The sequence below is a fragment of the Ostrinia furnacalis genome, unplaced genomic scaffold (assembly GCF_004193835.3).
Source record: "Ostrinia furnacalis isolate ACB-3 unplaced genomic scaffold, ASM419383v2 OfSCF0069, whole genome shotgun sequence".
Taxonomy (NCBI): domain Eukaryota; kingdom Metazoa; phylum Arthropoda; class Insecta; order Lepidoptera; family Crambidae; genus Ostrinia; species Ostrinia furnacalis.
This window is the reverse complement of record NW_021130308.1, coordinates 1-126,283: the sequence shown is the minus strand read 5'-3', so window position 1 is coordinate 126,283 and position 126,283 is coordinate 1. Positions and strand designations below refer to the sequence as shown.

Here is a 126,283-nt window from a genome sequence, read left to right as displayed (position 1 = left end):
TTTTTAAAAGTATTTAAGTAATACCACAGAATAATAATAAGTACTACTTACTAAGTAAGCACGTCAATAATTTATGAAACGATTCTACTGAGTTATAAGTTATTTAGGACAGCTTATCTGCTTACGTTTGCTTATCTGCATTACTAATAATTGTGCAAATTTATACATTCTTGGAATGATACTGAACCGACTGAACGCCAATCAGTTTCGACAGCGGGGATTCCCCTAAACATCATCGCTATCACTATTTGCATGGTTTTTTGCTTACACAATAAAACTAGGTCGCCAAGGTATAGTTATCCGGTGTCTATGTATTTTTACAGGCAAGCTTTGTATAACTGTAATTATGATAGGTAGGTAATTGTGACTTTTGTCGATTGAAGTCGTGTGTTAATAATGCTGAAATACCAGTTGATTAAGAAAAAGGCTTTCTCTCATCAACATTTAGTATTTCACTTTAGGCAACACTGCTACTGACCATCCATCAGTTTTTAACGCTGCCCAAATCTTATGCATTAAACATGCTTACGACCTTGTTGTTGGTGCACAGCAGATTTGCATGCTTAACGAATTACGTGTCATACAAACAAATTAATATACCATACAACCGTCTGGCCTTGTCCCCAGACCGCAAAAAAAAAACTTGCGTCGATTAACATTTGGGTAGTAAAAAGTAGCTTTCTTATAGGCAAGTAGGTACTATAGGATTATGGTAGCTTGAATAAAATTGGTCCTAATAGAATTTATGAAAGAAACTGCAGAAAGAGAAATTAGCATCTGCGTTATTATGTTTGATAATAAAGTGATGTAAACTACATAAAATATCCAATATTTATTGTCTGACGCAGTTATTTGCCATTTACATCGCTCTTATTTGTGTGAGACGGAGAATCTAGCTCGTTCCGAGAACCAATAATGTTATATGGCCGTCCGTGGGTTCTGAGTACGAACGAAGACAATCATTCATCGCTCTCTATCGCGTTCAATTGGATAAACGCGCGGTTGCGTGGCGTTACACGACGTAAGGACTCACGTTGTATGTTAATGGAGCGACCGAAGATGCGTCTGAGTGCACAACGTTTGGTCCTCCTTGAATGTTTCGTAATTTCTGAGCTACTTTTATTGCTACGCAAAGAATATTGCATTTGCACAAGGATAAAATTGATAGATTTTTCTTATGTAAGGTGGGTGTAAAAGCTTGCTTTTTTATGGATTCCGATCAAACTGTTATAAACGAGCTGAAAGGTATTTTCATGATTGAAACTATTTATAGAAATGTGAATTGAATAGCAAACTTCTGGTTAACCAATTAAAATTAATAGGATCAAATTAAAAAGAATATAGGAATGCATCTTGAACCCATGTAGAGTCAGTATTATATTCAGTAGACAATAACACAGAAACTTTTGGGAATTTTGTATCATATCAATTAATGCTCAAACGACTAATAAAGACCAATAAAACACAGACATACCTTTTATTGGCAGAGCTACGTGAGCTTCATCAATCGTTTCCAAATGAACGTTCACAAAAACTTTCACGTATAACACTGGCAGCGCTGCTGATTACTCGTTAGGTCATAGCCAATTTAATGAATACGTTTTTATGATTTTCATATCAGTATGCTGGCAATTGAAACGCACCAGTCCGCTGCTGACGCACGCGCGTCCGCAATCGATCCAACAATTTATTTTATAAACCAGCTTTGGCCAAGAAAGCGATTAAACAACGATTTTCCTCAACATACCTGTTTCGGTTATAAATTTACCCATTTTTGGCAGTCGACCTCTACAAGGATAATTTGATAAGACAATTCTAAGTTATTAATAAATGCATAATAATAACTTAAGTATTAAATTCATGGAGTAGGTATTAGTTGCCAAGCTAATTGTAGAGCTAGGTATTCATCTGTATAAAATTACTAATTACAGTTCTGTGACAGATGATTCATGCTAGTAATTCCGTAATACAATAGCTATGAGTAACTACCCGATGCCTCTTTTCGATGTATTTCATGAAGTGCACATTTATTTATTTTATTATTTAAATCAATATTACGCTCCATGAAACTCCTTTCCATTTATCTAAAACGAGTAAGCTGACTGTATGTATTTGCTCACACCTACACGAAATAATTAAGATAGGTATTTGAATAAAGCTATTTTATAAAGCAATTACAAATAATAAGCTTTTGTGGTGGGTGACTCAATTAAGAAGTTCCTTAAGACAATAGCCATTTGTGGCTAATTTCATTCAAGCAGTCATTATGTCTGTGATCACGCCTACTCATTGACTGTTAACATTTACTATATTACTGTGTTATTGGTTTCCATAATATAAGTATACATACAGGGAGTTATTTTATTTTTTTGCTTGAATGATTATGTTCTACTAAACCCAACTTAATACTTTTGCTTAGGTCTGTATTAGAAATAACGCTTTAATTAAGTTTCACTTAATTTAGGTCGTAGATTCTATCCTGTGATTAGTCTAAATATTCATCAACTTATCAAAAGCCTCATTCTACTTAAGTTTGCTTGCAACAGAATCGATTTTTAGGTTTCGTTCTGCAATAAGTACTTACTTACCCATTATGCACTGTTATATGCATCTCTACAATATGCAAGAGTCATAGCTAGATTGGTCATCAGAGAAGTCAAAACGGAGGTATGTGTGGTGGGAAACCCGAACACAGTCCACAAAAGGAAGACTCATCAGCCCAACGAGACGTTCCGAGAAACAATTTACATAACAAACGCGACAGCAGTAGCGAGAACTCAGCGAAGCCGGACCCTGCTGGCAAACACGAACCTTGTTTAAATAGAATTAGTTAGGCAAAAAATGCTAATTCATAATAGGCCTTTAACGCAAAACTTTTTACAAGGATAAACATTTTTATCATAATAGATAATTGCGTCACAGAGTAAGAGTTAACAACTAAAATCTGACACGTCTGAGAAGTTTTAGGCTTGAATTTTGTTTGATCCATTACACAGTACGGTTCAAAGTCAAAGTTAGTGAAATGAAAACTTTTAACGACCTTGTGCATCATCACACAAGGCTAATCAGTTAGCTAGACGCTCGCTTTAACATATCAAAGTGACTTTTACCGATAGCGAATTATAATAATCGAAGAATATTGTCCAATATTACGGTATTGTATCTAACTCATATTACTTTTTGTTATGCCAAATAATGGTATGTCAATAAAACACGAACTATACATATAAATAACATTGTAACGACAAACTAAATAGCCTGATATGCGAACATCCAAACAATATCTTTATGACATCAACGAGACTATCTTTTAGAATAGAATACCACGACAAAGAGTTTCACAATAAAATTATAAATGAAAAGTGATTATAATTGGAAGCCACGGCGTCACGCAGCACATTAAATGAAATCAACGACCGGGCACGATATCGTCAGTTGTCATATTATGAGCACCAGTTGAACACCGCTAAACAATGTATGTTTTGTTACTCATGATATTCTAGTTACTTGTAACACAAAAAGTTTCCTCATGCTGTTCGAAAGGGGCAATTTCGCGCGCCATTGAGCGCACACGTTGCCTCCAACTGTACACATCGCAACAAACTAATGATGATAATAAACATATCAATATACATAGTGACACGACACTGTTATTCAGTTATCGGTGAGTAAGTGCAATGTCAAGTTTGAGCGAATGAATGGCACATTGTGTAGGTGTGCGGAGTGCCTGATATGTACAGTCCAAAGCACACATACATTGCAAAATCGCACCTATTACCATTGAGATATAATGTAATATTACAAATACTTAAGATAATACAGTACAGCTTAATTATATCCCGTAATTTCAGTTCGCATTAATTATTATTATTCTACCCTCTGTGGGTCTATTTTTAGCATAGGTAAAGCATGCATGATTTATACGTATGATTGTTTTGTTACAAATGATGTAAAATCAAACAATTTGTCAGTACATTAGGTATGTTTTCATTTGCTACCTCTATATGTTTTTAAAAAGCTTTATATTAAGCTTTTATTTTCCTTACAAACTATTACCATAATACTGCTATTGGGAGTTTATTAACGTAAATGTAAGGTAACATCACCTTAGTTACTTAAGAATTTATTAATATTCGGATTATTAAAGATCGATTGGGCGCAAATGCGCGGTGCCGGCGGGGCGCGCCGCCCGCCCACGGCGCGCGCCCACGCACGCCGCCCGCCTAACCTTTCCCTTCACGAAAAATAACATTTCACAAACCCACCCGTCACACCTACGACGTAAAGTCCTTTGTTGAAAATATTGTTACACAAAAGCAAATATCAAATCACAGTTAGAGGTCGTCTTAAAAAGAGATGTAAAAACGCAGGTTTTTGATGCAAATATACGTATTTTATTGCAAGATTTCTATTTCGGCACATAAGGTGTTATTGGATTTCAAATTCACATTTGGTTAAGGTTATTTTTATTCAGATATAATTCTTCTCAATTTCTTGGTATTCACCTGTGGTAGGTAAAGACGAAATGTAAATCAGTCATGACCTTGTATATTATTAGAATATGCAAATCACAATAACAATAAAATTTTAATAGGCCATTGACCGAAGGCCCTTGAAGAAGGACGACCTTATACAAACGTGAGATAATAAGTTAAATCGCATCATTCGATCGTAATGACCATAACCACAAATCTCTTCGATAATGTTTCACAAAATCAATAACACTAGGTACCTACCTGTTTATTGAAAATGGAAAAATATAAAAATCTAATTAACATAGCTATCTAAACTCGATTATAAATAAGGATAATGCCACAGTGGAAAACTTCAAGTCTTTCACATGATCATGTTATTGAAAAACATGCCAATAAAAGGATAACGGTTTAAAAACACCTTTAGATTGTACCTACAGTACTTGTATCAGATTAATTGTCTACCTACGAGATTTGTTTACGTAAGGAGGCTCTAGATTATAATTGGAAATTATTCTCTTCGCTAAATAGAGCATTCTATTTTCAGAAAATTTATCAGCTTAGTTGGGTTCAGAGTGACTGAGTGCTGTCTCTGACATGACGCACAGTTGTAAATGATCATAATTAACGCTAAATTCAATTATCAAAATGTAAATAACATGTGGACGCAGAAATTAATAAGCTATACATAAATGTTTTAGCATACACCATAAAAAAGACATCGGAAATTGTATTTGCTAATTTTGTAGGAATTTTACATTACGTACTCTACCCCCGTATTTTCGTTGTAGCCATTTTATTATTGCGACTGGAAAATTCACTGAAATGTATAATACCCAATGGTCCGGGGGAACCAATGGGTTATGTGGGGCTCTCCCTGCCATAAGGGTAAGGCCTACACACTAAAAACTAGTCGGGTCCCTCTATGGTACCATCGAAAACTTACATAATTATTGTTCCAAAACATCACAACTACAACAATGTGTCTGAAATGCTACGGACTACGGGGTTTAGACGAAATCTATAGCTACAAACTCAAGTACAAATTAAAGCATGCGATTGAATTCTTATTGGAATTATTGTCATCACTTATGTATTTATTTATTCTTGACCAGTTATACCCGATTGTCATTTAATTTTTATGTATGAGCTCAAGTTTACTATGTTACCTATGTCTGAACAAGCACACACAACCGTTGTTAACCTAAATCCATGAACACGAATAATTCAGACAAATTGTTTTTATATTAGATACTCGTCTTCGCCACAATAATATCGCGACATCATTTGACGCAACGCAAGTAAAACCTAGATTAGAATTGTTTGGGAAGGGCTGTCATCACCTCATAAAAACAACACATTGTCATCATAAACAGACATAATGATTCATAGCTCTAATAAAATAATGATTCATTAGAATTTGTTATCATATAAGAGATATTTCGATGTGGATCGAGTTGATTTCTAAAAGTTCGTTGAACAGTTTACGAAATGTGATAGAGAAGAAAAAAACAATGTGTTCCAAATGGCAATGTTCAAAGCTGCGCCTGGTTCAGCATTCAATAAAATTTTTAAGTACTAAGCCATAGTATTCACTGAAAATGCCAATACTCAACCGTAAACGAATAATGATTACAATGCATAAAGATCTGACGCCTCTGATGCGAAGAAACGCCAGTACTTAGTTGCTGACGTTCTCAATATTTTTCTTTTTTTTTCTGTATTACAGTGAGTGATAACCCTGATTTTTGCGCGGGTGAATAGCCTCTGTGTCGACGAAATTATCACTTAACGTTTTATTAGTGCCGCTTTTGTATCTGGTCGAATTTGCATTCGGGCGAGTGGGCCCATCGCTCGCCGTCTCGTTATTGGTGGCCTGATTTCTGTTGGCGGCTCTTTGGAAGTGCCTTTATTGCATGTGCTCGTACACACCGCCTAGCGTTGACAAAATTAACACTTGTGTAGACTCTACGCCTTACGGTTTTAAATTAAAAACTAGCTTTTGTGCGCGACTTCTTCTGTGCGGCTTTCGTACCTATATACCTATATCAATTAGGAATAATGTAGCTTTCTAATGGTAAAAGAATCTTCAAAATACGTTCAGCAGTTCCATAAATTATTGCCTTCAAGCTCACTAAGTTTTCCTCTATGAATTAGTGAAAAGTGACAACGAAGTTCTTTGATAAGACAATTATAATACCGCAATAATTCTCACATTCAAAGTATCCTCAGGCGTAAACGTAAATGACCCTTTCAGTAACCACGTCCTAAAACTTTAACATTCAACGGACTCTATCTACCTACCCCTATAAGTAAAAGCTTTACAATACAAACGTATCAAATAGGATTGTCCCGATGAATGTAAGCAACTCACGTATTAATTTCAATGCCCGGCAAGAAATCCATTCGATTAGATTTGAGTCATTCAGGGATTTTCATTAGAATAACAAAATAGGTTTGTAATCTCGTTGATATGAATTTAAATGTCCAATTTACTCCATTAGATACTGGCGGTATAATAACTTATTCGAGTGGTAACCAAAATGTTGTTTGAAATGTCATTAAACCGTTTTTTCACATAGATGTTATGAATTTAATACAACAAATTAAACAAATTAAATACATGATTGCTAATTGCTAACTTTGGCCCGGTTTCTTAGTCGAGATTTTTATCTTGAGAGTGCTCATCTTCTACTTAATTATGAACTTTCATAAAAATGTTATATATATATTCATAGTTAGCAGAAGATGAGCACGCTCAAGCTAAAAATATCAATTCAGAAAAGGGGCTTTTATTTCTTAAAATTTTTGGCAAGATTATGCTGACATTATCACAATGCTGGCTGTTTTAATTAGATATTCGATATGTTCAAACAGATGGATATCAAGATGAGCCAGCGCATATCACGTATCTTTATTAGCAGCTGAGGCTAAACTGCCATGTGGCAGTCAGCCCAAGGGGACCAAACTTCCGTGTAGAGCCTACGTCAACAATTCCTTTAACGTGTAAGGAAACTGTTTGAGGTATTGTCTAAGTCTAGACAATAATATGGAGACTAAAATATACCGGGGAACAGGACATAATTAATTTCAATAATTTTCTACAGAAAATATGTAAAGGACATTGTCAGAAATCGCCTAAAAAACCGCCCAAAAACATGAACCCATCATAATTATTTTCTAATTTTTTTAATACATTAAGCACCCTTTCATTCTAATGGACACTTAAGCATTGAAAAATTAAATAAATAAGTCTTTTAACGTTTATTCTATAATACTATTACAACTTCCGGACGTTTTGGTGCTTGGCATGGTCTAAAACCTATCAAGTTCCATAATTTTTGCCGATAAAATCTGTACGAGGCTTTACCGTACTTTATTGCTGGGAGTCCATGTATAGTGATGTTCCTGCGGCCATCATAGACAATAAAATATCGATTTTGAAAAAAAAAAATCGATTAAATTGCTTTGAAGACTAGATTTGCGTTAAAAGCTAAAAAGATATTGACACTATTACAAGAAGTTATCTAAAGTGTCCAACTGGTCGAAGGTCGTAAATAAAATAAAAATAATTATGACCATAAACTGATATTCATGGTATCATAACTGTAAAAGTGTCAGAATCCGATGTTGAATCCAATGCCATGAAATTGAAAAATCCAATCATACCTACATTTTTGAAATTCTAATAATTCCGTAACCGAAATTATCCGAGACTTTCGGATAATCTGAAATGATTTCATATCCGTGACCGTAACCGAAACCGGTATAATATTATTCTAATATCCGTAACCGTATCCATAACCGAAACTTCATATCCTTATTATCCCTGTTACCAAGTACAAGTGCAGGCAGAGCAGGTAGTAAAGGCGCGCGCACACGGGTGACTTTTATCACAGTATGTCAACTACTAATTACTGTCATGGTGACAAAAGTTTCTGTGACTGACTGTACGGTAGTCAGTCACAGAAACTTGAATTTTGGGCACATTAGAATAATAATTTTTAACCAAGGTAGATAAAGTTAAAAACGGGACTATTTCCAAAAAACCAAAAATTGTCGACAATTACAGCAAAAATTTACCAAGTGTTATTTATTTATTTATTTATTTACACTTTTGCACATACATATGTACAGTGGCGGACTTAATGCCAGGTGGCATTATCTGCCAGTCAACCACAGGTCGAGTAGAGAGATTAAGGCGGTGTAATAAATATGACGTTTAATTTAAATAATAAATAAATAAATAAATATCCTTAGACATTTTACACTGCGCTTCTAGTCCCAAACTAAGCAAAGCTTGTACTATGGGTACTAGACAACGGATATAAACATACTTAAATACTTTTTTTTTTTGTAAATACATACTTATTATACATAGAAAACACCCAGTCCAATACAAACAAATATGTTCATGCACACCAATGTTTGTACTGTGCGGGAATCGAACCCGCTACCTCCGGAATAGTAGTCCGTTTAGAACCACTACACCAAACGGGCGAATTAATATACCTACTTACATAGCATTAGATAAAATAAATAACATACGAATACATATTAATATAATAGACATACACATAGNTTCGCTTTCGGGTAGTAATATGTCAAAATTGTTGGTTCTTAGGCGAACAATGTATGGAGAACGAACATTGTCCTTTCAGTAATTTTGTCAATGCATTCGTCCAAGAACATACAAGAACTCTGTTACATACAAATAATTAACAGCTCTACACGATCGAAAACCGTTTAAATACTACACAAACGAACCAATCGGATTGTTTACAAAGCGTGATTAGAAATCGTAGTTATTCTGTTGTTAGTTGGTCCGATAGCGACACCAAGTATCGCGAGGGGTCGTTCGTCGACCTCCAAATCGCTCCGCGGCCGCAGCGGCAACGCTGCTCGGGCGCAGAAGAGCGCCCCACTCACACAGACTGGCGGCACGAAAGATTAATATGCAATAGACAACACCAATCGGTAACTACCTGCTTGAATTTGAGATGCCAGACAAAACAAAGGATTGCTGCCGAATTATCGCTCAACACATCCAGAGCTTAAAGGCTATTTTTCAATTAAATCCAAGATCTTTACACTGAAAGCTTTGCACGTCAAATTACTTGTGTACCTTGGTAAAATTCTCAAAAGCTTCATAAGAAAATCTAAATTGAAATCTCCCCATTATTGTAAGTGTAACAAGCTTCAAAAATATCAAGGATTGAACCATGATGAACGAATTTAACACCTAAGAAGGCAGTAATTTCATGATCGTGGTCCAATTTCACGTACCTATTATCGGTTGTAAACGTTCAGTAAATTACATAATGTTTTATATCATGGTAGAGTTTTCTTTGTGTTGTTAGAGCTAGAAATAAATAGAACATACCTCTCAACACCTAAACTGTCAGTTGCCATGATAAGTATATCAATTGTAGACAATGCTAAAAGATAATAAGAATTATGCGGGTCCTATCTGTTAATTTCGTTCAACGTTTTAAGTACACTGTAAGCAACATTTTGGTCTATTTTCCACCCTGCTGTTCATTTTATTTTTACATCCTCCACTCACTGCACATTTTGTGTCTGCTTAATTAGTTCTTGCAACAATGTTGATTTAATGGCTTGTTAGCGAGTTTTTACTGTACGTTATTATAAAAGTCAATTTTGATGTAACCGGTAATATTGTTAGCGGTCTATAATGACGGTCGTGCTAACTTCGTTATTCTTGGTTGGCAGTCTTGAGCACAGGTTATTCACTTGAGGAGTGTCTGCAGTCTAACTCGGCCAGCGACGCGAGGTGTACAGAATAACAATCGAGCATATACATGTATATACTCACATTACATACGCATTACTGTCACTCATAACGGTCGTTGCGGAGGCCATTCGACAATTTATTTAAGTTTCAACAAAAAACTAAGATATGAATATGCAATGGAACGTATCACAGGGCGTTTATGGCGCTGTGGCGGGTTGCGGTTAATTTTCATTGTACAGCGTTTTGCAACGTTTGATGGGCTGACGACACTGTCTGCAATAGTTGCTTCTATATTAATTACTTCTTACATCATACGACAAGTTATTTTAAAATCAGTTTTAGAAATTAAGTTTGTTACAAACTCTACCTCTCATTTATCAAATCTGTTCTTCGTTACCTTATCCATAACATATTGCAAGTCGATACATGACATTACTATATTCGTCAGCACATCAAGCGACGCATTTTTGAAGTAAACTAGGTAACACCTATTACAACCACACACAAAGATGGCAAGTGTTTAACTTAATATGCTGTTGTCTCTACCTAATGTTATTACTAATAATCAACTGCTTCCGTGTTCAGGCCATGAAGCTTTCGAATTTCCTTCCTGAAAAGGTCAGGAAAGCTTGCACATTTTAATTTACAATATTAGTTCGTAATAATTTCCTTAAAATTAATTCGTCTTCCTGAATTTCACTTTCAACACAAGTAAACACTTATACGAGTATCATATTTATTTAAGTATTTATTGTACAGTTTGTTCATTTATGTGCAGTTGTATTTTTCTTTCTGCTTTTGAAAGCGCCACATAATTATTTTCTTCTGCTTAGCCCGAAGGTTAACTGGTAGATAATATCTTAACAATATATTATCTCATTAAAGAATAATTCAATAAACAAAACTCTTTTCGGATCCATGTAATTAACGTGGGAGTCAGAGTCCATTCCATAAGTCTAGTACACATGAGTGCTTTCGGATTTTAATTGGTGTAGCCACTTAATTTTATATCCCATTATATCACCTTAATTGTTTTTACACATGTTTGCATGCAGTAAATGTGAGTTTTGTTATGAAATTAGTACATTTTACATCACCATGGGAAACATAAAAATGTTAAATGACTTTCCAGCTATTGCACGAAATCATTTTAGGATATGGGTTATTTGAGATTTATTATTATTACATCCAAAGCCAAAAAGGAAATTTTTCGCTGATTTTTTATTGGTTAACATCTGTAAGTTGTCTAGGTATAGGTACCTACTATACATACAATTATCATAAATCAACCGAGTGTAATGTTTTTAGAAGTAATTATGCTCAAATACATGCTCAATGACTTACGTAACTAACTGCAAAACCGTCTTACCTACTTTATCTCAAACTTAATTAACTACGTCTTAATAAAACGTGTTAATTAATGTCATTTTATTTTCTGTGAAATAACATTTCTTCATTATAATAATAATTTGTTATCAAAATTATTCTACGAACGAATGCTACGAACATTTTGAATCATTAATTCGGCGACAAAATTATGAAAACAAGCAACAGATATTAAATGTCTCCGGAAGATCTTTAATATTTTAAGACTGAATTTTCACAAGTGATAATTCTTTAATGCTTAAGGTAAAAAGTAGGATCATGAAAAGCGGATGTACTAAATAAGTACCTATTCATGAATTTTCGATGATTTTCGTAGTAGGTACACGCGTAGCACTTTCAGATACGTAATTATGAACATTAAAGTACCTACAATAATTTATTAATTGACGGTTGAGGAAACCATGTAAAATTAAACAATTACCTACCTATGTACGTAACTTACCACTAATTAGTTTCCTATTAACGTCATTTATTCAACATACAAGTATAAACCTACATACGTCAAGTTTGAAGTTTGAGACTTCGTAAGAAGTAAGTAAGTATGCCTCTTTCGAGATAGCTTCGTTATGTTACAAGTATGTTAATAAATACAATCTTCTTTACAGGCACAGCAACTTCATTTAGCTTTATACTCGCAGAACCGAAATTAATAACAAATCAAAATATGCAATTGTACGAGTAGCAGCCACTGGTTCGCTCTAGCCGGACTGTTGATTATGAGGAAAAATGGTGGTAGTGGTACGTACAGGCAGGACTAACTAACATTTTGATTTATCTACTGTGAGCTTCATTATATTTTTACTATTGTGATAAAGTAAATAGAGCACAAACTATGCCGCATACATTATTATACATTTGCGCCGCGGCTCTGCGCACACGCAAGCGTCGCGCAGTTAGTATGAAAAAATGTCATTAGCATCAGCGTACCCGGCTCATGTGTTACATGCATACGCCATAGTATTCGAAATCGATTTCCATCGCGATACACACGCGCATAAATCAATTATATAACCAGCTTTACCTCACTCTGTAAGTATACGGATAAATAAACTAAGATTAATATGGAATGCATAAATGATGCTAATCTATTACGTATTATGTGCATTACAACATAGTATCATTAGACATTGTAAAGAACCTAAATGCTGCAGAAAAGGTAAAATTGATGGAAATGTAGAGACAAGATTCAGTCTGCAGGTTAGTGAAATTATTAAAGCGGAAAATTCTTTTTTATATCCATAAGCGGTGTGAAACAATCGTCGAGCGATGATCGAATCTGCGCAGATGAAGCTGTGCTTATCTGCCAGGATACGAGCGGTTCCGGCGCGCGCGCCGATAGCGCCACCTACGCCGAGGCCCGCCATCGCGACACCACCACAATGGCCATTCATAATGTCACGTCGATGCCGAGACAATACACCCGACAGCACTAGTTTGTTATTGGTACTGATCGCATGACTGCTTTGAACCTCTAAGCTTTGCAGTCAAAGCTCTATAATCTATAACTTAATTTAGCCGTAATCTGAAAATATGCCGTTTCATGGCTAGTTTTACACAATCATCTATCTTTACTAATATTTTCAAGCTGAAAAGTTTGTTTGCCTGAACGCGCTAATATCAGGCAGTTTCAACTTCTTTTTGTGTTGGGTAGATCATTTATCGAGGTAGGATATTATACCATCACGTTACGTCTATGGGAGCATTGGGAGCAGAGCATATGAAAATATTGTACACGAAGTTGCGAACTCAGCAAGTACCGAATAAAATGATAAAACTCAGCTCTATTTTAAATGCGATGAAAAATATAATTGCCACAATTGAAAAATCGTAACTTGTGCTAATGCTATCAAAGTTCGCGACAATAATACCGACTTAGTAATACGATATTCTGACACGAGTGTCTTCACTCTGATCCTCAACGGCGGTAATTGGCTTTCGAACCCGAGGGCCTCTCGATAAGGCATTGTGATGCACAATTGGCACTCCAAAACATTTCCAGTCGTACCACCGAAGAATTGTGCTCGAATTATCTTCTACTGCGAACTAGCGACGGATTAGGATGATCGATCATCACGTGTCTGCTCGATGAACAAATTATGAAACTTGATCGATCGATGACGGATCGTTCTTTTACCAACTTTTGACATCTTCAACCAGATGTGAATTTTATTAATTTACGCACTTTTCTTTTAACAACACTTCTTTACTAACAGCTTAAAAATGAATCGCACGCATAACTCGAGGACGGCCAATTCGGCAATATTTTTTAAACATTCGTTTCAGTGAGAGGAAAGTTCTTATGACCGGGAAAATTGGAAAAGTTTCCTGGAAACATTTCAATTCGAGAAAAACTGAACGTGTTTTTTCCACGGTTCAATATGGATTTCTATTAGATGTTTGGAAGGACGTTATTAGTCTGGTCAGCCATTTTGTAATAAAACAATAAACAGCAGTTTAAAACATTTGTTTAAAGTTTTATTGTGTTGTCCGACACAAATCAAAGTAGAGTCGAGCGAGAATTTCACAGGAAGTTTCCACGTAGGTAGGTACCTACCAAGAGGACAAAGGATTGCAACGATCAGTCAAGTAATGGTCGAATACAACAAAATGCATTAAATCACACCATTCATTCTACCTACCTTTGGAATTGCAATATTTTTGTTATAATACGAAGACGTGTGTGGAAAACGCAATTAACAAAGAGTATTTTTAATCCTAACGTTCAATGACTCTGGTTCAAAGATATGTACGAGTAAAAAAGTGAATGTGGGTATTAAAAACACGCATTCCACGGCAGTAACAGGCGCGTATGTTGCATTAGCGTCGTGTCCACCTCATTGTGCCGGTGTCGGTCAATTAGAAGCCCTTAATGGCGCCCATTCACGCGAGTGCCATGAATGAAGGCAGCTCACACGGAATTATTAATACTCGGTGTACAGCTAGTAATCCATTCACGGAGCAACATCGACAAAGGTGTGGGCGGAGGAAAAGTCGCAGCCCCACAGGCGGGGGCTAGACAGAAACCAACCCTCGCCGGTTTAAAATAGAACGAGACCATGGAGGAATATCGATTTACGAAAATTGCTTTGCAATACTAACTCTACATTTCAACATTCGGGTGGAAAACTTAGATATCTTAATTTTTCCTTCAATGAGTATTTTGAAATCCTGAAAATCTTCAATGTCATTGAAGAAAAACATTCAGAAAAACAATCTATTGGTGTCTTTGATTAAATTACCCGAAGTTGAAGTTATTAAACTAATAATATAAGACATTACCTACAAAAATATTTAAGTTTCGTTCAATACGTACTTTACTGCCGGTCTAAAAGAATCTCCGAATATAATCCACTAAATAACAGGTACACTTTAGGATCGCTGCAGTCAAAAAACGGGTGAGTAATCGTATCATGCTGGTCGAATCGATTGTAGTTAATTTAGGCGTTTCCGGAGCGGTGAAGTGGACTCAAAGCGATGCGCACGCGCTGCGGTCCGCCGCGACCGCAGCCCACATCACTCCGGGACTCGGCAATAGAGATTACACCCGTCCCTTGGTGAAAATTTGCTTTTGATTGTGTAAAACGACTTGCTAACACTTTGATGTCGACTCATTATCGCTTTCTCAAACTACTCCAGACAATAATAAAACCATTCACGCTTGACTATTAAGTAGCACTGCGTACCTAAGCGCGGCTTATTAAATCAGATATACGAGTGGCGGCGGAGAGAATACGCAATAAGCAAAAACGCAAAACATGTTAATTTATCGTAATTGTAGCTACGTCGTCTAAATAAAGACGAGCGCAGGTGCAGCTCCCACGCGAAAGCAGCCGCGGATTACACGTCTCTTCACCTCAGCCCCTCCCCGCGCCTGCCCTCCCCTCAGCACCCCTCTAACTGCGCCTGAGTGGCCTGAGTCTCTTCAGCGAAACATTGACGAAGCAATAGAGCTGTCCACAAGTAACAAAGATTTAGGTAAACGCCTCGAAGCAAACAGATTTTCCAAATGCAATTCGATGAAACGAGATTACATTGGAGTGAGTAATGAAATGCACTTCATTAAGAACAATGTTTTCCACGCATACACATGCGCTCTACACTCGCGGAGAAAGCAAGTCGTTATCGGTGATAAAAAAAAGTCCCGCACGCAAGAAATCTAGCCAGTGCACGTTTTGAAAATCGGCGCTGTCTTCAAGCTTTTCCCCCAAGTGGGCGCTATTGTGGCAATCGTGGCGGTAATTACGGGCGGCGTTGTGAGGGTCCCGGCCGGGCTCCGGCGGCACTCGGCGGCAATGACCTTCGACATGCTCTAGCTGCTTTCCTGTTACACAGTTACAAGCACAGACACACGCCTCATTTGTAGCCAGCTCGCTACTAGACCATCTTCGCACTCAGACTGCATAAAATTCTAAAATTATGGCGTATGGTATGGGTTTTATAATGCGGCTCTATTTATAACCTGGGCGTATGAATACGCGTAGTCTGAAGCAGTAACTATGAGACCCACTGCCGTTTTATGTGTTGAATCTTTTTAAACCAAAGACATTGGAATGCGCTAAGGGCCTTGTGATATAGCTTTTTTAATCGTGTTGTCTGCTCAACAAAGCAAAATTCTTACAGCGTATGGAATGTTGATGTTGAACAGATTCTGAAGGCTAGAGTCGCAAGTATTCTTCTAATGTATGCTAGAGCTGCTAGCGAAGGAGCTCATTTGAATTTCGCACATTGGACTCGCTTTTTGTTTTATTCATCCGGTCAAAGATCATGATGTCACCGTGGAGACATTTAGCCAACGTAAAAAGCCAAGAAGCATGTACCTAGGTACCTGCCGCCTGCCAGCCGGAGCCGTGCGACCGTCTTTATGACAAGCCCGCCATTATGCGTCCATTACGATCAAGCCTTTTACATAAGTCGTAAACAGTTTATTGGGACGCTGTTCTGAATCAACGAAAATTAAGATTCATTTGGTCCACGCGGTCGGCCACTCAGAATATCAATAAACCAGTTGGCGACGGATCGCAGGAGTGGTCGCTCGGTTTGATTTAGAACGCTAAAACGACAATTAATTAGCTCCGTCGAGACCAAACAACATTTAGATAAACCGCAGTGGGTGTCGGGAAACAATCATTTACACCGTTTAGTACCTGTTCATTATAATTCTAATTAACAAGGTATTGGCTTCATTACAGAACGATATAAAAGACAAACTTAGAAGGTTAATAAAAAGTAAAAGAAATATTAACATTTAAGTTAAAGATCAAAGGATGTTTGGAAATTCCTACCGGCTAAACCTTTAAAATAATTATTATTTACTAAAGAACTTTTAAACATAAGTCGTGTGAGAAAGAGCAGCTTATTTTTAGCTCATTATCATACCGCGCTCATTATGCATGCGAAACAAAAGTGAATTAGTATACACGGCAAAGCTTTATCTGTGACGCATTATTTTTTCCTGTTTAACAAAAATTCCAAATTGAGTAATTGCAAAGTTACTTCAAAAGTTATGGAAATGAATAATTCTGCATGACATTTAGCAATTTTGGGGATCTACAAAGTAACGTTTGGCAGAAACTTTGAAACAAAAGATTTACAAATAAAGTAAGTATAGGTACGAGTAAGATGTAACTTCTTTTGATAGAATATTTGTACATTCTACGAGTATATCATTTAAATATGACGCAAATGCACGATTGAGAAATCTTAATCGAATTATGTTGGCCTATATTCTAAGATAAAACAAAACTTGGGTTCTGATGATGACATGTAAATAAATCAATCGGATGGTATATTAGCCGGGTGTCGCAAGTGCATTATGCTGCGCGGGCGCGTGTTGCGCGATCACGCGCATTTGACACACTGTGTGAAATTCCCTCATTGTTCTCAATACACCAGTACATGTCGATCAGCTAGCTGATAAAATTCACGCTGTGGAGGCAATAATTGTATGCATCATTTCACTTCGCACTCGTATTGCTTATTGTTTGCTTTCGAATGTAGCGAACAGCCTTCGCTCTATGAACATAAATTATTAAAAATAAATAATAGTTGCTAAGAGTTTACGTCATATAACCCATAGAAACAATCAAAACCAAATAAGAATAATGTTAAGTAGATAATGGTAAGGTTAAATACCTATTATCTTAGTAGACTATGCTGAAAACTTATGTAAACTCCAATTCCGCCTTTCTATTCAGTTGCCAATACTTGTAATACCAAATCTTCTCTACATCCTTGACATTATCAGATAATCACGATTTGACTGGATTTGACGGCCTGAGAAAATATTTGACTTTTAAATGTTTATGACTATCTCACGCTCCAGTACCTACCTTTTTATTTCGCTTCTATTCATATTGAAAATCTCTTATTCAATATTCATTAGATTATTTTCTAAAAGTTTCAGGACTTTTTATATTATTTGCGTATGTCTATGTTTATTAATTCTCTTCGTATCGTAAGTGTAATCTTATTGAACACTTTGATACTCAACTATCACTTAACTATCAAAATAACAGAATCACAAGATGGTTCTTCACAACAAGAAGTTTTATCAAGATTGAGAAGTTTAAAACGGTTGACTGGGAGAGGACGTAGGTAATTGCCTGAGCACGTTAATGTATAATTTTAATCAGTTACACAAGCCCGGAGAACTAACAAACAAATGAGAGTAGTTGCGACACCATTATCTTGTTGCCAGATAAGCCCCACTCGCCTATTCATTACCTCATACTACGTATTTATGACAATATTCTTACTCATTGAGTCAATAAATAAATTGTCTACACTACAATGTATGTCACATTACTGAGCATCCTTACTCTACATGATATCTCTAGATTGTTCATGTATAGTTAAACAACTTATTACATTGAACATAGTTACCAATGTTTGTAAAATACATGTTTACACTCTGGTTATCCATGTAGCTACGAGTATCTGGCACTGCTGTCTAGTTGTGTATTCCAATCCATGGATTACATAATAATTCGAGTTACCGTTCCATGGGTAGGTAATTGAACCTATTTGCAAGCTTTGATTTGCATGAATTTGTAGCTGAACAGCGACGTAAGGCTACGAACACACGTAACAAGCAGAATTGCAAACGATAAAATTATTTTAAGCCACATTGCAACATCGGGTTAGAATCGCAGAGTCCGCGGTATTCCGCCGATTTTCTCTTCCTACACAGCGGCGAGTAGAATTCGAGTATGTTTTGGTATTGGAAGCGTGTAAAATGTCTCGTGTTTTGTAAACTCGGAACGAGGTTTGGATCGACGCGATGGTGTGGAGCCGGCCTTGCAGCCACTGTGTTTGCTCATACATTAGCGGGATTACAGCCGGCAAGTTCATGGCTTTACGTCTCACGTAGCCCCGACAGCTGACAAAAGATATAGAAAATAACACTATTATGTAGAGACAATGTCCCAATGTGTCGCTGGACAAACGTCTTTAATCCATCTGCGCACACAACTTGACTTGAGGTTGAATAGTTATCTCATCAAACAGAAAATTATTATATATGATTCGTGATTACACTTTACTTAGTAAGTATTTACGTAAGATCCGGTTGTAGAGCATTTTCTTTAAGAACTAAGATTTTAATAAAACAGTTATCTTTGTCAATTGCTAATCCATTAGCAAAAAGTTTAAATGTTAGAGCGTTACATTTCAGTTCACTCGTGATAGAAAATGCATTTTATATGCCACACTGCGTAATAAATTTCGTGATTATGGTGTAAACAAGCCACTATTGCATTGATTCATGATTGCAGCAAATGTTAACGCAGCTGGAGCTAGATGACAAAAAATTAACAGATATCATTACTCAATTGCAATCTGCGACCTTATGGATCCATCTCCGACGTACAATAGTAATGTCGAGAGTCAAGTGTCACAGCATTCCAGCGGAGTGAATCGCTTGATGGAAATGATGTGGCATTATTGCCTGTCGGTATTAGCATAATATGTCGTTGGCATACATGCGTAGGAGTGGATATCATCACCTGGCACGCTATTATAGGGCTTGAACCCGGAAACGCGGCGTCCCTCGGCCAGAGAACGATCAACGCGATACACTCTACCATTCTTAAAAGCCCTTCACTCAATACAATCGCCTTACGCAAATTCGCAAAGGCGATCAGCAAGCACCTCGTTAATGGACTTAAGTAGAATGGGAACTGAAGTAATTATAATCGCACACAGCTCTCGACAATTACTTGTCCCCTAGTCAATATTAGTCACATTAAATCGCTTAATTGCCGAGACCATGCAATATTAAAAGTCACGGACGTTCGTAATTATTTGCTATTTGAAATGAGGAAACAGAGTAATCAAGAATAAGCTTGCAGATAAGCAATTGCAAAACAGTTATTGGTTAATCTCGGCGATATGTTACGCTTGGACGTAATGGTCGTTGAAACCGATCGGGTATTGGAGAGTTGGGATTGGTAGCGCGGAAAACAAAAATATGTGTATGGGAGCGGAGTGCGGACAACCAGATCGGCCACGATCCGGAGCGGGCTCCGGCTGCATTGTTACATCACTCGCACTTTCTAACGACGACGTGCCATAGGATTTATATCGCCATCGGCTCTAATTAAAGTGTCCGCCGGATCGTCGGCCGGGCAGCACATACGAGAGGCTGTGGATGGATTACGTGCCGGGGCTCATACACGCGGGATAGGTAGTATGTGTACAAAGAGGACAATAGCGTTGTGCAACATTTACTTTCGATTTCGTTTTAATAATGGTGGGTATTCTTTCATCAAACGATTTATCAACTGACAAAATCAGAATGCAAATTGAACTATACAGTTTAGCGGTGTCGTAACGCAATGTGAGGAACAAAAGATTTCTGAATGTAATAGGTAAGTACCTACTTGCCTATTTAACTTGGAGCCCTAAATACCTAACGAATCAAAGCACAATCGAGGATGACGCGGCTCTATCGGAATGCCGATGTAGAATGCATGCGCAACGCGCACACTGCGCTGGATAACTGGACCGCGTGACAAACAGTGAGAGGGGTCGCATCCGTATCGGCTATTGCAAGTGGAAAAATCCCATTGAAATTCTATAAGTTCATAGAAAGATGAGAATTGCGGAAAAGCGTGAAGGTAAAACGAATCACAGAAGCTACGCGAGTGTGTAAGATATAGAAAGCACTTTAGAAAGGAATCGAAGGTGCGCGTGACCCGCAGACGGCGAGGTGAGCGGCCCGCGCTGCGCCCGCGCCGCATTGCGACACCACGCGGAACTTGCGGCCTTCGCTGTCAACCTTTTAATTACTCGCTTTTTCACATACTCCACTCTCAGCTGGTAGGTTCACTATTTCGGACTGCCTAGGTTTCTGATGACCATGGTCTCGATTTATGAACCCCAATCCAAATAGTTAATGAGCCTCAAATTTTGCCCTACTCGTACTACTCGTAAATAGTCGAAATGTTTTGACCTAAAACATTCCAAACGACTTTTAGGTACGCATCACCCAGTGTGTGACGTTCCAGATGCGATTTCCGATACAATAGGTGTGGCCCCTCAATGTCGTGAGCGCGTCTGGTCGGCAGACTCAATAGGGCTCGTCGTACGTCGCCCGATTTGGCGATGAACTCAGCCAAGAGACGGCGACGCGTGCGCCGCGAGGCCACAGCTGATGCTCAGCTGTTTCTGCCATCAGCGCTGCTGGGCCGTGTTTTGACAGTCACACGAGACGACGCGGCCGGCTGGCATCGCAATTACGTTGCCTCACGCCGTCAGTTTCTAATGGATTCAGATATAATTAAAGTGGAACGGTTGTTAGTCTGCTAAAGCCATTTACTACCGTTCGAAGAGAATGAAACGGTTATTTTTGACTGTTGAGTTAATGCCATAATTCAATCAGTACCGCGATGAATGTAGATTAAGTTTTAGTTTATTCAACAAATTGGTTTTAACCATTTCATGAAAAAAATACAGAACCCTAAAAACTGTCGGTAAAACCGGCCATTTAAATAACTTAGGAAGCGGGGCAACGTTTCCTTAACACAATGAGCAAAAGCAATAATGTCGATCATTCACTCCCAAGACAATCGAGAGAATTGATGAGGGCGACAATCGAGCTTGGCGCCGTCCTGTCACCGGCTGCGTTATTATATTTCAGTATCTAGTAATAATCGGTCTGCTTCCATTGCTTAAGTATACAACAGACTGTTTTTATACAAGTATTAAAGCTTTGTCGATGCGATACATTAAACAAATTATAACAAAGCAAGTACGAGTATATCTGGCCGTGGAGATCTTATAATTGGTACCAAATTAAATTAATTGCGTACATCATATAGCAGTGACGTAGAATTAAGAAATTCACATCACGTTGCTTACCCTGCCCAAGATTTATTAATACCCACCAAACCATACAAAAGTTATTAAACTTTCTTGCCCACGCAATAAAACTTCCGACGGAGTTTCAGGCTGAAGTCTAACCAAGTAAGGCTGGAATCTAATAACTTGATTTTCTATCACCGCAATTACATTACAATGTATTATTCAACACGTGTCGAATACATGTCCGTATGTCCGTTGAATATTCCGCCCTGTGAACATGATACCACGGTGCGCTCTCGGTCCCTGGAGCGCGAGCGCGCATCACTCCTATTGAAGGATGATTCATCCCTACATTGTTATCATATTCAAAGTGGCTTCCCGGATTTGCGCAACAAATTACATTATGCTCTCATATAAAACCGTGGAACGAAAACCAAACTCGTTGGCCTTTGTTTTGATAAGGGCATATTGTTATTTCAAATTATCATTTTAATGTACCTACCTACCTGGTTACTGCTGAAAAGTTTTACCTGCTTACGTAAAGGTTTGCTCTACTACTTAATATTTATGCGCCCCAGGTTCTCAAGGATGTATGTAAATGTAAGTATTTATAGCAAGAGCACTTTTCTATAGAAATTCTTCAAATTAAATTAAATCAAACGCTTGGACGTAGACGTATTAAGTGGCGATAACAACGATAGACATAACATGAATGATTATTATGATAATTATGAGAACATTACACAAATAAGTAAGGTACAAAAAATACAATTTTGAGGCATGTTGAAATGTCCATGATTGTACAAGGTACGTACACTTCAACAAGGTAGAGTCGGTAATTGAATTCAAATCAATGGTTTATCAGCAAGAGCACGGAGCACCTCGCGAGAAACTCTACATAGGTTTTAATGATGCACATTTAGGTGTGTTTAATTGTGCACAGTGTAAAGTACACAAAGCTGATTTTATCGGGCGCATACACGAACACACGTAATGTCCGACAGTTGTTTGTAGCATTGTGCGCGGCAGGAAAACATGAGCTGCGCATGATGCGGCCCGCCGCCGAACAATGACAAGTTTTTTAAAACACCCGAGACATTTCAATTGTACCTACGTAGCTACATTACCATGCAACAAGATGGCCCCAGAGTGGCCAGTTTTCATCTGCATACGTACCTGCGAAATAAAACAATCAGTTAGTCGTTACATTTTACAGTCGATGGGTTCGCCGAGTTTATCACCGGCTGTAGTTAGCTAATGGCCCCTCAAATAGATTTAAACCGCACGTAATAACATTATCAAGCTAATTTTGCTAACCTACATCAATACGAGTATCGTTGCGTGTGTGCAGCGTCGTTTATATGCTCTACGTTTATTTTGATTGAAAGAGTTATGTTTTCCAATAACACTAATTGGTTTTTCCATTATTTATCCTATTATTTTTATCACCGCNTCCATAGTGCACCGGTTCGTTTCATAAAACTAATTACAGATTACATTGTGCATCTACATAAATTTGCAATGTGTGTATAGTTTAATGTTACTCGTTCCATCTCCGATGCAGCGCTCATAACAACAATTCTGAGAATAAGTCGAGAGATATGATTTCTTCGAAATGTTTATTTTATTTTATTGATATTCCTACAAATACTTTATGTAATCAAAGGTACCTACTGTATTATGACTTTGTAAGATAAAAACAACTTTACGAACTCTAGACTCAGATAAATCTAGATTTCCAGGTAGGAAACACAGTCTGAAAAATCACTTCGTGAAATCCGTTTCAGAGCGCAGGTTAAGGCGTGGGCCCGATTGAGCTATTTCAAATGCCTCAGCTGGCTCATAAAGTCCGAAATAAGGATTGGGACCTAAAATTTTCCAACCCGCCCGATAGAAAATGGATGAAAACACAAGTCCTACGCAAAAACCTTTCTAAAGTAACATTCGAAACGTGACTGGAAGTTTATTTTTTTACTTCACAAGAAGTTACACAAGTACTTAGGTACACGGAAAAACGTGAATTCATATTTCGGTTTCTACTTTAAATATTTTCTTTAAAGTCATTAAAATACTGCTTGAATTAGAACTCTATCAGTGTACATTCGACAATAACTAAGAAAACTTATTAACAGGCATTTTGCTACAAATCTTATGTCTAATCCCAGTTAACGACATAGATTTCGAACATTATAGTGACGGGTGTTAACAAGTTTAATGAAACCATTACAAATGAGGCCACCGTCATTAATTACTTTCATGCACTCAGTACCTCTAGTAGGAAAAACTTTCGAGTTCGTTTCGTTGCGTATTCAAAGTGTCATCGAAAAATTTTGTATGAAAAATTAAACAGCGCCCCCTAGGGCGGCTATAATATAGGGGGCGCTGTTTAATTTTTCATACAAAATTTTTCGATGACACTTTGAATACGCAACGAAACGAACTCGAAAGTTTTTGAACGAAAAACTTTGAATACGCAACGAAACGAACTCGAAAGTTTTTCCTACTAGAGGTACTGCAGCCAAAATGTCTTCTACGTAGCGCTACGAAAAGTGGGTGTCTTGTAGCAGTAAATATTTATAGAGTAAAGTGCAAATAAAAAGTGCTACGTTTAAATGATACCTAATGGTGAGCTACGATGTTCATTTTCGTAGCACATCGTAATCGCGTCGTCTACGTGACTGAAAGCTCGTGAAGCACCATCTTGTCTGTAAAATCAGACGTCAGAGATTCCACCGATCGATCCCGTCTGTGTTAATATGGATGGGTACTTAGTGGCTACTGTAAACAGCTTTTCTTGATTATATTTAGTATTTATTACATTACATCGTGTCTTGATACAGTTTATGCAGTCAGTAATATGAGATGGATATTATTATTCTTTACTCTTAGCAAAAGTAGCCTTTTTTTTAAATTCCAATTCAAAACAGTTCCGAAGTACCTACTTTTTCCTTTTTTTCAGAATTTCAGAAGATATTAAGATATCTTATAGTTCCATGCCTGTTTTTCTCTAAGGTTCAATAAAATTAAATCAGTACCTCTAGTAGGAAAAACTTTCGAGTTCGTTTCGTTGCGTATTCAAAGTGTCATCGAAAAATTTTGTATGAAAAATTAAACAGCGCCCCCTATATTATAGCCGCCCTAGGGGGCGCTGTTTAATTTTTCATACAAAATTTTTTGATGACACTTTGAATACGCAACGAAACGAACTCGAAAGTTTTTCCTACTAGAGGTACAGGTAGAGCTACTCTCGAATTTTTAACTATAACTTTGGATTGGATACTAATGTAATATGTAGAGCAGTTATCTTTCACAACATAAGTAATGTGCTACAAAGGTAAAAGTTTAAAAAACAGCGTTGTAAACAGGGAATGCGAGGAAAGTGAAAAGAGCGTTTTTCTTGATGCTCAGCAGTTTTTCACGTGAGTTTTTTGAGGTTATAGTACTCATACTATACTCCGCAGGCGTGAGCGGGGCTGGCCGGGCTCAGCTGACGCGGGGGGCGCCCCCCTCCGAGGGGTATCGATTGGCCCCGGTCGCATCCTAGATGCACCACTTGTTACATCTCGCGTTATCACGGGGCGATTGAACTTATAAAGGTTTTTCACCACGTAGCCATGGGTTTACGGTTCATCTGATTACGTTTTAATCTTATTACATTGATTTATGTTACTCGAGTGCTCGACAAATGATTACAGGTTTTAAAAGACAGATAGAGACTGCTAACTAGTAGGTAGTAGTAGATAGTATATCTAAGAAAATGAAAGATTAGCTTATGTTTAATGTTTTCTTATTAAAACGATAAAGCGTGGCATTGCTGTGTTGATAACAACTTAATAAGCAACTAACTAAGCTTTTGCTCACACAGGATTAAATGTAGAGCTCTTTATTTAAAGCTTTAATTCGTTAAGTTGTATTTATTACTATGGTTTTAGGTTTGTTATCAACTGCGACTGCATTTTCGACTACTATTATAATAAAAGTCGTCAATGAAACTATCAAAAAGTATAAATGACTATGTTGTCTAAAAATAGGTTTTTAACCACGTTTTCTAGGCTACGTGTGAATAAGACGTAACGTCATGACTCAGGTTTATTTTAAAAACGATTGGGTGTACATGATAGTTTTAACAAAACACTGAATGACGTGGCAGCGTGCCAGCGATGGGACAGTTGGTTTTAGTTAGCGGGCGGGTGATAAAAGAAAGTGCCCGCGATCTGGGACGGCTTATCAGCGATGCGATAACAAGCTTGCCCTCCGGCACGCCTCGCGGGTCGTCAATTGCATAATGTTGATTGTTTTTTAAAGGCAGAAGAGACATTTTCCTTCAAATTATGCAATTTTGTGCTAATTCGTATCCTAATCGGATTTGTACATTCAAAATATGTTCCCTTTACGCATGAAGTATTACGATTTGGCACAGGTGGCTATTTGACATATCACTTCCGTCCGACCTCTAACATCAGAAAGTGTTACCCAACAGCCTACAATCAAATAATGCGATGTGGTCACGGTTTTCGTCATATAGGGAAACGCAACCAATTAAATGCCTTGAGTAAACATTACAAAATTCTGTATTTGACGATAATCTTATTTAATCACCGTGAACCACGTAACGCATCAATCGCTTGCGCAACTCAGAGAATGCCGCACAAAAATAAACCGAATAGAACTATTGATTGCAATTTACCTTAGTTATTTATATTTTAAATTGATCCGAATACAGCCATTAGTCAAGGATAACTAAGTTTTACGTTATTTCTAAACAGTTACTACTGAAACTATGGATTTATTTAAGGTACATCTACTTTTTATTGTAACACTAGCTTTCCGCCCGCGGCTTCGCGCGCGTGGACTACATTTTCTACATATTTTGCGGAACCCTGTTTTTTTCCTAAATAAAATTTAGCCTATGTTACTCGTGGATAATGTAGCTTTCGAATGGTGCAAGAATTTTTAAAAACGGTCCAGTAGTTTTTGAGCCTATTCATTACAACCAAACAAACAAACAAAGTTTTCCTCTTTATAATATTAGTGTAGATAAAACAGAAAAAAGAAATCGGTTCTTTCAAATATAATAAGAAGCCAAATTAACTCATAGGTTATGATTGTCTTTTGAGCAAACAACTAAGTAATTAAGCAGTTTCTTCCAGACAACCTTCACGTAGAGTTGAGGGCAGCTGTCTATCAAAGCTTCGTTACAATATTGATGTTTATTTTAAATCCGTTAACAACTGTTACTGTTTACATAATGTTATTCTATTTAACAAACAATGTAAGTAGTTAGACGTTAGAATTATTAATGTATTTCAATCCCATCAAGTAGGTACGTCTGATTCTTTAGGCAAAGCGGATGTTGTCATCCTGTTGCTTGACGGTTTGACCTTACAAGATCGTAGCTGCAGCCGTGTACAAGCTATTTAACTAACAAAAAACCAGTCAAGGGCGAGTCTGATTCGCATACAAAGGGTTCCGTATAACTGCAAAGTACTTTAACATTATATTTTTTAAATCTTTGAATTAATATAACTTAACACAAGTTTCTTTGTTGGGTCAAATCTTTACTACTTTTTTCAGTGTAAAAAATTCTAGTGTTTCTTTGCTATACGTTCATAAGATCTACTTGACATCGAACCTTTGGGATTTGGTACCCTTTGAGTACGACGGAATCCTAAAAACGCATGTTTTGATGTCGCTGACATATAGACATCGTGTATAAACCTTGCACATTGAAAAACATTACTAAGTTGCAAAGAAGAGATCGTTGTTGTTTAATTAAAATAATTTATAAATATACATATAGAGATAGATTGAAATTAAAAAAATATATCAATGTGTAGAGTGGTCATATGAATGATTGAAGATTCAATGTATTATTAGAAGTATAGTAGATACTAGGTTACTTCTGAATATAGGTACCCTATGTATCAATCCAAAGAGCCCTGGACAAAAGGAATACTTATCCCGGCAATGTGTTACGAGTATGCCTTAGTATCTCCTATTGTTGTGCTAAGTTGTTTATTATTATAGTCTATATTGGAAAGCGTAATTAAGCTGTAAAAAATATTTATAACCTCTTCATGTACTGGTAAGTAATTATTACATTACTAAAACGATTTTCGCTATTGCATTACCTACTGCAGTAATAATATAAAAAATCACACACGTGTAATAAATATACTGCACTTGAATCTAAAATGGTGCAATAAGAGCAATTTGTTTTAAAAATAAATAATTTAACTCTACCACTAAAACATATACTAGGTAGGTAGGTACTATGTGAATACGAATTATACTCGATAGGTAATGTTAAGGAAAAATCAAGTTGCATTTTATTTTTACACTTTTGTTGGCTGGTAACATATTCAAGATAGAGTCAAGACGGAAAAATGTTAATTACTTTGTTGTTGTCTTGTTATAAATACCGCCAATAACCAGATGTGTAGTTTACAGTCAAGATACTTCTTGTTATTAGCTCGGCTGCCTATCGTGGACTCGCCAATCGCGTCGAGAACTCGAGAGCCTGTCACGTACCGCCTTAAAACAAGGAAAATCCTCCGAAATCCTGTTTGTATGCACGCATGAACGTACACTTCTGTGAAGGAAGGTACAAGATTAAAACAAGAACCTGCCGACGATAAATCGCTGAAGAAGATGTCATAAATGTTCTCAGTTGTAAGATTAGTAAACAGAAAACGCGTGGAAAGGCTTTATTCTTTGCACGTAGGTACTGAATTTTAATACAGCTAGAGACTTTTCAGTAGGTAGGTATTATTTGTACTTTTCAGGACTTTATGAATGAGTTTTCAATACATTCCTATATAAAGTGTTTGTGAATGAAAGACAACGGCTAAAGTTGATTCGATTATCGCTACTTTTAACTTTATCCTATCCTTCTAATATTATAAATGTGAAAGTTTGTGAGGATGAATGAATGTTTATTATTATTTCATGAAAAACCTACTGAAAGAATTTTTACAAAACTTTACAGTGTTATTGTTACATCAGGGTAACATAATATTAGCTATAATTTATAACGATATTGAGTTTAATGTTTATATTAACCAAATCAACTTTCAAGTCGGTTTTTCTGTGCCAAACTGAATTTCAGGCAGGTAAAGCTAGTAAATATATTCTAATGAGCTGCTTAGCAACACTTAGCTATGTTCCCATCTAAACACAAGGTACGTAGCATAATATCTGCGCGCACCATCTTCGACAGGGCGCGGGCGCAGTGTCGCAGGAGCGCGGTCAACGCTCGGGCCGCCCGGCGGGCCCCACGGCCGCCTTTGTGAAAATAATGCAAAACCATACCAGACATCACGTGCCTGTTTTGGCAACGTTTTATAGACTATTATGTACACACAATGGAAATTCGAAAAAGGCTTTTGTTTCACACCGCTTTATTTGCCTTCGCGTCGGTTAGTTCGCCGAAAAGTTTGATATTTTGCGACTTGTCTTGGATATAACATATTTATGTTCTCAATCTAATGGAGGTGAACCTGAATTTTACTATGAACCAGTGCAACCTAGCGGTCGTGAATCCCGTAAGGGGTAAATGTATATTTGATGACGGCATTTGTGTCAAGAATTCTAGACTGTCTTCACGCTACAGAACTAGGTGGGCTACTAAGGCTCTACCTTGTTGCTGAGTATTTGTAATGACGGTAATGTCTTAGAAATTTAATTGTTCTATCATTTTAAATATACAGAATTAGGTACCTACGTGATTTCAGTGAAACTAAAATCAAATAAATGTAGAGTCAAGCAAGACCTTAGCAATACAACGTTACCTAGATTAGTATTTCTGTGCTAGAGCTAGCTACGATATTCGGACTTTAGTTTACTTTGTGTACTTACATCTTATGAGCATGTCCACCAAACTACTGTTTTGCTAAAGTCCTATGTCGTGAATTAATTACAAGTACTATTAAGTATAATAAGTAATTTATACATTGTGTATACCTGCTACGAGTAGTTTTTGTCCGTTAACATTTTCACGCTGAAGGAATATCTACCACCTAAGTAGGTATCTCGTTATTTTACCGGGATACATTCGAAAAACTTATTTTAAACTTAAAGCTTGAACTTATCACGAGTAGGTATTTATTTATTTTCTTGTCACGAATTATGACAGTAAATAAAACACCGAGCTACCAGCAATAGCACACTTTTTCTAGCTCTACAAAGTGACTAATTGATAACAAGATATTGTATTATTCATCAGGCTACGTTTTGTCACGTTATTGCAAGCTTATTATGGTAGTAGTGGTCTACTAGTTATTTACTTATGTGCAATACACTTGTCTAACAGAACTTTTTGATACGCAACTACAAGGATTTCGTTTTTCCAAAATGAAACGACTATAAATATACATCAAACGCGATGTTTGTGTTTAGACAACGTAGACACGTTTCAGGATATGCGAGTGTGACGAGCTCACGTAAAACGCGCGTGGCTCACGCAATAGGCTAGTTGCCTAAAAAAATTTTTTAGTCCGTAATGTTTAATATCAAAAAATATTGGACACATATAATTTTATTTGTCAATCTAACAAATAATTACATAGTTATGGTGCGTTGAAGTTGCGCACGACGTCACAACGTGCGGCATTTTTAAGCAAGCGTTGACGTCACGGGCCTCTTCTTATGAACTTTGGGGCGCTATATCTCTTTAAATTTTCATTTGTTTGAAAAAGTGAAAAATACGTGTAAAGTATTTTTTGATAAGTTAACTGACGGACTAATTAAAACTCTTGCTTTTTGACCCAGGCAACATCCCCATTAGCCAGTGTTTTGTTTACGCGCTCTATGTAGAGGTTAAGCCACAGACCTCGGGGGAAGATCCGCCTGCGCGCGTGAATCATCTTCTGAATTTCATTTTTTCCATAGACTAGTCTAACTCTAAATTTAATTTTCGAGTAATCGGGTCGCAAACGAGTTGTGGTGGCGGGTGGTGCCGCGCGGGGGACGGCGCGTTCAACGAACGTCCGCGGCCCGGCACGGGCCCAAGGTCGCCGCGTTCACTCGCCCGCCGCACCACCAGCCGACTGCTGCCGAGGGTTTTATCCTAGATTTCGTTCGTTTCAGCCAAATGACGTCCACTGCTGGACAAAGGCCTCCCCCAAGGTTTTCCACAATGAACGGTCCTGCGCTGCCCGCATCCAGGCTCTTCCCGCGACCTTTACCAGATCGTCGGTCCACCTAGTAGGAGGCCTGCCCACGCTACGTTTTCCAGCCCGTGGTCGCCACTCGAGAACTTTCCTGCCCCAACGGCCATCGTCTCTACGAGCTATGTGCCCCGCCCACATCCTAGATTTACCATTTTTTATCTCATGCTCTCCACAAGCTCCTTTCGCTGCCCGACCTTCCCGAACCCGCTCGGCAACATACCTACCTACCTACTCGTGCAACACTGTCAGTCTTTTGTCATTAAATAACTTTTTGTTCCCAGTAATGAGTAACCGACTCGCATCCAAACCAGTATGGTACGAAAAGTATTGCAATAAAACGTCCGCAAACGACGTCGGGACTAGCACTTACACACACTGAACCGATTTGTGGAATGTGTGATTAATTTTGTTTCCTTTATAACCAATTCCCTGAAACCGGTTTTGATATTGAGCGCAGTTACAGCTCGTACGACATTGTAAATGTATGGCTAATGCATAAGTAGGTTCCACGTGTAAATAAAATGAAAATCAAGCGATTTTGTAGCGATTGAATAGTTCGAACTGCCGACTGTCATCCTAGACCTCCGCTGGTCTATCGAGCCGGATGTTTGTGCAATGTGCAACTCATGCATACTTTCGAAACTCTAAAAGTGAGCGCTGAGTGATGCAATCTTTTATTAGTAAGTTACGACGACGAAGCTTCGATGCAAAGGTAATAGAATCACTATTAAAGTAAACGACAAGGCTGTGAGACTGACAAGAATATTGTATTCATAAAATTGCATCGCAGTAAAGTTTTTGAAGCACCTACTTAGGTCTTATATGTTAATTAGATCCTGCAAAGGGCAGTAGCATAGCTAAACTTCAATTGCAATAGCTTAAATATCAAGTCAGCGATTTATTTATCTCAGTTCATCAACGGGCTATAAGAACGTATCGATCTTTATGAAACCCTTGGAGTATAGTTTATGATACAACTATGTCAGCTCAAATTTATTCGCAATTCGAGCACCATTGGCAGACCGCGCCCTGGCCCGGTATGCCGGCGATTGCGAGATCGCTAGCACACGTGTCTGCAACAAATCGCCGCTTGCGAACACCTCAAACGTTCACTAACACAGCGTAATTTATTTCGCTAATAATAAATCGAAGCGGCCGTAACTCGACTACCTGAGAAAAACGAGTTCGCGGCGCATAAAATCAGTGTCGCTCCCTAAGACGCCGCGCGGTTCACCTGTCGTTAATTTTCTTCTTCGCCTGCAAGCAAAGTGGCGGCGTTGGAGAAATTCCTCTAGTATTCGGTTCAACGGCCGCGCTACGCCGTGAGCGTTCTGCGCCTGTGTGTTTGGGTGAGCGGCGCGGACGCACACACGGCCACGCCCGTGCCTCTGCAAACACGGCGGAACCGTTACCCGCGGAGCTCCTACACATCACCTACCAGAGCCTCGCAACCACCACCAGCGCCGATCCTTTTCGTCCGGAGCACTGTTCTATACTAAAGACATCAACGACAACAAAGTGACGCTGACACGGACTAATGAGATTTTCTTAACCCTTAATTAGTCGCATGGGGTCAAAGCATTTTCGGATTCAAAAATGAAGCACTTGGCGCGGCCCGATTTCCTCCGCGCCCCCAGTAGCTTCATAAAACACGTCTTAGTTTGTATTTTGATAGCGACTAATTCACGGGAGTGGAAGGATGCGTCGCTGCGCTCTTGAGTGGTGACCCCATGCGAGTAATTACGTAACTTTTTTGGAAGAGGTAAGTTTTTTGTTTTATGTATTTATTTTGTGTATTATGAATAATATTTGTGTTATTGTATATTCAGTTAATAAATATTTGTTAGAAATGTGTTTTTACAGCTCTAAACAATAAAAATATTGATAAATTCAGTTTTACTACTACTTTGTCTTTTTTTTTTCAGAGTTAGTAGAGATAGGAAAAAATAGCAAATTGTGCAATGGTTGGAAGATGTTTCTGATGAAGAAGAAGTTGGAGGGTCGAGTTCTGAGCCAGAGTTAGATGAAATAACAAAAAGTGATCATGATAGCGCTAATGAGATCGAGCAATCCTCCGCACAATCAAGTGAATCGAAAATGCAAGAAATGTACAAGATTTGTGTGCAATGATCACTCTGAAATATACTGTCAACAGTGTAACAAGAATGATTCCGAGAGTTCCTAAAAAATACTAATATTACCTATGATCTCAGTATACCTAAGTACAAATTGTTAATTATTGACAATTATTTTAATTTAGCTTGTTTTTGTATAATTAGTGAGAAATTCATGTTATTACCTATAGACATTAAATAATAAATAAAGCATTTTTATAATAATATAGTTCATTTACTTATAAATTTTCAGTATGTATTAAAAACTACTCATACAATTTGGGGTCATCTGTGACCCCATGCGAGCAGTTATGTAAGATTCTTTATGCGCGTAATTAAGGGTTAATAGCTTTCCAGTACCTATTATCGTTTCGCGACATCACCGGGTAAAACGTTTGAGAATAGACTATAGAAACTTCTGAATGATATTGATATAGCGTCGACGATCTGCAACGGAGAGGTATTTAAGTGCAACCCACTTAAGAGCCATGCAGAGACGTCGGCACTCGGCACTCGACATGCAACAGAGGCCGGAGAGAGGGGAGGCTCACCGCGGAATGCGATTATATCCCTCGAAGATTTCATCATTGTAGCAGATGAGCAACTCTTCATTCACTTTACGAAATTTAACGCAAGGTCTATTTAATGGTACTGAAGCAAACGCTAACCGTACCTACAAGTTTACAGTCATTGTTTTGTCTTTGTTATTACATTAATAAAATACATCAGATATGATGATGGAAGTCGCAAGTAGGTACACGTCGAGTCACTAGTGCGCAGCTGACATCCTAACCGATTTACTTGGTAATTGAATGTGATTCAATTTGGGATGAGTATTCATTGGAGCTGATGGAACCTCATCTTGTGAAATGAAAGGCGTCTGCTGGACTCGCAAGCTATAGCTACATACATATATTTTTTAACTTTATTATAATTTTAGCAAAATTGAAGGCGTTAATCTAATTAGAAACATATTCATGCATCAACTTCTAAAACCAGTCCGCGTAAAACAAAATTAAATGCTACTTGCATCTGACATTTTGCATCAGAAAATAAAAAGTAGAATGTCGTAGCCACAATAATATGTCAAGGATGCTGTATCATGGCGGGTGGATGCGAGTTCTGGCATACCTACAAAGCGCGTTAAATCGCAGTGCAACTTCTTTTTGTCTTAATTTTAATTTTTCAAATAAGTTACCAACGTTTACTTTTAACTGGAATCTGTAATGTTTTTGTTTATTAATGCGAAACTAACATTAGCCAGATACTGCGCACGCGAACATTTTTACTACAACAATTGAAACTGTGCAGCTTTCTGTCAGTAAAATAATTTTAAAATTTGAAAATGCAGTATGATAAAAATCGACTCTATCAGAGAGCTTAAAATTACTTTGCAATCTGTGATGAGATTATTCAAATCACTAGATACTCGGTGTCAATGTTATTGGACTATATTTATTAGAAAAAATCGTAGTTTCTATTGACGCGAACGAGAGAACCTTTTACATAAAATATATTGTTTGTAAATCAAAAACACAATGTAAAAATACCCTCAAACCGTCAGATAAGGCGGGGTAGCGAGACCGTACACGAATTCCCGAGTGATGCAACGGTCAAGATATGTGGAACAACAAAATTAGAATGATCTTGTGTGGGGCATCATCACAATGATTAAACCAATGACTTTATCGTAACTACTGTAAATAAAACAAATATGGTTAGATAATGACACCATTTCTTAGAAGCAACACAAAGGAGCGCGCTTTAGCTATCTGAAAAGAGATTAAAGGTCGTAGAGATTGTGTAAATTTGACCTGGGACCCGGACTCAGCCTGATAAATGAATTTGGTCACCGAATGACAACAGGGACACGCGCAGCTCTTTCATTGGGCCAAGCATATCTCCGACATTGTTGTTAACTCTATCAACAACTAATGATTAAACTTCAGAATGAGCTTAAAGAAAATCAATCAAGAATCCATCAAATACCTAGCGATTTGTTACAAAGTATTACTGTGGTATTACATACAAAGTAACTAACATAACGTAAAAGTACGGAACGAAAATAACTTATTGCCAATCTGAAATTAGAATATAAAATTACTTAATTGATGAGTAATTGTAACTTGAATGCATTACAAGGCATTCTACAAAGTTCGTTGACGTTCTGATTAGCAGAAATGGGTGTCAAGAAATAAAAACATCCATATTAATGAATACTACCAAGGTAATTAGAGTAACACGGCAGTAATGAATGAACCAACGTTAACGGATTGTACGAATGCAATTTACATATTAGACGATATTAAAACAACATTATTAGTTTGTTTAGGGGGTAGAACTAAAATAAAAAAGTTGTTAAGTATGCCAGTGATGTTAATACCACAAAATATAACAGAAGACAAACTCCATACTAAACGCGCTCGAGCCACGCACACATATACACCGCTCTAGCAAGACTGTCTTGGACGAATGCGAGCGCGACGTGGCGCGACAGACGTTCGCAACACGTTCGCTGTGGTTCGCTTGAGTCACGCGCCGGTCAACCGCCTGTGATATTATTTTGTTTTGCGAAATTGACGAAAATGAGTGAACAGAAAAAGTCGTATTATAATTGTTCGGTATTTGGTTGCTTAAACTCATCATTAAATACCGAATTTTCATTTTTTAAATTACCAGTTGATTCGGGGAGGTAAGTAAGTTATTTATTTGAATTTCAATTGAAATTGAAAGCCAACTCAATTATTAGGAATATCGAATTGTTTTAGAGAGGTTTTAGGAATTATTGGATAACTAGCTTTTGCCCGCGGCTTCACCCGCGTGAAATTTAGTTTGTCACAGATCGTCATAAATTATAGCCTATATGTTATTCAGGGTTATAAACAATAATACTGTAAAGTTACATCAAAATCCGTTCAGTAGTTTTTGCGTGAAAGAGCAACAAACATCCAGACATCCAAACTTTCGCATTTAGGTATAATATTAGTTGGATAATAGTGTGTCAACCACTCAACTAAATACTACTTCCTTCTCGTGTATGTCTTTGCAAACTATTACTATAATAACGTACTAAATATAAGTAGGTATACGTGGATATCTGTTATTGTCTTTCTTGCATAGTATTAAGAGTAAAATTTTTCTATCATAACGAAATAAACGCAACACATGACAAGACAACCCTAGCGCGACGGCCGAGCGTGCGAGCGAGAGAGGTATGCAAAGCGAGGTACATACATGAGTTTACCTTCTGTTATATTTTGTGTTAATACGAACAGTTTTCGTTAAGGCAATAAAAAAATCTGTAAGTTTAGTTACACCTAAAAGTTAGACGTAAATTGTGGGTCACAGAGCGGAAACGGCGACGGACGCGTGTCGAAATATAGCACGCACTATCGAGCTCATTATACGCCACTCCAGATCACTATAATGTCACCGAGATAGGGACCGTACAGATTACGGGCCCTAAACGAGCGATGAATTGTGGAAACGTACATAGTTTTGTATGAACCTACAAGTACTTATTTACTTTGACGACAAAAGTTATGTTTGAGGTAAAATTTTGTGTGTAAACAACCGCGCCAAGTCAAAAGCTTGCGAGAAAGTTTCCGTACACGTGTAAGTTTTAGTTTAAATCAACCTTAAACTCGTATCACTTTCCGTGATATTTTTTGTTAAGTACAGAAATTGCTATTGATTTATTACTTGAAGCAGAGATAAAAAATTCTGAAGGCAGCAAAGATTTCCAAGAAAGGAAGGTATCTGGGTTTTACCTAATATTCAAACTAAACGGAAAAAAGCAATAGCGAGAAAAACTTTATAAAAGTACCCTAACATTACCAGGAAAATCCAATTGACGTTTACCGATTGGATTTGAAACTGCACCCGTATTTGACGGTAGTTTTGTTTTATATTAAGATTTTGAATGACAAACACCGTTATCTTTTGTTGTCCAACAACTTGCGTCACACTAATCTCTAGATTATTTTTTGCTATCATATAGCTTCCAAATGAATGATTTGATAACACAGATACTTTTCTCTCAGTAAAAATAAAAAACAATTGCTGGGGGGAAGATATGGAGAAAGCTATAGAATTCATCGATTATACTATGAAAATCAGCTAGCGTGATTCAGCCTTTAATTGACGATGTCTAAATATATCAAAGTGTGGGTGTTAAAGGCTCCAGACTTGCGCTGTCAAGCCCATCAAGGCTCCAATTAGGTAACCGTTCGTTCTACGAGTTTACAGTGAAGAACGTCAATTGCAATTAGAATCGTTGCAAATGTGCAATGGCCAGCGTCCTAGCTGAGATGGTACAAACCCGAGTCACACTGACATTGCGTATAATCCGGCATTCCATATGGAATGCGGTCGGTCGACCGGCCGCGCACCGCCCCGCGCCGACGCCCGCTCTCCTCTGTTTTCTTATCCACTCGTTTCCGTCCACCATATGATGTAGTGGGATAGGACCGAATCTAATAAGATTCTTACTAGAATATAGGATGCACGTACAATACCTCCTAGGACATACTTGGCATTCCTAGAAAAAACTGTTTGGATTGGATGACGTCATCTCAAAGTTATCAACACAAAAGAAAAATAAATTTCACCGAACTTGGCGGCCGTTTTACAGATACCCTCCAAATAAGAATAGTACAAATTGAGGCTCAAATAAAATCAAATTTTTGATTTTTGCAAGCGATCGTGACACACACACCGCTCACGACATTCCGGAGCGTATCGACGAGACGGCCGCCACGTCGCGGCGAATCGAACGTCCCATCCGCGGATCAACATTCGCCGAATCGTACGTTTCACTCACCTTCGCGAAAAAGGCGTCGCTCGTTAAAAATATCCACTCGACTCCGATCGCACAGATAATACGGTTATCGTCCGTACAAACACAAATATTCACCACACCAAAACGACAACATAAATAAACGCGGGGGGAGCCACCGCCGCCGGAACGGAAAGTTTGCGGACGACGCACTCCTGGCACTGATAGAAATGCAACTCGAGAAAATGCACCAGGGCGGGGTTGTCGAATGTCATAAACGGTCGGTTACAGAGGTCGGACACTTGACGTTACGGAGAGGGCACGTGCGACAGGCCGGCGCATCAGTCGACGCCGCGGAGCGGACTGGAGCGAGCGGGGCAGCGGCGCGCGCCCGCCCTGGCCCCCGCCCCCCGCCGCCTAGCAACCAGACGCCGCCGGCGCCCGACGCCAGCCTCCAGCCTCCTCCGCCGCCCCAGAGGACCTCGGTGACACGTCGCTGTACCCATAATTTACTCAAACGCCACATCTGTCTCTGATCGCCCATTTACATTTTTAACAGGATCATTAATTAAACCGAGATGTTGTTTTCGAGCAGACGACACCCTGTATGATTTATGCTATCATTTGGTAGTGACTAAATATCACATTACATTATGCAGAATGATAATTTAAACGTTTCATTAACAGAAATAAATTAATAAAACAATGAATTAAAAAAGGAAAATAACAAGACTCGTATAGATTTTCACATGTCAACTGAGAGGACTGTTCTGTTTTGTTGCGAAGGGTTGAAAAGGGGGTGCGATTTGAATAAGTAAATTGTAGTACAAGGTCGTTGGATAAACCAGACATTTTTATATTAGAGGGTATTTCAATATAGACATGCTGCCATTTTAATAACAGCTAAATCATATTCGTGCTCGAAACAAGTAAGGTGCGTTCGATCTCGTTGTCACCCTGTATACCAGCGTCCATGTATGTAATTTACAGTCAAGGAACTAGTTCTTATAGGAGGTTGGTTTATAGTCAAGATATAATTTAATAACATTCGTGCCAGGTATGCTCATGTGAGGCTCGCAACTCACAGGTATCATTACTCCGAGCGGACGATCATAATAAAAATAAATATAATAGCGCCGGTGCATTACAATAAAACGAATGAATGAAACCATGGCATTAAAGCGTCGAACCCGCATTGTTACAGAGCCCGGCTGAATACGCAAACAGTTCCTGCACTATCCTACAATTATTGCACTTTCTTTCCCATTGTTAGCGTGATGAAATCAGTTTTACTATCTCTAGCGATCGAGTGAGATTGGCGCGGCGGGGGGCGGGGCGCGGGACTTTCACCTGCGCGACGCGAGCGCCGCTGTCACTCATGCGCAAGCAAACACTTCATGTACCACTAGACATGCTATCCTAAACTGAGATATTGTACACCAAAGTTGCGATTGCTCACTTCCTCATTTAGAATATTGCGAGCAAGCAAGAGGAGCTAATGAGCCGCAAGGTCCGCGAAGGTTGTAGTCAACAAACTATTAAACGTCTACAAGACCTATAAAGCCTTATTGTTATTTTTGGAAGCTTTTTGTTAACGGATTTCAAGTTATCTTAATTGATCAGCGCATGCTCACAATGTGACACAAATTTTATTCTGCATAGCATGTCTATTTATTTAGAAGTCTTTCGCGTTGTACATGCACCTACCCGCTAGGAATGCGTCACCGCGCGCGATTAACGACCACGATTACGAAATTCATGCCAAAATGAAACAACACGGATCATTATTAAATTTTAATCTTCAGTACAATCACATTATCCGATGCCCTTTACACTTTCAGTACATTTTAGTGGGCGTGGACGTAGTCTAGGCCTAATTTATACGAGAATCATTTCGGTACAGATCGATATCATGAGACGCGGGACACCATTCACTATTTTAGCTTTCGCATGTTTTTTTTTATCACAAATACTTACCTAGTACACATATCATTATCTCAGTCCACTAAACATCAAAATGGTGGCGCGCGTCATCATGATATTATAATACCTATTATTGTGTTCCTTAATTACTCTTATTATTAAACATAAATGTCACGTAAAATTATATGTTACACATCCGCATCACTCAGTAATATGTCATGAAAAGAGTCCTTTATCGACGTCGCTAATAATAAAATAAAATAATACTAACGTGGACACTTTCAGGTGGAGGAACTTATGTTTAGAGCCAGGGGTGCCACGCAGGGTCCATTCGGCAGAGGTTGTCGTGGCTGTTGGCGGCAGTGACCAGGGTTGCCACCTTGCTGTCGGGGCCGTCGAACGTGGCAAGAGAATTCAGTCTGTTCATAATCTGAGTCACGGCTTTGTTCACCATGTTAATGAGCGTATCGTTATCCATCTCCATGGGCTTGTTTTCTGAGGACGTGCCAGCAGTGGGCATCCCTGTTTTGTCTTCCAACCGCTTTCTGTATCCGGTCATCATCTCGTCTCGTAATATTGTCCGGAGTATCGATTGGATCTGCAAAGAAAAACTTTTTAGTCTCACGTCAGCAAAACGTAAAAAAATACCGGTACAAATAAGGTGGGAACTATATTCCCACTGTTCAAAAGGTTAATTGAATTTAAACACAAAATATATGGCGAAACATCGAATTTCGTCCATACAGTCACTATCAGGTAATATAATCTCTAGCTGGACTTAGAGGTTTAAAAATATAAATGAATCATAAAAGCAATATTGACAATATTACATCTGTGTCTGTTTAGCTTTGGTGAATTTAGAGCAGTGGTTCTTAACCTTTGAATCATGAGGGACCATTTTACCAAATTTCTGTCTTGTCAGGGACCACCTCATAATCGGTCAAAACCAGTTTGACTGCAAAAATCAGTTAAAACAGGTTTTGACCAAGGTGTGCAAGTGCTATTCGTGGACCACTTGGAATGCCTCCAGGGACCACCAGTGGTCCGCGGACCACCGGTTAAGAACCACTGATTTAGAGCCTTCATTATGTTAACAAAATCATCGATTTAGTTCAGTGAACTTTAGTAGATGATAATTACCTTGAAGTTGGGTGTGACTAGACATCTGGCCACTGAGATGGCCGAAGCCGTGAGTGGACCAGTGATGCCGATGGAGGTCAGCAGCTCAGATATGTTCGGCGTCAGACGGAACGGCACCGGCCGGTTCCCGTCGAGTTCTCCTGTAAATAAACATTGGTCAATTTCTGCCCCACGATAAAGAACATACAAGGAATCTTCACGATGAGAGGGAATAGGCATTTGCTGGGCAATTATGTACATCCTAGACTGCATCTCACTTAACATCAGGTGGGGTTGTTATCAAATACCAGCCTTGTTCTGCATAAAAAAGCACTAAAAATTCTTTGGCAGAAAATCTCAGTACGGTTTAATTGAATAAAACGCAACTGATCGGTCAGTAAATGATTTCAATTAAGCGTTTCAGAATCAATACACTTGCATAATTAGAATTTAGATATTTATGTATTACATATTTTTCAGTAACAAATGTGCTCCCAATATTTTACTGATTTTAAACGTCTGTCGTTTGTACTGTGAACAATTTTTATTTTCTTAATAAAGATAATTAAAACACACGTTGTTATTGAATTGACAATGTAAAACTAAATTCATTAATAAAAATGTTAAAGTTTATGATACCCAGAGACTTATCAAGTCGCGATAAACTAGTAACTAACGAGCAAACAATAAGTTTAACGGTAGAAATCATTATGATATCAGACACAAGCGAGGTCATGCCATTAAAATATAAAAATAAACCGATTCTAATATGATTTGCGAGCTCTGGACTGGAAATTATAGATATGGGCTCACGAATTTGCTGACATTTTATTCTGTTTAAAATTCTTTCATTTGCATTTTAATGTCTGTACAGTATTGGTAAAAAGTGGAGAATGTCTTAGCTAAAGATTTTTGCTAGAAACTACAATAGTTAAGATTTTACTCAACAAGACATCATCTTTCACATGAATTGCCGACAACACAGACAAAACCAAAAGAGCTAAAGACTGTGCATTTTTGCTAATGTAATGTACATTTTTGTGTAACATTAAATAAGACTGATGTGCCGTAGACTATACCTACAGTCCACAGCATATAAATTGAAAACCAATTTACCTGTAGTATCGTCGACGTCAAACTTGAAGTAAGACACGTTGAGGAGCCCCGAGTCTTGATGGACATACATCATGTCAGGGTTGAGCCGCGTCAGATGCAGCACGTACTCGGCGAAGCTGGCCAGGGACAGTTGCAGCGTCAGCATCTTGCGGAACGTCCAGTAGTCGGTGGGCGCGGCAAAAGTCGCCGCCGCCCACTCACGCACCATGCCTTTAGGGACCATTGTCGCTTGCACCTGTTTTAGGATTAAAAAAGATTTTTATATTCTAAATCAGGGTTGCTTAGCTTAGAGCAAAGCTTCGATGGCTGTAGGAATTTAGGAAGGCTCGTCAAACTGCCGGGTCCCAGGCAAGTCACTTGACATCTTAGTCAAGTCCAAGACTAAAATTGGTAATTCAAAATCGGTGTGCATCTCTCACGGTTAGATCAGACCACATTAATCACTCAAAAGTGTAACGTTGTGAGCACTAGCTCTTTCAGTAATGGTCATCAAAACATATTTTCGCCGTTTCAAAACATTATGCACAGTCTCTTTAGGTAAGTTTAAAAAATGTATTTTAGAATATGCTCAGTTTTATCGTAATGTAAAGACACGCCACCAAGTAATACTTACAACATGAGTGTATACAATTATTGTCAGCTCTGGCACAGACGAGAAACGTGTAATACTCTCAGATACTGATTACAAATCATTGTGATTGGTTGATTAGCATTCTTTATTCAATATGTACGTTTCAATATAATTGTCGTTTAACAAAGTTACATAATTTATAAATATCTATTTATTACTTGACTCTAATAGGAAAGAAAGTTTTCATTATTATTAATGGACATTATACACGACAATACGTGACACTTCATAGCAATAAATAAAAGTCTCATCAAACTGAATTAGTTCGATGCATGCATGCATTTCAGATAATTTCAATTTGTACATGGCTTTCAGTAAATCGGACGTAATTTTGGGGCGATAAATAATATAATTGAAAATGCCGAAAGGCATTAAGTCCGCCTTAGGTACACCGTTCTATGTGCATATAAGTTTTAAATAAATAAATAAATATAAAATTAAAAACTGTTAAAAAATAAACAACCACTTCATTATATTAACATCAATCACAATCTTGCAATTCGCTGGGTGCGAAGTACTATAGTCTTTTTCACGTAAGATGATCCGTATGACACTTCAAAGTTATCCATATTACGCATACTACATATGCAGAATATTTTTGAAAAAATATTTGTATTTTATTAGCAATATCATAAAAAAAAATAACTACCTTGTCTTGAAATATATAGTNCTTCAAAACAATACTAATTTCGATCTGAAAACGATATTTAATTTATTACTAGCGATACAGGAACATTTAAATATATTTACTGTTATATAATAAAACCGTTAAAGTAGCTTTTTCTTTTCGTTTTACTGTAAAACTACAACTATAAATGAAGTAAACAAACCCTGACACAATCAAAATTAAACACACTTTTTGGACTTACCTCATTTGATTTGAATGACCAAAATGATTTCAAAACCTTTTTTCCACCCAAATCGTGGTATCACAACAATTAATTAGTCGAAAATATTTGTTATTTTTTCATTTCGATATTTTTTCACAAATATACGACCTAAATGTCAATGTGACAGAGCCCACAAAGTTGTGGACGCTAGTTGGCGTTGTAATCGTGCACAGAGCCAATAGCCAAAGACTTTTTTATAGATAGGAAGATGCAGATATAGGGTTAAATACTTTATGAGCACACTAACAATGTATTTAGTTGCACAAACATGTACTTTATTTGTAAATGTTTATGAGTGTAAGAGTGTATTATTTGATCAAACCATAAACAAGCATGAGATCACAAAAAGTGCTACAGCATGCTATAAACATGATGACTAGACATTTGCCAATCCTGATATCTTCATGAGTATTTATTATGGTGTGAATACTACCAAAACGAAACGGAAAAGTTTTGCGTCGAGGCAAGTTAAATCTGCTGGCAAAGAAATCGTAGTATATCCCTATGAGCTGTCAGTAGAAATCAGTAGTATCGCCATCGCTATCGCGCACGCGGGCTGCCCGCGTTTATTTTGTCGAACCTTTATTAGACTATGATGTATGCTTTGCACTCCTTTAGACCCAACGTTTTTTCTACATACACGCTATAACTCTTCAATATACCGACTTATAAGGCGTACTTGCTAAAAGAACGCTAATTTAGGACATCCAAAAGATCTTGTCACTATGGGGTTGGGTAAGGAACGTCCTAAAGCTTAAATGATGATGATTGTAATATGCTCGTTGTCTTACCTCCCGTAGGATGTCTCGTAGCACTTGATGTGAGGCCTGCGTGCCGCGAGCCTGCACCGCGGCCAAACGCTCGTAGTAGCGCGCGACTGGCGCGTCATACTCCACGCCCCTGTAGAAGATTATCAGGTTATAAATGGTTCTAGAAAATGTATTCATCTCTCTGTAGATGACAGCCTAAGAGAGAGTGAGACTAACTATCGTATTGGCTTTACAGTATTTAACTGAGCGTTGCTTTCTACTTCTAAATCTAGTAGGTACCTATCTAAGAAACGGAAATAATGTGTGAGCTTATTGGTGACTTCTTATTGCAGAAGGCTAAGTAATGAGTGATCGCTAGTGAGTGAAGAATAGCGGCATGAATAACAAAATATTGAAAAATACCTTATCAAAATCATAAAACTTTAGATCCTCATTCTTGAAATTGAATCTCGATCTGTGACGTCAACATACCTGTTCACACATTCCGTGCGATAAATATCTAGTAGGGATATCGAGCTGGGGTTGTCTTCTACGAGGCGCATCTGCGGTGACACGGACACGACACGCGGTACGGTGAAGTGCAGGAATCTTCTGGAAGTCTCCTTTTGCTTGCCCAGGTAGTGGTTGAGCATCCTGAGCAACTGTAGGACGCGCTCTTCCCTCCTAGCGTCGCCGAGCCCCGAGTCGTTGACCACGAGGTACGGGTATATCTTTCCATTGTGCCCGCGAATGTACAGCCGCCGAGCGGACGTATTGTGCTTCTGAACGATCTCCACTCGCGGCATGAATCGCGCGATCCTCACGTGATAGTGCGTATGCTTGGGGAGTAGGAACTCTCCCGGCAGTTCGACTTCGGCCGTTTTTAAGCTGAAGTTCGACAGGAATCGGCACTTTTCTTCTATGAGGAATGACCTGTAAATTCCCCATCAAGTTAGAAATGGCTTAAAATAAATTATGGTTTTCGGGTTAGTGAAATGAGTGAAAGTTATCTACTCCCAAACTGTCTATGTTAGTGAAGAACAGCACAAACGATGATAGGTAGAAAGCTTCATCATTTACCTTATTCGCAAGATACGCTAGTAGCGAATCTTGGGATTACTTACTTGGGGAGAACTTTTGTTTTTGCCTCAAGTATCTTGACCCATTTCCTTAGTTTTTGTATGAGATTTTGTAATTTCATGGCATTGGGTTGTGAAAAGTCGAAGTCAGCGGTGAACTGGGTCTTCATCTTCTGGAAGACGGGGTCCTGCACAGTGGCCTGAGCGCGGCGAGCCAGGCTCTCCGATGCAGCTGAAGAGAATGCACCACTTACAGAACTTGAAACACTTTCTGTAGACATACAAAATGGAGTGTCTATATGTAATAGCGCTCGCACACGGCAGACTATTTTGTTAGTAAGTTACAAGTTAGATTGTAACCTGCAAAAAACACACGTATTAATAATCGCACAGCTTCTAAATCTATGTTAGTACTTATATCTACCAAAGTTTACTTTCCAAAACCATAACTAAAACCAAAACCCTTCAAAAAAGTTATACTTACACTTTACATACATGACACACTTCTTACTCTTTTAAAACAGTATTTATCGAAGTTTCTTTTTACACAATATGGATGCATAATCTCGACAAGGGTGACTTTGATATTTTAAGAATTTTACTCCGTTTTCTGTCTTTTCCATGTGAGATGGTCGAAGTCTCTTTGGAAACCGATGATTTTATTCTGGATGTCGAATCCCAAAATCTAACCATAGTACCGCTAATTTTTATTATACATATTTCAATAGAATAATATCAAAGCAGCTATGACAGCTGCTGTAGATGATTTTGCGGGGGTTTTCATGATTATTTTTCATCGGATTACATGTCGAGACTTTGCATCAACTCAATATCAAGGTCAAGTTTCAATATTTTTAAATTAAAGTCAAAATGAAATGGGGTGACTTGAGAAATGTATGAATAACAATAAGCTTTACTTTTTAGGGTAGTGTTGTAGAAAATGTGTTGAGAAAGTAGTAAGATCAGATCATAAAATTCTCAAAAAAAGACACATGAAAACAACAATTTAAAATGTTATCCATCTTTCAAGTTAAATGATAAGCTGCAATCTTTACATCTAGCAATAATTAGGCTTGGAATACATGCATTCGGGATCTTTAAAATTATACGGCACATTTAATTAAAGATTGTAATCTTCGAAATATTTAACATATTTAATCCTTTAACTCGAATCCACATTCATCTGAAATCTAGGGTAGGTACTTTTGATCAGAATAAAGAAAGCTTTGTAATCAGATTGTGTAAATATTATTTAGATGACAGATGTTAAACATATTTAGTAACAAATTGATTCATCTGTAATTCATTATTGATCATCACAATATAGCTTGCTCATTTGCCAAATTATCAGGGACTAGCACTGCATATTGTTCCCTTTTCAATCAGCGCAATACAAGTTATGAAAAAATATTAATTTTTCTTTCAATGTGATTTTTAAGCTAAGCGTCCACTTGTCGCTATCGTACGCAACGGACTTGAACGGACGCATCGTACAAAACACATCGTATCGGATGTGCGATGCGTACGATGCGGACAGGTGGACGCACTTATATGAGTTTCTATATAAATAATACTACGATCCGTTGCGTGCGATACGTCCGATGCATACGATACCGACATGTGGACGCTTAGCTTTGTTCTAAATTATGCATGTAGTCCAAGCCTTACACCAATAAAAAACAATATTCGCATCAATTCCAAATTGAAACTCACTAATTCCGATGCCGATGCCGAACGTGGACACGACCTTCTTGATGAAGTTGAGCGTGTGCGGCGTTACGGTGGCGTCGGCGACGGCGGCGCGGTGGTGGAACGCCACCACGTGACACTTGGCCAGGCCCGCGCGCAACTGTCGGAGCACCTCCTCGTACCAGTTCTCGCGGAACCATACCATCTGGGGGAAGGGTGGTGGTTGAAGTATACATTCACAATAGTATAGTCTGATCCGTGAGCACGTAGAATTTTGTCCAATGACCCCAAGCTACTCATCCTTATCGCTCGCGCGTAATTATATTGCTGTCGCGACTGTGCGACGGGCGCCCGCAGTGAGTGCGAACGCGACATCAACATATTTACGCGCGAGCGATAAGGATGGGTAGCTTGGGGTCATTGGACAAAATTCTACGTGCTCACGGACCAGACTATACACGTAGAGCATGTCACAATCCGTAGAAGCTGCCTGCTTCATGACGTCACGGCGTGTTATTTTTATGACACTTATTGTGTCGAGGGTGAGAGCGGTAGGTAGCGGGCGGGGAGGGCATTATTTGGAGATGCTAAGTTGACTTGAAGTGTTATAAGCACACATGCTTACGTCACGTGACATGACAAAGAGGTTTATGGACAGATCATCATGATCATCATTTCAGCCATAGGACGTCCACTGCTGAACATAGGCCTCCCCTAATGATTTGACACAGAAATAGGACGTCCAGTACTGAACATAGGCCTCCCCCAATCATTAGACAGATCACTACAAAGATAAAAAAAAAGAAATAGTTCAAACACAAGACACAGGTTACGCCAGCGCTTTGTTACCTTTTGTGGGACCATATAATGTGGGTCGCTAATTTTGTTCGATAAACCTAGTGGGCCTACTCCTAAAAAGTATTTTCCGCATTACATATCTGTGTCTCTAGCCACAGAGACCGCGATAAATGCGGAAGTCAAAATGCTTTGCCTAGTTCTTGTTTTACATAGATACAAAAGCAAACTTCATTCCTAACTGGCTATCTGGCACTTAACACTCACCTGATCTACAATGCCCTCTAGCGACGAGAGCACAGTGGGGTGTATCTCCCTCTGCAACTGCATTATCTTCGAGCAGCGCCACATGGGCAGCGTGGCCTTGATGGAGCCCGTCTCGCTGCCCGTGGAGCCGCCGCTCGACGAAGATGCTGCCTCACTCACCTTGCTGGTACCCTGGTGAAGACAAGTTTGGTCACACATACAGTAAGCGTCAAATACTTCGTGACATCCAAAGTGACCAAAAGGTTGATAAAAGAACCTTATTCCAATTGTATCAAGGGCGTGTTGCGAACTTATTGGCTACTTTGGGTGTTACTAACTATTTGACGCTGACTTTACCAGTAAATAACGACTTGCTGGTACCATGGTATATCACAAGCACAGATTTAGAACGAGACAGAACATTTTCAACACATGTAAAGACCCTTTTGGAACTCACAGGTATCGAACAAATAAACTACAAAACTTTAAGAACAAGATAGAGCCTGTTTACCACTTGTAAAAACATGTTGAGAACTATCTCTTAGGTTAACTACAATTTTGGTTTTTGCAAGTATCAGATAAGAGATATTTATGAAATTACGCAGCTGGTAAAGCAACCTTTTGTTTATTACATAGGGTTATATTTCGGATAAGCATATAGCGGACAAACGACGACTTGTTTGATGCAAGTCATCAATAATTTAGGTATTTCGTAAGGCGAATTCTGTAATCAAGTAAATAATTTGATATTTGAACTACTTCGACCAATTAGTATTTATTGTGCACAAAATAAAGCAACTTTCACCGAAATGAAAATTCATAAAATCAGTTCCTGATTATTAACAATAATGATCGTAAAACACGGACAAGCTAATTAAGTTGCTCTTGTATTTTAGCTGCTTTTTATAGCTTTTAATTTATAGAGAAGTTTTAAAAAATGGTTGCGGTTTACTTTGCGGTGACCGCTTTTATAGAACTAATTGAAGCCATAAACAAGGCTTTATGAAGCCGTAACAAAGTATTCAGCAATAAATGTGAGCTTCAGGATCTAAAACACGTTAATTAATTTAAAATATAGCATAATTTATGCACAGCTGAATCGAATCACAGTCGACGGCACCTCAGACTAAACATTTTTATTTCAAAATAGCACTTATGTAATATTACTTACGGTTGAGGTGGTGGTTTGATGTGGTAAGTGCGCCGCTATGTTTTCTGCGGTTTTGTGTCTTTCACGTTGTTCGATTTTAAGCGTTAGGTATAACGTTCTTATGGGGAAGTAAACTGCCTGAGGATACAATCTGCCAACCTGGAGCAAGAAATATTTTGAGATTAGTTCATTATTAAAAAAAAAATATGAAGAAATAAATGAATACACAAATAGATCACCATGACTCCTTATTGAATCCAATGCAACCACAATTTAGCATTAATCTGCTGACAGAAATATTATTTGAGCATGCGACAGCTTTGTTCAAATTATCGCGCTACTAAGTTCGCTGCACGTTCACTTTCTTAGGGCCTGTGCACACCGCGCTTAAAAAACGCGACCACAGGCCCTTAGTCCCAATACATGAAACATAAGCACATACCGTTTGTTGCCAGGCGAATCTGACTCTAAAATAACAAGTCATAAAACACAATGTAGCAATAAGTCTACGTACATGGCTTAGCAAGTTCAGTATCACGTTTCCATCGTACTGCACGAGACATGCGAGCAACTGCGGTATCCAGGGCAGCCACTGTACGGGCGGCACGCCCACAGAATACTTGTCTAGTGCCTCAGCGAGACTGTTCTTTTCGTCGTCGAAACTTAACATCCACAATACCTGGTAAATGGATCCTGGTTAACTGTTGTCTCATGATAAAAATGCAATAAAAATGGGTTAAATAGTAGCTTTTTTGAGTGATAGAAACGATAGTAAAACACAACAATACACATAATAATAATAGTCTTTCAATTTTGCTATAAAGATTAAGTGAAAAGAGGAAAACTTCTAAAAGAAAGTCCGAAAATAGGTTTTTCAGTGAAACAAGACAAAACAACAAAAGTAATGAAAAAAAAAACGAAAAATCACTCAAACGTTTCTTACCTTCGCACAATACTTGCGCGATTTAGATTCGTTCTGGTGCCTGCAAGCGTGCAAGAAGCAAGTCATGGCCGAAACGCCCACAGTTGTCTGGCGCGGGTCCCTGATGAATATCTGCTCCAAATAGTCACCCCAAAGAGCCCACGCCTTGACCAGAGTATCGTGTAGTTGGACGGCCGCTGCAAACGCTTTATTAGCGTCCTCTGACCGACCCAATTGAGCCAACAATAACCCCTTGAACGCGTAAAACTCCGCTGTCATTTCTTTCGTGAAGTATTTGAAGTTCGTTGACTCAATCATGTCCAAGCCCTCCTGCAACTCTTCCTTTCCTTCGGTCCAGGACATCTGAATGTGGCATTTCACTTGCTGCCGAATCTTCTGGAAGCAGTCCACGATAGGGACGCTAGGTATGGTGTAGATACGATGGAGGGAATCGAGGCATACGCCCGACAAGTTGTGTTTTCTTGCTATCTTCGCGAAATGAATAATCGCCTGAAACAAAACATGTGATTAACTCAGACCAATTAACATAAAGCGAGTTTTACCAGCAATAAAACTTGCAGAAGTTGACTTCCGCAAGCTATCACTACTGTGTAAAACTTGCAGAAGTTGACTCCGGAAGCTATCACTACTGTGTAAATCTTGCAGAAGTTGGCTTGCAACAGCTATTTACTCTGCAAGTTTTAAACTCACTTATGACAGAACGTTTTATAGCAAGGGAATCAATACCAATGCTTTTATGAAGCTCACTTATAATCCACTTACCTGTGCACTCGCATGTACCCCCAACATACTATGATTAGACCCGTGTTCTGTCTGCGAGTCGTAGTGGGAAGCGATGAACTGATAGTGATGCTGGCGCCACGTGAAAATGGCGCCCCAGTGCGACAGCGGGTCTGCTACGACGGGCAGACGATTGCGCCATGTCTTCACTATTGCTTTCATGTCGTGTAGAGACGTGGGGCGGCTATGTAGGAGGCCCTGAGAACAAATGACATACGATTAATAAGGCGTATGACAATAACCATAAATCATTAAAAACACAGTAGGAAAGATATACATGAATCTGCAATGGAAGTTCATTTTAATGGTTTTTTGTGTTCTCAGTTTGGTGTGAGTTGAATAGCGAACAGTAACAGCTAAATATTTCCTGAGTAACGACCACACTAGTGCGAAGACACTGTATAAAGCGCGTCTGAGTCTCGAAATAGTAATAACTACACTCACAGTGCAGTGTATAGTGCAGCACACACATTAGCCGTGTTGCGTACAACGCGGCTCACTCGCGCAGCTTTTGTTGCTACGGAGGACAACGAGGTACAGTCACAGTCAGAAACAAATACATAGTTCGTGACACTCAAAGTAGCCAAAAAGTTCGCAAAGCGTCTTTGTTACAAGTTTGTGTTGTCAACTTTTTAGGTGTCACGAACTATTTGACGCCGACTATAGCTACGTACAGATGATATAGATGACCCACGCTGAACTGTCCCACCAAACTCAATAACAGGGGGGTGCTACCATCGTTCAACTATATGGTTTACAACATGGCAAAAATCGGAACCAGCGATCCGGTATTGACGGTGGCGCCACGCTGTCAATGTCATGGATTCCTATCCATGACATTGTCAGCTCAGTTCAGTATTTTGGAACTATATCACATTAGACTACATTTTTGTTGCAATATCGCCCCTTTTACAAGTACACAAGAGGTCAGTTTTTCAGTACACCAGAGGTCAGTTTGTCAGTTTTAGTGTAGTGCACTGTATTACAGTGCACTACACTCACCGTGTGTATCTGCGCGGCCTCGCTGAGCTCCATGAGCTGCTGCGCGGCGCGCAGGAGCGGCAGGTGCGCGTGCGACACCACGCGCGGCAGGCGGCGCCACTCGCGCAGGCACTGCGCCGCCGCCGCCTCCGCGTGTCCACGCCGCTCAGCTGGTTGTGTACAGTGCGCTACACTCACCGTGTGTATCTGCGCGGCCTCGCTGAGCTCCATGAGCTGCTGCGCGGCGCGCAGGAGCGGCAGGTGCGCGTGCGACACCACGCGCGGCAGGCGGCGCCACTCGCGCAGGCACTGCGCCGCCGCCGCCTCCGCGTGTCTCTCCACGCCGCTCAGCTGCTGCTCGCCGCCGGCGCAGATGCACAAATAGCCGCGGTACAAGTTCACTAGCCACGCTGGAAAATAAAGATGCGTTAGCGTCATCCCGGCCCGGCCGCACGCAACAAAAAAAACAGCTCCACGTACAGATTCAGTACAGACTCCTGCATCCAGCTCTGAAGGACCATGAACAGAGTGATACGGCAGGTGCAAAAGACACTCAATTTCAGTGAAATTTTATTTATTGCGGAGATATTATACAACCATGTGCACACACACTTAGATGCTAGGAAAAAGAGAGGCCATAGAGCTAGAGCATAGAACGCTTCTGGGTTGCCAGATATTGTTATTAAATTTTTACCACAGTATAAGTTTACGTGTTTTACGATTGAAGAAACCCGCCATCTTAAAAAAATAGCATTTTACAACGAGTACTGAAAATTCAATTTGTTTACACACTCAACTTAAGAAAGACTTCCGGAATAAATAAAATATTGTTTTGTAAACAAATAAGCTGTCACTTCACTTATAGTTCGCGCAACGAAAGTTGAGGCAAACACGTACTCATACTGAACACACTAGCCACCATGCTCTTGTTAAAAATGTCTGCAAGCGAGACAGAAAGCACTTAGTAGTCCGACTACGCAAGACGTCAGCGCTGACAGCGTATACAGATACAAATATTTGCTTGTGTTGGCCTCAACTCTCGTTGCGCGACCTATAACTGTCTTTAACTTACTTAATTCCTTAGGACAGTTGTACTCTACTTCAGCGAGTGCGTCTTTCATTGTCGGCCAGTTTGGATTCCTCCAGGAACTTTCTAGGATCAGGAAAGGGTCCCGGGAACTTCTGGTGAGTCCCAACTCCAGCAATGAATCCCACTGGTTCAGCTCCTTGGCGCACTTAAGCCAGTGCTGAGTCCAGAGGGTGCACTCCTTGTGCATGGTATATGACGATGGGTTGCTTGTGTAGTCTTGTTTTAATTTGGCCATTGCGATGTCATAGGCAGCCTGCAATGATAAATATTCGTAGATAACCTTCATCATTATGTTTTAATAAACAGCCACAGATATGTGGCTTATGTGGTTCATGTTTTACAGCTCGTATTTACAAAGTTATAAAAGTCTACTTGAGAACTGCAATAAAACAATCAAAATAACGTCACCTACCTGTGCTTGCTCAAAGAATCCTTGTTGCTCATACGCAATAGCAACATTGGTCTCACGGTAGCGCGCGTGCTTTTGCCATAGTCCTGACCACATGTCTTCTTCTTGTAATAGTTCATACATGTCGCTCAATGAATCAAGTATTTCCTAAAATAAAAATGACCGATATTAAACATTATTTCAACACAACATAAGGTTTAAATTCATTAAGCCAAAATAGATTTTCATAGCCTTTAAATAAAGGCGCACTTACGGTCGGCGTGGTCGATTCAACATCAAAGTCGTAGACCAGAGCCTCCCGCGGCACCCGGCTGCTGCCGGTCTGATCAATGGCCATTTGCTCCAGGTTCAATGTCATGCGGTGCCATAGGTTGTGTGTCTTGCCCAAATACTTCATCATTGGCCTAAAAATAAAAGTTTATTTACATGTTTTACGTAACACAACAAGAGAGTGAAATGACATCGCAGTGTCAATGTCAAAAGTTTTAATGAAAATATGTAATAGTTAATTTAATAAGCAGTAGCTCTTGAGTACAAAAAGACTAGAACTTAGGCACTAGAGGAACTGAAAATAGGGAGACATTTTGAACACCTTAGAAACTTCACCTTTATGCAGTCAGCAATAGAGTTCACACGGTAATAAAGTATTAACTTACGGTTTGATGGTAATCGGTGGGTTGCACCTGGCTAGCGCTTCGATGAATGTATTGAGTGCGCTGAGAGGTTGATCTCTTTGGCCCACGTGAACGCCAGATATGATGAATGGCACGATTTCGTTCATGACCGTCTAGAAAGGAAATTAGGTTTTACATAATTTTAGATATATTTTTAACTATCAGCAAAGACTTTCGTACCATTAAACATGCTGCCCTGAATTAAGATATTGGTCACTAACGCTGAGTTGCACCACTTAACTTTGACCGTAACTATAACCATAACCGGTGTTTTTTGTATGGATTTTGGCAGATTTTTGACGTTTGTTAAAGTTAAAATAAGGTGGTGCAACTCAGCCTTAGTTTTTGATTATTGCTACAGATATATTTGGTCGATTGCGAGCGAGCGAGAGAATAAGATATGCGGGGAGCGAGGCCCACACCAGGAACTTGAAGTCGACAAATCATATCATACGTTTAATGAGATCGATAAAACGTTGCCACGCGTTAGCTACTACAGTTCCGACTACTAATATCCAGTGGCGATTCGGCTGCGAGTTTGGGTATAGCAATGGAAGGTTAATGAGTTTTCTCGTATACACTTACCCCCAGTTGTCTTTCGTCCAACGTGTTCCAAAGCCGAGGGAACAGTCTCAGCCACGTGTGGTGCGCCAGTTGGTCGTCCATGTGGCACAGCTGCGCCGCGGCCACAACTAGCTGTTCCGTGCGAACCCGCCGCGCCAGCTCCAAAAACTCGGACTGCTTATTAATTATCTGCGTTAGGGCTCGTTGTCTGTAAGAAAAACTATTGGTTACTCACCTGGTATCTCAGCTAAATTTTAAAACTTATAATACTGCACAAGATGTTGCGAGAAACGAAGCAAATCAAGAATATTAAAGGCTGATTTACACGTATTAAGTAGTTAACTACATTTTAAATCTATGTCCAAACGTAAAGCTCTTGTTTATAGATGGTCCATGCTGAACTGTCCCACCAAACTCAATGACAGGGGGGCGCTACCATCGTTCATCTCTAAGGTTTCCAACATGACCAACGATCCGGTATTGACGGTTGGCGCCATGCTTTGAATGTCATGGATAGGACAGTTCAGTATAGCAATTTCTTGTCAATAGCTTGTCAAAACGTGTCAAGTGACAAGCCCCGCCCACCAACTTACCCGAAAAATTAAGTTAAAATTTAATTACATACTTAATTAATTAACTACGTATTAATCAGCCTTAAATGAAACAATAATTCAACAAGTCAAAATAACATATAGCCTGACCAGGAACATAAAAACCCTGGCATAGAGGCGCCTCAATTGCATTTGATAGTGCAACACTGAGTACAGTCGTACCTGTGTTAAATTAATAGGCTAACTTTATGTATCAGGATTCAGGATTACGGGCTAATTTGATATTTTCATAAATTAACGAAATAATATTATTATAGGTAACCTGATTTAAATAAATTAAATGAAACCATCAATCGAGCTAGTAGATTTATTTTATTATTCATCAATAATCAAATTCAGAACTTGAATATTCAACTGCAATGTCTGCTCATGAACGCTTCAAACTCGGTACTTCTTTCCCAATCCCATAAAATTCAACACTTAGAAAGTTACAAAAAAAATTAAAATAGGTGGTTGAAACAAACCACAGCTAATTTTCATAGTGGACTGTACTATACGATAAACATGTCAGTCAATTTGACAACCTTTGTCGGAAACATTATTCAATGAAAATATTGTCCGAACCCTTAGTATTTCTCTTCGACAAATACTTTAACACATTGTGAACCACTTTTCTTTCACGACTATAAAAATATTTTAGCAATTTAATTCATAAAACCAATTGCGCACATTTAAAATAAAGTTTGTTTACACTTTGACAGCAATAGACTGACATGCAAGGTGACATGTCAATGAAGTTTTCAGTTACTGTTGCCATTAAAAGAAATTAGTACCATTAGTTTTCCGCAACATGGCGAGGGTTTTTATGTTCCTGGTCAGGCTATAATTTAGTTATGTAGTCACCTGTTTGGGGCATTTTTGGTGACGTCTTCTTTTTGATTGGAGTTAGAATCGAGGTCCATATCTAGTACATCATCTTTGTCGGGATCCATAGAGTCAGTGAAACCGTCTGACGACTCCTCCTTCACGGTACTGAAAACAACAAAGGACTTGCGCTCCTCGCTGTCCGCCCAGTTGATCACTGCGGCTATGTTAGGCAGTAGATACTTGGTATTCGAGAGACGGATTTGTGTACCTGTAGAGAAATAAGATTTTAAATTTAGTCAAAAAAATAGCGCACTATAACATAAATAAATAAGCTTCTAATGTTGCCATATTAATCGAAAGTATATCGTTCAATAATTTCAATGGTCCATATAGGGCCCAATATGATCTATAAATCGCTTACTCATCGATACAACTTTAGTTAGTTACTTTGCCAAAAAACTATAATCGATTAAATTGTGACAAACCTAGATGTCTGTTTAATCGATAGTATCAATACTACCTATCTAAAATTGCTATTTATTCGACAACACTAAAAACTCCTAAGCTAAAATTCGCGGGTACACTCACTAGAAACACAAGTAACCAAGAGCAGCTCAAGGCACTGCTTTATCCAGAAGTGCTGGCCGATATGCTCCCAGTTCTGCGAGCAGATGATATACAGCAATCGGTCGAAGATGCGCCGGCGCACGCTCTGGTCATACACCTCGAAGAACTTGGCGCGGATATGCGGCTGCGGACAGCGCAACCCCGCCAAAAAGGCAGGCTCTAGCTTCATTGACAGCTCGGATATTCTTAGATGTTCGTCTCTGTCAAAAAAGTATTATTTATTATTATGTAAAGTTTCAAGTCTAATATTAATTAAAATCAAATATCCCCCTTACTAATAAAAAGTTACGCTCTTGTTTTTTTTAATGGCTCGCGAGGCTTGCGCATTTAAAATGTCAAAACGCACTTGTTGAACACTGTTTTAAAGTGACATTTCCGTACTAAACGTCACTTTAAAACACTGTTCAACGAGCGTCTAACTTTTACCCGACTACGGCAAAGCAAAAGGAGGGTTATGATTTTTTATTAGTAAGGGGGTAAATATCAAATAAAATTATTTATTTAAAAAAAACAGAGTTGTCTAAAAAGTTAGTCGCAAAAACTGTTTAATACTTTTATTAGTGTAATAAAATTGGAAGAAAGAAACCAACTGGTAGTTCATAGAAGTAGACTACTTGGCAAAATGTCAAAACGTGGTCAAATCTTGCTAAAGATGTCAAACTAATCTCAATCTTGCTACACAGAGCATTTGCAAATAATGTTATGGAGCAAGCTATGATACCACTCATGCCGCGTGAAATTTTTTGTCCGTACAACTTACAAGACTCATAAATCAAGTGAAGATCAACCAAATATAAGTTACTTATCTTTATAAGAACCCTTCTCTATACATACCTGTATACGTGATTGATGATATCCAAGAAATGTGCGTTCAGCTCTAAATCATCGGGGAAGCGTTTCTCTACATACTGCATGAGTTTCACGAGAAGTATGGACTTCTCGCGCAGAGTAGGGCCCGCCTGCCCGGCCGCCGCCGCCGCGCTCGTCATTGTCATGTGGTTGTATTTCTTTACCCATTCTTCTACCATGCGCGTGATTGCTTTCATCACCTTGAAGAAAATTGATTGTTGAAGAACGTAAGATATTTTTTTTGCATTGCATTGAAGTATAATATAACCATGTGTAACATAAAAACAGAAATGTAAGAAATACGTACCTTCGCATCGGTAGTTTTTTCAATAAGCCCCACGAGTACAGCACCAATGAATGTTTTTCTGGTGTCAGTAGGCATGATACACACGCGCGCTTTTAGCAGATCTAACGCCAGTATCTAGAAAATAAATATACTAAATTACACAAAACAGTACACACACACAATAATTTTAAAAAGTTGGTCAAGTGCATGAACCAATGTTAACGTCAGCGTACGAGGAAATTTACGACAGACGCGTGGAATCTCTGGAACCCTTATGTAATCCCGATGTAGCCGTATCTGGATTAGGCGCGACATGGTCCCGAGCCATCCGCTGTAGAACTCTCATAAGAGGCAGTAACAAGCGGTCGATGTAGGCAGGGTTGGAGGAGCAGCGCGCCTTCAGCATCATGTTTAAACAGGCGTGTGGAAATTCAAATTCAGAACACTTACCAGTAAATCCGACGTAGCCGTATCTGGATTAGGCGCGGCATGGTCCCGAGCCATCCGCTGTAGAACTCTCATAAGAGGCAATAACAAGCGGTCGATGTAGGCAGGGTTGGAGGAGTAGCACGCCCTCAACATTATGTTAAAACAAGCGTGTGGAATTCAAATTCAGAACACTTACCAGTAAATCCGACGTAGCCGTATCTGGATTAGGCGCGACATGGTCCCGAGCCATCCGCTGTAGGACTCTCATAAGAGGCAGTAGTAAGCGGTCGATGTAGGCAGGGTTGGAGGAGCAGCACGCCTTGAGCATCATGAGCGGCCCCAGCAGAGCGCCGGCGCCGCCGCCGGCGGCAGACTTCTCGTAAGTTGCGAGGCCTTCGAACGCGTACTTGCTGACGCACGCGTATAGCGTCTCTAATTCTTCGTACTGGAACAAATGGGGGTGTATTCTCAGATTGGCTCGTAAATTGTTTTGGGTGAACTAAACAATAAACGGTGAAAACAAAGCTATCCTGACGAAACGGACCTGTTAAAAATAGCATAGTTTTCTTCTAAAAGATAACCTATCTTCAGGATAGTGGTAACATAACGATTCTGCACTAAAGAATTTTTAGAAAGAAGAAAAAGAAATTGCCTTTTTCAGCACTTCAAGAGCATTGCCTAAATACGCAATGCAGGTAGGCTCGTAGCAGCTGCTTCGTAACAGGTCAACAACCTGCTCTCGTCCGTTTTTTTATCCACAACGAGGAAGCTCTTGGCCTGTATCACACCTGATGGTAAATGATGATCAGGCTGAAGGTGGAAGCGAGCTTCACCCGAAATCCTCAACCACGGAGGAACTGGCTATCTTACCTCTAACTGCCGGAACACAACAATGCTGTTAACATTGTTGTTATGGCGAAAGACTTGGGTAAGATGGTAGTATATCAAGCAAGAAGGCAATACAGTCTCTATTCTATAACTTCGCCGAAATGACTTCCCAAGGTTTAGGCCCTTACCTTGGAGGCCTGCGCAGCTCCGGAAGGCTCCGTGGGGAACAGCGAGGTAAGCTTGGCCAGCAGGTTATGCGTGAGACGCACGATCTTGGCGTTGGCAGACGACACGCAAGCCGCAAGACCGCGTTGCAGCGGCTTCAATGCTGCTAGTATCTGCTCGCGCCGCAATACTCCCAGTAAGAAGGCGAGTAGTTCGAGAGCAGTACACGCGTTCGCGCAAGCTGCTGCGTTGCTTTCGGCCGTTGAGAACACCTGTGGAAAGATTTTTTTTTTAAATACATACTATAAAAACGGTTCAGCAGGCCTAGGATGCGCGCCGCTATAAGCTTCTATCGTGCCATTTTATCGATTTTAAGCGTTAAGTCCATTCATTTTGTCGACTAAAATCATCGATAAGATTTTATCACGGCGTGCGTTGGAACATTTACAGTAGGGCACTATTATCATTACTGGCCACATGACGTTTCCGAATCGTTTGACTATAATAATCTAGCTCGCCTGATCGCTGTGACGTCATACCTTGTCCAGCCAGGCCAGCTTGGGCTCGCAGTGGTGCGGCCACACGTCGGGCTTGAGCGCGGCCTTGAGCAGCATGACGCAGCGCTTCGACAGCTTTGACGTTCCAGAATCGTTTGACTATAATAATCTAGCTCGCCTGATCACTGTGACGTAATACCTTGTCCAACCAGGCCAGCTTGGGCTCGCAGTGGTGCGGCCACACGTCAGATTTGTGCGGGGCCTTGAGCAGCATAACGCAGCGCCGCGACAGCTTTGACGTTCCAGAATCGTTTGACAATAATAATCTAGCTCGCCTGATCGCAGTGACGTCATACCTTGTCCAGCCAGGCCAGTTTGGGCTCGCAGTGGTGCGGCCACACGTCGGGCTTGGGCGCGGCCTTGAGCAGCATGACGCAGCGCCGCGACTGCTTTGACGTTTCAGAATTGTTTGACTATATTAATCTATAGTCTGGTCTGTGAGCACGTATAATTTTGTCCAATGACCCCAAGCTACCTATCCTTATCGCTCGCGGATAATTATGTTGCTGTTGCGTTCGCACACTCACTGCGGGCGCCCGTCGCACATTCGCGACAGCAATATAATTACGCGCGAGCGATAAGGGTGGGTAGCTAGGGGTCATTGGACAAAATTCTACGTGCTCACAGACCGGGCTTTAGCTCGCCTGATCGCAGTGACGTCATACCCTGTCCAGCCTGGCCAGCTTGGGCTCGCAGTGGTGCGGCCACACGTCGGGCTTGAGCGCAGCCTTGAGCAGCATGACGCAGCGCCGCGACAGCTTTGACGTTCCAGAATCGTTTGACTATAATAATCTATAGTCTGGTCTGTGAGCACGTAGAATTTTGTCCAATGACCCCAAGCTACCCATCCCGCTCGCGCGTAATTATGTTGCTATCGCGCTCGCACACTCACTGCGGGTGCCAGTCGCACAGTCGCCACAGCAATATAATTACGCGCGAGCGATAAGGATGGGTAGCTAGGGGTCATTGGACAAAATTCTACGTGCTCACAGACCGGGCTTTAGCTCGCCTGATCGCTGTGACGTCATACCTTATCCAGCCAGGCCAGCTTGGGCTCGCAGTGGTGCGGCCACACGTCGGGCTTGAGCGCGGCCTTGAGCAGCATGACGCAGCGCCGCGACAGCTTTGACGTTCCAGAATTGTTTGACTATAATAATCTATAGTCTGGTCTGTGAGCACGTATAATTTTGTCCAATGACTCCAAGCTACCCATCCTTATCGCTCGCGCGTAATTATGTTGCTATCGCGCTCGCACACTCACTGCGGGTGCCAGTCGCACAGTCGCGACAGCAATATAATTACGCGCGAGCGATAAGGATGGGTAGCTAGGGGTCATTGGACAAAATTCTACGTGCTCACAGACCGGGCTTTAGCTCGCCTGATCGCAGTGACGTCATACCTTATCCAGCCAGGCCAGCTTGGGCTCGCAGTGGTGCGGCCACACGTCGGGCTTGAGCGCGGCTTTGAGCAGCATGACTCAGCGCCGCGAGAGTTTGACGTTCCAGAATCGTTCGACTACAATAATCTAGCTCGCCTGATCGCAGTGACGTCATACCTTGTCCAGCCAGGCCAGCTTGGGCTCGCAGTGGTGCGGCCACACGTCGGGCTTGAGCGCGGCCTTGAGCAGCATGACGCAGCGCCGCGACAGCTGCTCCCCGGGCGAGCCGGCCGCGCCGAGCGCCGCCGCCCCCGCCGCGGCACCGGCCGCGCCCACGTTGCCTTCGTTCACCTGCTCGAAATTAGAATAAAATAATTAACAACTGCAGCAAACGCTTTTATAGTACTAAGCTAGTCTCTAAGGTATCCCTAATGTCAGACTGATGAAATGGAGTATAACAACCACAATTTTGAGAAGACAAAATTGTAGCCGTAAAGCTCAACTTAGTTTTCGAGTAATGAGGGTTTTCGCGATTGAAAAATCCCCCAGATGGCAATACGTAGACGCGAGGTCCAAATGCTGCATGATTGGTTATTTTTGACATGACATTGACAGATATGTCAAAATGTATCTCATTAAGATTAATTAATTGATACTTTTAATGGCTTTCAAATCAATAAACAGTTAATCATTGAGTTGGTGGTCATAGCTTCTTTGTCCTAAAAAAACAATAGGAGAAACGCGACAGTCCTAAAAAGCAAGTCAATAGACTGGTGGGTAATGGTGGCAACTATAACTATTATCATTGAATCGCCGAAAAAAGTTATCGGAAATTCATTTCAATGATTACATCAGCATGATTAGATCCAGTACCCCGCATAATATGTAACCCTACATTTCAAAACATAGCTCGACCCGAGCAAAACTGGATTCAGACTCCACTCATACGCACGCTCACTTGTGAATTTCCCGGCTCCTGTGCCGGCTGAGGCCCGCTGGGACGTACCTGGCACGCCAGCCGCAGCAGCAGGTTCACAACTACATCCACGTGCTGTTTGTCAAGAGGCTTGGCCGCGTCGGGCTCGAGGCGCGACACGCTCGCTTGCGGGCTTGCCCAGCCCGTGTTGAGAGCCTTTCGCGCCTCCAGACCGCTGTCCTCACCCGATATGCGTTTCATGCTGCCACCGGGGGATGTCGCCACCTATGAATAAATGTATTTTGGTTAACTAGTCATTCAAATAAGACATCGATAATTCATAAAAATATCAAAAATGTATCTGGGTATTCTTGGTCATATTGTATTAGTCTAAAGCCTGGTCCGTGAGCACGTAGAATTTTGTCCAATGACCCCAAGCTACACCCATCCGTATCGCTCGCGCGCAATTATATTGCTGTTGCGACTGTGCAAAATTCTACGTGCTCACGGACCAGGCTTTAGTAGAAATCAGGCTTTAGTAGTTTTTTTTTAATGCAGAACAAAGCAGACATTTAGCCGCAATCACCACTTTGATTTGCTTTCGTTAGTACCAAATAATAAGGGATAGCCATTAAAAACTACATTCAGGGACATATAGAAAAACATTTAAGCAGTTAACAAATACAGATTTAAAAAATCACAATTTGAAAAAACATTACAAGTTATTAGACCTTATTTACAATAGTTACATACCACGGTGTCTGTGTGCGTGTGATCGCGGACGCGTTGTAGCTCCCACTTGAGCGCAACCTCGGCTAAGTCCACCGCCAGTCGTCGGTGCTCCAGCGACGCTGTGGCCGAGAAGCCCAGGCGTTGCATCGCGGCCACCATATGGCCCACGAGTGCGTGACGCACTGGGTAGTAAACCTGTCAGATTGAAATAAACGACGTATAAAATATACCAATAGCAAGTACATTTGATAATTTTTAAACTCATTCATAGGCATTCAAATATACCACGTATAAAAACTTTTTTTTACGGGACAGGAGGCAAACGCCGGTAGATAACGTCGTCCATAAATAAAAATGTAAAATAAGTAGTATGGTGTCGCTATCCACTGTGCTGAGGAAATTCTGAAGTGAATCTATCCTTCGGCTGTCAACGACGGTCCTCTTTGCTTATTGTGTTAACATAACGTTTCCTCAATAAAGCTACGATATCTTCAAATCAGCAGCAACTCAACACACCTAATGCGTGTGATAGGTGCAAATTAGATAAAACGGGAATTATTGATGAACATCGAAATAAAACTAATGCCTTGCACTAGTTGACGTCTACATTCGCAACTACATGGCCAGCTTCCAGTTTCATTATGTAAATAGACTAAGGACCTTGCCACGCTGGCGGATTGCAAGCGTTTTTTGAGCGGAGCAGCGGCGCGACGCAATACGCCGCGTGTCCACGGCGGTGACGCCGCGGCACCGCGGCATTTTGCCGACCGCGGCGTGCCCAAGGCCCTAAATGTTGATTGGGACGGATTATTTAACTGACCTTGTAGTGTCGCACGACCAGCTGCAGGATGTGGAACAGCTGCTGGACGGAGTGGCCGTCCTCGACGATGATCTTCTTGGTCCAGTGCGTGAGCATGGTGTTGCCGTCCTCCATTCGCTGTGGCATGGCGGCGTGAGGACGTCGTGTGATCCAGAAGGTTTCATGGGAGACGCGGACTGACCTTGTAGTGTCGCACGACCAGCTGCAGGATATGGAACAGCTGCTGGACGGAGTGGCCGTCCTCGACGATGATCTTCTTGGTCCAGTGCGTGAGCATGGTGTTGCCGTCCTCCATTCGCTGTGGCATGGCTGGCGTGAGGATCTCTAGCGCCTGCCGCACCACAGAGCGCGCTTCCACAGCGTGCGCCTTCAATAGACTGTGGAATACTGGCCGAAAAGATTTTTTATTAGTACGATTAGTCGAAATAATATAGAATAAACAATTGAAGCTACATAGAGCATAGCCGAGTCAGTTCCTGCAGTAGTGGAGCGGTGCGGGAGGGTGATCTCGTTACATGAAAACGTCAGCGATTCTTCAGGATGTGCTTTTGCACGCTCTGTTACATCATATCTCTTCCGAGCCGCTATACTGCCGCAGGTACCGACCAATTTATAGTACATGTCATGTGGTAAACACTAACCTTGTAAAACGATCCGCTTGTGTATAGCGAATTTGGCGATTATGTGACTTAGCAGTAAGTGTCCGTGATACCTGAAAGAGAAAAATTTTTTTAAAACACTTCATTATTATGAGCCGCCGTACGTTATATCTTAGCAGTCACATCCATGATCTAGTGACCGACCTCATAACTTGTATTAAAACTGAGAGAAAAAGAACTCAAACATAACTAATTGTATTTTTAATCATAATGGTACGCGATTAAAGCTCAAAATCGTATACGTTACCTAGTAGCAGGATCAACGTAGTTCTTCCCGAGCAGACACGGCCACGCGAATGTCATGAGGCGCCTCAGCTTGTTGCCTTGCTTCTTGTTGTTGGCGTCGTGGATGTGCGCCGACGCTTGCTCCAGCAATAAGCAGGCAAACTGCAGGAGGGATATGCGGACCGCGTCCGAGCATGCGAACGGGTTTTCTGGGTCTATCACCTGTAAAATGAAAGATACATAAATATAGACCATCTATCGATCTTGTCAAATGAAGCGTCTTGACTCTTGCTTCAAGTGAAAGACAGGAAAAAATCCAAAATAAAAGAAAATAGCTTTAGGCCCGATATACACGGCTCGAGGAGTTGGCTTTTGATCAACATACATGGACCGCACTTGCAGTCATAGTCACGATTAAATTTAACCGTATCGCCCGAAGCAGTCAGAACTGCTCGAGCCGGTGCGTGTGTGTGTACATAGAATACTGTAGTTACTGTAGAATGTACGCAGTCGCAGCTTGAAGCTATCGATACTAGCTGCTTCAAGCGTCCGTTTGTGGCGGACTTTAGGGATTTGTCATTCTAAAAGCTGTTATTTTCAGATCTGTCATGAAGGAACAGTTTCTATTAAATTACTTACATTGTTTATAAACACGGAGACTACGTTGTCAGGGTTGTCCTGATACGGGGCCGGCGGGCCGCCCACTATCTTCTGGCCCTTCTCAAAGCTCACCGCGAAACACGGGATGAGAATCATCTGCAGCACCTTCGCTTTCAGATCCTGCGACATGGCATCACTCGAGAAATGCTCCACGAAGCGGAAGAACGCCGTACGTTTCCATTCTACAGTGTAATTTTGGGCCACGGTGTTTTCCAGGAAGTCACGCAAAAACTACAAAAGAAAATTCTTATTAAAATTAATTCTACACATACTTATTAAAAATGTAGATAAAATTGAGCGTTATTTTACCTGGAAGTCTGGAATGAACCGGTCACACAAAGCTCGCAGCAATTGGAACAACAAATCGATGCTAGATGGATGGTGGCAGAAGTAGTGGAGTAATATCTTCACTATTAGTTTAGGTTCCTTCCAGTGCGTGCAGTCTACGTTTTCGACTTTCTTATGTACCTCCTGCAAAAAAAACATTATGAACATATGAGATTATACACCATCGTCAGTACGGCATTTAGTCTCCACTGCAGGAGTACGTCCCTATCTAAATTAAAGGCAAAAGGGAGGATTTGGCCACTCCCCAATCTGGCCATTCTAGCCAGACAGGTTGGGGAGGCTTGATTTTCGTATATTTCTCTTTTATCCTTTATTTACATGTTACGGACATTCGCGGGAAGAATGCGGTGGTTCAAAATTTTTCCAGAACACGGCTAAAGATTATTTCGTAGCAGTAAGCGAAAATTTTCTGTTTTTTAGGAAGTAGGTAACGAAATTTTTTTTTTGGCACTTTTGAGATCGTGGTTTTATTACCTGTGCTCACAGTTTAATTAACTAAGTGGAAAAAGTTCTGGGGGCGTAGTGTGAGTTTACGTCGAACGCGTTCGATATCGACTGCGTTAAAAAAAATATGAAGATTTTAGTTCTTAAAAGTTTCCGCTAGGGACGCTGTACAATCCGTCATACATTTAATGTCACTTTTTTACGCAGTCGATATCGAATGCCTTTGACGTAAACTCACACTACGCCCCCTGAGCACAAAGGGCGCTTGATCGCCACCTGCGAAGGGATACCAGTCTGCTTTCTTATCAAACACTCACATGATACTGATCGCTGCACCATATCCGTTTGATGAGCTCGATCAAGTCGTGCTGCGTGGACAGCCATTGCTCGTCGTACTTGATCAGCAGCGATACCACTCTGATCGCCTGGAACTGCATTTCGGCGCGATCGGCCTGCGGCAGCGTGGGCGCTGCGCCACTGTTGGGAATTCAAATATTACACACATTTTATTCATTTATTAATAAAGGTACACCAACAGCAATACACATTTAGGACATTCATAGTATACATTAGGGTGGTCCTTATTTTTCGACTTTTGAATTATCCCCGGGGCACTTTTTCATTCGATTATATACCTCTAAATATGAAATTAGCTTTTTTGTTTTTTTTTTTTTGGTTAAGATTTAGAGGTCGCTACCAGCTGTCAAAATATTTACAAAAAGCTTTGAAGATCAAAAATCATGGTTTCATAAATGTTTTATTTAAGTGTTTATATCACATTTTACGTGCAATTGAACATCGCATAGATAGAATAGACAATCGCTTCTTGTCCCCTTCTCCCCTCAACCCCTCTTCTGTACCGACCATGGTACCGACGCGTCGAGATACTAACAAGTCAACTCTTATATCTTAAAAATAATTGATTCAAATATGTACATTGTACATAATATCTTAGTTCATAGCAACAACAATAATTTTGTAATATATTTATTTGGCTTTGGCTAAAAATAAATGAATCTAACAAATACAGATTTTGTGTTTTTACTTAAAATTCAAACCTTGGTAGCGACCCCTAAATGTCTTTTAAATATTAAAAAAAAAAAACGAAAGACTTTCATATGGTATATATTCAAATTACGTGGTGCCCCGCAAAATATAAGAAAAAAATTTTTTTTCGTAGGAATAAGGACCACCCTAGTATACATATTACATATTGGGGTTACAGTTTAATTATGTTTGCCAATATTTATATATTTTGATGTCTAGTTTTTTATCGACGCTGTGTAATTCTGAAAAATTTTCTTTTGTTACAAGTGTTCTAGGAATAATCCCACGAGAAAAGCCTTTTTCTATCGTATATGTGTACAACTTTGGAGTGAGACTTCATGAGCCGCCATAGACGTCTGGCATTGTTAAAAGAAGAAGAATACTTAGGGAAACCTATAACTTGCAGTGCAGCATCTGAGAACTGTTTTCTCCAATTTAGATCTGTGTTCTGGACATCTCGCTTCGCCATATCCATAATATAATGCTAAATGGGTACCTAGCTAGTTAAATTGCCTTTCAAAGAATTTGAGAAAAATCTACTATCATACGTTAGTTAGGCTATCACTAGCTATGAGTATAAAAGTACATCACTTAGGATCAAGACTCAAGTCTAGTGTCTCTATGGGTACCTAAGTGTTTTATGACCTTATAAGCTACCATAGACTACCAGGATAGAGTACATACCTGTTAGCAGCTAGCAGCTGCATCAGCCGCGGCTTCTTGGCAGTCTGCAGCGCTTCCCGGTACGCGGCGCCGGCGTCGGCATGTTTCACCAGGAACACGAGGAAGCGGCTCCACTGCTGGTCCTTGATGTTGTTGTCGCTTAGGATCAGGTCTAGCGTCTCCTTTGGGTATCTGAGAAGAGATGGCTAGGGTTAGATCAGCAGAAAGGATGCAGAAAATACGCTAGAGTGCAACAAACTAGAATATAAGTTGGTAGATTAAAGACAAGAGTAAATAGAAATGAGTAGGTTATCTTCATAGAAACGCACCGAGCGCGCTAACACTGACAAAATTCGGCGCAACTCCCCGCTAATCCACGCTAAATGTTGTCAGTGTGTGCGTGCGCGCCGCATACGTATTGGCGCGCTCACATACAAACCGCGCTCGGTGCGTTTCTATGAAGATAACCTACTCATTTGTATTTACTCTGTTAAAGAGCACAAATTAGCTTTCAATTAGAAAATAAGATTTTTGGTGACTTTGTAAACAATAAATTAATAGTCGATGAAGACTCATATTATTTTTTGCACTAACTTATTGGCGCTACTGGCGAGTGACAGAATCTTACTCTACAGTGGCGCCAACTGATGACAGATAATTCAGTGAGTTGACAAAAAAGTGACGACATGAAGCTTCACTTTACCATACAAAATCTTTTGGGGAATCGCGTTTTGACAGCTAAAAGCATGTCATTAACATGGATGAAAATACCCTATAACACATCAGTATTAACTAAATATCGAATTGCTGACCTTAGGAGGAATTTGACGAGCGGCTCCCTGAACGGTGAGCCAGCTTCGATCATCAGTGACTTCTCAGTATGGAAGATTAACCGACAAAGAACATCGATGAAGCGCGGAGACGCCGCCGGTATCTGGTGGAATATGCCGATCAGAATTATGATCTTCTGTTCGTTCTCCATGTTTTTCGAAACACTCTGAAGGAAGTTGCCCCCTGAAAGATACATTTTCATTGTAATTTGATCCTTATCACATCGTTATAACGTGTTTTTGTGCTCGTGACTGTACCACATAAGGCACCCACCTCGGTTAGTTTGTATGGAGTAATCGAGTAATTTTTTGAGCAATTGCAACAGCTGTTCACACAATTTTTCGCTGAACGTAGACGGAAACAGCTGCGTTAAGTACGAAAGTCTCTTGGCGCCATTTACGCTCAGGTTGCGATGGTCACCAAGCGTCAGTAGCAACGGTCTCATAACAGGATGGACCATTTCCATGTCAATTTGGAATCCGGATAGGAACTTTTGCATACATTCGAAACCGGCCTAAAACAAAACAAAGAAATGTAATATGTGACGTCATTCAATTATCAACACCACTTATCTAATACATTTGGTTAAGCAAACTTGAATTGCTCACTCAAATAAACATAATACTCTTTGTTACATCTACAACCATTAGGAGTCAATCAATATTTAATTAGCGATTAAATAGCCCATTAGTTAACTTACTTGTTGTAATTCTTGGTCATTCTTTTCGAGTGATTTGTACAGCACTTGGAATATCTTTTCCCTGCAGTGCTTCTCTTGAATATAGTGACAGGCTGCCAGAGCTTTAAGGGCCGACGCTCTAAGCGGTACCAAGTTAACGCCCTTATAGCACGGCAGCTTGCCTAGCATGGCGTCTTCGGCCTCACACAATGAGAGCAACTCGCGGAAAAATACTTTGTGCTCGTTGATGTTCAAATCTGAAATAACACATACATTAAAAACCAAACTCTAAGAGACATTGATTTATTATTTACATAAATAAAAAATATTACCAATCGTAAACAGCCTTGGTTTTAGAGTTGTACAGAATGTAGTTCCATCCATCAAGCCCATTTGGGCGTTAGCTGGTTGATGTCGTAGTAAATGTTTTTTAGGCGGAATGATATCAGCTAGAACTTCCCTGTGAGGATCCATTACCTCTGTAACTGTCTTATTTTGGAGTTCGGCTATTAATTCCAGGGATTTCATGGCCTATTAAATAAAGGGTAATATTAAAATACACATAATTTAAAACTGTAAAAAAAAACCATTAAAACCATGTAATCTTATTACCTGTTGTCTAACAAGTAGATGTGGACTAGTGACTTGGAGGACAAGTTCTTGTAGCACATCGTGCAATGCCCGAGCCTTCGCAGCGGCCACTTCGCCTTCCGAGGGTTCCGAGGACACCACCGCAGGACCCGTCACGCACACGCGAACCAACCGCTCCAGGTTCACAGTAGCCATATCAATAGCACCTGAAGACACTTCACCCGTCAAGTCCATCATCACGAACAGGACGGCTTTCAAAAACGTAAATATGTGTTTGTACACCCATTCGGGCGCCATCTTCTCGACCATGAATTTGACGGCGATACATCCGCCCAGCTTAGCGTACCAGGCTCGCTCGTAACAGAGGGCGGACATGCGTTCGGCCAAATACTCCATGAGCGGTAAGCGACACGCCCGCTCTTTGCTGCCCAGCACTGTAGCTGCTGTCTCTATCATTAACACGAGCGCGAGGTGACCCGGTTTACACAGCTCCTTCTCTTCGTGCCCCATCACAACAGCGATAGCGTCCACGAGGACCAACGCATCCAGCCCCTCCTTAGGCCCGCCGGTGCCGGCGAACGGCCCGGCTTCTTGGGCTATAGCTACCATTGTGTAATGGCGCACTAATGACACCATAGTGGGCAGCACGTGATGCCGCAACTCTTTGATTGCCGCGGCCACAAACATCCCAGTCAAAGCGGTGCGATGAGTGTTTCGCACAATATTGTTGCTACATTTGTAGTAGGGCCCGTTTTGCACATGAATTTTGCCTTCAACGAAGCTCGGATGATTGAACAGCTTCATTAGCGTCGGTCTGTCATCGTCTAAATTGAGCGAAGAAGCTAAGTAGCACCGAAGAACCTCCCAACACTGACGTCTATAAAACGGGTCAGTTGTGCTAGACTTTAACGCAGAGAATGCCGTGTCTATAACTTTGTCTACTTCGAAATCTAAAGGTTTGGGCTGGTCTTGGAAATAGGCCTGTACCGCAGGAGGCGGCGCGTCAGTTTCTCGATATTCCAAACTCTGTGGCTCAATCATCATCTTGCGATTGCCACCACCGAACTTTCCTAGAACTCTAAAGGCGATCCTTGCCACTTCATTGTTTTGTAGAGTTCTCCAAAGAGCTTGCATCAGATCAGCTCGAACAGGCTGAATGTGTTCATACAAAAAGTCAGGCTGCAAGTTGTCCACACAAAGTTCGAGTGTACGGAGGCCTTGAGAAATTAAAGTGTGTGAGCCATTCAAAGCTGATACTAAGGGGTCCATCAACATCGGTAAATAAGGCAATAGACTGCTCAGTCTTACGGGTACTGTCAAACACAACTCGACAAATAAATCTTTCATGTGTTGTTTGTGAAGGCCACTCTGAAGTCTGTTCAAACCCTCTAAAAGGTTTGGTAGTAATGGCAAAAATTCTTGATAGAGTAAGTCATGACTGCCTCCGCCGATTGAGCGAAACAGAGCTCTAAGAAGCAGGAAATAGTTGTAAGGCTCTTTAGCGGTCATCGCATAATCCATTGCTTTATTTACAATGCTGTGTAAATGCGGGCGCAGCATTTGCTCATTTTCAGTTGGAAACAGACTCACTGAACCAAACACCAATTTGAATAGCCTCAAATACAAATTGGATCTCTCAACATTTGTGCCCATTTCTTCCATTCGTTTCAAAAGGTACTCCACTAAAACCGTAGCGAATATTGGAGAAGTAGCTGGGTTTGATAAAAACGTATTTGCAATGATTTGTAAGGTCATGTTCTTATTGATTCGTTCCACCATATGGGATATCGTAGCTGTGAATATTTCTTGGAACGTCTGAGGATTCATCATGGAAAACTGGAAAAGAGAGTAATAAAGTTAACGATGTGTGGATAACAACTTTATTTTCAATGAGAAAATAAGCAGACTGTCGATTTAAGGGGAACGAATTTAAACGATCAGGTTGATGTCACTGTTTCCCAATCTGTGCGGCAAGACGCTAAGCATCTGCACGCATGCGTCAAAAAAGATAAATAAAATTAAAAGTCCATCACAAAAAATTTAATCTGTAAAACAATTTGTACTTTCTGCACATAACCATAGAGTACAAAATTAAAAGCAGATACATACAACTCCACTAAAGTGCTCCAACACCTCCTTCTCTTCTTTAGAGCGCACGTGTGGTTGGGCAGGCGGCTGAACGGGCGCGCGGGGAGCGGCTAGTGTATAGATATCCAAAGACTGCAGCCCCCAGCGTACGAGTCGAATGAACACTAGCATCTCAAAGTTATAACAAGTACTCACAACTCCACTAAAGTGCTCCAACACCTCCTTCTCTTCCTTAGAACGCACGTGTGGTTGGGCGGGCGGCTGAACGGGCGCGCGGGGAGCGGCTAGTGTATAGATATCCAAAGACTGCAGCCCCCAGCGTACGAGTCGAATGAACACTAGCGTCTCGCGCGCACTGAATTGCTTCTGCCCGGTGATAGTCGTCGTTGTCGTGCCCTCACTTGTGGTGGTAGTTTGCTGGTGGAAAATTAATTAGAAATTACATTATCAACAATTTGAATTTAAACAGTTAAGTTAGGTACTTCTATTGAGTTAAATATATTCTGAAAAATAGTGACGTTCTGCTTCTATTCTCTTATCTTCTCTTATCTGCTGGAATTGTAGAATCGATTTTCGACTGCTCATAAAAAGTACGTCAGTTGATTGCGGGGGGATTTTTACGTTATTCTAGACCCCACTAAAACAGCTAGACTAATTCCTGCAATGTGTAACCTATTCCAAAATTATGAACACTTACTTTGCATGATGCGCAACCCCAAGTAATAGTCTTCACTCCACAAACGAGCGTCTTCACAAGTGTCCTATAATCGCCCACGTTCAGGTTGCTCATTTGAGACGAAGGGAATCCAATCTTGGACTTCTCCTCCGCCTTGGTTATGCTGTCCAGGAAGTCTGGACCGGGCTTCTCTTCCTCTGACTTGGTCTCTACACCGGGCGTGGAAGGCGCCGGCGTTGTCGGAGTGCTAGGAGTCGTTCCGTTGGCACTGGCGATAGCCGGTGAAGACGGCTGGCTGTGGCTGCTGTGAGGAATATGGCTAGTATAAGAACCTACTTATTATACATATAAATACAAGTCATTGACACAATCTAGACCCATTTAGAGCAAGAGTATACATTCCTATTTTTTTATAGCTTGAAACACGTAATACTTACCACTTGGTCATTAGCGCAGGCAGTTGAAGTTTAGAAATGGTCTTGAACTTCAAAACAAACACTTCTAAAATGCGCATTAGCAGTTGTCGGCCTTGAGGCTGTGCGCCAGCCGCGGCACCCTCGCTTTCCGAGCGTTGCCGAATGCAATCCACCAGATTCAGCAATAGTTTACAGGACATTGTTTGGATGCTGAAATAACAAAACACATTAATACATAAGTCAATGTAGTCCCAAGCACACAGAATATACCACATAAAATATTTTGTTTTGCTGTAATAAATAATGTGACAAACCTCGTAGGCAGAGATTCATCATGCACATTTTTGGAGAACAAATGAGCAGCAATAGCAAGATCCGTCAGTGGTAAGTGTTGTCGAACATGGTGAACTAAGTCTGCCAATGTTGAATATGCCAGTGGGCGAAGCGACTCGTGTACTGTCCATCCACCGCCCAACAATACCTCTTCGTCAAATAAACGTTCCATGTAAGGCACAAACTCTGCAAGAAAAAAGTGATGACATTGACTTATTTTACCTCTAGTCTTTTGTTACAAAGTGGAAAGTAAGAACTTGGAACATACTTAGCCTCAAGTCTGTCGCGAGAATGTGTCTTGTTGCTATAACAAGCTCCTTCCTTAAATGTGCCACTTCTGGTGGACATAGAGTCAATAAGCCAATAATACCCTTCACCATCAGATTAGCATGATTTGCTATAGTCTCCTGGTATATTCTGATGATGTAAGCTAGAAATGCTAACGTTTTTATTTGTGCCCCCATAAAATCCACAAATACCTCTTTGTTGAATGATGCAGATTGTCTAAAACACATTAATAAAGAAGTAAATTACAATAATATTATTGAATATGTATCAAGATTATCATAATGTCATCATGTTTACCTATGTGTGACAGCTGGCTGTAAAGTTATAGTTTCCATAATGAGAGGAATAAAGTTGCTGACTTCTTGATGCACATTCTGCTTATACAACTGATACATTAGTACCACTATTATCGGAAGCTCTTGAATCACTTTTAGTGACAATACAGATCGTGGAATTAGGTTGTACTGAAAAAAATGAGTCAGTTTTAAAAAAAATCTCAACTATTAAGCAAATCTTTTTACTTAATACCATTTTTATGAAGCAGGGAATAAATGTATAGTTATTTCACTCCAGTATACTTACAGTTACAACACTTCCATCTAATAATTTCTTTTCAGTGTGTATAGGAGTCGTAGTATAAGTCTCTTGAAGTAGTTGTTCAATGTTGACTTCAGATAAATCTTTGACTCGTATAGTAGGCTTTGGCTCAAATATTTTTGGTAAATGATTAGGCAAATCTGAATAAATGCCTTTTACCCATTGCAGAAACTTGTGGATCTAAAATATTAATAAATCATATTTTAAAAAATGCTTTAAAATAATTACAGCTTAGGATTAAATTGATACTTGAAAATTTAAACAACTTACATCAACATCGGCACTGTAAGCTGGACGATATTGTTTGTGAAGCTCCATAAAAATTTTCAAACAAACAAGAACATTTTCCTCATTTTCAATTTCCATCAATTTTAACATCAGTATGAGAATGCTTTTGACATACTGTCGCAAAGTCTCACTTATTGGTAAACGATGGATCATTTCCAGGATAAGTTTCCTGACTTGCTGAATGTTATACTCAGCAATGAAATGTGGTTCTCCTTCTTGCAATATTTTAAGAAATATTTTCAATGAGTGATCTAAGAATTGTGGATACTGCGGTGAACTTAGTATGACCTAAAACAAACCATTTTAAATATTTTAATACCTATTATAAAAAAGTCAGCGCAGGGTGAAGCTGTGGGCTTAAGCTACTTTGATTGTTATGGCGTAATTATTGAAAAGTACTTAATATAAATTTGTCAATGCATAAAGTTCTTAAACAATGGGCATACATTTTAAGATACTGCAATTCCAGAGGCAGAAACTGATAGTTTATGTGCATCTTTACAATGTGGGTATCACAAAAACTGAGGCTTTATAATATAAAGCTGTGTATAATGTGGGTATACTGGGTATTACAGAAATTTAGTCTGTCCGGAATTTATGTACTTTACGTTTTTGTGATGATAATGATTTTACCACAGAATACATTAAAAATTGATTATAGAGAATTTCATAAACGCAGTTAATATGAAGATAGAAAAAAACGTGGGATTTTTTTTAAACCCTACCCTCTGACCAAGATTATGGTTTAATTATCAGAAAATTCTATGAATTTTACCTCGAAATTTTCACTAAGCTCCTGCGCTGCTTTGAGCTTGATTTCATCCTTAGCGCCAGGGTCTGCTAACATGGTAACATAGCTTCTGTAGGTGTTCATTTGGGTATGCGGATCGCCGGGGCCACCGGCGGCCATCGTGGCCATCATTTTAAAGTAATTTGTACTACCACAATCACAGTAAAATAGTAAATTCACTCAATAACCGGACACTGCACATGTTTAAGCGATATTTTTGAGTACCGTGCACATAGTCTGTCTCATTCGCTTGTGGCCTACTCTCAGATCACAAACAATATATTCCCAGATGGCAAATTAATTATCAATGAATGAAAATACTTTTCATTTTCACTAATCTCACGATCAATACAAGAAATAAAAATAAATGTTTGCCGAATATTCCAAACACCAAAAATCACCAAAACCACAAATGACAAGAAACATTGAATGATTGAATGAAATGAAACCAAAAATACCACGGAATGGAAATTTCAATCCTCGAGGACAAAGACAGCGATAGACGAATGTTTAAGAACAAAAGAGATATCAGCATAAAAATAAAACTTCACTCTTACACTAAACTTCACTCACTCACTTTGTCTATGGTTTATTATGGTACGGCCACAGTATAGATGACCCACGCTGAACTGTCCCGCCAAACTCAATGACAGGGGGGCGCTACCATCGTTCAACTATATGGTTTCCAACATGGCAAAAATCTGAACCAGCGACCCGGTATTGACGGTGGCGCCCCACTGTCAATGTCATCGACAGGACAGTCCAGTATTTTGGAACTATAACAAAGAACCTAAGTAAAAAAAATATAATTTCTCACATCAGTGCAGTGTTTGCTTTTATTTTAAAATGTTATCATTTTTTTTAGATAAAATCATAAAATGTTTGTTTCAGCTTAAATTATGTTTTCTCAATAGCGCCAGCCTCAGATATACCGCCTCTGTGGTCTAGTGGTACGACCACTTGCACCACTTGTTTCAGACGCAGAGGTTCCGGGTTCGATTTCTAGGGGGGCAAAATGTTTCTGCTCAGTTTGGTTGTTGACTGGGTATTTTAAGTCTGTTTACCACTTAACTAGTGTGATGTCTCCATCTTAACAACAGTATTATGAGTTTTGTGTTTCGGTAGTCCTCCTGCCGATAAATAAACCAATCATTTCCTCTGTGGTGGAGGAATCGGGTGAACTCGCTGCCACCTTTGTTTGGTCTGTTATAATCATAGAGTTATTAACCAATGGTTAATAACTCTATGGTTATAATCCATCTGAGCAGCTGACGAAGCCCAAGAGCGCGTCTACCTTTAGGATTAAATTTTCGTTTTTCGTCTGAATGTAAAATAAATGAAGTCCGTTAAAATGTAACCGCATCTGTGGTCGTGGTAAGAACACCTGCTTCAGACGCAGAGGTCCCGGGTTCGATTCCCAGTGGGGGCAGATTTTTCTGTTCGGTTTGGTTGGTGGTAGAGCTTGTTCTAAGTCCGCCTGGCTAGCTACCACCATCTTACCTAATTAAGTCTGTCGCGATAACAACAATGTTAACAGCATTGTTGTGTTCCGGCAGTTAGAGGTAAGATGGCCAGTTCCTCCGTGGTTGAGGATTCCGGGTGAAGCTCGCTTCCACCTTCGGCCTGATCATCACTTATTATACCATCAGGTGAGATCAGCGTTGCCGGACGTCCCGATTTTGGCGGGACGTCCCGATTTTTTAATCAAATTTAAATGTCCCGCGCGGGACAGGCTCGGTCCCGCTTTTCGGAGAGAAACACTCACTTCACCAGACTATTGTTTGAAACGCCATATTATTGTAAATAATAAAACTTTTTTAATTTCGATATTTTTTCTTTTTTTATTCTAAAGTCGAATTTAATGATAGAGTAAATCTGTACCTCTAGCATGAACAACTTTCGTCTTCGAATCGTTTGCGTATTCGATAAAGTTCGATACTCAACCTTCGAATTAAACGATAACGTGACAATTTTGATTCTCAAAATAAGTTTCGTGCAACCATTTCTTACACTAAGTTCACTTTACGACACGTCCACAAGGGTGCTGTTGTAGTTTTCGTACTAAATCTTTTGATGGCGATTTGAGTACGCAAACGATTTGAACTCGAAAGATTTTCGTGCTAGTAGTACTGATTTAAAATATTATTTTTTTGTAAAAATACATTTTCTATGGCTACTTTTGCTATCTATTGTCACGTAAACGTATTTGGTGCCGGTTGGTGGGCACCATAAAACATCTTGTATCAGTGACTTCTGTAGAGGTTCTATGAAAATATAACTCGCGCTAAGTTTGATAACGTGGTTTATTCATGAGCTTAAACACAGTACATTTTTCTTGCACAATTATTTATAATTCGCGGGCGAGTCTAATAGTACGAAGTGTCATCTGGCGGCCGCCTGCCTAGCGAGTCTTCATGTTGGTAGCGAAAACAGTATTGCCAACCACACGATGACATTTCGCTACACGTAATTTTAAGTCAAATAAAAAGATAAATATTTGAAAACCTTTGATTATTATACGTTTTTTTACTATGTCCCGCTTTTGACGGAAGAATCCCGCTATTTTCACTCAAAAAGTACCAAAGTCCCGACTTGGCGAAAAAAAAAACTGGCAACGCTGGGTGAGATATACAGGCCAAGATTTAGGCCAAGAGCTTCCCGTTGTGGATAAAAAAAAGTAAAAAAACCATAGAACATGCAGCAACATGTTACTCTATGGTTTGATCAAACTCTATTGTTTATTCCCATGTCATCGGCATCGATGGAAGCTTTTACAATTTACATTTTATTTTTGTAAGCAAAAAATGGGTTGAAAATGAAATAAAAACTAGTGTGGTTGTGATAAAGTGAACAATATCCCTGCGAATGAAACTTACGATGTGATCATGGCTGCTTTTACAACATTATTAGTCATAACATTCTGGCTTCAAAGTACAATAGTGTGTGGATACGAATTTATATCACAATATCCCAGTCAACAGAATGAAACATACTATTTCTACCACCTTGCAGTCGATAGAATAAGTGGTCAAGTTTATGCTGGATCATTGAATTGGCTTCATCAACTGAGCCCAGACCTGAAACCCATTCATGTAATACGAACTGGTCCAAAACTTGACAATCCTATGTGTCATGCTAGCGGTTGCACTTCGCCCGAAATAAAAACAACATACATCGATAATGTAAATAAAATCCTGGTGATAGATCAAGAGTCAAGAATTGTGATAGGATGTGGATCAGTTGCCCAAGGATCCTGTTTCAAGTATAAACTGGGAGACCTGTCGGCGGAACCCGAGTTCGTGCCCGTAAGTGTGGCAGCTAACGATGCCGATGCCTCTACATACGCATTTATCGGGCCTGAGAGATACAACTCTTGGGACCGTGCTAATGTTTTATATGTAGGCACAACATTCACCAACAATGGAGAGTACAGACATGATGTTCCAGCCATATCCAGCCGAGATCTTATGACACTAGATCTGGCCCAGTTCACTTTCTCAAAACAGAGTTTGATACAAATAGATGTTAAGTACAGAGATAATTTTTTAGTGCAGTATGTGTATGGATTCAATGCCAGTGATTATGCATACTTCCTAATAATACAAAAACACTCTCATCTTGCTGGCAATGAAGAGCTCGGGTATGTGTCTCGTCTGGCTCGCACCTGCGTTAATGATGACAACTACAACAGTTATACGGAGGTGACATTGGAGTGCCATGTGCGTGAAGAAACTTCGAGTGGTAAGAGTGAAGTTGTCAATTATAATCTAGTTCAAGATGCTAAGATAGCCAGGGCTGGTTCCAATTTAGCCAACCAATTGGGTATTGAAACAGGTGACTCTGTATTAGTTGCCCTTTTCAGTCCTTCAAGAGGTATCACTAATGAGCCAATGGCTAAATCAGCTATATGTGTGTTCTCCTTACAAGAAATAGAAATTAAGTTTAATGAAAATGTTCATATGTGTTTTAATGGTAGTACTAAGGCACGCAATATGGGTTACATATCAGGTATGATATCTGATGGCAAATGTCCGAGTGTAGGCACTACTGGCAATATACTTAATTTCTGTGAAGTGGGTCTTAAAATTAGTGGTCTGTATCCAATCAAAACAATATCTGTAATTCACTGGAATAATACTTTAGTAACTTCTGTAACTATGTCTGTAACTGGATTACATACTGTAGCTTTTCTAGGCACAAGTGATGGTGTTTTAAAGAAAGTGTTAATTGATGCAGAAAAGGCATTAGAATATTCTAGTGAAGAACTTCTACCTGGACAAAGGATACTTCCTGATACAACTCTGTCACCCTATCAGAAAACTTTGTATGTGTTAGCAAAGAATACAATTGTACAAATACCTACTGAAAGATGTGCAGAACATGGTAATTGTTCTTCTTGTTTGGAATCCAATGACCCTCATTGTGGATGGTGTTCATTAGAAAAACGGTGTACAGTTCAAAGTATGTGTCAGAAAGGTACCCAGAGTGCACCCAGGTGGTTGTCTCAATACACAGGTCAGCAATGCATTGATTTTGAACAAATTTTACCTGATAGGATATCAATGAGTGAAGAAACTACTGTGCAGCTAATTATTAGAACTTTACCTGAATTACCCTTTGGAGCAAAATATAAATGTGTGTTTGGCAATGCACAACCCATTGATGCTGCAGTTACCTCCAATGGCCTAGCATGCCCTACCCCAGATGTAAAATACCGACCTAAAATACCTCAAAATCAGGACCACATTTATGTACCCCTTTCAGTTCACTCCTCAGAGACCAATAAAGATTTTGTATCCCGAAATTTTGCTTTTTATGATTGCTCTAAGCATACAACTTGTCATTCTTGCATTATAAGTGAGTGGGCATGTAACTGGTGTATTTATGACAATAAGTGTACCCATGATGTTTCAGTATGTCAAAGAACTATCATTAGTGGGGAAAATAATCCTACAAAACTACTGAATCATGGCATAGGCCATTGCCCACGCATCAGGCAATATAAAAAGCCAATTTTACTGCCTAACAATGTCCCCAAGGAACTGGAACTAGAGGTGGAGAACCTGCCTCATTTACAGCCTGGCCACACAGGATTTCAATGCATAGTAAGCATTGAACTAGCTAACATGATACTCCCAGCTAGAGTGGAGTCAAATCACTATATTGTGTGTGACAAAACTACATATTCTTATGAAGAAGATGTGGGAGAATATAATGTTAGTGTAAAAGTTGTATGGAATCACAAACATTATATTGACACAATAACAATTACATTGTACAAATGTGAGATACTGGGGTCCCACCGAGATCATGCTGATTGCTCACTGTGTATCACACGAAATTCCATATATCAATGCACTTGGTGTGGTAATTCTTGTTCCTATAGTGAATCTTGTCTAGAAACTCCTGTTACTGAATGCCCTAAACCCAGAATAGACATGATAAAACCTCTGAGTGGCCCAATAGAAGGAGGCACTACTGTAACAATAGAAGGAAGTAACTTGGGCCTAAGAGTAGAGGAGGTCACTGGAAAAGTGCGCATTGGCGATGTATTGTGTGATATAGTTGATTTTGAGGTATCAGTCAGTATCACTTGTAAAACAGGCCCTTCCAATGGATCAATGGTTGCTCCAGTTATTGTAGAAAATGATGCAGGATATACAGAATCATCAGTTTTGTTCAGCTACAAAAATATAAAATTACAAGGCATCTATCCTGCTGTAGGACCTGTGTCAGGCGGAACACAATTAGCTATTGGTGGACAGCATTTAAATATTGGTTCATCTGTATCAGCTTATTTGGATGATTTATCTTGTTCTGTAAACAAAACACAAACATCCAATAGTAGATTAATTTGTATAACTCCCAAGACAAATGCTCCACATGTGATTCATACATTGACTGTTTCTATAGATAATGCTAATCGCTCTCTTAATGGAGATCTTTTTAACTACACTGCTGATCCTACTATAATGGAAATAAAACCACTTAAAAGTTTTGTGTCTGGTGGAAGAATGATAACAGTACATGGCACTAATCTTCATACTATTCAAAAACCTTTAATGAAGTTATATTATGCCAATGAAGAAATTCCAGTCAACTACACTGCCTGTACTGTATTAAATTCAAATCAAATGGAATGTCCAAGCCCTGCAATAAATGCAAAATATCATGATATATTACAAGCAACCAAATCTCAAACAAGTACCCCACAGATAGCAATGAAAGTTGGATTTGTAATGGATAATGTAGAGACTATGCATGATTTAGAAAAATATTTTAATCCTCCTAGAACTCACATGGTTTTTGTGGAAGATCCCCATGTATACCAGTTTCCAAACAGGATAAAATCATACAAAGGTGGTGATCCTCTTGTGATTGAGGGTGAGAATTTGATTAGAGCTAGTGATGAATCAGATGTGGTCGTAACAATCGGCACTCAGCCCTGTAATGTGACAAGCTTAACAATGCAACAGCTTCTTTGTACACCTCCTCAAATACAACCCTCTAACACAGATGAAAATGGAGTGCAAGTTTTGGAAATAAACTTACCCTTAGTTGTGGTGAAAGTTGGAAAAAATCTAAGATTTCCTATTGGATACCTTCACTATGAATTAATGAGAAATTATAATTTCCCACCAGAAGCTATTGCAGGGATTGCTGCTGGAACCTTCTTTTTAGTCTTAATTTTTATGATTGTATTGGTTATGTACAGAAGGAGGAGCACAAAGGCAGAAAGGGAATATAAGAGAATACAAATACAAATGGACACCCTTGAAAGTAATGTCAGATTAGAATGTAAACTTGCTTTTGCAGAATTGCAAACTGATATGTCAGATCTGGCAGCAGATTTGGAACATTCAGGTATTCCAACTCTTGATCATGTGAATTATGTCATGAAAGTATTTTTCCCTGGAGTTTCAGATCATCCTATTTTAAATGTGCAAAGTCAATTTATTAATGCTCCTAGGACAAATTACGACGCAGCTATGATTCAATTTGAACAACTTTTGAATAATAAATGTTTCCTTCTGTCATTTATAGACACATTAGAAGCACAAAAATCTTTTAACATTAGAGACAAAGTAAATGTAGCTTCTTTGCTGATGATTATACTTATGGGCAAGATGGAATATGCCACGGATATATTGAAGTCACTATTGTTGCGCCTAATAGACAAATCCATTTGTAACAAGCACCCTCAGTTAATGCTAAGGAGAACAGAAAGTGTTGTGGAGAAAATGTTAACAAACTGGATGGCTTTGTGCATGTATTATTATTTAAAGGATTATGCTGGCTCTTCATTATTTTTATTGTTTAAAGCCATTAAACATCAAATCGAAAAAGGGGTGGTTGATGCCATAACACATGAGGCACGGTACTCTCTATCAGAAGAAAAACTTTTAAAAGAACAAATAAACTATCAAACTATTACTTTACACATTGTACAAGATGATTTTGACGATAAGGTTCAATGTAAAGTTTTAGACTGTGATAGCATATCACAAGTAAAATCAAAAATACTAGATGCTCTCTTTAAAAATACTCCATTTTCGTTACGACCTTCCGTCCACGAAGTTGATCTTGAATGGCGCCATGGAAGAGGCGGACACGTAACTCTGCAAGATGAAGACCTTACGACAAAGACGCTGAACGGCTGGCGGAAACTCAATACCTTAGCTCATTATGGCGTCAAAGAATCCGCAGTGATGTCTTTAATATCACGCCAAAACGACAGTTTCAACACTGCATACAAAATTCCATGCAAGAATTGTACTGGTATTTATTGTTCAAATTCGCATATACGAGTGTATAATAGCGATATCACTGATCAAAACGTACATTATTATCACTTGGTTAAACCCATTGAGTATCAGCACATTGTTAACAAATCGTCAGAACATAGCCACAAAGCTATCCCAGAGATATTCCTCACCAGGCTTTTGTCCACCAAAGGAACAGTGCACAAGTTTGTTGACGACTTCTTTAGTACTGTCCTCACTGTAAACGAAGTTTTACCACCAGCTGTGAAGTGGTTGTTTGACTTGTTTGATGATGCTGCCAGAGCACATGGCATAATGAATCCAGAGGTAGTTCATGCTTGGAAGTCAAATAGTTTACCTCTAAGATTTTGGGTAAATCTTATAAAAAATCCCGATTTCATATTTGATATCAACAAAACGGCTACTGTTGATTCATCACTATCAGTAATCGCACAAACATTTATGGATGCCTGTTCTTTGACGGAGCATCGATTGTGTAAAGATTCGCCATCAAATAAATTATTGTTTGCAAAAGACTTGCCCACGTACAGAGAAATGGTTATTCAGTTTTATCAAGCAGTCTCGCAATTACCTCAAGTTACAGACCAAGAATTAAGTACTTCTATGCAACAACTCTCTGTAGAACAGTTAAATGAGTTTGATACTCTGTCTGCCTTAAAAGAGTTGTACATTTATGTCAGTAAGTATAGAGAACAAATTATATTAGGACTAGAAAACAAAATGCACTTAGCTCATAAATTAGATAATATAGCATGCACTATGGAAGGAGATCCCACATCTATATGCTGACTATATGACACTGTAAGTAACGATTTAATTGCATTTACGTAATTTATTTGAGNTTCGTTATCTTAAAGATTAATATTCATCCTTCAAAATTGTGTGTGTGTTTTTTTTGTGTGATGATTTATAAATATAAAACTTTTGAACTGTTTCAAAGCACACTTTTTTTTTCAAAATGTACATTTTTTTTGAGAAATACTCATTTATACAATATCTATTTTGTAAAAAAGCTTTAATTTATTCTGAAAATACTCAGATTTAAAACCGATGTAAAAAGACTGTAAAATATCAGTTTCACAAATCTAGGTAGGGAGTTAAAATATTTTTTTCCAGTGGTTATAAGATAATTGACCCTAAAACATATTTTAAGGACACTGTAAAAGTATTGTTATATTTTTTGTAAGTAAGATGAAAATGCACTCATGTTGTACTATTGGCATGTATGTAAAAAATTATTAATTAAGTAGCCATTATTATTTGTATGCATTTACCTCCCAGATGCCATAACTTCGTGTCCATGCTATTTTAATGATTTTGATATTATAATAATGCTCTCTTTTTATTTTACAAATAGTACCTATAGATCTGGTGTTAAATTTATTTTAAAATATTGTAAATTAAGATTGTATGTATCTAAATACTTATCTATTGATGTGTAATAATATGCTAAGTTGTATGTGTAAAAAAGCTAATTCTTAAGGAAAATGTTGTGATATTTGTATTTGGAATATTGATATTATCATTTTATTACTTTATCCAATTAATTTCAACTGTAAATTAGTCCATATTGTATTATAGCAATCAGAATCTCAATTAGTATGTTTGTATGTAAACCTAATATGGTCTAATTTCTGAAGTCGGTGGGTGATCGGAGAGGGGCGGAGTGCGAGTTACCCACACATCTCCGTTCTCTCTCGGACCGCGCTGCTTTAGCAGGTAGGTGATTCAAACCATTTGATAACTTGATTTAAAATTTTTGTATGCCATTTTTTTTACCGAATCTTACGACAACCGAGTCTACCGTAACTCGCGCGAGGTTCTGAACCGCCTTGATGGAGCCGACACGGTTGAACAGTAGCAGCTTCTCAATTTCATGTCTTGTATTTGTTTGATCTCATATTTTTATTGCTCAAATTTTGTTAATATTTAATTATGTATCATGCCATGACACGTTTCTTTGCAAAATTGTAATATTCCATTTACAAAATATTTTAAGCTAGGCTTAGGTTAATTAAAATTAAGGCAGCGTAAATTCACCCGTCTCTTAAAGTTTTATATTATTACTTAGAATATACTTATTTATCAATCTTTTTGTAATGAATAATTTGAACATGAATGGGATAAAAAGTAAAAAATCGCATTATTATTTCGACATCAATTTTTATTGACACATAAATATACCATAAATCCATGATGTACCTATGTATTCTAAGCAGATTTAAGCACGTTCAATATTACAAACTGTCCACTCCGCCGATTTAAAACAAATAGACACAACACAAATTGTGCTTTTAACAAGTTTGTACTTTCACGCATATTTATATATTAATAAATAGTTCAACAATAATACTACCAAATAATAATAGATAATAGGGATTTAAAACAAAATACACTAGTGTTAACATAGGTACTTAAAATTAACAATTTTGACAAATAGAAGAACTGTTTTGGTGCTGTTATATTCAATCAAATGGAAATATAAATTTATGTATTATGGAATTTGTTAACAGTCGCAAACAAATTAAAATGGTCCCTAAATAAAACTTTCATAAATTCTTATAGCAAATCTCTTTTGAACAAATATATCAAATTATTATTATGTATTATTACATTCTATTCTAATACATACAAATATATTTTAAACAAGGCACACAAAAACAAAAGGCCGCGAATCCTACCTTATTTCCTAATCGAACGTTGGCCAAAGTCGAAATCTTTGCACCCCACAAAATGTATGATTTATGAAGTGGGACTTTGTTATCGAAATTGACACATATCAACAACAAATTTCTTCCACCTTCGCGTCAATTATCTAGTCTCATCCTAAGCAGAGTTTTTATGTTTGTAGAATGAGATAAAAACAATTATTACTCTGGTCTATTACATTATTACTCTGGTCTGGTACAAACGCTCGTGCATAACACATACATTCCTCTACGGGACTTCCCGCGACTATTGGCTTGGTAATCCAGAATGTGAACAACAAACCATTTAGTCGTCAAAGTATGAATGATACTTTGACAGTAGGAAACATACACTGATAATTTATTCAACACAAAACAACGCAATACATTTTATCGCTACACAAGCGAAATCGTTGAGATCCTCCAAATTTGGTCTATTTTGTTATATTCATTCATTAATACCATTCGTGTCAAGTATACTCACAAGCTATATCTAATTTATGTCGTTGTATATTCTTTCTGACGGTAATCTCATATCGTAATAAAAAAATAAATAGTTATCATAATTTTAGGCCATGTGTTTAAACTTTATAATGAGATGCAAGCGACATACAGCTTATAGTAGAGGGTATAGACGTTAGTTTATACAGTTTACTCCATATTGGTAATTAAATAACGTCATTATATTCGAAATATTCTGATTACAGCGGATAGCACGCTGGTACATTTTTTTGTATAAAAATAGGGCCTCTACGTCATTGATATCGAGTAAAACTTACGCTAAGCGCAAGCTCTAGCAAGGCTAGCAGTGTACACAGCAGTATCTATTTGTTTATATAAATCTAACAATATTACAAATTATAGTCAGCGATAACAGCAAAGGACATGTATCCGATCTAAAGTTCATCACTATTATGAGACATATTCCCTGTGGTAGGTGCTAAACAGTATGGTGTAGTGTCGCGTGCGTATGTGGTAAATTATAATACAAATTATGTTATCTATCATATTATATAATGTAATCTCAATATCCGTATTAGGCGCTACTCAGAATCGATCCTAAAGTAAGCCTATAATATAAATTCGTAATTTACTATTAGTCAGCCAGAAGAATGGGCTTGATAACAATTTGAATAGAACATTTATGGGTGTTTTTCCATTAGTCGGCAAGGAAAAGATGACTTATGAAATAACCAACATTGCTCAAGGCGAGCCGTGCGACCATACATGTTCGCTGAATCAAGACTCGGTTTTTGGTGCATTCACCCGTAGTTTGCCTTATAATGGAAACACGCCCTACAGCTTAAGTAAGGAATAAGTAGGTTTCCGACTGAATATAAGATAATATACACATTCCTCATAGCTATTAGCCTCAAAAATCTTCGACTAAAATGCAATTATGCTACGAGTCGGAAACATGATTTCTAGTGGCCAACCAATTTACAACACCCAGCAACATACTTCGTAAAAATATTTCTGCTTATACTTAGGCTCTATCCGCCCCTCTCATTCACTAGGGAGAGTGAGAAAGACTGATAAAGGCAAATGTGTTGAATTTTTGTTACAAAGTAAGGCAACAGATTCCATTTCAGTGCTGTGACTTCGATCGAACATTATTATAACATACATTATATCTACTCAATATTCCTATAGCGTCAAACTTTTATCCAATGTTATCATACAACTAGTTTTTCACTTTCAATGCCATGCAGAATAAATATATTAAAATAAATGCATAAGTACATAAATAAACAAAGTATATATCACAACATCTAAAGTAATCATATTATGTCACAACACAAAAACATGCAATAATGTGCTAAATTTGTGGACTTTGTGCAAAGTATTATTGTTAAATAAAAAAAAGATGTAAAATAATTATCTGATGGTATCACTCTCCACTGTGCATTCAAGTTTGGTAAGTACATTAGTAATGCATATTCTATCAAAGTACACCAAACCTCTATTAATAATAAAACCTCATATAAATATCTTACTTAATTTGTTATTTTTAGGCTAAATCCAAAAGTGGTAGTAGGTTAGGGTCAGCCCAGTAATATTAGTAAGCTTTTTGAACTTTGTCCAGTGGATCGTAGTATACTATTGTTGACGATTTTATAAGATCTGGTTCATCATCTGAGTGAATTTCTGTTCCGATAGTGGTGGTGTCTTTCTGTGAACACTTGTTGTGTGCCATGAGGAGGCCGCCGGCCAAGCCCACCAAGGCTCGGTCCAGCCAGTTAACAGGGTTGGCGTACACGAGTCCCCCTTCGTAAAAACCCAAGTGACCTCCATGAGCTAGTTCCAAATACATAGCTTTTTCGTGTGAACCTGAAAGCAAAACAAATCAATCAGTGAAATCATGACTGTACGGCGCTTATCGAAATTGGTAGTCTTGAAAAATAGGCAGGCTATGACTCAAGAGGTAAATGACTGTAGCCATTTGAGTTTTAACAAAAATAACGTCTGTTACATTTTTGTTTACGTATAGAAAATTTCCATTATAGGCGCAGACTAAAGTATCATGCACCGTAGGGCAATGCGGGCGTGGGCGTGGAAAAGTAGAACTACAGGCCACGGTCGTGAATTGAATAATGAATAAAACGTTACTAAATATAGCCGGGCTGGACCGTAGGCCGGGATTGTCTTGGGGGTTCGAGCTCTGAATCAGAGACAATACATCTCATATAACATGCGAAATTATATCAATCGGAATTCTAATGATGAGTCATTAGAATTCCGATTGATATAATTTCGCAAAAATACGAATCTTTTTTACCGCTTTTTTGTGTGTGCAATAAAGTTTTTAAATAAATAAATAAAATAAATTTAATGTCGCAGGGATATGTTAGCGCAGACTGCGCAGATAAGATACAGAGTAAGGTGGATACTAAGTATGCGTAAGGGCTTTATGATTTCTGGCTATTTTCATCTTCCTGTTCATCCACCTTATACCGCGTACAAAAGTGCATGTGCCCGTAAAAATAAATTTTATTTCAAGTAATTTCCACGTGTAACTATTATTAGCAAAATAAAATCATTTGTGAACATTGTATGGAAATAATGATGTCATGTGTAGAGCGCGTGTATGCTGCTCATTGAGTAACGTTGCAAATTATCGAATCCAGTTCTATTGTAATGTTTGACTAGCATTACGATGTTCTATTACTTTACAGTTTAGCCATTCATGCATGTATTGCTATAGGAATTGATTGTTATGCAATATTTTCCTCCTTAATCTATATTGTGGTATAAACAAAAAATGCGTGGCCAAGTTTAAAAAAAAAACATTTTACGATATTATACATTTTCAATATTACCTAAGAATGTTCACGTAACTGAACCGGATAGTAACATCCGATTGCAGAACTAGTTTTGTTTTTAAAACTTACCTTTCCGAGGAACGTCATCAATATAAAATCGGGCATCCGATGATGACATCATATGAGGTGAGTTCACTTGTTCAATGTCATCTACTGATTATGGTTGAGACGTCATCTTTAAGGAATGACTTTTCACATTAATAAAATTTGTTAGATGCTTACTTATCCCACCACGACGGTTGACGAAACCCAGCTACGAAAACTTATGATTAACTAACTGGTAGCCGCCCGCGACTTCGTACGCGTGGATCCCGTTTGCCCCCCTTAGGAGTTGAATTTTGCAAAATCACATCAATGAGCACCTACGTTCTAAAAGGAACCCCCATGCTAAATTTCAGACTCCTAGCACTTGTAGTTTCTGAGATTTCGTGATGAGTGAGTCAGTCAGTCATCTTTCGCTTTTATATGTATAAATAGAATATGAAAACATTTATGTTTACTTACTGACAAATTGACGGATGAGTGGCAGCAGCGGTTCAGGTACAATAGGGTCGTCGCGGGCGTTGATGAATATCATAGGAGTATTGATGTTCTTCAGGTAGAATGCTGAGGAACTCCACTTGTAGAGTTCCGCGACGGAGTCGAATCCATGTACTCTCCTGTAATGTACTAATAATGTAATACACAGTTGTTTGAAGGTGTTTTATGCTCACAACAAAAAGAGAGTTTTAAAAAAATGCTGCAATTTTATTTGTACTGGCCAAATACGAGTACACTACATATACACATATTGATCCAAACATTTAATAAAATTAAAATTATAGCACCGTTAGTTTTATCTAACAATCATTATACAATAATTATTTTTATCAGGCTATAAATCATAAAGTTCAGTCGCAAAAAATTACAAAACTCGTACTGTGTTATGAGGAAGATCGGTCAGCATTAATATTACTGAAGCGGACTAAAGTATGTGTCTCCTTAAACACTTGACATTGGCAGAATCACCGCGGCAATAAATCCGCGGGATAGTCCAAAAAAAAAAGGAAGATCGGTAACCTATGGTTTCAGTAATCGGGCGTATCAAATATCAAGACATTCGTACAATATTTGATACGCGTTAATCATGGTCTTAGTCATATCTTTTAAATAGGTAAGAGCATAAACCTAAGAACGCGCAAAAAATAAAAATCGTATCCGTTTATGATAAGATCCCTTTTCTATGATCATAAAACTGTTCTAAAAATTACGATACATAATTTATTTTAAATTAAACCAGCCTATAAATCAAGTAGACAGGATTCGTTTAAATGACTTCCACAAGTACGATATACTTTAAATTCAGCATTTAAGTGTTAATATTAATTTTATTCATAAGTCGCATACCTTGAATAAGCCTCATCCAGGTCCGGCAGAGTACCGGCCGATACTATCATTTTTTCATCCAGAGTATATCTGTTTTTAATTTCTTGATTGAGCAGCATCCTTTTATGTCTGGTGATAATATTCCGGTAGTTGTCTGTCATTATGTACAGATAGAAACGGCGGAAATTTTGCCATTGCAATAAATACACCATAGTGCTGGAAATAAAAAAAGCATTAGTTAAGTTTTTCATCCTGAATGTAGATTGTTGTAGCAGCGCACTACTAAGGCCCAATTCGACCAAACTTTTATACGAAAATAACTCCTGGTATAACTGGTACATTCGACAGTTTCAGTATGGGAAATATGTCAAAATGACAAGTTTATTCTTCAGTTTAAAGTTATCCGACGATGGTAAAATCAGCCCTAAAGCGCATGCACTTGTTGGAACAGACGATAGCATATCAGACTACAATTTTGTTGGAAAAACGTCTCTATCACAACTATTTAAGATATCTTTTTATCTTTCTTTCGCTTGATGTGTCATCGTCTGTACATCAAGATAAACACCTGCATCTTTATGTACTTTTAATAGGTGTGATTGCTACAAATTTATAGTGTCGCATTAGATTATTGACCTGTAAAGATGGTATGTTGGTAAAAATAAATAAATAAATGATATAATAATGTAAAGCCTGATGAGCTGTCGAGTGTACACGTGTCATTGGCACCAATTAACAGTGATTAGGCTGAGTTAATAATAGTCGTTAAAATTTTGTTGTTTTTAGGTCAGGTTATCGTAACATAACAAATACATGTTTACTGTTTACAATTTACTTCAGATGCAGAAGTTAATGATGGAGCAATATTTATAATAAGCATTTATATTTCTGGAAATATCACGTAAATGCGGTGATCAGCAGAGACCCGTCTGTTCACGATGTTTTGCAATCAGAGCATGAATGTAGATGCTTGAGTAAGTATTGCTTACATGACATTTTTAATGTAGAACGAGGATTTTTATAATGCTTCTGTCGTTATTAAATGTTAATGTACATCTATTTAGATAAATGACTTGACTTAAAGTCCTATGTCCCCTAGTCGGCGTCCACAACAGTCCTCCATCGTGTTTAATCATTCAATAAACATAAATAGATAATTTTAGCTATCAAGTAGGTGCAGTTGAATTAAACGCAGGTAACTTACTCAAGAGCGTTGTATCCCTGACATATGGAAATGCCCCCTATTATGTTGCTAGGTCTCTTCCTGTCTTCGCCTAGGTATTTCGTAATCAAATTGCCGCCAAGACTGAATCCGACTAGAATTATCTTCGTGTTAGGATATCGTTCTAACAAGTTTTCTATCATGTAGTTGAAATCGTCGGTGTGCCCTGAAAAAAAAAGAGGAAGTCAATTCAGGAATATTGGCACGCCGTGATTCATTTGAGATTCATTCTAGAGTTGTGTATCATTTCATTTGATAAATTGGTGTGGAAAATTTTAAGTTACAATTCAATTGATAAGCAGAGCAATATAAACACTGGAAAATTGCCCTGCTTTCGTGAGACGACAATCACGAGTATAACTTGTGGCAGGTAGTAATGGATTTTACAGACAGATTTTTATCAATATGGTTACAATAAATGCAATGATTAGGACTATGTAACTGTACAATGCCGTTGATTAATCAAATTCTTCATTCGTGTAGCATTTGTAGCTAATATTACAGTAGAGTTTGTACTGTAGTTTGTTTGTTAGTTATACATTTGTCGAGGAATGCGCAGTCAATGTCGACCTCACGTTCAGGCAAGAAGGGCGTGATTCATAAGTACTTGCAACTTTATCGTTTTCTAGGGCTGTATCATAATCGGGCATGTGTTTTGCCATGGTTTAGTCAGTTAGTGATTTGGTTTCAATATCACTACTACCAAACAATACAGAATTCGTTTTAACCAAAGGACGTCCACTGCTGGACAAAGGCCAAGGATTTCCACATACGGCCGACATCTACCAGAACAAGAGCAGAAATACTTTAACACCGCATTTCTTAACTAAACTCGGTCGGAACTATGTATTTTAAAATTATTTATTCATTCGTTTGTCTGTCTCATTTGAGAATCCAAGACCAAAAAACCAAGACTCCGCCGAGTCGAGTGTTTAACACTTTATCTACCTAGCTAGAAGAAAAATAAATGTACTTATTCACTTTCGATTCAAGAGTAATGAAATATCTCTTCATGAAAGGCAATCGTGTACATCTTACGATACGATAATGCTTTAATATTTTCGATATTAGAAAAAGTGAAATCTTGATCAAATTAACTTCGTAATATCATTTTCCTTAATTTTATCTTTATTAACGCAATAAATGATTTCCACTCATTAAACATTTATGCTTAATTAATAATCTTCACACGCCACAACGTTTTCATAATAAACAAAACAAAGGTATTATTTTTTTAATTTGGTTAATAACGATAGAGTTCACGTACCTACACGATCAATATTCCGAAGGACAAAAAAATGCTCGCACATGCAGTCTCCCATGACTGGCCATGACTCATATGCAAGAAAAATGAAGATAACATTAAGTATTACTTATCTATACTAATATTATAAATGCGAAAGTAACTCGGTCTGTCTGTCTGTCTCTCTTTCACGCCTAAAAAACCACTGAACCGATTTTGATGAAATTTGGCATAGAGATAGTTTGAGTCCCGGTAAAGGACATAGGATAGTTTTTATCCCGGTTTTTGAAACAGGGACGCGCGCGATAAAGTTTTTCTGTGACAGACAAAATTCCACGCAAGCCGCGGGCGGAAAGCTTGTTATTACATAGTTGGTATCGAAGTCTCCAGTAGTTTCTCAACGAGATATAAATTGATATAATAATAATGAATGCTACTCTTCTCGGAAATCCATAGCAAATAAATTCATTGGTTGCCTGCTGCACCTGTGTGTACAGAGTTGCTACCTATATCGTTATGATACCATTAATAACTTAACAAGTCATTGTCTCTAGATAAGACACACGTTGATAAATCAACCTTCTTGATTAGCAAGTCTCATTGAATTTTGTTTCAAACAAAAAAGACTTATGTTGAACAAAAAGCGTTCCCCAAAAGATTTACGGCCGATTCTGCGTTCGCTTTGCCTGCATCCTCATCTCCCCATCATGTATTTGTCATCGTCAGTCCACAGAGTTCACATTCGACTTACAGAGTAGGAAATTTACAGGTGCAGGGGTAAAGGGTACCTACTCAGATCATAGATATCATAGATATGATCTGAGGGTACCTACATTTCTTTAAACTACATTTAGCAGAAATGTAAGTAACAATGGCTTTACGATGATCGTTTACGGAATTTTCCACACACATGAGAAGAAAAATTGTGGAATAATTGCTTGCTACAATCGTTATTATTAGAAATGCATTTTAATTATTGGTTGGACGCATAACTCGTATAAAACAAGGACTAATTAGAATTAGATTGTTCGTGTTCTAGTTTAGTTTTAGTCTTAATGTAGTGTATAATAAACAAACATTATGGATTTCTATTTCACGGGTTCAATTTGACGACAGCGTTGTGGGCTTTTAAATGTCGCACACATACCAGCAGCTTGGCAAGCCTACAAACGAGAAGGGGCACACGCGTATGCGTTATATTGCATCATTAGCATGCGCACCGGAGAACCGGACCGAACTCATTGCCAGTTTAATATTTAAACGTATGACGATAAAGTTTAATATGCTTTGGATGTGCAAGAGAAAAGTCGGATGGTTGCTATGCCTGAAACATCGGCGCTAAGTATGATGACTGGTAGCGCATTTTCTTACATAACTTTTTAATTCCTATCATTGGAGTTCCGAAAATATTTCTCATACAATTTGATACCATAATGATCATTCTTCATAAAAAATTTAAAACCTACATATTTAAAAACATAATCATTGATATTCATAATATCACTAATCATACACTTAGTTTTTACTAATATTTGTTTTCATATATTTTTCTATACTAATGATCGAAACTCATAATCATTCGAATAAATAACTATAATATTCATAAATGTGATTTATCCTAATATTTGTTTTTATAAATTTCTTAATCATAATCCATATTATTGTATGCAAATGAAACTATAAATATCAGGTTCGATTGGTATATATTATTAATCACACTTACAGAATATGTATATGAAAATACTAATGACACCCGTATATACATATATTATAATAAAAACATGTTTAATCATTTTTTTTCTAATATAGCTAAATTAACTTAATATTAGAGGCTAATGCTTTCAAATAATCACATTTGTTACTGTGTTCAGATTGTTTCTTCAATACGTTATCTATTCGATCAGATTTATTGGTATACTGTCTTGTCTTTTTGGCAGGCGGATTTCCATTCAGGTGTTTTTCAATTTCGGCTGTTTGATGTTTAATTTCAAGCAGTATCTTTTTTGATAAGAAGTAGAAACCGGCGTGGTGCTGTCCAACCAAGTTTTGAAAACGGTTATGCCACCCTTCTGCATTATTTTGTGTTCGTGGTATGTTGTGCTCATTTAGTTCAAAAGTACTCCATATTTTTGGATCGTATTTGGGTGGAGAAGAGCAAGTGCCCCATATATAGTTTTCATTGAACCAATCTGCAATAATTTTCGCGTTGGAAGAGATATTTTCAATCCATTTATCAAAATAAACGGGTATTTCCTCTGGCGACAGGTAAGCGAGTGCTAAAATACCTCTAATTTCGGACGAAAATGATTCGTCTGTTCCATATAACTTCTGGAACCCCCTACTTTGCACTTGTCTGTATATAATTTGGCCCAAGTGAAAGTAGCAACCTTTAATAATTGTGTTTTCAAATACAGTTTTTGCGCTTAATTGTGACGCCTTTTCAAAATCCATCAAAATGAACTTAGGCGATAAAGTCAAATTTAATAACTCACAGTATTCAATCAAAGATGAAAATAAGGTATCGTAGGTGATTTTGTCTTTATTTGTACATAATGTGATAACCATAGGAAATGTTTTTGAGTTTACACAACCGTGAATTGTGTATATTTGTTTAAACATGGTTGGAGCAACTTTAAATGTTCCATCCATTATTAAATAAATGGAGGAACATAACCACTTGAGCAATGTCTTTGATGTGAATATTATTATTCTTTTATTGTCATCAAATCTTTTATCAACTAATATGTTTTCATCTTCGTTCATTTTGAGATAGTCACGATTTATTTCAAATTTAATTGAGTCTGGTTCTTTTAATTTATCTTGCTTATTTCTCTGACGATAAATTGTTTGTCTTAAATTCAAGTTCGAAGGCAAACTAGACAGTACAGTGGATGAAGTACTTGCTATGCATTGTTCGATAACATGTATTGGTTTCTTTTGCATGTTATTTAATGCGTCGTTCTTCAATTTGTTTATAGTGCTGTGTACCTGCAATGAAAAAAAGTAAGTAAAAGAAAAATAGAAGGTTAAGTTAAAAATTGGCCAAGTGCGTGTCGTGCCAAGCGCAGTGTAGGGTTCCGTAGTTGTCCGTCGTTACAACAATATATATACCCCCTTACTAATAAAAAGATACACAGTTGTTGATCACTGTTTTAAAATGACATTTCCATACTAAACGTCACTTTAAAACACTGTTCAACGAGCGTGTAAGTTTTATTAGTAAGGGGGTTAGTTTCTAAGCAAAACCTCGGACAGACAGACAGACAGACATATCGAAACTATAAAGGTTCCTTGTCATGACTACAAAACCCTAAAAATGCGGGTGCGTCGTATCGATATAATTGAAATTTAATAAATCGTTATTTAACATTAAATTAATTTGAAATGGTCCAAAACGCAATATTTTGTGCTACAAAACTAACGTGACAGACACGAATCGCTGCAAAACCGACTCCACGTAGTCTTGTCTGCCCTACCCCTAGAGTGTAATTTAAAAGCCGGAGGCGCGGAGGGAGGGCAGCCCTCGCCCGCTGTAACGAGGCTCAGGCGCCCGGGCGAGCTGGAGCGGCTGAGGCTGGTCGCCGAGGCGCCGAAGGCGCCGATGGCGATCCAAAAAGCCGAAGCTGCGGAAGCAAGCGTGGGTGCCTGAGCCTCGTTACGCAAGGGCGGAAGGGCTGCACATCCTGCAGCGCCGGAGACGAGGAGATACCAATGCATTGTCGAAAACAGGTTAGGTTAAAAATAATAATAAATTAAAAACAAACCTTTTCCTTTAATGAATCCGGATCATGGTTGTGTCCGTTGTTTGACTTATTGAGTAATTTATACATCTTTTTTTCCTCATCAAATGTAGTTGTTATTCTTGACTTGCATTGATATTTTTCACTGCTCCGTAATTCACATATCCAATATTGTTTTCCATTACTCACTCTGTTTTTCTCATATATGAAACCGTCCCAATTTAATTTAAGTCCTCCACGACTTGTTTTAAAAGAATTAATATAAATGTCATCCATTTCTATGCGTTATAAAGACAAAACGTTAACACTCATTGCAATGCTGCACACTGATACGAATGACGTAAGGCCGAGATACGGCTATGCTGTTCGAAGAGTACCCGCTTACTTGCTAATAAATTAAAATTATTTTTAACATATTTTACGATTATGGAAAATGACATAAGTTAAAATATTTTCTTAGTATTGCCTTTCTTAATCCTTCAAGCTCCGCGAATCTAGACACAATAGATAATCAATTGTTATGACATTAATTAATGCCGTCTGGGACTCAATCGGTTAATACAAAAATTATATAATATTGTCTGTTATGAAGTAAGTTATTCTGAACAACGACATTATGAGTTGAAGTATGTTCTTAGTAACAACATTATTAATTAAAACAATATGATCATTGAATGTTATGAAGAAAAAAGATATGAAAAAAAAAATTATGTACTTAAAATGTTTCTTGGTAGCAACAGTATTGATAAAAAAATTATGATTACTGACTGTTATGAGCTCCGTTGGTAGTAATAAAAAAGTATGAATAAAAAAAGTATGAAAAATAAAATTATGAAGAGAGATTATTATGAACAAAAATCGGTAGTAAGACAAAGAATAGGATTTAGAATTTTATGTGAGCCAATATAGAACCATGATGACTCACCATACGAGAATATTCTACTGCCGGTAACCGGCACGCTGTTCAATGCACCGATGTGGTTCAGTACGGCGCACCTGTAGCCGTGACACTGGGAGTAGTGGACGTATGTGCGTATGTACACGCTGCAAGGTANAACGCTACAACGCTCTCCGATGTGTTGCCGATGCCGGGACAGATTGCAACCGTGACGTCATCTAATGGAAGGAAGGATGAAAATTAAAATTTTTACAATGTGATAAAAATTTGTTATGGTTGATGACTGCATGTATGTAGGTATAATGGGTAGAATAGCGTTGATAGGTACTAGTATTATGTTATCTGTGATTAGGTATGCACTTGATGTCTGCCTGGCGACTAGGGAAAGGGAGAAAATAAAGTTAGTTCAGGTGTTTCAGCACTATTAGATTACTAATACGACATTTGCAGCAGTCTGCAGCATCACTGCGTTATGTGAATGTGATCATCATGATACACGTCGCGTCGTTGTCATCGTCGTACCTAGTAATAAGATTTGGTTGGATTGGTTTTGAACCTTTTATCTCACTAAAGTTAAAAATGTAAATGGCATCAATTCAGCCACTATCAGATTAAGGTGTAAATATTTATGGGCATATTTTATAAGATCAGTAAACATTGATAGATTTTTATATTTACCTTCATGTTCCGATCCAACTGGCTCATAGAGATCATATGTTAGAGTTGACTTGTCAGGCAGGACTAGTGAAACCCTTCCACCAATAGGCCATGGGCAGCGAACCCGCCCTATAAGGCTGTGGAGGATGGTCTGGACATGGCCACTGAAGCCCCATAATCGAGTTGGAATGTACCTGCAATGAATATTGTAATAAAATAATTGCATACTTGATTGGTTATTTCATTTTCCTCAGACAAGATACATATAGGCCAGTAGAATTAAACACAAAAATTGATTAAATCGGAAATAATTCCTACAAAAGATTTTTTTGCTTTAATGGCTTCATTGGTTGCCCATTAAGACTCTCCTAAGTTTTCGACTTCGACGGAGTTGTGCTTAAGTGGTGGGGGCCCCCGAAAGGGGCGTTTTTTCGGTTTTTCGGTTATACCGCGTAAAGGACTTACCCTATCGAAAAGTGGTCTTCATGATGGTTAAAGGGCACTTAATCCTGCATTGAATAAGACCAAATTCATATGTTTTGGACAAACCGTTCTCGCGCTAAAGTTCGGCAAAGTAGAAAATATACGTATAATTAATGACCCTCTCCACGTCCAATGGCTTGTTACCCACATGCTTCCAAGCCTTGTAAAGGGTCGCCTTAACCAGTGTAACCCTAACAAGGCTCACGAGTTTGATTCGCTTATCCTTGTTCGTCCCAGCCGTTCCTTAACTGCGGTTGCTGCACCTCTTCCTGGCACTCTCCTGAACGACTCTGTGTTACCTAATGTGGCTGCCCCTCTTCCTTGTACCCGCTATATTGGATAGACTATAGGTACCTATCCTTTTAAAAACATTACTGTAGATATTAGTACCAATATCACGTTATTGTACAAATGTTCTAAATTTCTATTTATCATACATATTTGGAATAAACTATCGGAACTAAGTTTTGCGATAAAGTTTTATTGTCCAGAAAGAATGATATGACATCATCAAACACGATTTACAAGCATGACCCACACAGTGTTGGGATATTGTAAAATGCAATTAATATGAATGGAAGTTTAACTAAAATGTAAACAAATACTTACGGTTCGTTCAAAAAAGGTGAGATGAATAATATATTCTCAATGAAACTCCTATCTTTTCCATAAATCACAGGTTTCTGCGGTTGACTGTTCACATTCAGCAATCGGAAAAGCACACACAAAATTACTGCAACAACAGCTAAAAGAACCGTAGACATTCTGACGATATTTATGTTAGATGCCAACTTTACAAGAAGTGAATCCTACATAATAGCAATGTAACTTCCTTAGTAGAAAGGAAATAACTTTATTTATTCAAGAACCGTCCGCCTGACGAGATAATACGAGAGGAACTGTTTTTTTTTCAGATCGGCCAACAAGAGCTTTCAAAACAAATCTGACAGTTTCTAGAACAAAAATCATAACTCATTTCTATTGGTGCAATTGGAAATCCGATAATAAAATAATTTAATCCTATTGGTGGATCAATGACAGACCTACTTTTTTATTGGTCAATAGTTTTTTGACATTTGAAACCTTGAGAATGGGGCTGTGACTCTAGTGCCTACGGATGGTTTCCAATTTTCCATGGTTGTAACATTATAGTTAGGGCTTTGCGAATTGGGCACTGAGTACTGACATGCCATTCCTGCCAACAACAATCAACAAAGTGTACGGCATATCGGGAGTTCGGGACTAAAATAAAGTGGTCTAATCCTATAACTAAACAGAATTTCTTTAGTTCTGGTGCTAATTAATTTTTCTTTCTGATAGAGATAATAAATTGTCCTTTGCGGGTGCTTTCAATTTGAAATCATACAATAAAATGATTTAATTCTAATAGTAAACTAATAATGGGTCTGCGGGTGTCTATGGGCGACGGTAATCACTTACCATCAGGTGATCCGTTTGCTCGTTTGCCTCCTATCACATTAAAAAAAATAATAATAACAGACTCACTTTTTATTGGTCAATGGTCAATATTAGAATTCTATCTTTCATTACAGAAAATGGGGCTGTGTCTGTGACTCTAACTAGTGCCTAAAGCCCGGTCTGTGAGCACGTAGAATTTTGTCCAATGACCCAAGCTACCCATCCTTATCGCTCGCGCGTAATTATTATATTGCTGTCGCGACTGTGCGACGGGCGCCCGCAGTGAGTTTGCGTGCGCGACAGCAACAACAACTGCAACGCGCGAGCAATAAGGATGGGTTGCTTGGGTCATTGGACAAAATTCTACGTGTTCACAGACCAGACAATATAGCATACGGATGATTTTTCAAAATATTATAGTTATGGCGATGCGAATTGGCCACTGGGCACTGACCATCGACATCAAGTCAAATCTTTTGTCGACCACAGAACCGTGACCACAGGTTCCCAAACATCTTTTTTTGTATGGTTTTTGTAATAAATAGAATTTTATTATGACGTCAACGTAAATAATGTAATAAAATTAATTGTCAATATTTAGGCTCTCATTTTAAAAATACTGTCCCAGGATTATTCAAATTTTATAATATTTTGACACTACCATTGCTTCTTCTTTTCCTAATGCCCCTGAAGGAATGGGACCTTAACTTAGACCCTAAACAGTGGTATAAGCGTGTGATTACTTGAAGAGAGAAAAAGAACCATTGAAATGTTCAGTGCGTTCCTCTGCGTTGCATTTGCATACTCTGGCTAGTCATGTATCATAAATGGTATTAGGGATTTACGGATGACCTACTTACAATTGAAAACCTTTCCTATGGGCAGAAGTAATCTTAGTTCTTGGCAACAAAAAAAACAAAGAAATAGAAGAACATAATTTTATTTAAGAAAAATTTTGATGTGCCATAAAGTAGGTAACTAATTACCAATCAATAACAATAATGCAAAAAATTCGTAACTTACAAACATGTATTTTGCAACAGCTCACTTGACGTTATTTATAAAATAAAGACCAGTCTATGATGTGTTATTGGATCAAACTAACTATCAAGTACTAAAACGTGTCTTTTAACCTGCGCCTTGAATAAAATCCTTAACATGAACTGGTAATCCAAATTTGTAATCGCGAATGATAATGAGTAGTGAGTACTTTACATGCTATGACCACATATGGTACGATTGTTAGACCAATAAAATATGCCATGTTACATTTCGATAACATTTTAAAGATAAGACAATCATATTTCTGTAACTAAGTTAACAAAGGCCAAACGACACGCGATAGTACCTATACTAAAGTCTGAAGATCTCTATGGATTTATTAGCTACATATCCAGTATAATTTGATTAATCATTTCTAAATATTACTAGAGACCCTATAGGCGTTACAGTTGTTTAAATGCCTATACAGATTCGCTATTTCTTTAAAAGTAATATCAAAATTGCATATTTATTTTATAGACTCGTTATAGGTTTATGTAATAGTTTTCGAAATATTATGTGCTAGTAACAAAAACCCTGTCTTAAAATTACAGTTTAATTTCAAAGGCTTACAGTAACATACATATCGCTTTCGTGTGTTGATTTCACATTGATAGAAGTGCCTTTATTTTTTATTTTGTGGACAAGGAGCCTAATCTAATAATATGAGAGATTTGTAACAAAGTTTATCAATCATGTGATATTTTATATACTTAAAATATATATCATATTTGTCCTTCAAACAGAATGAGCAACGTTTTTATTATAATACCTATTCTATTTAATTACAGCGTATATAAATAGTCAGGTAAGGCAATGCTATGTGAACAATCTAGGCATAGCCGATTAACGTCGTCTTCTATATACGTTTGTAATACTAACCAACCAGTTATTTGTTTTGATAATTCAGTTATCTTTGTTAAAATATCATTATTATAACATACCATACACTACGTTCAATATGAGCTAGAAGAATTTATAATGTTTATAAGATTACAAACTGAGAGATCAGAAGGATATTATATTATTAATATTTTGAATTCCAATAACACGGTGGAGTCTTAAATTAGCAAAAGCTATTTTTCAATTTGTAAAAGGTTCTTATAAAAATATTATAGACAACTATAAATATATTGCATAACTTAGTGTCATTAGTGTACACGCCATATTGAAAAACTTAAGTATAACATGTTGTATTCCTATAGCAAATACTTTTAGTAAGGTCCTCGCTAGCTATAAATTACATTTCCACCCGATGTACCGTCCATCAGCCTTCTCAAGTCAATAAATATCTGTACACACCCATTAAAGACAAACACATGAATTACAAAGTGACATCGGATGGCGAGTAAGCCTGCCAACCGCCGCCAGTAAGAACATTGGATACACTTCGTAATATCAAAGCAAAGTTATCAAAAGTTACTTTACTAGGATGTTATTCAAAAAACTTAAGTTTTTATTCGAAAATCCTGCTTCAAATACCTATTACAGCTATTGCTGCCAATTATAATTGTAAAATAATCTTAAAAATAAATATAACAATAGCATAAAATTAAATGTGATGGTACCCTAACTTTAAAAATATAATGGCAAAACAATGTCTATAGCTTAAATGCTAGAATTATGTACTCTTAAAAACAAACGACGAACATTTTTGTTACATTACTGTCCTGTTTTTTTTTTAAATAGGATCTCGATATGAGCAGAAATGGAATCACAGATAAAAAAGCAATTAATAATGAAAACCAATATTACATTAGCAGAACCGCAGTAATGATGTTTTTTTATTCATTGTGGCATGCCTCATACAATACTACTGTACAAAACAATATTTACAATTACTGAAGAAATATTAAACAAGGGAATGGTTAAAATAATTCCCTTGTTTTATAAATACTATCTAAGTTTACTTATAATTTATAAACATATTGGTTTACAATAAATTATATTTTTGACCATTCCTTAGAAATTCTAATAAAGGTGACATGTCAGTCGCACAGAGTCGCACTAGTAGAGAGGTATTATAATACTACAATTAAAACTATCCAAATATACACATTTCTTTGAAATCTTTACATAAGATCTCGACAATCATACTTATTTAGTCAAAACAAACTTTCTAAGTTTTATAAAATAAAAACAAGTCTAACAGCAATATTAATGTCATTCAAACTGAATTAGTGCATGTGTAAACAACTTCAATACAGACAACTGCACGAAGAAGCATCTACATTACAAGTAATGATTTTCATCAAATCATTATTGACTTGTACTAACATGTACCATATTATTAACACTACTATTACTTTTACCAGTAATTCGATACTTTCACACTCAATTGGAAGTTAGTTAAACTTTTCATTCAGACTTTTATAGAATAGAATACTATTTACAACACAACTATGATCACTTAAAAGTAAGTTTCGCAATACATTCGTCTCACAGACGAATTAGACTTAAGTTACAGCGTTTAAAGCGCAGAAGACCGTCTCCTATCGCTTAGATTCAGATGCAATAAGGAAGAAACGGACCGTTCAAACTGGAAAATGAATAGCACCACCGTTCCTAACAACCGTCTTCGAGTGTCCACTCACCTGCAGCGACTCTTAGGTCCAAATTACAAAACTACACCCAAAACTCGATTCAATCTCAGTCATAGAATCTTTCCTGTGATTGCTCCACACAGCAGCAGCAGACGACGTGTGTCGCCGCGACACTATTTTTTTATGTATTTTTACAAAATACTTTCAGACAACGCATAGTATTTAGCATGCAACCGATGGTATTTCATAAAATACATACAAAACAGTAAATTCACGACGTCACGGAGTCGGCTACGAGCAGCTTTAATCCATTTTTAAATTGAATCGAGATTCAAGTTTCGTTCTGTAATTCGGATGAATTTGTAGTGTCTTAGGAGGGTCACGTGATATCGCTGTCGGTCGGGCGAGGCGGGGTGGCAGCGGGGTCAGCGTATGAGGCAGGTGAGGCAGAGCTCGGCCGAGCCGATGCAGTCGTCGTGGCAGAACGCGCCGCACTTCTTGCAGAGAATCATCGCGCGAAGGTTGCAAACGCACGCATCTTCTGCGCCCACGCTGCGACAACGCGCGACGCTCTGGAGGCAACGCAAAGTTTAATTAGATTGCTTGAAGTACCGCATTTATAATTAATTGGCTATTGATATTAATTGCTCAGATAGTCAAACACTTTCGTGTCAAAAAAAAAAAACTTATTTTATACTTAATTATTTTACTATTTATTAACTTTTTTAATTACAATAGGCATTCAAAATGGTTACTCTTTAAATTGTTTTATGAATATGAGATGCATTGCAAAACTAGAATAGTTTTTTGCGCAGCGCCCCACCTTATGAGGGCGCAACGCAGTTTGAGAATCGCTGTCAAAACTGACGCTCGTTCGATTGGGCCTAATATTTCGTAATCAGAAATTTAAATCGATTACAAGATATTTCGCAGTGAGTTTTAATTTCGGTATTTAATAAAATTTACTCACCACATTCGAGTTTTGATTAGAGGGTGGCGCACTGGACGCTCTTGGTGCGACATTTGGAGTCCTCTGGACGAGGATGTACTGGCCCACATTGTTGGGTCGATTCTCATTTATCTAGAACCAAATAAATATCACATTTTCTTTATTGTGAAAGTGCTATGGGTTTGTAGAAAAACCGAGCTTTACTCTTACGGCTTTGGTCAAAATCTCACTCAAAACGTGAAGATGCGATTGCAACTTACTTTATAATGAGCCATAACACGGGTACATTTTTACCCGTTATGGCTCATAATGAGGTAAGTGCGGCAGTTGCAATACAAGGGGCGCGGGGCGCGTGAGCAGTGCGGGCGGCGGTCGTAACTGCCCCCGCAGCGCTATAACTATTCTCTAATCAAAATTTCACCCAAAACATGATGATGAGACTATAACTTACCTCATTATGAGTCATAACGGGTACAGGCAGCTGCCTCACAAGCATAGGCGGCGGCGGCAGCGGCGGCGGGGGAGGGCGGGGCGCGCGGGAGGGGCGCGTGAGCAGCGCGAGCGGCGGTCGCAACTGCCCGCGCAGCGTTAAAACTTTGCTCTAATCAAAATCTCACCTAAAACGTGAACTTGTGTCTATAACTTACCTCATTATGAGCCATAACGGGTACAGGCAGCTGTCTCACGAGCATAGGCGGCGGCGGGAGCGGCAGCGGCGGCGGCGGCGGGCGCGGGGCCCGGGATGGCCGCGTGAGAAGCGCGGGCGGCGGTCGTAGCTGGCCGCGCAGCGCGTCGCGGTTGGGACTGTTCTGGATCACCGCTTGGCATATCTGGTAGCTGCGTTCTAGGTTGACCGCGCCTGGGGGCACTTTGTTGGAGCTTCGACTTCTGGAATCATTAAGAAAAAAACATAAGAGACCCGATTCCCGAAAGCTTTTTAGAGTAGGATGGCGCGTTTACCCTAACCCTCGCTAAACCACAGACCTGAACATTATTTGATACAAAACACTTTGACAAAATATCTAAACACGAATGTTAGTGAGGATAGATGAGAAAAGCTACTAGATAAAGATTGATTTTAATAAAACTTTACAAGTATCTCATGTGTTAAGTTCGCCTTATGTACAGTCTTTTAGGTACATATAAATTTTAAATAAATAAATACATCGTAATAGAATATAGGCTAATCTTTACTGAGAATAACTAAAGCTAAATTAGTTCTTTCAATATCTTGAATGATGGGTAATGCATACCTGTTGGACTCTTTCCCTAACTTGGACTTTTTTCCCATAGGCCTGGCACTTTGTGTAATAGTATTGGATGTTGAATTTACAGGCAGATTCGTAGCAGTTGTGCCAGACACTAAACTAGGAATAGTGTCGTTTTCCAGCTTTATTGACATCTCCTTCATTGACTGGCAACTCTCAGAGGAACTGGATGACTCCATGTTGTAGTTTGCATCCCGATCTTCTTTATACATGCAGTTTTCATCATTCATATTAACATCATCCAAACTTGTTTTGGAGTCTTCACTGACGTATTTAGTGTTTTCATTGTTTACATTTGAAAATGAGTGTAAGGTAACAATATTTTCGTTATTAGTCCAGTCGTTATCTGTTTTCCATGTCACTGCTGAGGTCTTTGGCTTGGCTGGATCCTGCATACTATCATCAGGGTAGGAGACTATCTGTAAAACACATTTTGGAAATTGAGTATATCACAGATTACAATGTTAATATTAGGACTGACAATAAACTAATAATGCTCACTGATGTATTTGTTACTTCCATCATGGGTATGGAAGAATTGTGGGTTAAAGGCATTGTCACAACAGCTGTAACATCTGCAAAGTTGACAAATATAATATTAATGATAAACCATTGCTAATAAATGTACAGATTACAGCCTGTATAACAATAAAATCTTGAGAAGAATACATACTTGTTTCACTCATGTATGATGATAGTTCCATTAGATTTGGATGTGGAGGAAATTTTATATCATCACTCTCTGAAAATAGAATGTATAATCATATTATTAAAACACATGGCATACCCAAGTATGTTAAATATTAAATTAGAATAAGTATGACTTACGTGATGTAAGAATTGATAGTCCACCTGTTTCTAAAATAAAGGATTCAGCATCTTTAAAATGTTCATCGTAATAACTTTGTACATTATCCATTGTCCTGTCTTCACACTTGACTTGAATGTCCAGATCTTCACTCTTTATACTTTCTTGCTGGTCTACTTGTGGTAATTGGCACTCAATTTCTTGTATTACCTCAATCTTCTGCTCAATCTCTTGTTCTATTAGAACAGTAGAGTTGTTTTCAGTGGGCGATTCCAGGTGGGCGGCACTTAAATTGCTATCACTAGGCATAGAATCTGCACACTCTTTTAGGTTTAAATCTTGTGAGACTGGTGAGTCTTTAATTTCAATATCATCTCTTAAACTCTCTACAGCATTCACTGTAGTAAGAATATTTGAAAACAAATCTGCATTACTATTTGGTTCCTTTGTCGCTCCATCATTTGATTGATTCTCAGTTTTTGGACTTAAAACTGAAGATATACTTCCATCATCATAATTGAATAGTGGTGTGGTTGCTTTGCCATCCTCACTGTTTTCACCTTGGTCCTGACTAGGGAAAATGTGTAGTTCATCATTTGAACACAAGGGTTCAGTGTTGTAATTATTCTCAGTGTCTGAACATGTATTACTTTCAGTGCCTTCAACATTGTTGGGCATAAAACTACTATTGTCCATTTCATATTCTACCTCAAATTTTATCCTTTTAGATAGATTTACATATTCATCATTACAATTGTTAGATCGTTTTGTTGTTTCAGTAATTGCATTTTCATTTGCCTTAACTTCCTCGCTAACTTTGGATACAGAAGATTCTTCTATTGTAACAACATTCATATCCAGTTCATTTTTCAATTCATTTCTGTCCGGGTCATTGTCAGGCAACAAGGGATCAAGGAGGGGATCAACAGGTGTTGAAGAGGTGGAATCTTCCAATTGTTGCACTGAAGATGAGTCTGAAAAGCTGAAATCTACCTGGCACTCAACATAGCCTTGGTTATGGCCTTTTATGTGTTTGATAGGTAGTAAATCTGGTAGAGGTGCAGATGATTTAGACGCAACACAAGCTGGTTCATCTTGCACGTCATCTGCCTTAGACGAGGACCTGGTCACTGCTCCAACTGATCTCATCCTCTTGCTTGTGCCTGATTTACTCTTTTTAATTTTTGGTACAGTACTACTGCTTGTGATGGATGCTGTTGGCCTTAACTTTATTGTTGTTTTTAGAGATGGCCTCTCTGAGTTCATACTGACTGCAGATCTTTCTTTCTTTGACTTTTCACCCCAGAATGGCTCAAAATGTTTCAGTTTCCAAGGATCAATTTTACTCTTTTCTTTTTCAGCTTCAGTCTTCATTTTTTGTTGATTTTCTGGAGTGAACTCTCCACCTGAAAGGCTGTCTTGCCACTCTAAGCAAGCTCGAGCAAAAAATTCATTACTGAGACTAGATGAGTTGAGACGTCCTGAAGGACTGAGCCTATCTACACTTGGTAAAAGCTGTCCCAATTTGTATTGATATAATGGTGGTAGTAATGAGAATGTGTGTTTATTTAACAATGCTCTAATATTTGTGTTCACTAAAATTGAATCAGGTGTTTCTAAATCTATGCATCCTTCTCTGGTTTGTTGTAATTGTGCCGCTGTGGATAGTTTTTTCCCACTTCGCTTTCGCGGCTTCATACAGAATCCTGGTATACTTGCTAGCACTTCACGCATGGTCGAAGGTTTACTCGAACAGCTCGATTCTGAATACGACGAGGCTGCTGTCCATTCTCGCGTTTCCGGGGGTGGCGGAGGGGGCAAGGGTTTAACAATAATCCTAGGCAAAGGTCTTGAATGACTGGAACTCTTTTTTCTTCTTTTAGACTGTTTCTTAGATGAGTGTTTACTTGTTTTTTCGGTATCCTCTGGAATACGTATGACTGAATAGGACTGTTCATTGTTGTTGCAAGATAAGTATTTACTATCAGAAGAAGTATCTGAATAATCCATGTCGTTACCAGCTGTGGTTTCAGGCGATACATCCAATTCCATTGTTGTAATCTAAGATGAACAGAAAGTGTGAATTGAAAATGCTGAATGTATGCCGATAGCAATCACTAATTCAACCCATTGTGTTACAATCTAAACACTCCAAAATGTCAACTTGATGTTAAAATTAAATATATAGTCCTTCAATCATAGCCTACTTCATCAATAATGAAATTATTAGCATTTAATCCATTAATTTTTCTATTTCAAGAAATACGCAAGTAAAATCAAAATGTCACAACAACGCAGAAAATGGATTCCCGTAGTGTTGTGAAAAATACAACAGAGTCGAGAGATCAACCATAGAGCCAATGAATATTGCGGAATATTGGGACCAAATGTCACTTTTAATGATTCCTATTGGGCAAAAAAAATCTAGATAAATTCTATTGGTCAATAGATGTACCTAGGTCCTCCAGGAGGGCCTGGGTCAAAAATATAAAGAAAACCTCTCTAGTCTCAGTTTACACTAATTAAATAGATAGCTATCATTTATAAAAATTACGCAATAAGGCACTCGCCCCTTTGAAAAAACACATAAATTTAGTCTATGACCTTTAGATATAGCAACACTTCCATTTCCGCTTGTTTTGTCTTTGGTCTTGTAATTCGTTCGATCTCCGCCATTTTGTATCCTGTCTTGTCTACGGAGTTAACCAACCAAGCGTCGAATGGCGTTTTTGTAAAAGTGTTAGCTCTAATTCAGTGTTTGTGTGTTTAAGTGCTATCAAATTGAAGAAAGATAATACTCTTATAATATGGGCAGAGGAAGGTAACTAAACTTTACAATAATCAATTGTTTTTCCACTATGTGGTACTTTCATGACTGTGCGTGTTAATATTTTAGCGGTTTTGTTAATTGGCCTGTTTCTACGTTTTAATATTTAAGTATTCTAGTTAAATATGTTAATATACTATCACCAGGTATAATATTTAATCTATTAGGCATTACATTTGGTTTTATTGAGAGTAGGCATACAATTGCAACGTGCTCACTACTTTTTTCTCACTCAGGGATCGTAGTCGTGATAGGCGCCGGAGTCGTAGCCGGAGCCGGAGCCGCAGTCGTAGCCGCAGTCCTCGCTATGGTCTTGGTTCCGGAGGAGGCGGTGGCGGCGGCGGATATGGTGGCGGCGGTGGCGGCGGCGGCCGCCGAAGCAACCCAGGCGCCAGCCTACGTAAACCCAAGTGGGATTTGAGCAGACTGAAGCCCTTCAAGAAAGATTTTTATGTACCTCACCCTGACGTCGAAAGTAGGCCTGATTCCGAAGTGGAAGCTTGGAGAAGTGATAATGAAATTACCCTGAAAGGGCGTAACATCCCAAAACCAACGCTATCCTTCGACGAAGCCGGTTTCCCTGATTATGTCATGGATGAAATTGACAAAATGGGTTTTTCTAAACCAACTCCTATTCAAGCTCAAGGGTGGCCCATTGCTCTGAGTGGAAATGACATGGTCGGCATTGCTTCAACTGGATCTGGGAAGACATTGTCATACATTTTGCCAGCTATAGTTCACATCAACAATCAGCCTAAATCAAGCCGAGGTGATGGCCCGATTGCTTTGGTTTTGGCACCAACAAGAGAACTGGCCCAGCAAATCCAAGAAGTTTGTGACAAGTTTGCAAATACATCTAAAATTCACAACACCTGTCTATTTGGTGGTGCACCCAAAGGTCCCCAAGCTAGGGATTTAGATTCTGGTGTTGAAATAGTTATTGCTACCCCTGGAAGATTACTTGACTTTCTGGAAAGTGGTAGAACCAACCTGAAAAGGACAACCTATTTGGTATTGGATGAAGCTGACAGAATGTTGGACATGGGTTTTGAGCCTCAGATAAGAAAAATCATTGAACAAATAAGACCAGATCGTCAAACCCTCATGTGGTCTGCTACATGGCCCAGGGAGGTGCAGAGTTTGGCTTCTGAATTCCTCAAAGATTACTTGCAAATTAATGTAGGATCATTGTCACTCGCTGCTAACCACAATATTTTGCAAATCATTGATGTTTGTATGGAATATGAAAAAGAGACTAAACTTAGTACTCTTCTGAAAGAAATTATGGCAGAAAAAGAGAACAAAACAATTATATTCATTGAAACAAAACGTCGTGTTGATGACATAACGAGAAAAATGAAAAGAGATGGGTAAGTGTTATTACTGTTTATTTAGAATTCCTTTATAGTCGTTGACTACATCTTTAGTTATTATCAATTTACTGGTAGGCCACTGGAAGTATTTATTGATCTGTTCTTATCTTAATATGGCCAACAATTTGAATTTGAATTATGTCCCTTCCAACTGCAGTCAAACTGATGTATTTTAATGGATATGAATAACACTTTGTTTTCTTACAGTTGGCCTGCAGTTTGTATTCACGGTGACAAGTCACAACATGAGCGTGACTGGGTATTGCAAGGTAAGTTTTCTACATTTCGAAAGTAACCAACCAATTATTTTCTTTTATTTTGTTATTTGCAAATTAATCGATAGCTTGATCTAGAAGTTGCCAGAAGTAAAAGTGTGAATTGTTAATGTCACTTTGATAACGCTCAGTAAAAGAGATCTCAGTACTATTCAACATTTAGATATCTACTTGTAAAATATAAATGGCTGCCGAGAAGCGGCGTCGGACTGCGGGGATCACGAGCGCGCCAGTAGTGGTGCCCGATGTCACATGTCTGAAGGCGTGTCTGCATGTGCAGGCTGGAGGCTGCGGCCGGGCGGCGGAGGCGGCGGCACGCGCGTCCCGGCGCCGCGCCTGCTTCCGCGTCCGCACCGCGCCCGCCACTAGTTGACGGGGCAATGCCCTATGCGCACTGACTTGCCTCCGCGGCTAGTCTGAGCCGCTTCTCGCTCGTTCGGCGCCGCCTGGCCGCCTCGTGGCCTTGCGCCGTCGCCCTCGAGGCGGCGCCGGCGCCGGCCGGCTCCGTGGGGCCCCCACCAGCGCTCGGTGGTCAGCCCTCGTACTCGCCTCCGAGCCGCCGGGTGGCGACTTCTCGCTTGATCTTGTATTACTACGTGCGTTACACATTTTAATTATAATGATGGGATTAAGTATATAATTGATAAGGATGACGATTTCATAAGGGTCATTAGAAAAAATAACGATTTACGATTTATCTATGTCAGTAATAGTACTTAGATTAGAAATTAACGAGTTAACGGATGAATCATCTTCAATTCAATTGAAATGGCAAAGGATATCTTCGAAGCATTCTGAAAAGTTCGCGCGGTGTAAAAATAAAACCTACCTACCAGACTTGTAACTTGTTGTGTAGGGCGATTTGATATTGAAGAGCTTGGTGTTCATCAACATGATGTCTATTGTGGCTATTTTAAATTATTTGGAGAACCAACTGGAAGTCTTGGTATATTTTATGTAGAATAGTTGTTTATTTATCAGTTTGATACAATTTCATTCCATTTTGAAGTATTCATATCTTTGTATTTCTCTAGCATCACAATTATCATAATAATATAATATGTATTCTTCATAACTTTTTTCTTTTTATCTTCATTTATTCATAATAATATGTCTTGATAGTTACCATTACATACATTTATTTATTTTGTTAAAGGTATCTTATTTTTATGTATGTATTAAATATTTATTTAGCAAAATAGGCCATTATTATTGTGCACTTAATAATAAATTGCCTTTCTTACAGATTTTCGTAGTGGGAAAGCTCCCATTTTAGTTGCTACAGATGTAGCTGCTAGAGGTTTAGGTATGTATATCTCTGTGCAGTAATTAATACTAAGTCTACTAAGTATATTTATTATCTAAATCTGTTCTAACAATACTTGTTATGTTTCAGATGTGGATGACGTTAAGTTTGTAATCAACTTTGACTACCCGAGCAATTCGGAGGACTATGTGCATCGTATCGGTCGCACAGGACGTACTAACAAAACTGGCACAGCATACACTTTCTTCACCCCGTCAAACGCCGCGAAGGCCGCTGACCTCGTATCAGTATTGAAGGAAGCTAAGCAAGTTGTCAACCCAAAATTACAAGAACTAGCCGAAAGAGGTGGTGGCGGCAGCAGACGTAAGTTATTTTGTCGTCAGAAATGTTATGACTGACACAGATTTAGATTCTCTCGATGATATCAACATCACTATACAATAGAAACATAGGAACAAAGTATTTTTTTTGTTGTATGGAATCCAATCTGATTTTTCTGAACAATTGTTACAGGGCACCGCGGGCGTGGCGGCAGGTATCGCCGCGGCGGACGACGCTCACGAACACGCTCGCGCTCGCGGGACCGTCGCCGCCGCTCGCGAACACGCTCGCGCTCGCGGGACCGGCGCCGGCGCCGCCACAGCTCCTCCCGCTCGTCGCGCAGCAGGTCGTCGCGCTCCTCCAGGAGCCACTCGCGCTCCCGCTCCCGCTCGCGAAGTCGATCACGCTCAGGCAAGTGCAGCCCCGTCAAGGACACCACGCAGACGGCGCCCCAAGCGACGCCCCAAGCTCTCTTGCCCACGCCGAAACCGCTGCTACCCACTCCCATCGGTCCCCAGCTCCCCCCCTCCCGCGGCGCCAAACAGAACGGCCGGGGCCCCGCCACCCCGCCGCGCGAGGCCCGGCCGGCCCGGGAGGAGCCCCCCGGCGACTCGCTCGCGCTCGGGGCCAACGGCGCCCAAGATTTCAACCGGCAACAGATGCCGAATCAGATTCCGCCTCTGATGACGATCAACCCTCAGAGCGTGTGCGTCCCCCCTCCCATGAACGGCCAAGGTTTCGTGATGCCTCAGTTTTACGCTCCCGAGCGGTTCGGCATGATGGTGCCGAACTTTCCTCCGAGCGCCATGAGCGGCATGATGGCGGCGAGCGGAGGCTGGTCGGCGGCTCCCCCGCCCCCGCCCCCTCCCCCTCCCTCCGATCCCTCGGGCGGCGCGAGTCTCGGGCAGCGCGGCTCGGGAGGGAGCGGTCTCGAGTCAGATTCCAGGAAGCGCGGGCCGCGCGCCGGCGGGGCGGGCTCGGGCGGCGGCGGGCTGGGCGCGGGCGCGGGCGGCGGGCTGGGCGCGGGCGGGCTTGCCAGGAAGAGGTGCAGCAACCGCAGTTAAGGAACGGCTGGGACGAACAAGGATAGGCGCATCAAGCTCGTAAGCCTTGATAGGGTTACACTGGTTGAGGTGGCCCTTTTCAAGACTTGGAAGTCTGTGGGTAACAAACCATTGGACGTGGAGAGGGTCATTAATTATACGTATATTTTCTACTTTGCCGAACTTTAGCGCGAGAACGGTTTGTCCAAAACATATGAATTTGGTTTTATTCAATGCAGGATTAAGTGCCCTTCAACCGTCATGAAGACCACTTTTTGATAGGGTAAGTCCTTTACGCGGTATAACCGGAAAACCGAAAAAATGCCTCTTTCGGGGGCCCCCACCACTTAAGCACAACTCCGTCGAAGTCGAAAACTTAGGAGAGTCTTAATGGGCAACCAATGAAGCCATTAAAACAATAAAATCTTTTGTAGGAATTATTTCCGATTTAAAAGCTAATTCTACTGGACTAATATTACTGGGTGTATTTCTGGGTTTCAAGTGAGGATTCCAGGTCAAGCTTGCTTCCACCTTCAGACAAGATATATGATGCTTCTCCATTGTGGTTAAAGAATATTTTAATGTTAAATGGGAAAAGCTAAGTAAATAATAAAAAACTCATTTATTTATGCAAGTGGCTACCATACCACTGCTTCTGGACAAAAATAATAATGCGATGCTTGAGTATAAATGGATGGAGGTATACTGTTATATATAGTTATTTCTGTGAGACATATTGAAAATATGTTTTGTCCAATAATTACTTTATCTACCTCTGAATTTAGAATTAGAATTTAATCAAAAGACAAATTAATGTGTTGTGTATAAACAATAATGAACATATTGTTAATAGACATTCTCAGCTGACCAAATCATGCAAGACAGAAACTACAATAGTGTGGCAATAGCAAGGTCATATCAGTGACTCAAGATATTTTTTTATGAAGCTGACATCAGGGTTAATTATCTACTAATGCTGTAGTGTAGCTAAGGGCTTTTCAAAGTGTATACTGGAAACAAAACATACTTTATCACGTTCCATTCATTTACAGATAGCTTAATTATTTTACCAAATAATCAGAATGTTGTAACTTTTTAAGGATGTAAAGTAAATAGTAAATAAATAAACTATAGTNGACCGCCGGCGCCGAGGAAGAGGACGCGACCGCGCCGAGCACGGCTCGGACGACGCGGGCGACGGGGGCCTCGGCTCCCAGGGGCTCGGCTCGCAGGGCCTCGGCGGCCACGACGGCGGCGGCCTGGGCCGGCCCCCCGGCTACGGATACTCCTCTGGCGGGCTCGACGTACCCCATGGGAGCCTCCTGCCGCGCATGCTTCCGCAGAGCGCGGTCGGCGACTTCGGCGACCAGGGTGCTAATTTTGCGGCGTTCGGGTCTTACGGGTCCAGAAATAACCAAAAAATGGATAACGCCAATTTTAACGATCAGAGTTATAACGACGCCGGATATAAGAACGTGATGGACTACTACGGGCCTCAGAACGTCGGTTCGGGCTTGGCCGTGGGTATGGATCAACCTGTGCAGAACGGTGCGCTGGCAAATGGCTCCATGGGGTACAATAACCGCCAGAGGAATCGCCGTCGGTGAAAATACAGAGGTTTGTTACATTCAAACCAATGCAAACTCACCTCTATCACACACTCACATTTTTCAATAACTTTAATCGCTTGTATTTTCGATGAGTCGCCAATTTGGCATTAGAACTGCCTACTTCTGGGATTTCTAATGTCATACATATATTCAAATTCCAAATCGTAAATATGCTGCCCATGAACTACTAGGTTATCTTTTGGTGTTGTCACTACCCATGAACTAGGATATCTTTCTGTGTAGTTATGTAAATAATAAAGATGGATTGATAAAGATTTTTCTACTGGAGACTGACGATCTCGACATTACATATACATTTTTGTTTTGTTGGCATCTCTTCAACACCTCTCCTTATACCTTACAATTTGCATTTAAGATCGATGACATGGACATGGGTCTAATTTTGATTTATTTTTATTGCAGAAAACGGTTACAATGGTGACTCACGTCGGCGCAGAAGACGCTAAACTAAATTATTGTTGATGGACTGAAGAACAAATTGATAGAAGTTAAAATTGAATGTATGGTAGAATTCCATTCCATGTCGATATTTATGTACTTTGTGAAACTCAATCATATAATCTTTTTCTTTCCTACAAAATTAATATAATTGGGTCAAGTACTAAATAGGCTTCAATTGTAAAACATTAGGTTATTTTGCTTAATTATTATCTCTAAGCCATTTTTAGTTGTGTAGTTAATAATACGATACCAATTTATCTTGCATTTGGGGTGCAGCAGCTAGATTTATACTTTTTCTGATGATCAGGAGCTATTCAAAAATTTGTATGCTAAGCCCATCAGTCCATTATGGTTTAAATATACCTAGAGGTATCAATTTATTCGTATTCATTATACTTTACCTTATAAGTACCACTTTTCATCTTGTGCATCTAGTTTAGAGAACTTTATATATAAATGAATATTCAATTACAAGTTTTGTTCAAGCACTGCAAAAGTTATGTCATCATTACGATCCGACTCTTTATATTACTGTTAAATAATAGACATTACATGGCTTCAAGTGTATGTTATGTAGCAAAACTCGGGCATGTACCTATTTTATAATCTCCATTTAAAATATTGATTTAAAAGTTGTAATACATAGTATAATGTTTTTAATGTAAGTGTAATAACTAAAAGGTGTCATTTGATTTGTTTAACTGTCGAGTTAGCATTTTTTTCAGTTAGTATTATGTACCTAAATTACTTTGTCAAAACATTTAATTATAATATTGTCTAAAAATAATCTTGGAGTCGGCATTACTTTGTAAATAATAATTAGTATACAAACCAAACTTGGTTTGATGATTCATGCAATGAATACTTAGTCTTTGTCGTATTATGAATCTATATTTTGTAGTTATAATCTCAGTGTAAAAATGGACATTAATAAATTTTACACGACGTAATAATGCTTTTCATTTAAAAATATTTTATCCACATCAGGAATATAATTTCAGTAGGTACACAGTACACACAGTTCTTGTAAAATCATTTCTGCCTTTATGGTATCAACTTCTACACGATTACAAAATAAAGGTTACAAGAAAACAGGCAGGCATTTCCACACAACTTTCCCTAACAAACTTATGGGGCAGGGCATTTTCACAACTTTCCCTAACAAACTTATGGGGGAAATCCCCAAGCACTTACACTTACCAGTGAGACTAGCGCATAACTGGCTTGCTTATTATTTACTTGGGGCGGGATTATATAATTGGGCTGCTGGTATGTACCTACCTACACATTTAATGGTTTCTAGCCCTGGATCGATCTATTCCCTGTAGTCCCCTCAAGGATGACAACTATTCCCAATTGTCACCCACAGTGCCAGAGGTTACTATCCTACTAATATTATAAATGCGAAAGTTTGCATGTCTGGATGTTTGTTACTCTTTCACGCAAAAACTACTGAACGGATTTTGATGAAACTTTATAGTATTATTGTTTATAACCCAGAATAACATATTATTATAGGCTATAATTTATGATGATCTGTGACAAACGAAATTTCTCGCAGGTGAAGCCGCGCAGAAGCTAGTTGGGAATAATCGAGCCAGGATAGCGCTAAATTTGGGACTCGAACTCAATTTTCTTTTATGAGCTAGGGAGCTTAGCTAGCGAAATTCCGGCGTGAATCTGAATTCGGACCGAGATGTCTGCAACAAGATTGTGGATACCGTATCGTTGAGCTGTGCCGTGCAGGGAAAACCGTGAAGAAACAGTATTAAAAGCGTGAAAATAAAATTAAGCTATTACAGTTATAATGTATATTGAATATTCCAATAAAATTTATAGCTAAACAACAAAATAAAATGGACGGAATGTGAGATTCTCAATGAAGTACAAGCTAAATTTACAATGTAGCTTAAATGTAAATCAAAGCAAGTCTCCTTAGAACTAATAACACGTAGAGCTTTTCGGGGAAACCGTTTCGCCCTTACGTGATGTAAAAACAGGATTTATTCTTATTTACTGGAATATAGTTGGTACATAATGTCATTTTGCGTCATAGTGTACACACAAAAGAAAGAGTGTACTTTTAATACATTGAAACTAAAGTACTCGTAATAGAGTCTAATGAATAAATTAAGAAAAGTAAAGAATAAACTGATTTATTTCAGCATTGATTTCTTCTCACTTAACATCAGGTGTGATTGCGATTAAATACCTGCTGTTCTGCATAAAAAGTTTTGAAGTACCTACCTCTAAACAAAATCCGTTACATATTGACATTATGACACCAAACTATACATAGCAATGTTAAAAGTAGCATCAGCTATTGTTAGGTAACGCTTGTCTGTATAAAAATAGCTTTGCATATTAATATAAATAAGCACAAAAAAAGAACAATAAAGTTTTAAAAGACCTAGAATATTCATCAATACATTGTCATGATCATTGAGATTTTATTGAAAGAAATTAATATAATACATCTTTGCACATAATATTGTACTATCCATAGTACTTAAGTATAAATATACATTTAATAAAACGTACTTAACTGATCTATACATATTGTAATAATAATAACACACAATCTTGGCCTTAAAGTTATTTGTAAAATCATAATTTTACAGGTGGGAATTACATACTGATTCCTAATGGTAAATATCGAAAAAAGACTGCAGATTATTTAAGTTTAAAGTGGATTTATTTAGGTTTATTAACTATTTTGTGATAAAAATATTTTGGTAACAAATTTTGTAATTGCATGTAAAACATATTTTATATTATGGAATGACTTTATCCAACTATAAATAAATCAGCGATTTTTCTTGCTGGCACAATATCTTAATACAAGTTACAAGTAATACTTAATAATACTAATTAATTAATTGTAAAATTAGGCCCGCACTATACAAGCTATTTTAGGCATAATATTATCAAAAATAAGCGCAAGTGTCAGATGAATATTTCCAAAATGGCTATTATTATTTAATTTTTATAATAATAAAAGCGGCAATGCTGGAGCATTTTTTTTAAAATTAAGTAATGTGATGTAAATAAGCATATTTAAATGACCAAATTCATAACACTCGGCTTCATACCTTAAATACATAAATTCATTTGCCTAACACAGTGCGGGAAGACTAATACAGAGGCAGTCAAAATAAATGCGATACGATGACGACATATCAAGTAACTTATCTATAAATTGGCTAATTAAGGTTCATTACTTTTATTAAGAAATTAGAGAAAGTAGTGAAGCCATTTCAAATGGCATTATAGACAGAAAGTAGGCCGTGATTGCTCAAGAGGATGCGTATCATCACTCTTATAGCTTACAAACGAAGACATAGACCTTGAGGGTTACTCCGAAACGCCGTTTACGTAGCTTCGGGTCTATCTGTCACCGTCGCTCATGCTGGCACCTCGCTTTGCGTGAGAGGGATCGCAACATCCAAAACTTAGAATAACGTTTTTCGGAGTACCCCGCTTACCTGATAATCATCGTAGCGCATTCGCAGACTAAAGATAACCTATATTGGGTCGATGTTAATAAATCCAGCTGACCGGCACCCATTGGTGGTCGGTGGAGAGAGCGTGCAGGGCGTCCATGATCTTTGAGTAGGTGGTATCGGCGTTGTTGTTTGTGATCACGAAGTCGATGTACTTTTCGTACTGCCGGTGGATGCGAGCGCTCTCTTCGAGCGTCTGTTTCATGTCTTCTTCCTGTTGATATTGAGGTTATAGATTTATTAGCATGCAGAGGGTTGTGGTCTAGCGCTTGGGCAGTTGTGACTCTTTCGACTGGGAACATGACATGTGAAGGGACACACACGAAGAGTCGTAGTTCCCAGTTTAATTAGACAATCAATTGCAGTGACTTGACTACTTGGCAAAAAAGTTTCCAACTAAGCAGTCAGAATCTATTATGGCTTCTCATAGTGGTGCGTCCGAATTTATAGTTATTTAAATCAGTGCAGTGTTTTATCACGGATTTAGCTAGTGAATACTTCGTTGCTCTTCAAACAAAAAAATGATTTCGTTGCGACGAATAGATAAAATCTAGTGTTTTGTTAAAGCGAGTGCTGTAGGGTCGTACTTTTTTTTTGAGAATACGTCTGTTATTTCGTCGAAATAAGCATCAAATTCAAAAATGCCAGTAAAATTTACATTATACCAATCAATATAATAAACATAATGTGACAACATATTATAACATATTTTATTATAAATCGTGTAATACAGTTTGCTAAGAACAAAGCTAAAGTTCTCTAGTATAAGTGCTATCTATCTATTTAGCATGCAAACTACGCAATATCTATAACACGGCATCTTACCTCGTAAAGCGACGCCAACGATTCCAACGTGCGCGCGCGCCGAGAGCTGTAGCGGATGGAGCTCTGCCGGTCAAACTACGCCAAGGGACAAACAAAATAAAATAAACGCATGCTAAAGTCAAATAAAACAAAAATTATTGTATAAACATAAATAAAAACTTCATAATATAGTAAGCTGTAAGAAGTTTTACCGTTTCTTCTTGATATAGGCACATAAGGCATGAAATAGCATGATTATTTTACTTGATTTAAATTCAGCATGATCAAGTTGTCTGAGGGCCAAATGTTATTTACATTTTCTTACAACTTAACTATATTATACTAATACAATCTCTATTACAGGCAAGGAATTTGAATTCATATTTAAATCTAAAATATCAGGTACGGAAATAAAAATAACGCAATCAATTCAGACACAGGAGACCACAAAACTAAAGCTTTAGCAGCCAATTTATCATATTTTTATCTAATAATTTTCTATCATCCAATCACAGGCATAAGGTCGTCCGCTCAAACAATATGACAATAAAATTTCTAATTCTCTTTAATAATTAAATTACTTTCGAGCATCTCAACGAAAGACCTAAATTATTGGTCTTATATTCTGCAGTCATGCGACAACAACGCTACAATCTCAACTGCTAACCCTTAACCAGGCGCAAAAAAAGTATATGGTTTTCAACCGTATCTCGCGAGCGATAAGGATGGGTAGCTTGGGGTCATTGGACAAAATTCTACGTGCTCACGGACCAGGCTTTACACGACATTAAGTTCAAATTGATGTGGGCTCTATTTAACCAAGGCCTGGTTAAGGGTTAAAGACTACAAGAAAGCGTCTTACCGTCAGGTTTCTGTTCGAAGCGTAGGTCAGGTTACGTAGTTGTTCGATGCCGGGCGCGCCCACCATCACTACATATGGCAGGAATTCGCTGCTGTTGTGAAGCAGTTTCAGCGACTGCGGGGCGCAGTCTAGGATGCACATTTTGCCTGAAAATAGACCCTATGTTAAGGCATGAAGATTCTTTTTAGGTTAAATAAATAAATAATAAATATCCTTAGACATCTTACACTGCGTTTCTAGTCCCAAACTAAGCAATGCCTGTACTATGGGTACTAGACAACGGATATAAACATTAAACATACTTAAATACTTTTTTTTTGTAAATATATACTTATTATACATAGAAAACACCCAGTCCAATACAAACAAATATGTTCATGCACACAAATGTTTGTACTGTGCGGGAATCGAACCCGCTGCCTCCGGAATAGTAGTCCGTTTCGAACCACTACACCAAACGGCCGACGGTTTCAAGGGAGTTCTAATTATCCCGATTGCTGGTGACAAGTCTATTCTTCGCTAATTCCAGAATTAATGAGAGATATGGTTCGATTTGATATCATTTTGGGTACTCTGCACCAGGGTGTAAGAATTATTTTCTACAAAATATAATATCCACTTCTTTCCGTATGTAAGAAAAAAAAAAGTATTGCTAGGAGATTTCTTCATGTGCTTAGTTGCCTGTCGAGGGACTTGGTCAAATTGCAGCTTAAAATTTTGTATGCATATCGCAAGACGAGTCAGTTTCTACCCGATCCGGCGTTGGGCTGGTTTGTTACCAGGTCGACCATCGATGAAATAACCGGCTCGTCAACACACCCACTAACATATTATTATTAATTATTCTCTTACCTTCCTTGATTACAGCCCGTATAGAGTCCAGATGCGTCCCATAGAGGTGTCCGTTGTGTTCTCCGTACTCCAGGAAGCGGCCGGCGTGCGCGTCCCGTTCCATTTCTTCCCGGGACACGAACCAGTAGGACTGGCCGTTTTCTTCCATGGGCCGAGGGGGGCGTGAGGTATCTGCAAGTAATAGTAGCTTGCTTGAATTCTCAAAATCATGTAAATAGGTTGCAAAAAAAAAACTTAACCCAATAAACGGGCATAGTAAGTTAAATCGTTTTTGGATCTTAACTTCACAGTATGGAAAGTATGATAGGATACATGTTCACATTGCTAAATGAAAGGTTTTTAAGACAATTCTGTACTGAGTGAAAAGAGTTGTCTATTTTACCTTAACAAAGATCTTAAGGATTTGTATCGCTGCAGGAAGTACAATGTTTGCGATAGTTATTGCGACAGCTTTCGAATCGAGTTGCCGTTGAGTAGCTACACTTATGGGGTGGTATGGTGGAGAATTCATATTTGTAAGTGACGATAGGCAAGTTCAATAAATACGGCAAGGATGAATACGATGCTAGTCGCAACCAATCTTCTAGCCACACTTACGCGGCACGACGGCCCCGAAGCGGTCCGGGTGGTCGTGTATCATCTTGTTCTTGAGCGTGCGCCGGCCCACGCCGCGCGTGCCCACCAGCGCGAGCGTGCGCCGCAGGAACGGCGGAGTGCGCGCCACCTCCTCGTACAGCGCCAGCTCCGCGCCCTCTAGCTTCACGCTGGACCGGGACTCGTAGATGGACTTCTTGTATCACGCAGGCGAAGCCGCAGGCAAAAGCTAGTCTTATACGCTAGCCGCAACCAATCTCCTAGATAAACTTATGCGACACGACACTTCCTCATACAGCGCTAGCTCCGCGCCCTCTAGCTTCACACTGGACCGGGACTCGTAAGCCAGTCTTGTAAATACGGTAGTCGCAACTAGCTAGCTGACTAATGTGGCGTGGCACTACAGTCACAAACCAGATCGGATGGTAGCACGAGCGTGCGCTTCAGGAACGAGAGTGCGCGCAACCCCTTTATACAGCGCCAGCTCCGCCCCTTCTAGTTTCTAGCTAGGTGGAGACTCGTGAAGAACTTCTGTTCTTAGCTAACTTATCTTCTAGCCTCACTTACGCGGCACCACGGCCCCGAAGCGGTCCGGGTGGTCGTGTATCATCTTGTTCTTGAGCGTGCGCCGGCCCACGCCGCGCGTGCCCACCAGCGCGAGCGTGCGCCGCAGGAACGGCGGAGTGCGCGCCACCTCCTCGTACAGCGCCAGCTCCGCGCCCTCTAGCTTCACGCTGGACCGAGACTCGTAGATGGACTTCTTGTATCACGCAGGCGAAGCCGCAGGCAAAAGCTAGTCTTATACGCTAGCCGCAACCAATCTGCTACATAAACTTTTGCGACACGACACCTCCTCGTACAACGCTAGCTCCGCGCCCTCTAGCTTCACGCTGGAGTCTGGACCGAGACTCTCAAGCTAGTCTTGTAAATACGCTAGTCGCAAGCGCAACTAGCTAGCTGACTAATGTGGCGTGGCACTACAGTTACAAACCAAATTGGATGCGCACGCTCGTGCTACCGCTTCAGGAACGAGAGTGCGCGTGACATCTTTGTGTAAAGCTAGCTCCGCCCCTTCTAATTTGACGCTGGACCAAGACTCATAGAAGAACTTCTGCTCCTAACTAGTCTCCTAGCCACACTTACGCGGCACGACGGCCCCGAAGCGGTCCGGGTGGTCGTGTATCATCTTGTTCTTGAGCGTGCGCCGGCCCACGCCGCGCGTGCCCACCAGCGCGAGCGTGCGCCGCAGGAACGGCGGAGTGCGCGCCACCTCCTCGTACAGCGCCAGCTCCGCGCCCTCTAGCTTCACGCTGGACCGAGACTCGTATATGGACTTCTTGTATCACGCAGGCGAAGCCGCAGGCAAAAGCTAGTCTTATACGCTAGCCGTAACCAATCTCCTAGATAAACTTATGCGACACGCCACCTCCTCGTACAGCGCCAGCTCCGCGCCCTCTAGCTAGCTTCACGCTGGACCGAGATTGGTAGACGAGCTCTATTTTTCTCACTCGCAGGTACACAAACTTCTCATTTCACGCAGGTGAAGCCGCGAGCAGCTAGTCTTGTTTAATACACTAGTCGCAAACAATCTCCTAGCTACACAAACGCGACACGACCTCTTTTTACAGCGCTAGCTCCACCCCTTTTAGTTTGACGCTGGACCGAGACTCATAGAAGAACTTCATTTACCACGCGGGCGAGGCCGCGGGTAAAAGTTAGTCTTTTATAATACACTAGTTGCAACCAACCTCCTAGCTACACTTACGGACGAAGGAGTGCGCGAAACCTCTTTATACAGCGCTAGCTCCTCCCCTTCTATAGTCTGGTCTGTGAGCACGTAGAATTTTGTCCAATGACCCCAAGCTACCCATCCTTATCGCTCGCGCGTAATTATGTTGCTGTCGCGCTCGCACACTCACTGCGGGCGCCCGTCGCACAGTCGCGACAGCAATATAATTACGCGCGAGCGATAAGGATGGGTAGCTTGAGGTCATTGGACAAAATTCTAAGTGCTCACGGACCAGGCTTTAGTTGCAACCAACCTCCTAGCTACACTTACGGACGAAGGAGTGCGCGCAACCTCTTTATACAGCGTTAGCTCCGCCCTTTCTAGTTTGACGCTGGACCAAGACTCATAGAAGAACTTCTGCTCCTAACTAGTCTCCTAGCCACACTTACGCGGCACGACGGCCCCGAAGCGGTCCGGGTGGTCGTGTATCATCTTGTTCTTGAGCGTGCGCCGGCCCACGCCGCGCGTGCCCACCAGCGCGAGCGTGCGCCGCAGGAACGGCGGAGTGCGCGCCACCTCCTCGTACAGCGCCAGCTCCGCGCCCTCTAGCTTCACGCTGGACCGGGACTCGTATATGGACTTCTTGTATCACGCAGGCGAAGCCGCAGGCAAAAGCTAGTCTTATACGTTAGCCGCAACCAATTTCCTAGATATACTTTTGCGACACGACACTTCCTCATACAGCGCTAGCTCCGCGCCCTCTAGCTTCACACTAGACCGGGACTCGTAAGCTAGTCTTGTAAATACGGTAGTCGCGACTAGCTAGCTGACTAATGTGGCGTGGCACTACAGTTACAACCCAGATCGGATGGTAGCACGAGCGTGCGCTTCAGGAACGAGTGCGCATAGTGACCTCTTCGTATGAAACTAGCTATGCCCCTTATAGTTACTCGCTGGATCGAAACTCGTAGACGAACTTCTTAAGCTACTCTTGTATAATAGGCTAGTTGCAACCAATCTAGCCACACTTACGCGCCACTATGGCTCCGAAGCGGTTCTAGTTTCTCGGTGGATAGAGACCGGTAGACGAACTTCTGCTCCTAATAAACTAACTAGTCTCCTAGCGACACTTACGCGGCACGACGGCCCCGAAGCGGTCCGGGTGGTCGTGTATCATCTTGTTCTTGAGCGTGCGCCGGCCCACGCCGCGCGTGCCCACCAGCGCGAGCGTGCGCCGCAGGAACGGCGGAGTGCGCGCCACCTCCTCGTACAGAGCGAGTTCCGCGCCCTCTAGCTTCACGCTGGACCGGGACTCGTAGACGAACTTCTTTTTTTTCTTGGATATCTGTTGACAAAATAGTTTTTATATGAGACTGGCTGGAAGAATTGCTGATAGTGGAACTCCTTTTTTTTCTTGGATATCTGTGGACAAAATAGTTTTTTATGACACTGGCTGGAATAATTGCTGATAGTGGAACTTTTTGGGCATCTTAAAACTAGATGCGTATAAAAGTGCTTGCGCCACTTTAAAATACTGTGGGCGTGGCACTGGATGCAGGCAGCATAGGATAGGTCGTTATGGAAATCGTTGGGGGAGGCCTTTGTCCAGCAGTGGACGTCATTTGACTGAAACGAACAAATGTAGGCGCACAACCTGTAATTTTTTTATGTAATTGTGCTACTGTACTTATTCATGCAGAGATTTGTTATTTCCCACTTTTTTTTAAATAAAGTTTCAAGAACTTTAAATAGAAGTTTGTTGGCGTGTATTTAAAACCAATCAGAAACAACAGAAAGTTTTTTCTATAATATAAATGGAAGAAAAGATATTTTTTCAAACAAAAAAAACTATTCAGTAACAATAATAAATTGGAACTAACGAGCAAGTCTTACAGCAGC

General features: G+C 39.3%; 6 protein-coding genes across 9 annotated transcripts; 2 read left to right on the top strand and 4 right to left on the bottom strand.

The window, feature by feature from the left end:
- Positions 1–39,757: 39,757 nt before the first annotated feature.
- Positions 39,758–75,861, bottom strand: Nipped-A (Transcription-associated protein Nipped-A). Of its 4 annotated transcripts, none has more exons than XM_028323610.1 (48): positions 75,418–75,861; positions 74,625–74,930; positions 74,340–74,534; positions 74,055–74,221; positions 73,738–73,973; positions 73,451–73,655; positions 73,158–73,346; positions 72,742–73,024; positions 72,240–72,461; positions 69,978–71,792; positions 69,698–69,896; positions 69,387–69,622; positions 68,960–69,200; positions 68,668–68,869; positions 67,877–68,047; positions 66,463–66,622; positions 65,663–65,824; positions 65,333–65,584; positions 64,716–64,915; positions 64,451–64,521; positions 63,991–64,196; positions 63,011–63,184; positions 62,348–62,542; positions 61,519–61,695; positions 59,430–59,678; positions 58,610–58,858; positions 58,006–58,119; positions 57,684–57,898; positions 56,811–57,049; positions 56,259–56,490; positions 54,826–55,012; positions 54,223–54,353; positions 53,820–53,970; positions 53,570–53,713; positions 53,140–53,410; positions 52,266–52,477; positions 51,069–51,284; positions 50,307–50,795; positions 49,878–50,042; positions 49,385–49,522; positions 48,235–48,405; positions 47,197–47,377; positions 45,529–45,754; positions 44,897–45,337; positions 44,447–44,555; positions 42,135–42,369; positions 41,040–41,179; positions 39,758–40,497 (listed from the first exon to the last, which is right to left on the bottom strand). In XM_028323610.1, exons 1-48 carry the CDS (start codon positions 75,562–75,564, stop codon positions 40,201–40,203), a joined length of 11,613 nt encoding a protein of 3,870 aa, XP_028179411.1. In that variant the 5' UTR covers positions 75,565–75,861; the 3' UTR covers positions 39,758–40,200. The 4 variants fall into 4 exon arrangements, with proteins under 4 accessions (XP_028179411.1, XP_028179424.1, XP_028179418.1 ...); XM_028323623.1 differs by having other exon boundaries at positions 45,529–45,715; XM_028323617.1 differs by having other exon boundaries at positions 61,519–61,692.
- A 2,292-nt stretch (positions 75,862–78,153) lies between these two features.
- PlexB (plexin B) lies at positions 78,154–85,563 on the top strand. The gene is made up of 2 exons (XM_028323251.1): positions 78,154–84,052; positions 84,203–85,563. Exon 1 carries the CDS (start codon positions 78,318–78,320, stop codon positions 84,003–84,005), a length of 5,688 nt encoding a protein of 1,895 aa, XP_028179052.1. The 5' UTR covers positions 78,154–78,317; the 3' UTR covers positions 84,006–84,052; positions 84,203–85,563.
- On the bottom strand, positions 85,429–99,745 carry Hydr2 (abhydrolase domain-containing protein 2). The gene is given in 8 exon segments (XM_028323262.1): positions 85,429–88,234; positions 89,731–89,885; positions 90,613–90,807; positions 91,796–91,979; positions 97,722–97,863; positions 97,866–97,912; positions 98,373–98,545; positions 99,444–99,745. Coding segments are annotated over 8 exon segments (1,323 nt in total). The 5' UTR covers positions 99,599–99,745; the 3' UTR covers positions 85,429–87,962.
- A 1,644-nt stretch (positions 99,746–101,389) lies between these two features.
- Positions 101,390–108,914, bottom strand: Asx (transcriptional regulator additional sex combs). The gene is made up of 7 exons (XM_028323447.1): positions 106,883–108,914; positions 106,728–106,796; positions 106,556–106,629; positions 106,040–106,473; positions 105,434–105,674; positions 104,808–104,918; positions 101,390–104,409 (listed from the first exon to the last, which is right to left on the bottom strand). The coding sequence occupies exons 1-7, from the start codon at positions 108,912–108,914 to the stop codon at positions 104,263–104,265; spliced, it is 3,108 nt and encodes a 1,035-aa protein (XP_028179248.1). The 3' UTR covers positions 101,390–104,262.
- Positions 108,915–109,518: 604 nt separating this feature from the next.
- Positions 109,519–116,963, top strand: LOC114366546 (ATP-dependent RNA helicase dbp2). The gene is made up of 7 exons (XM_028323460.1): positions 109,519–109,683; positions 109,926–111,059; positions 111,270–111,331; positions 112,584–112,643; positions 112,734–112,967; positions 113,118–113,336; positions 116,002–116,963. The coding sequence occupies exons 1-7, from the start codon at positions 109,670–109,672 to the stop codon at positions 116,043–116,045; spliced, it is 1,767 nt and encodes a 588-aa protein (XP_028179261.1). The 5' UTR covers positions 109,519–109,669; the 3' UTR covers positions 116,046–116,963.
- An 873-nt stretch (positions 116,964–117,836) lies between these two features.
- On the bottom strand, positions 117,837–125,729 carry vari (MAGUK p55 subfamily member vari; the record flags this gene model as incomplete). Its single annotated transcript, XM_028322367.1, has 5 exons — positions 117,837–119,757; positions 120,369–120,443; positions 121,210–121,355; positions 122,062–122,232; positions 125,519–125,729. Coding segments are annotated over 5 exons (780 nt in total), but the record flags the coding sequence as incomplete, so codon positions are not given.
- Positions 125,730–126,283: the final 554 nt, after the last annotated feature.

Bases quoted from the DNA above. Each gene is read 5' to 3' on its own strand.
- Nipped-A (XM_028323610.1), bottom strand. From the start codon at position 75,564: ATGATGGCCACGATGGCCGCCGGTGGCCCCGGCGATCCGCATACCCAA. The intron at 74,931-75,417 runs GTAAAATTCATA...GGTTTGTTTTAG, and splicing joins AGCTTAGTGAAAATTTCGAG to GTCATACTAAGTTCACCGCA. The intron at 63,185-63,990 runs GTCAGTCCGCGT...TCAATCTGACAG, and splicing joins TGGTCGTGCGACACTACAAG to GTTTACTACCCAGTGCGTCA.
- PlexB (XM_028323251.1), top strand. From the start codon at position 78,318: ATGGCTGCTTTTACAACATTATTAGTCATAACATTCTGGCTTCAAAGT.
- Asx (XM_028323447.1), bottom strand. From the start codon at position 108,914: ATGGAATTGGATGTATCGCCTGAAACCACAGCTGGTAACGACATGGAT. The intron at 106,474-106,555 runs GTGAGCATTATT...TGTGTTTTACAG, and splicing joins TGGAAGTAACAAATACATCA to ATAGTCTCCTACCCTGATGA. The intron at 104,410-104,807 runs GTGAGTAAATTT...CGTTGCCTCCAG, and splicing joins CTAATCAAAACTCGAATGTG to AGCGTCGCGCGTTGTCGCAG.
- LOC114366546 (XM_028323460.1), top strand. The intron at 111,332-112,583 runs GTAAGTTTTCTA...CCTTTCTTACAG, and splicing joins GCGTGACTGGGTATTGCAAG to ATTTTCGTAGTGGGAAAGCT. The intron at 113,337-116,001 runs GCAAGTGCAGCC...TTTTTATTGCAG, and splicing joins GCGAAGTCGATCACGCTCAG to AAAACGGTTACAATGGTGAC.